Source organism: Castor canadensis, chromosome 3 (genome assembly GCF_047511655.1).
Source record: "Castor canadensis chromosome 3, mCasCan1.hap1v2, whole genome shotgun sequence".
Taxonomy (NCBI): domain Eukaryota; kingdom Metazoa; phylum Chordata; class Mammalia; order Rodentia; family Castoridae; genus Castor; species Castor canadensis.
The window spans coordinates 155,248,237-155,387,285 of NC_133388.1; the positions used below are offsets into that span (position 1 = coordinate 155,248,237).

General features: G+C 36.1%; 3 protein-coding genes across 4 annotated transcripts; 2 read left to right on the forward strand and 1 right to left on the reverse strand.

The window, feature by feature from the left end:
• The first annotated feature begins 36,409 nt into the window (after window positions 1–36,409).
• Window positions 36,410–55,909, forward strand: Cibar1 (CBY1 interacting BAR domain containing 1). Its single transcript, XM_020183699.2, has 9 exons — window positions 36,410–36,561; window positions 37,066–37,300; window positions 39,691–39,759; window positions 40,592–40,693; window positions 43,243–43,248; window positions 44,495–44,599; window positions 49,617–49,730; window positions 54,071–54,190; window positions 55,618–55,909. Exons 1-9 carry the CDS (start codon window positions 36,536–36,538, stop codon window positions 55,711–55,713), a joined length of 873 nt encoding a protein of 290 aa, XP_020039288.1. The 5' UTR covers window positions 36,410–36,535; the 3' UTR covers window positions 55,714–55,909.
• Window positions 55,910–60,150: 4,241 nt separating this feature from the next.
• Rbm12b (RNA binding motif protein 12B) lies at window positions 60,151–67,369 on the reverse strand. 2 transcript variants are annotated; one of them, XM_074068840.1, is made up of 3 exons: window positions 67,230–67,369; window positions 64,104–64,153; window positions 60,151–63,533 (listed from the first exon to the last, which is right to left on the reverse strand). In XM_074068840.1, the coding sequence occupies exon 3, from the start codon at window positions 63,503–63,505 to the stop codon at window positions 60,710–60,712; it is 2,796 nt and encodes a 931-aa protein (XP_073924941.1). In that variant the 5' UTR covers window positions 63,506–63,533; window positions 64,104–64,153; window positions 67,230–67,369; the 3' UTR covers window positions 60,151–60,709. The 2 variants fall into 2 exon arrangements, with proteins under 2 accessions (XP_073924941.1, XP_073924940.1); XM_074068839.1 differs by lacking the exon at window positions 67,230–67,369 and adding an exon at window positions 66,732–66,914.
• A 5,054-nt stretch (window positions 67,370–72,423) lies between these two features.
• On the forward strand, window positions 72,424–121,474 carry Tmem67 (transmembrane protein 67). The gene is made up of 28 exons (XM_074068841.1): window positions 72,424–72,670; window positions 74,145–74,233; window positions 75,616–75,709; window positions 82,429–82,528; window positions 84,053–84,122; window positions 84,225–84,293; window positions 90,354–90,416; window positions 92,626–92,780; window positions 92,893–93,001; window positions 93,596–93,682; window positions 94,012–94,077; window positions 96,322–96,478; window positions 97,024–97,147; window positions 98,485–98,590; window positions 101,018–101,074; window positions 102,758–102,856; window positions 104,590–104,688; window positions 104,941–105,027; window positions 106,100–106,199; window positions 106,290–106,429; window positions 108,129–108,269; window positions 110,746–110,826; window positions 111,299–111,415; window positions 115,127–115,243; window positions 115,345–115,449; window positions 116,003–116,105; window positions 119,172–119,314; window positions 120,049–121,474. Exons 1-28 carry the CDS (start codon window positions 72,448–72,450, stop codon window positions 120,127–120,129), a joined length of 2,982 nt encoding a protein of 993 aa, XP_073924942.1. The 5' UTR covers window positions 72,424–72,447; the 3' UTR covers window positions 120,130–121,474.
• The last annotated feature ends 17,575 nt before the right edge of the window (window positions 121,475–139,049 follow it).

Here is a 139,049-nt window from a genome sequence, read left to right on the forward strand (position 1 = left end):
TGCACCCAATGTCAAAGCACCCAATTTCATCAAACATACCCTGAAAGACCTAAAAGCATATATTAACTCCACACAGTGATTGTGGAAGACTTTAACACCCCATTATTATTAATAGATAGGTCATCCAAACAAAAAAATCAATAAAGAAATCCAAGATCTAAAATATACAATAGACCAAATGGACCTACTTGATGTCTACAGAACATTTCATCCAACTTCTACACAATATACATTCTTCTCAGCAGTCCATGGAACCTTCTCCAAAATAGATCATATCCTAGGGCACAAAGCAAGCCTCAGCAAATATAAGAAAATAGAAATTATACTGTGCATACTATCTGATCACAATGCAGTAAAACTAGAACTCAACAACAAAAGTAAAGACAAAAAACATGCAAACAGCTGGAAACTAAATAACTCATTACTTAATGAACAATGGATCAATGATGAAATAAAAGAGGAAATTAAAAAGTTCCTGGAAGTCAATGAAAATGAAAACACAACCTACTGGAACCTATGGGACACAGCAAAGGCAGTCCTGAGAGGAAAGTTTATAGCTATGAGTGCATATATTCAAAAGACTGAAAGATCCCAAATCAATGACCTAATGATACATCTCAAACTCCTAGAAAAACAAGAACAAGCAAATCCCAAAACAAATAGAAGGAGAGAAATAATAAAAATAAGAGCTGAAATCAAAGAATTAATGAAACAAAAAGTTGGTTCTTTGAAAAAATAAACAAGATTAATAGACCCCTGGCAAACCTGACTAAAATGAGAAGAGAAAAAACCCAAATTAGTAGAATCAGGAATGCAAAAGGGGAGATAACAACAAACACCATCGAAGTCCAGGAAATCATCAGAGACTACTTTGAGAACCTATATTCAAATAAATTTAAAAATCTTAAAGATATGGACAGATTTCTAGATACATATGATCATTCAAAACTGAACCAAGAGGAAATTAATCACCTGAATAGACCTATAACACAAAATGAAATTGAAGCACCAATCAAAAGTCTCCCCAAAAAGAAAAGTCCAGGACCTGATAGGCTCTCTGCTGAATTCTATCAGACCTTTAAAGAAGAACTGATACCAACCCTCCTTAAACTGTCCCACGAAATAGAAAGGGAAGGAAAACTGCACAACACATTTTATGAAGCCAGTATTAAATTCTCCCAAAACCAGGCAAAGACACCTCCAAAAGGAGAACTATAGGCCAGTCTCCTTAATGAACATTGATGCAAAAATCCTCAACAAAATAATGGCAAACTGAATTCAACAACACATCAAAAAGATTATTCACCACGACCAAGTAGGCTTCATCCCAGGAATGCAGGGGTGGTTCAACATACAAAAATCAATAAACGTAATAAACCACATTAACAGAAGCAAAGACAAAAACCACTTGATCATCTCAATAGATCCAGAAAAAGCCTTTGATAAGATCCAACACCATTTCATGATAAAAGCTCTAAGAAAACTAGGAATAGAAGGAAAGTTCCTCAACATTATAAAAGCTATATATGACAAACCTACAGCCAGCATTATACTTAATGGAGAAAAACTGAAACCATTCCCTCTAAAATCAGGAACCAGACGAGGATGCCCACTATCTCCACTTCTATTCAACATAGTACTGGAATTCCTAGCCAGAGCAATTAGGCAAGAAGAAGGAATAAAAGGAATACAAATAGGTAAAGAAACTGTCAAAATATCCCTATTTGCAGATGGCATAACCCTATACCATAAAGACCCAAAAAACTCTACTCAGAAGCTTCTAGACATCATCAATAGCCACAGCAAGGTAGCAGGATATAAAATTAACATAGAAAAATTATTAGCATTTCTATACACTAATAATGAACAAACTGAAAAAGAATATATGAAAACAATTCCATTTATAATAGCCTCAAAAAAAATCAAATAGCTAGGTGTAAACCTAACAAAAGATGTGAATGACCTCTACAAGGAAAACTATAAACTTCTGAAGAAAGAGATTGAGGAAGACTATAGAAAGTGGAGAGATCTCCCATGCTCATGGATTGGTAGAATCAACATAGTAAAAATGTCGATACTCCCAAAAGTAATCTACATGTTTAATGCAATTCCCAACAAAATTCCAATGACATTCGTTAAAGAGATTGAAAAATCTACTGTTAAATTTATATGGAAGCACAAGAGGCCATGAATAGCCAAGGCAATGCTCAGTCAAAAGAACAATGCTGGAGGTATCACGATACCTGACTTCAAACTATATTACAAAGCAATAACAATAAAAACAGCATGGTACTGGCACAAAAACAGACATGAAGACCATTGGAACAGAATAGAGGACCCAGATATGAAGACACACAACTATAACCAATTTGTCTTTCACAAAGGAGCTAAAAATATACAATGGAGAAATAGCAGCCTCTTCAACAAAAACTGCTGGGAAAACTGGTTAGCAGTCTGCAAAAAACTGAAACTAGATCCATGTGTATCACCCTATACCAAGATTAACTCAAAATGGATCAAGGATCTTAATACCAGACCAGAAAATTTAAAGTTGATACAGGAAAGAGTAGGAAATACTCTGGAGTTAGTAGGTATAGGTAAGAACTTTCTCAATGGAACCCCAGCAGTACAGCAACTAAGAGATAGCATAGATAAACGGGACTTCATAAAACTAAAAAGCTTCTGTTCATCATAAGAAATGGTCTCTAAACTGAAGAGAACCCCCAACAGAGTGGGAGAAAATATTTGCCAGCTACACATCAGACAAAGGACTGATAACCAGAATATATAGGGAACTTAAAAAACTAAATTCTCCCAAAATTAATGAACCAATAAAGAAATGGGCAAGTGAACTAAACAGAACTTTCTCAAAAGAAGAAATTCAAATGGCCAAAAAACACATGAAAAAATGCTCACCATCTATAGCAATAAAGAAAATGCAAATTAAAACCACACTAAGATTCCACCTCACCCTTGTTAGAATAGCCATCATTAGCAATACCACCAACAACAGGTGTTGGCGAGGATGCAGGGAAAAAGCAACCCTCTTACACTGTTGGTGGGAATGTAGACTAGTACAACCACTCTGGAAAAAAATTTGGAGGCTACTTAAAAAGCTAGACATTGATCTACCATTTGATCCAGCAATACCACTCTTGGGGATATACCCAAAAGACTGTGACACAGGTTACTCCACAGACACCTGCACACCCATGTTTATTGCGGCACTATTCACAATAGCCAAGTTATGGAAACAGCCAAGATGCCCCACCACTGACAAATGGATTAAGAAAATGTGGTATCTATACACAATGGAATTTTATGCAGCCATGAAGAAGAACGAAATGTTATCATTCACTGGTAAATGGATGGAATTGGAGAACATCATTCTGAGTGAGGTTAGCCTGGCCCAAAAGACCAAAAATTGTATGTTCTCCCTCATTTGTGGACATTAGATCAAGGGCAAACTCAATAAGGGGATTGGACTTGGAGCACATAATAAAAGCGAGAGCACACAAGGGAGGAGTGAGGATAGGTAAGACACCTAAAAAATTAGCTAGCATTTGTTGCCCTCAACTCAGAGAAACTAAAGCAGACACCTTAAAAGCAACTGAAGCCAATAGGAGAAGGGGACCAGGAACCAGAGAAAAGGTTAGATCAAAAAGAATTAACTTAGAAGGTAACACACATGCACAGGAAATTAATGTGAGTTAACTCCCTGTATAGCTATCCTTATCTCAACCAGCAAAAACCCTTGTTCCTTCTTATTACTGCTTATACTCTCTCTTCAACAAAATCAGAAATAATGGCAAAATAGTTTCTGCTTTGTATTGAGGGGGTGGGGGTAGAGGGAGGGGGTGGAGTGGGTGGTAAGGCAGTGGGTGGGGGCAGGGGGGAGAAATGACCCAAGCCTTGTATGCACATATGAATAATAAAACAATAAAAATTAAAAATAAATAAATATTTTTAAATGTTGGGTATGGGAGTTGGTTTTGGGCAACACTGGGACTTTGAACTCAAGGACTTGCACTTACTACTACTTAAGCCACACCTTCAGCCCATAAAAAAAAGTTTAAAGTTAGAATGCTCAGCAAAGTAGCTGAATTTTTATGATAGACTAAAGTATGCACCGAAAATTCTAAAATTAGACTGTGGAGGAAGTTACACAACTGTACATATACTGAATTGCATTGATTTGCACACTTAAAACAGGTGAGTTTTATAGTACATAAGTTACATTCTCAATAAAGCTGTTGAGAAAAGTCAATTATTAGAAGCAATGTTCAAATCACATGCCAGTCCTCTCTCTGAAGAAGAGAAGAGTTCTAAATGAATGACAACCCAGTCTCATGTGTGAAGAGAACTGGAAAGAGCAGTCACCGCAATGTTTAGGGAGTCAACAAATGCTGTCAACAGCCAAAACAGGGCAATGATTGGCAAAAGATGACCAATATTCTCCTCAGCCTTCTCAGAGACACATGAGACCAAAGTAAGTATACAAGGAAAGTGACAGAATATAAATCCAGGGTGCCATCAGAGAACTCCCAACCAGAAAATAGCCACATGAGTGCTTTTGGGGAAACAATGCAGCGTTTGGGACTTGCACTGTGTCTGGAGTGAAGAATATACTGAACATGCACAAAGAAAACCATGGCAGAGAGGGCATGAAGAAAGGCCAAGAGGTGGAAGTAGTGACAATGTGCAGTGCCTGGCTGATCAGGCTGTCATTGTAGGAATGATCACTCCAGCTGGGTCAGGTTTTTTAAAACTTATCTGCAGACTTGGTATTTGCTCTTAGTAGCAACTGGATCTAAACTCTCGAGTTCTGGGCAAGGAAAAGATAAAAATCAGTGTAGCAGATAGAGTAATTTGAAGTTGACCTATCAAATATGATGGGAGGAGAATAGAGTTACAGCATTTATTTTAATGACACAACAGAGGAAACATTTTGAAGGAAGAATTTTATCAATCAAAGGAAGAATAAAGGAGAGAGACAACTGAAAATGGCCAGTGACTTTAGAGCCTGAGGAAGAAACAGCAATAGGGATATTAAAAATGCCATAGTTTGGGAGAGAGAAGATTGGTGTGTGTCTGGGATGTTGAAACTGGAGACAGCGTATCTGAGTGAAACTCTTCTACCCAATAATGACATTCTGAGAACCATAAAGGGAGAGAGAAAAAGAGGAATTATTACCACACCCTTACATTTCCTCACTTCATTCTTGGGTATAAGAAAGTGAGTCTGGTTCCCAGAACTTCAGTTTTTAAAGCCACCTGGTTTTGTCAAGGCAGTTGAGTTATAAAGCAGTACAAGTATGAATTAACAAGAATTCCAATGTCTTGAGCATATACTTCAACAGCAATATTACTGCTCATTAAATTTTCAAAGCATGTAGTATTAGTTCTTCAGGAGGATTCACTTCATGTATTTTCCTTTCTAGAAAATTAATAATTTTGGCAGTGTGTTTGGGATGTTCCTGTGACGTTGCAACTGCTGCTTTTTGTATTCTGGCTCACAAAGATGATTTCTCAGTAAGTTTGAAATCTAAATCATAGGTTTAAGCTGTGGCTATTGCCAGACAGCAACATAACAGAGCTAGGATGAAGTTAAGAAACTCATGTTGTCATTTTGAATTTTTAACTTTATTCAGAACAAAACACACTGCATAATTTCAGGATTTCAGGCATGAGAGGGATAGTCTAATATTTGCCTAGATGAACAGTTTTTGCTAGGTCTGAAAGATCTGCAGGCACGTTCTACTGAAACAGCTCATTCCCAAATGAAGCAATAAATCTAGGATTGACAGCTACACAAATCTATCACCAAGTCAGGGAGGCACTGTGTTTGGTGCTAAGGCATTCAGGTAAGTAGAGAATAAGAAGGAAACAGGGAAATGACAGGACCCCCGGTTGGGAGAGAGGTGAAGATCATTTCTGGTTTATAACCTGTACAAAATCACCAGTCTGAGACTATGTGAGAGATCTTTAAGTGTTTTAATGCTAATCACAGAACTCATTAAAAATTTAACTTATCTTCTGAAATATATGTAGATTATCCTCTTATATAGCAGCCTCAAGAACTGATTGAGGTTTTTTTTTTTTCAAATTAAAGACATTTCCAAGAAAAGCCAATGTGACTCAAGGTTTTATGAAAAACTATGAGTTTTAAAGACTTTTCAGTGAAAGTTAAACCCTTCTATTTCAATTTAAACATTAACATTTAGATTTTTGGCTACCCACTGAAAAAGAACTTCTACTTTAACATCTACATTTAATAAAGTAAATGGGAGCATCAATCCCTAGATACAAAAATTACGAATTTATTTTCCTTCCAAATTCTCCAAAATTTTGTTTTCCATGAAAATTCTTAAGACACCTCCCAAGAAGGCATCTTTGAAATTTTTTTTACAAAAACTAGGCAGATATTTCTGATGGGAGTGTATTTTATTTATCTATCATGACGATGTATATATCTGCCATACAATGTTCCCTTTGGCTTATTGGCACAGCATTAAAGAGAAAATGGTTAGGTGTTTCCAGGAAATTGATTCTCAGTAGCATCCTTTAAGATTGAAGGATGTCTTCTGGCTTAAAGAAAAAGGGAAACATACAAAGCATAAAAATCAAATGGGTGATACAACTTGAAAAGTTTCTTTAAAAACTATGTTAGTACTAGAACTGCAAAACTTAGCTGGAAGATACTGTCAATTATACAACTTTTTTTTTTTAATCCCTTTTCCAAAAGGTAGTATCTCAATACCTCATGGAGGATGACATTTTAATGAAGATCTCTAAGGCAGGGAGCTAGTTTTCCCCCACAGTGGCATCAAAATCAGAAAATAACTCTTCTACAGAAATACCTAAAATGGGGAAGCACTGTTTGAGTATTTTACATAAAATTTGTGAAATTACTGCCTAGAAGATGTGATTACAAACAAGTAAAAATCAAACATATCTAACTCTAAGGTGATTCAACAGAGAGTCTGACATATGAACACTGATAAATGCACTTACCAGGAAGTCCTTTTTAACAGTAAACCAGCAACATCTACTGTCTGGAGATGATACAGCAATGAAGCCATTTCATACCCTCTGCCTAGGGCCCTGGGGAAAAGTGATGAGCTGTCACAGGTGTGGCTAAGCCTGGCAACTGGAATGAGACTTGCCTGGTGAGAGGCTGAGTATTCTGTAGAGACTGAGGAGGAAAAAGAGAAAAAAAAGAGAAAGAGTGGGAGTTACTAAGCATAAGTGCAAACCTGTAAAATTATCAGGCAGGGAAGTAGGAAGGCAGAATTCTGGGGAAAGTGTCACCAGCAAGAATATTTTTCCCCCTGAGAACTTAGCTCTTTTCAGAGGAAATACCTGACTATGCCAGTGACTTTACATCTATCTGTTCTCTTTCTAACTCCATCCTCCTCACTAATTTGACACACTACAAATCTTTCTGAGCTGGAAATCTACAAATGTAAAAAACACTTCTTTCTATCCATGTTCAACTTTCTTCCATTGTTGACAATCCAATGTTTTTAAAATTCCTTCATAAATCTAGGATAATAGCAGTTTAAAGTCTATCTAGTCTAAATTTAACAGATGAAGAAGCTGAAGTTAGGAAAATTAGAGTGATGTGGGGTCACCCAGCCTGTGAGTGACACAACCCAGATGAGATATTGGTGTCAGTACAGATTGGACCCAGTAAGAATAAATTTTCCTGCCAGGCTGCCATGCCTACAAAGCACCCCTCAAAATTATCCACACCCCAATCTGTTTTTATTTGTTTTGCATATTTTGGAATTTCAGACACTTTTAAGTGGATGTACCCAAAATAATATGTACCAAATGCAATATGCTACTGAAAAGGATAAACTGAAATGAATGAAAATTGTTAGAATATCAGTAAATAGCCTTTAATTTTGCTATGAAGCAAGTAGCTTGGGATGAACTGGGTGCTTAAATTTAGGGTAAAATTTCTAACTATTGATTTTCATTAATCAATATTCTAAAGAAGATTTATTTTTCCTATGCTTCATATTCTTATTTTCTTTTAAATATATAATGCATCTGCATGCTAGCTGCCCTATAAATCAGCATATTGCAATCTCTGATATGTACTTTTCTGTAAGAATAAAGATCCAATAATACCTCTTTATTTCCACTTTTTTAATTTAATTAAATACATATTCTCCCTTTTTCCCAAAAATATCCTGGAGAGGAAATATTAAATGAAAGTGTAGCAGGGAGGAGGACCAAAGAACACAAACTAGTCCTGAGTTCTGTCTGACACAGTAGCAGGGAGGTAGGGATGGCATTGCAGAGAAATCAAATCTGAGGAATCTAAATGTGGAGAGGGTCACGTAGCACTGGGAGGGGGAAAGTCATGTACCACTAGGGTAAAGTAGCCAATAAAATTGTATATAGCCATATATGGATTAGACCTTGCTTTTTGCTTTTGTAATTTGCTTGCAAGGATATATAAGGTGAGACACCTTTGTTCTTGGGGCTCAGTCTTTGGACATGAGTCTACTGAGTCTGTGCGGGCACAATAAACATTGCTTCCTGCTAAACTGCCTCGGTGTCCCCTAACTCAGCTTGAGATTCCTGAAACACAAGAATTAACAGCCATCAGATTGTTTTCACTTTAATCCTTTTGTGAACAACGCCAGAGTATTTTCCAAAGCCACTCTCATTGTTGGTTAGAAACCAACAATGTTGAATTATACCTGAGCCCTCTGCTGTAAAGACATCAAAAGTTAAATGAATCCATTCACCATTTCCTGTTCTGCAAAATGGCTTAGTGCAAAGAACTACCCTTTCTGTAGGATTTAGAAAAGACAGGGATGTCCCTTATTTAATTATGAAAAGACCAAACACAGACCTTCCAATTTACCATTTTGGCTCATAAATAATTAGTCAAATCTCTTGTTCCCATGGATCAATGAAAACAAAATGTTAACCAATGTTTGATTAAGTTTCTCTAGTCCTATACCCCACACAAGATCTTGTCTCATTCACTCCTCTTATAAAGAAAACACTCTTTTTCCCTAACTCTTGAGATGCCCCCAAATCTTATAGTCACAGCTTTCTGCCTATTCCAATAGTTTCTTGCTCCCTTGCAATATTCCTTTTGAATAAAGTCTCTCCTTACTAAGTCCAGATTTGTTTTTTATTTGACAAAACAAAAAATTCTAACTAAAGCTGAAGGAAATTGACTAAAGAAATAGATTAGAATTATAAGATAAAATCTTCTTCTAGGTGCAAAAATCACATAATATTCCTAAGAGTATTCTTATTTTTCCTATTTTTTCTTTACTCTAAAATAAAATTGCAAAACTTTACAAGAGCAAGGCTTCCTGGAAAATATTTGTATGCAAATGAATGAAAGGTGAAATTATTTTTATTTTATACTTTTATAAATTCTATCAAAATTCCCAGTATTTTCCACAATTTGTCCTGGAGTATCAAGGTCCCCAAATTTGCCCTGATTGATGAGTAGAAGAACCACTTCTTTAGTATTCACTTACTAAATTTTCTTACAACTCCCTATTTTACAGCAAGATAAGAAATCTAAATATCTTTATTCAAAACTCCTGTCCACATGCTCATACTTAGTTGTTTACCAGAAAAGAAATTTAATTCTTAAAGGACAAAAAACACATTGTGAGGCCCAGTGCTACCGCAAATCTTCAGGACATGTCTATGGCCAGAACTGACCAGTATCATATGTCACATTATGTAAACAGATATGTACCAATGGGCTCAATTGTATAAACCACAGGAGGAAACAAAATGATGAGCTGAACAGATGTCTTTGAAGCGTAATCATTTCTCCAGCAATTCAGGAAACAAAGACCCTTTGGCATGTAGAAATAGATTGGAAATCTTTACATGCCCACTCCTAATTTAAAAAAAAAAAAAGTGAGATTGTAAATAGCAATGAAATAGTTCATTGGCTTTTCATAAACCTAACAGATACAGGTAAATGTGAATTAATTTAGCTAATATCTTTCCACATATGTTGGAAAAAAAACCTCAATTCATTTCTCTTGATGTTCTTTCTAGGCTCAGATCCAATGCCTATATACTATGATTCATTTTTTCTGTATTTATTGAATACTGTTACCTATTTATTTCTTTATTCATTCAATATTTATTGGTCTCCTACTGTGTGGGAAGGACTAAGGATACAGTTGTGAACAAAATCAACAAAAATCTCTGTCCTCATGAAATTTGCAATCTAGGCAGAAAATAGACAAGATAAATGAGCAACAAATATAGAATGCTATGTGTATTCTGTGCTAAGGGAAAAACATAAAGCAGGAAAAGGAAATTGGAAATGCTGTGGGTAGAAGGATTTCAGACATTAAAAAAGCAGTTTTTGAGTGACAAGCTCACTTGCTAGCCATGCATATATCTGGAGATGGGTTGGAGTATGGGGACTCTCCTTGCAAGGAGAATGGCAAGTACAAAGTACTCACTCACTGAATCTTCTGGCAACTTAGTATTTTGTAGCAGGCTGACAAATCTAAGGCAGGAACTCTGCTACATGCAAGGCTAAGCATAGAGAGTATGTAAAGCTACATAAACTCAAAGAGCTGAAAATCTAATAAAGATGCTTAGTAGGCAGATGTGCTAAAACAAATACCAAATAGACCTTTCTAAGAGTTGGAAGAGAGATACAAACATGGTTCCACAGCATTCCAGAAAAGGAAGAAATAAACAGGATGAGAATAGGGAAAGGAAGTCTCAGCAGGCAGGGTGAGATGACTTTGGGGATTAAAGATTCTTCTGAGAGCCCTCTGCAGAAAGTATGTGTACCGAAGTGACAATGCTCAGGGCATCCACGACAGTTAAGATAAAAAAATAGAAAAATGTATAAATATTAAATATTTTATACATGCATGCAAATATATGAATATATGATATAAACATCTGTAAGCTAGATACATTATTATATTAATAGCATATAAAATGTTTGAACTTATATACTATTTTCCCGTAAGGCTTTCTTCACTTTATATTGTATGGGCTTCTCATATTTGTTAATTTAAAAAAATAGAAGTTCTTTGTCAAATATAAAACCCTACAAATGGGTAGGAGAGAGGGGGAAATATTAATTTAGAACTCAGAAGAGTCAGACAAATATTTTCTCTTACTTTGGCAAAAGATAACCATTGAGCAATAACATGAAAGGAATTCTGCCCTGCATGTCTCCCTCATCAGCAGCTCTAGGCCCCAGGCTTTACCAGTCACTGTTTGTTTCAGAATCTAAGCCTTGCGTCCTCACTGTGCAAACGGCTCTCCTCCTCCTTCTCCTCATGGACTCCTTTTCTTCTTGTCAGTCAGTCTGTGCCAGGTGTGTGCTAGGGTCTGGGGAATTCAATTATGAACCCGACATGGTCATTGTCTCACATGGGGCAAAGACAAACAGGCAATTATCATACAGTTCAAGGAGAGCTAAGGCAAGGACATCCACTGGGGTGCAGGAGCAGACAGAACAAGGAAAAAGCCTAAGAGGAAGGGCTGTGAAAGGTAAGACATGGAGGATGAGCACATCTTCCCTATTCTGAAGAAATCCCACAAAGAAAATAATAAATTATCTTAAAGCATTAATAAGCAGTGGTATAAAGCATAATTCAAGCATCATGTTTAGCTCTCTCTCCTTCCCTCCCTCCCTCTCTCTTCCCCCCCACCCCCTTGGAATTCATCTTAGGAAAGTTCCCTGATAGCTTGAATATTAAACAGCAGCATTGGTGCTTGCATGTTAAAGACTTGTGACTACTTTTTTCAAATCATGAAACGTGTCTTATAAAATTCTTCTAAATAAAAGAAATGGACTTCCGATAGCGGCCTCATGAGAGGAGCAGGGTCTTTAGGGCATCCTATGACACCCTCGACCAGAGGTTGCTGGCTTGTTAGGCCTAGGCAGTGGACAAGAAGAGCTAAGCAGGACCTGGAATTTCATCCACCTCCCAGACCCAGCAGCCCAGACAGTATAATTCATTCCAGGTTCCTACTCCCCTCCCCTCAGCACTGGCTGCCCTACCCACTCATCCCTACTCCTCTCCCAGGTAATGCTTACATTCCTCACTTTGGATTAGTGTCTGCATGGTAGCAAATAAAAATTACGTATCTTCTCACCTTTAAATTAATGTTTATCAGAATGATAAGAATCCCAGGTCCCAATTCTAATTCTTCCCATTTGACTTAGGGAAAGTAGACCTAAGTCTCAGTTTTCCATCAGGTTAAGTAAGAATTGATGAGTTGCTATTTATTAAGATTCCTTAAAGACAGAATGTCCTACTCAGCTAGTCTATTTATTATCTTTTTAACATGCTCGGAAGAGGCCAGGCAGAGGCTCACTGGCATAATCCCAGCTACTTGGGAAGCAGAGATAGGAGAATCTTGACACCCTAATTGAAAATGACTAAAGCAAACAAAGGCTAGGGTGTAGCTTAAGTGGTAGAGCACTTGACAGGAGGACCTGAGTTCAATCCCCAGTACTACTAAATAGAAAAATGTTCTAAAGTTATCCCCAAATTTCTACTTACAGTATATATAGCAAATAGATATTTTGACAGCTTAGAAAAACCTAAAATAAAATTTAAGTCAGTGGTCATTTTTCCATACTACTTTTTTCCTTTTTTAATATTTGAGAAATGTTTAGATACATGAATTGCATTGTTAATTAGTAAGGTATGAGCATAAATATATACCTGATTTATTCCCTTTTCTAAGTTGTAAAAACAGAATTTAAAATGTTTTTTAAAAAACTACATGTATTCTGGCATCTTAAAAAATATATAAAATCAAAGTGGAAAAAATTATAATAATATTTAGATAAAAATTCAAATAAAAACAATAGCATATATTCTATATATAAATACATTATTTTAAAGCAATATTTTTAAATGTTACTATTAGCATGAAAGAAATTAATTTTATTCCAAAAGAATAAGGAAAAGATCAGAGATAACTTGTGTTGTCTTATTTTGGGGACATATTAACTGTAATTAAACAGAAAAGTTGTGTTTTTTTCATTTGGCCTATGTGTAGTTTAAAAGCAATCATTTGCTGCCCCCTAGCTGTAAAAAGGTTCTTATCTTTCAGTAAAACTGCCTTTTAAAGACAGTTTTAATACTATTTAAAAACTAAAGTGGAGAATTCAGGGATCCCAGACTTAAAAACCACAGGGAGGGAACCAGAAGTTGTCCACAAGACACCAGCATTCCTGGTCTCTCTGACTCTGCTCTATAATTTTTGTTTGTTGTGTCCCTTGTTGCCTTTGGACACTCAATAGAATTTGCATATGTCTATTATTCTTTTTCTGTATTTCATGTCTATAAAGAGTACAAGGATTTTTGTTTTGTTCATTGATGTATGATAAGCACCATGCCAGATCTGACACATAGTAGGCACTTAATGAATATTTTCTATTGAATGAATTTTCTGCCATAATTTCCTTGATATTCATGGAACCTTAAACTCTTAAGGGTGGCTACAGTTTCAAAGCACAGTGCATGCATTCAATAATCTTTCATGTAGACTTACTCTGTGATTGATGCTGTACAAAGTAATGGTACACAAAATACCTAATGCACAATTTGTGATCAAAAAGTAAGTTAAGCACAAAAGCAAATCATTTAAATAAAATAAACAGTAATAGAGGAGCCAGATGTTGTGACATAGGCCTGTAATCCCAACCACTCCAGAGGTGGAGCTAGAAGGATCATAGTTTGAGACCAGTGGGCAAAAAAGTTAGAAAGACTCTAGATCCAAAAAAAAAAAAAAAAAACCAAGTTGGGTGTGATGACACACCTGTAATCCCAGCTAGGCAGAAGAAAGAAGACCTTACCTAAAAAATAAACTAAAAGCAGAAAGGACTGGGGATGTGACTTAAGTAGTATAGTGCTCGACAAGGCCCTGAGTTCAAACTCTAGTACCTTAAAAAAAAAAAAGTAATGGATTTAAGAATAAAATGGTGGGAATTGAAAATAAGAGATATAAATTCTTCCAGGGAGTCAGAGACAAATGAGGTAGGATGAGGTATTTTCTGGGCAGAAACTCCAGGATACATTTAAGTACAGGAACAGCTTGAAGCAGAACCATGAAAGAACAGCAAGTCTGGGGGACACAGAGGAGCACAGGGAAAGATTTATTGCTGTAATTATTGAAGAAAGTGCTCTCAGATATGCAAGAGCCACATTTGTGATTAGAGGTGTTAACAAGTATTCTTTGGTTTGGTTTGGTGTGGTTTGGTTTTAACCAGGCCTAGCTAAGCTCTGAGAAATGGGACGTCAAGAGGGACTGGAACCAGGCAAGCCAAGGCCAGGATATTATCGACAGATATCAAAGATCTGAACAAGCAAGGAATCAGAACAGTCAGAGAAAATCATGGGGAAGATGTCAAGGAGACAATTATAGCTCTATTCTAGGTGAAGATCCAAAGTAGTAATTTTTTATTAAATTAAGAAGAAAAGTTTTATGGACCTGTGTGTCAGAACTACCAGCACCAGATATAGAGAGTAACTGGTCAGAGCTGGGGTAGCAGAGGGAGAAAAGTACTCAGCCTTGACCTGAAATCAGCCTGGTTAAGTGACCTCATGAGAACAACCCCACTGAGAAGAATTCCATATTAATCCAGAATCACCCCACTGTGTGAGGCCTGGATATTATCACAAATGTGTTAGACCTAGTTACCTAAATATAATTCCTTCTACAGTGTGCATGCAATTCTTCTCAACAAATAAATTTGAAGTTAAACAATCTCCTAGAATTAAATAGAGGAGCCTGAACTAAGTAGACCTAACTAGCATTGTAGTCACCATCCTTATGCCCAGAGAGGACAAACCAGCAAGCTCCAAATGGACTATCCCAGCATGGCGTGGTGCCCTCTCAAACACCAAGCAATGCATTCAAAACCAGGTGAACATGCTGGCAACATGGTAACAGGCCAGAGCTTAATGAATCATGTAATGTTAAACCAGCACTGGGCTCTCTGACCCTGGTCCAGTCTTCTCAGTCTGAGACCTTGGATATTAGTTACACTCTTGTTAGTAACTTCTGCTATTCTGACACCTTTCCTCCAGGCAACAAAGTTGATACAATGAGTTCATGAAGAAAAAAAACAAACAAAAAAAAGCCTTCAAACTAGTTACTCTGTATACAAAATAATGAATTAGTTTATGGAATTTTCCATTTTTATAATTTCTCTTGGAATAATACAGAATCAGTCATAGGGAAATGGCATTGATTATATTAAAAATCATGTAGGAATATATCCTTGATGATTTTTGTTTCAACCTCCTTAAAGGCAAGATACCATTGAGAATATTTCCAGGTTTACTATTGCAAAATTGTATAACTGGAGGTGGTTGTTTAGTATTACTTTATATGTGGTCTTAACTAGTAAAAGTTACATAGCACAAATAGTAGCACACAAGGCTCAGCACAATTTTTTCTAAAGAGCCAGATAGAAAATATTTTCATCTTTTCAGTTCACACAATTTCTGCAGCACTCAATTTTGTCATTGTACAAAAGCAGCAATAGACTCCATGGACTGCTCCCATGTAAACAAACAAGAGAGGCTATGTTCCAATAAAACTTTATTTACCAAAATACAGGCAGTAAGTCTGACTGTTTGCCAACCCCTGCCCTAAATTATGTATCTTGTTTTTCTGTCTTAACAATATATCCTAGAGTGAATCTTATATCAAAACATTAGAGGCCTCATTTTTAAAGGAATATATAGCAAGCTACTGCACAGATATATCATTTAGTTAATGCTATACTGATAGATAGTTTGGTTGTTTTCTAACTTTTTACTATCATAAATAATCACTACAGTGAACTATATTTACATATTTGTGCATATATATTAATATATAGTTGGATAAATACCTAGAAATTAAATCATACAGTATAAATTGACATTGCCAAATTCCAATTTTGCACCCTACCAATTTCTGAGACAAAGTGTCCTCGCTCCACATGGCATTACATTGGTAGAAGAGTAAATCTGGGCTCTGATTTTATTATTTTATAGTTCTACAGCTGGTATTCTCAGTTGTCCTAAAGATCATTTATTACATTATCTTTACCCACTAATTTGAAATGTTATTTGATTAAAACCGTCTGCCTTTAATATCAGCCAAGAAAAATGTTCCCTATTGACATATTAAAATAAGAAGTTAAAATCTGAATGTTATTTTCATCAAATCTTTCTCCCTATCCAAATCTAAGAGCAAGCAATTTTATTTTATTTTATACCAATCTATAAGAGATATGGAGATAAATTTAGATAAAGAAGCTATCCATGATATAATTTTGAAAACATCGCAACTAGATGTTGATGCCATAAGTACGAGAAGCAAGGAGTTATATGTGTAGGTTTATTAAACTGCTACCCTACTGTCTCACCCATCTCCAAAATTCTGCAATTCGCCGTAAGAACTACATAAAGATCTTGACCCACAACCCTAAGGTTATGTCAAAAACAAGTCTCATGAGAAGAAGAAACCCTTCTCTGGTGTGTTTGTGCATGGCAGCTGACATTGAATAATGCAAAACATGAGGACAGATTATCAGGAGTCATTCTAGATCTTGAGTGTCTAATACATACACAAAGCTATATTGGATCCTGTGATTGCCACATGTAGCTACTAGGCATAGTAGCTGGAATTTGGATAATGAAACTAGGGTGAACTATTAAATACATACCATGTTTCTAAGGCATAATAAAAAAATGTAAAATATCTCCATACTTTTTATATTATTTAAACTTGAAATGTCAAAGTTTTGGATACATTCATTAAGGAAAACTTATTGTCAAAATTAATTTCACTCTTTTTCCTTTATAATGTGGCTAGAACAAAATTTATAATTGCAAGTATGGCTCATATTATATTTTTATCAGACAGTACTATTTTTGGTGGTTCACACCAATAGAACTTGTAACCTCGTTATGCGACTTGAAGGATTAGCTGTGACTCTTGAAGTGCACACATACAAACTGCGATCATAAGGCTTCCTAAAGGGTCACAGGGAATAGTGGGAAACACAATGCACTAGGCAGAAAGAACATCATTCATTCTGCAAATATGAATTAAGTACCTATTGTTGCTAGGAGTGCACTTGACATAGAATCAGGGGTATAGGTTCCTTGATAGCCATAGATCTTTGATCCTATTAAGGCATTAAACTTGACTGAACCCCAGGACTTTAACTATATAATTGGCCTCAGCACAAAAAGAAAGGATTGGAATGGATGCAGTCCTAAAAATCCTTTTTCTGCATTAAGAACTATGATTTTGCATGTATTTTATTTTTGCAATCAAGGTCTCTAACTGGATATAAAATAGTATTAGAAATATTTATATCATAAATTTATGTACCACACTTTTGCATATAATTATATAAGCATTTTCTCTTAGCTTGGAAACATATTTCCTTAGTGTCTAAAATATACATAGCCATAAACTCTGTAATCAATTATGTGCTTAATCATTAAAGAGATAAAATTAAATATGTCTGTGAACTGTATTTTGATATCAGGTTTATTTTGAGATACATGTTTTTTTTTTTTCCATTGACTTAGTCAATGCCAATTAATGCATATAAGGCAAACTGTTATACAGGAACAAACATCCCTGTTCCACTCTTCTTGAGTGACTGTCCCTGGGCAGCTATCCCCAACTTCCCTGGCCAGAGTAATTCTTGAAGGTACATTTAATTACTTCATTGTTTATGTCACTCAACACACACCATTGTCATTTTTGTTTCCTCCATAGACCATGATGTCCTTAGTGAAAGAATCTCCTTACTCACCCATGAACCCAGTACTGAACATATGCCTATCATATAGAAGAAATTCACTAAATACTTGGCATATGACTATCGCCATCACCAGTAAGGAGACGTGGACAACGTACACCTCCAGACATGGTATTCTGAACGTGACAAAGCCTCCCTATGCCACACCACACTGAGAGAACTGTATGCCATTTCTCCCTGCTGAATGGCTCCAAAGCTGCTTGCATGAATCTGCAGAATGAGCAGGTGAGCATCACACACTATGCACAACTCCCCTACCTACTCACCCCACTGGATAATAATCCAGTGCAGCTCCTGGGCAGATTGAATCCCCCTCCACAACAAAATTGAAAAGATTAAATAGCAAATTGTAATCTAACACTGACAGCAGAGGTGTGGGGGATGCTGAACCTGCCCTGGAGAATGAAGGTGGGGCAAGGAGCCAAACTCTCAGTAAATGAACACAGGAAAAGCAACAAAGGCTGAGAGTGGGAGTGGGGGGAAGCCAACCTCCCAGAGGAGCCAAACTAGCACTGAGCAGAGGTCACGAGAAGCACAAAGGCTGAGAGTGGGAGTGGGGCAACAAGCCAGTCTCCCAAAACAGGGCAGGTGGTGGATCCTGGAGCTGGTCTCATGGGACAGAGGGCACTACTCAAAACTGAACTGCCCCACCCTTCTGGGGAAGGAACCAACCAAACAGAGTTGCAGTTGTAGGGCAAGGCAGCTGTTACCTGGTGAAAAAAATCAGCTCTGACCACCCTGTGCAAACTGGCAGTGAGTCACCTCAGCTCCCAATTGCAACCTTCCCTGTGGACAGAAGGAACCAAATACTACTCAAAAGCCAAGTGCCTGCTGAGACCACATCAGAGCTCCCATTTGTATCCCAGTACCAGGACTGGATGCCAAAGGAGTAACTCCAGAACATTTACCAAACAGACTGAACATTTAGCTGTTGCAGTACCTGGTGGGTTGTTGTTTTGTTTTTTCTTTTTTTTGTCTTTTCTTCTTCTGTATTATTAACTTTATCATCACTAGTTTCTTATTACTATTCTTACTGCCTTCACGTTCCCTCCTTTTCTTGTGCTACAACCCATTTTTCTCCCTCCAAACTACTCTTTCTGCCCCTTCTTATCCACTCTCTCCCACTGACTTCACCTCCCCCTCCTGTCCTTCCCCAACCTGTTGCCACATAACTCCTGCTTCCTATACACTCACCACCCACTGACTATATGTACAAATCTCTAGCCCCCTGCAATCCCTGACACAAGCACCCTCCACTATAATAACAGAAATATACACAAATACTCACAAGGGCCACAAAACCCAGCAGCCCTCATACACTTCCCCCACCCCCTCTTTCTGCCCACCCCCATTTAGTGCCACCTTTTACTAATTACCCAAGTTTCTAAATCTAGCCTAATAACCATTACTTCCCTCCAACTCCCACTGCTTATAGATATTATCACCAAGGGATTTTCTATATAATATGTAAACAACTGGTCTGGCACTGAACATGTGAATTTGTTGTTGCTAAATTACACCTCCAGGCCAGGAACAGAAAGAGCACATCAACCTAGCTAACAACCAAGCCAGACACAATAATAATTACACCAAAGGAGAGTAAAGCAGGCAATTAAAACTACCAACTAGCCTATCAAGAAAATAGTTGCACAGCACTAAGTAGAGCAATGGGAATAAGAAGGGATGGAAATCACACTCTTCAAAAAAAAAAAATAATTCAATAGAGGATTTGGTGGGAAGTGAAGAAAATGGATACCCAGTTCCTGACCCCAACAAAACAATGATAAATGTCACTAAGGAGCCCAAAATGACACCCACAAAAAATCCCTCAAAGAGGAAATCTTGGATGAAATCACAGAGAAACTCATGGAGAAGATACTAGTTACAGTTAACCAGAATGTACAGGATGCACTCAAGAAATTTCAAGACACCAAAAATAAAGAACATGAGAAGACACAGAAACAAATAAATGAACTCAGAGAGCTTTCACAAACACCAAAATGAAACAAGACAGTATAAAAAAAGAGATATATTAATTAAAGAAGGCAACACAAAATATAAAAGAGGAGATGAACAAAAATATGGAAAACCTCAGATAAAAGAATCAAACAGAAATCCTGGAAATAAAAAGTCCCTTTAGTCAAACAAAAAACACAGTGGAAGGCCACTTCAGCAGACTAGAACAAGTGGAAGACAGAATCTCAAGAGCTCAAAGATAAAATACAAATGAAAGAAAAAAAACCCAGAAGAAATCTTAGTCAAACAAATCAAGAGCTATGAAAGGAATATACAAGAACTCAGTGACTCCATCAAAAGACCAAACCTGAGAATCATGAGCATTGAAGAAGGAGAAGAGGTGAAAGCCACAGGGATATGTAATGTATTCAATAAAATAATAACAGAAAACTTCTCAGATCTCAAGAAAGTTTTACCCATTCAGGTAAAGGAAACCTCCAGGACACCAAACAGGTTTGACCAAAATAGAACCTCTCCATGGCAAATTGTCATTAAAACAACAAGCACACAGACCAGAGAAAAAATATTGAAGGCTGCAAGACAGAAAAAAACAAATAACTTATGAAGGTAAACCCATCAAAATAACAATAGATTTTTCAACAGAAATCTTAAAAGCAAGAATGGCATGGAATGAGTTATTTTGGGCATTGAATGAAAATAATTTCCGCCCTAGGATAATCTACCCAGCAAAACTATCACTAAAAATTGACAGAGCAATAAAAATCTTCCATGATAAACAGAAACTAAAACAATATATGACCACCAAGCCACCACTACAGTAATTCTATACACAGAAGATTAAAGCAAACAAAACCACAAGAGGACGGAAAGTATCAAACCGCAGGAGAAGAAAAGTAATCAGAGAGTAGCAGTGATTCAGCTGCACACAATCAAATCCTTAAACAACAAAAACAACTAAATGGTAGGAATCACCACATACTTATCAATATTAACTCTGAATGTCAATGGACTCAACTCCCATCAAAAGACACCGCTTGGCAAACTGGATTAAAAAGAAAGATCTGACAATCTGTTGTTTACAAAAGACCCATCTTATTGACAGAAATAAACACTGGCTTAGGGTAAAAGGCTGGAAGAAGATTGACCAAGTTAATGGCCCCTGAAAACAGGCAGGAGTAGCAATATTTATATCTGACAAAGTAGACTTCAAGCCTACATTGGTTAAATGAGACAAAGAAGCACACTTCATACTAATAAAAGGGGCAGTACATCAAAAGGAAATAACAATTATCAACCTATAAGCATCCAATTTCATCAAATGTACAATAAAGTACTTAAAAGTACACATAGACTCCAACACAGTGGTAGTAAGAGACTTTAATGCCCCTATATCACCAACAGATATGTCATCCAAACAAAAAGCAACAAAGAAATCCAGAACTAAATGACACCATAGATCAAATAGACCTAACTGATGTCTACAGAATATTTTATCCTACAACAACACAATATACATTCTTCTCAGCAGCCCATGGAAGTTTCTCCAAAAATTGTTCATATCTTAGGGCACAAAGCAAGCCTCAGCAAAAATAAGAAAATAGAAATAATTGCCCGAATTCTATCTGATCACAATGCAACAAAACTAGGACTCAACAACAAAAGCAACAGAAGAAAATACACAAATAATTGGAGGCTGAATAACACATTGCTCAATGATCAGTGGGTCATAGAAGAAATAAGAGAGGAAATAGGAAGTTTTCTGGAAGCTAATAAAAATGAAGACACCACCCAAAAGAACCTATAGGACCCAGCAAAAGCAGTCCTAACACAAAATTTTATAGCCATGAATACATAAATGAAAAGGACAGAAAGATCTCAAATGAATGACCTAATGCTACATCTAAAACTTCTAGAAAAACAAGAACAAGCAAACCCCAAAACAAGCAGAAGAAGAGAAATAATAAAAAATAAGGGCCAAAATTAATGAAACAGGTATCAAAAAATATCAAAGAACCAACAAAACAAAAAGGTGATTCTTTGAAAAAATAAACAAGATTGACAAGCCCCTGGCAAATCTGACTAAAATGAGGAGGGAAAAGATCCAAATTAGTAAAATCAGAAACGAAAAAGGGAGATAACAAAAAATACCAAGGAAATCCAGGGACTCATCACAGACTACTTTGAGAACCTATATTCCAATTAATAGAAAATCTTGAAGAAATGGACAAATTTTTAGATTCTTATGACCATCCAAAACTGAACCAAGAGGATATTAACCACTTAAACAGTTCTATAACATGTAATTAAATTGATGCAGCAATAAAGAGTCTCCCAAGAAAGAAAAGTCCAGGACCCTACACTCTGCTGAATTCTACCAGACCTTTAAAGAAGAATTATACCAACACTCCTTAAACTTTTCCATAAAATAGAAAGAGAAGGAACCTGCCTAACTAATTCTATGAAGCCAGTATTACACTCATCCCAAAACCTGACAAGGACACATCCAAATAGGAAAACTTACAGACCAATCTCCTTGATGAACAAGATGAAAAAATCCTCAATAAAATAATGGCAAACTGAATCCAACAACATAGCAGAAAGATCATTTGACATGACCAAGTCATCTTCATCCCAGGGATGCAGGAATGGTTCAGCATACACAAATCAATAAATGTAATACAGCACATTAATAGAAGCAAAGACAAAAACCACTTGATCGTCTCAATAGATGCAGGAAAAGCCTTTGATAAGATTCAACACAATTTCATGATAAATGCTCTAAGAAAACTAGGAATAGAAGGAATGTACCTCAACATTATAAAGGCTAGATAAGACAAACACATAGCCAACATCATACTTAATGGAGAAAAACTGAAACTATTTCCCCTAAAGTCAAGAATGAGCCAAGGGTGCCCATTCTCCCACTCCTACTCAACATAATACTGGAATTCCTAGTCAGAGCAATAAGGCAAAAGAAGAAATAGTCACACTATCCCTATTTGTAGATGACATGATTCCATCCCTCAAAGACCAAAAAAATTCCACCCCAAAACTCCTAGATACCATAAACAGCTTCAGCAATGTAGCAGGATACAAAATCAACTCACAATAATCTGTAGCCTTTCTATACACCAAGAATGAACAAATTGAGAAAGAATATAAGAAAACAATTCCATTTACAATAGCCTTGAAAAAAATCAAATACCTAGGAATAAACTTAACAAAGGATGTAAATGACCTGTACAAGAAGAATATTATTAGTGAGTTCTAGGAATACTTAAGACCCAAATGGTTAAGCACCATTGCAGAGAGGTCTAATTTACTCAATCCTTGGTTAACCAATCACCTAGAAGAATTTCAATATTCATCTTGCCAACAGGTAGAGTCCCTTTGAAGGAGAATAGAGAGTTTCCATTTCTAAAGAAGGTTAAAAATAGCAACCCAAAAGCTATAATGGGCATTACTCAGCAGACCCTGCAGGTTAGGAAAACTGACACAGTTAAATATTGGTGCATTAACTGTCTAGCTTAGTAAGAGAAGCCCCAGAAGAACCCAGAAGGAATATATGAGTATGGGTACTCTGGACAAACTAAGGCAGGTCTAGAGACAAGAGGATAACTGAGGGCAAACCAAGAGCTCCACCGAAAAGATATATTTAGAGATGCCCAGAACCATGAGGAAGATAAATCAGATCTCACTTCTAAAACTCAAGATAAGAATAAGAATTAATTCATTGGCTCAAGCTCAGGAGAGAGAAGCCTTCCTCGAGTGTGTTTGCTCAGTTACAGTCTGGGGAGAAGCTAAAAATTTCTTCTTTTTAATTTTTAATTTCTTTTTTTTAATTTTTATTTTATTCATATGTGCATACAATGTTTGGGTCATTTCTCCCCCCTTTCCCCCACCCCCTCCCTTACCCCCCCTTATCCCTCTCTACCTGGCAGAAACTACTTTGCCCTTATTTCTAATTTTGTTGAAGAGAGAGTATAAGCAATAATAGGAAGGACCAAGGGTTTTTGCTAGTTGAGATAAGGATAGCTATACAGGGAGTTGACTCGCATTGATTTCCTGTGCATGTGTGTTACCTTCTAAGTTAATTCTTCTCAAATTAACCTTTTCTCTAGTTCCTGGTCCCGTTCTCCTATTGGCCTCAGTTGCTTTAAAGTATCTGCTTTAGTTTCTCTGAGTTGAGGGCAACAAATACTATCTAGTTTTTTAGGTGTCTTACCTCTCCTCATACCTCCCTTGTGTGCTCTCACTTTATCATGTGATCAAAGTCCAATCCCCTTGTTGTGTTTGCCCTTGATCTAATGTCCCCATATGAGGGAGAACATATGATTTTTGGTCTTTTGGGCCAGGCTAACCTCACTCAGAATGATGTTCTCCAATTCCATCCATCTACCAGCGAATGATAACATTTCGTTCTTCTTCATGGCTGCATAAAATTCCATTGTGTATAAATACCACATTTTCTTAATCCATTCGTCAGTGGTGGGGCATCTTGGCTGTTTCCATAACTTGGCTATTGTGAATAGTGCTGCAGTAAACATGGGTGTGCAGGTGCCTCTGGAGTAACCTGTGTCACAGTCTTTTGGGTATATCCCCAAGAGTGGTATTGCTGGATCAAATGGTAGATCAATGTCCAGCTTTTTAAGTAGCCTCCAAATTTTTTTCCAGAGTGGTTGTACTAGTTTACATTCCCACCAGCAGTGTAGGAAGGTTCCTTTTTCCCCTGCATCCTTGCCAACACCTGTTGTTAGTGGTGTTGCTAATGATGGCTATTCTAACAGGGGTGAGGTGGAATCTTAGCATGGTTTTAATTTGCATTTCCTTTATTGCTATAGATGGTGAGCATTTTTTCATGTGTTTTTTGACCATTTGAATTTCTTCTTTTGAGAAAGTTCTGTTTAATTCACTTGCCCATTTCTTTATTGGTTCATTAATTTTGGGAGAATTTAGTTTTTTAAGTTCCCTATATATTCTGGTTATCAGTCCTTTGTCTGATGTGTAGCTGGCAAATATTTTCTCCCACTCTGTTGGGGGTTCTCTTCAGTTTAGAGCCCATTTCTTATGATGAACAGAAGCTTTTTAGTTTTATGAGGTCCCATTTATCTATGCTATTTCTTAGTTGCTGAGCTGCTGGGGTTTCGTTGAGAAAGTTCTTACCTATACCTACTAACTCCAAAGTATTTCCTACTCTTTCCTGTACCAACTTTAGAGTTTGTGGTCTGATATTAAGATCCTTGATCCATTTTGAGTTAATATTGGTATAGGGTGATATACATGGATCTAGTTTCAGTTTTTTGCAGACTGCCAACCAGTTTTCCCAGCATAAAACTTTCCTAATTTCACTGAATGTGGCAATGAAGAACAGAAACCAAGTCAAGGAAGATATTGGTTTAAAAGAGCCAACCAGCCATGTCTGTGTAAGACTGTCTCAGGTGAACTGGTTTTCTATAGTCGGAGTTAAGCTAGTGGCTTCATTCTGGGACAATACCAACTACTCAATGACCTAAATGAGGTCATTACTGCTTACATGAACACATGTCACCTGTAATAGAAAGGAGAGACAGAAGTACTAGGGTAGCTTAAATGATGTGTAGTAATTCATGATGCTTTGGGGAAAGAATTCCAGGTAAATCCAAAATCCCTATACAACAGAAAAACCCATGAAAAAGAAAATCTGTCTAGGGATGGTAGGCATTATATGTGGACTTTTCTTCTTTTGAAAAAGTCCTGTTTAGTTCAGTTGCCCATTTCTTTATTGGTTCATTGATTTTGGGGGAGTTTAGTTTTTTGAGCTCCCTGTATATTCTGGTTATCAGTCCCTTGTCTGATGTATAGTTAGCAAGGATTTTCTCCCATTCTGTGGGTGGTCTCTTTAATTGAGAGACCATTTCTTTTGTTGTGCAGAAACTTTTTAATTTCATGTAGTACCATCTGGCCATCCTTTCTCATAGTTGCTGGGCCACTGGAGTTCTACTGAAGAAGTCCTTGCTTATATCTATTGCTTCTAGAGTATTCCCTGCTTTTTCCTGTACTAACTGCAAGGTTTTGGGTCTGATATTAAGGTCCTTCATCCACTTTGAGTTGATACTAGTACACGTGCAAATTGATGAGTGGCAGAAAATACTACTGTCCATGCCAGATTCATTCTCCCCTTATCTATTAATAGAACCCCAATTTAATCCAGATAACCAGTGTTATCTGCTAGACCACATGGCATGGATCTAGTTTCAGTTTTCTGCAGGCAGATAACCACTTTTCCCGGCAACATTTGTTGAAGAGGCTGTCTTTTCTCCATTGTATGTTTTTGGTGACTTTGTCAAAAATCAGTTGGGCATAGCTGCATGGATTCATACATATCTGGGTCCTATATTCTCTTCCACTAGTCTTCACATCTGTTTTTGTGCCAGTACCATGCTTAACTGGCAACCAGCTGTGGCCATGTGGCTAAGTTTTAGCCAATGATATATAAGCCAAGAGTTTTTCATGGGACTTTCAAAAGACTTCTTAGAAAGGAGACAGACCTTTAGAGAAAGCCCTTTTTGCCCTTCAGCCTTTCCAAAACATGTTGGAAACCATAAATCTGCATTTAACGGCTAAACTGCAATCTTATTGCAAAGAATGCAAGAGTCTGCATTCCAAATAACTTTGTGGAACCTCTAAAAGCAGTGGAATGCCCACCTCTGTACATCTTTTATGTGAGACAAAAATAAATCAGTAACTGTTGCTACTATACCTAGTAAACTTAGCATTCCTAGAGAAAACTGTGAAAAATTGAATAGGGTCATGAACAATTTTAAGGGGGAAAGGAGGATAAAGGAGAATGATGGAGGGTGTGAATTCAACTATCATATTATGTAAGAACTTTGGTAAATGTCAAAATGTACTCAGTACAACAATTTAAAAAAGAAAAAAAAAGAACAACTTTAAGTTCTTGTGTTCTCTTGCATAGTAAGGTGACTATAGTTAACAGTATTATACCATATATTTCAAAATAACTAGGAGGAAGGAAAAATTAATAAGAAGACAAATTTTGAGAAGGATATGCTAAATAACCTCACTTGATCGTTATGCAATGTATTCATGTATCAAAACATCAACCTGTACCATCTAAATATGTACAATTACATGTCAAAACCAGAATTAAAAAGTAAATAAATCTATAGTTGAACAGTAAAAAGTAGAGTAAAAAAAGGCATTAAAAATGGCATTAAAAAAAGAACAGTTTTGTCATTTATGAGAAGTTTCTTTGAGACCAGTAGGAGGAAAAGAAATATATGAAGTCCCAAATTATCAAGGAAGATATATATTATTAATCAATTGTACTGGGGAAAATAAATACTTAGAGATAAAATATAATACTGTTTCTTCACAACTTAGAACATATAAATTTTAGATAGATTAAAAAGTGAATCACATAAAGTAAGCCTTATAATCATTCTAGGGGAGAAAAAGTGAATGTTTATTTGAGTTAAAGTTGAGAAAGGGACTTCAAAATTATAAAAGCAAATTATAATGATAAATAACACTAAGATGAACCACATAAACGTAACTACTTGTTTGGAAGCATGAAGAGGCAAATTAAAATTGGAAAAATATTTTTAGTAAATATGTTCAACAAAAATATATTTCCATCTATTACTTCTAGCTTCTGGACATCCAGTGGTAAGTGATATAGTCATGGTGTCAGCACAGATGTGGTCTACAACCCAGCAGGACAGAGAGGCACAAGCAGTACTCGTTACCCAAACAGAAAATTACTCCCAATTGTGACCAGTGCTACTGAGATGTACAAGGTGTCAGACAGAGAGGGTTTAACAGTGGGTCTACATTTTCCAGGTTACTCTTTTCAGAAACACTATCATTTTTATAGTACTAACAAAACAATAAAGAGTGGGAATTTTTTAAGAAAATAAAAATTTGAGGTACACTCTTTTTAATAATGAAATGTGCTTCTTTTTCTATGTTATAACATCATCTAGAGCAAAAAGTAAATGTTTTTGAAAATTATTTAAATGTTTCATTCTGACAAATGACTAAACTTTTCACTTTGTGATATTTGTCATATAAACACTGTGTTTATTTGATTCTGCTATCAGAATAAGAAGTACTTCTAAAAACTGGTAATCTGAAGAAACATTACTCTTTCTTTCTTTTAGACTAATCCTGTATATTAAACTGCATAAAAGCCCCTCCAGTACAAGCAAAATGTGTTATCTCAAACAGACTATTTTAAAATTTTGAACTTTAGGTCAAAAGTATAAGAGCACAAAAAGCAATGATTTAACCCACCTTTTTAACTGTGATAGTCTACTGTTTTAAAAAATAAATATACTGTTTCTTTGCAATTGCATTGTAAAAATGGATGCTTTTGACTTTTTACTCAGCAGGCTAGCTATTCCCAAAACAAGCTCAGAGAGGATGTTTCAATAAGGAATTTGGAGTTTTAGCTTAAAATGGTGCCTCACCATTCCTTGAAAAATTAATGGGTTCTAGATCTTGAGCAGAAAAGGTCCAAAATGAGCCTAGCACTTCTTGTGCCAGAACATAGACATACATGTAAGGTCAACTTGATTTATCTTACAAATCTACAAACAAGTTTCTCTTGGTTTCAAGTAATTTAATCCATTCAGAATATTGTATCTCTAATTAAAATAGTTTAGCTTTGGCACAACAATAGACAATGGACTAGAATACCCGAATAAATAGGCCCGCCTATGTATAGAAACTTGGTGTATTATAGAAGTAGTAACAAAAATCCATCAGGGGATGAATAATTTAATAAGTTAATTTGGCACAAATGCTTAGCCATATGGAAACAGATAAAATTAGATACTTACCTCACAGTATATACAAAAAATGAATTCCAACTTGATTAAAGACCTAAAATTGAAAACCCCTGTCCGGAAAAAGTTCTTACAAACAACATGAAAAGACAGGCTATGTAGATACTCTAGAGAAAATCAAGTACATATGCATTGCAGCATATTTTGTAATAAGAATAATTGGAAACAACCAATACTCATGTGGAGAATGCCATGGCTGTGATTTAATCATAAAATAGAAATCTATACAGCACTAAATATAACAACATGGATAAATCACAAATCATAATGTTATACTAAAAAGTAAATTTCAAAAAGATATGTAAAACATTACAACAGTTATATAAAGTCTAAAAAACCTGTATTACTAATGCACACATAAATATAACTTAGAAATACAGAAATAGGGTTGGAAAGAATACATGCCTCCTTGAAGATAGGTATTATCATGAGAAACAGGTAATTAGAGGAGTCCTTTTTATCATGAGAAAAAAAAGGCACGGGGCTTTAACTTACCTGGATGTTTTTGTTATTGGCAGTGGGGTTTGAATTGAGGGTCCTATGCTTGCTAGCTATGCGCTGAACCAAGTCCCCTGCTATAACTTTTGATCATTAAAAATCTGAAAGATCTAGCTACTTTTAGATTGGAAGGATCTCAGTTTGAGGCCAGGGGAGGAACATGAGACCCCTGATCTCAATCAATAGTTGGTCTCAGTGGTGTATGCCTGACATTCCAGCTACAAGAGAGGCTGGGATCAGAAGGACTGCCGTTTAGGACAGTCCAGGCAAAAAAGTTTGCTAGACACCATCTCAACAGAAAAAAAGCTGGACTCAGTGGATGCATGACTGTCATCCCAGCAACAACAGGAATCAGGAAGATGTGGTGTAGACCATCCTCTACCAAAAGCAAAACCTGATCTCCAAAATAACCAGAGCTAAAAGGGCGATAGGTGTGGCTCAAGCAGTAGCACGCCTGTCTAGCAAACATGAAGCCCTGAGTTCACTCTACTAGTGTCAAAAAAAGAAAAAACTACCCAGTGAACATATACTATGAGTGTCTGTGTGTTTGTTATGTATATTTCATAATGTAAAAAATTATAGATTGCTGAAAGAAAATTTTAAAGGAAATATATGCAAAATCCTATTTTTATAACATTGTCTCTATATTTATTGCATTTGTGGGTGTGTGTATTTGCCCTGCCTCTATTTTCTAAGTAAGTAGAATAGATGATAGATATATATATAGATAGATAGATAGATAGATAGATAGACAGATAGATAGATAAAAGACAGACAGATATAGAACAGCATTCACTAATATAACATAATATTTTGTCACATTGGCATTTTTCTGTGATGCCTCTCAGTATTGATGGAACTTCTAATAATGAATATCTATCAATTTTCTTCTACAAGTCAAAGAGCTCTGCATTCATTCATGCTTTATCGGCATCTCCTTAGTTTTTAACCTAATGTGCATTAGTTCCAGGACCTCACATTACTTTTACTTGCCATGTTTCCTTAAGGTCCTCTTGGCCATTACCATTTCTCAAACTTTCCATGTTGCTTATGACCTTGACGGTTTTTGAGTACTACCACTCAGGAGTTTTGTAAAATATCCCTACACTTGGATTTATTTGATGGTTTTCTCATGATCACACTGGGTTTGTGGACTTGGAGGAGAAAAAACACAGGTATATGATATTTTCATATTATTTAAAAGTACATACATTATATACTGCAACATTACTTGTCACTGCCAATATTGACCCTGAGCACCTGGCTCAGGTAATGTTTGTCATGTTTCTCCACAAAAAGCTATTCTTTTCTCCCTCTTTCCATATGGTATTTTTTTTTTGTCAACACATAAGGAGAAATAGTTTTGCTATACCAGGATAATGTATCTACATAAATTCCAAATTCAATTTGGAATTCTCCACTGAGAATTTGTTACTTCTCCACTTATTTCCTTATTTATTTATTCATTCAATGGACTTATCTCAGCATTGACTCAGGGATATTTAGTTTTAACTGAAGGCTATAATCTATTACTACTTTATTTTGTCACTAAAATTGTTTCAGATTTGGTCACTGAGAGCTCTTTCAATTGATCCTAATTCCTTTTGACATAACACCCTCATGTGTGTCTTTATTTTATATTAATTTCCAAGTCAATATGCAAAAGATCAATGTATAGAGAAGTGCTAATAGATAGATTAATAAGGCTTAAATAGTGCCAAGCACAAAGACCTTAATGATAAATAAAATTGCTGATACAACTTAGCTAACAATATTAGCTCAAAAACATCACTAAAAAGTTCTACCTTATATTTTGAATTTTTCAAATGAGAAAACAATGACAAATCTATGCTATTATAGACGCTAACTTTTGTGGAACACTTTGTCAGATATGATGCAAAGCACATAACAGTTAATATTCAATTTAATCCTCACAAAAACCCTATGACTAAAGCTTTGGGAGATGTAAGGTTTAGTTTCATCCCTCTAGGAGTCTGGGACATCAGTTCTCACAGTGTCCCAGCAGAATCAGTATACCTGAGAAAGTATTATAGATGCATACACTTGGTCCTTCTTCAAACCTTCTGAATCAGAAATTCTGGGGTGAGGGCTTAGAAAGCTGTGATTTAACATGCTGTCCAGGGGATTACATATGTGCTAATGCTTGACTTTAAATCAAGCTCCAGACTTTAAATCCTGGTATTAGACATAAGAACCCATCAAAGCCCATGTTCTTAACTGCTTAATAATATTATCTCAATAGAAAATCAATTATGAGTGATCTCTATTTAAAACTCACAAAAGAGGTAACTAAAGCAGTTTCCTTCTATCCCTTGGCGTCTAGTACTTGACCAAATAAGTTTATGTACTGAATTTACCACTAGAGGGAGTTCCTTACATTCCCCGCCCCCCCTCACATAACAAATCTTAAAAAAGTAAAATAGTTAGCAAAAAGTTTTAGATCTCTGTAGCAACTTTAAAACAATTTTGGAGGCTGGCAAAGTGGCTCAAGTGGTAGAGGGCCTGCCTACCAGGTGTGAGGCCCTGAGTTCAAACCCTAGTATCACTAAAAAAGCAAAACAAACAACAACAAAAAAACCCAGTTTTTCTCAGCTACTTAACATGGAATAGCTGCATTTGGCATTATATTTTTAGGTACAAAGTCACTGTTAGTAAAATCATCTCTAAAGTCCCAAAGAAATAAGACAGGAAAAAAACCTTTAATTATCCAGTTGTGTTTGTGGTGTCTCCTTCTACCTTACAGCACTTGAGTTCAGGAATGGTATATCTAGAACACGGTATAGGACAATTTCTCAGTAGCTAATGCTGAATAAATGAATGAATGAAGATAATGTAACTCTTTGTGTTCACTGGGCCCTTCTTAAGTTATACTAAGTACATTGGAATTTATTAAATGTCACACAAAATAATATTGTGCTGTCTTCATAGCATACAGGCACCATGTAGTAGTGTAAGAAAAGTCAACCTATACTGCTTACAAGTAAAAGCAATAATTCTCAGGTATTTTAAAATGCTATACCCAATGATGGACTGATGCTATGATACACACCCTCATTATTCCAAATATTTAGATGTTTACATTTGTTAAGAACTTTGTGAAAATAATCTTGAGAGGGTGGGTTGAATCCTGGTAAAGAAAAAAGAACATTAGAGAAGAGAGACAATTTAATTTTAGCTCAAGGTTATCATGTAACCTTGACTGAAGCAGGTCCCTTGCTCCTCTTCACTGAGAAGAGGCACTATTTGTGCCCAAGGAGAAAATGTTGCCTACAAAAAAAAAAAGAAAGTGTCTGAGTAGTAAAGACTTGACAACTGTGCTGATGCATGTTTTGAAATGTCTGCTTACAGGAGGATAAGATCAAGTGACTGTATCTTAGGAGAAGCATTCCTAGAGCACATTCATTTCATGTACAGACTACAGGATTGCAATTCAATACATATTTGTTCATTACTTACTATACTGTACATGAGGCATTTGCTAAATGATGAGTAAGACAGTCCTTGCTCTAACATGTCAACACCCTCACAGTGATAATAAGATAAGGACTATGATGGTTACTTTTATATATTGACTTGACTAAGCCACAGGTCCCCAGACATTTGGTCAAATATTATTCTGAGTATGACCGTGAGGGAGTTTCTAGATGACATAATCATTTAAATCTGTAGATTAAGTAAAGAAAATTGCCCTGCCTAATGAGAGTAGTCCTCATCCAATTGATTCACTATCCAAATAGAATAAAAAGGCTGACTGAGAAAGAATGCTCCCACCTTCTTGAGCTGGGATATCAGTCTTATTTGGCCTTCTGACAAAAACTGAAACATAGGCTTTTCTTAGCTCCTAAAGCCTGCCACCTTTCATAGTTGCTCTCCTGAATCTCAGGCATTTGAAGTTGGACTGAAACTACACATTGGCTCTCCTGGTCTACAGCTTGTGGACTGCAGATCTTGGGATTTGTCAGCCTCCATAATCACTTGAGTGAATTGCTTTTAATAAAGTTATATATCACACACATATACACAGGTACACACACACGCACAAACACACATGCACACATAATCCTATTAGTTCTGTTTCTCTGTAGAACCCTGATTCATACAGAACCAAATTCTAAATTCCATAGTGTGACCAAAATGCCCTACATAACCTGGCCCCTAATTTCCCCTCCAATTACATCCCACAGTCCCCTCCTCTACCTCATTAGCTTCCTTCCATTTCCCATAGACCAGAGCCTTCCTCAGTCATGGGGCTTTTACTAACACACTTACTTATTCATTGACAAATCCAACTAATTAATGAGTTTCTACATGAATCTAGCATGGTGGTAGTACTAGGAATATAATGTGAACAGATAGAAACATAACTATTTCATGGAGAATAGATTCTAGTCACGGGAGATGGAAATGACATAGAAACAAGTTAATTTTAGAGAGTATATGTGCTTCAAGGGAAACAAAATTAGATGATATGAGAGTAACTTAATGATCAAAGTCTCACGTTGTAGGTGCTTTTTAAGCACAATCCAGTATGATAAAAAGTGGTCATCATGTGAAGACCTGAAGAAGCATTCCACGAAAAGAAGGAAAAACACAAAATTGACTCTGAAATATTCATATGCTAGGAGGAGCAGAAAGACAGCATGGCATAGCACAGTAGGATAGCAAAGGAAGGCAAGAGAGTAGGCAGGAGTGAGATATAGGCAGGCTTAATATCAGAACAAGGATTTAAACTTTTATTTCAAGTGCACTGGGAGCTTTAAGAGCTTGACAGAACCTGATTACCTGCTTATGCACTGCAGTGAATACAAGTTATAATAAGGGTGGATATATAAAGATAGTAGATTGGATTAAGGGGATGTACAAGAAATGAAGTGATTTGGGATGTGTTTTGAAGATGGAACAGATGGGAACTGCCAGTGTAGGTGAGGAAAAGAAAAGAGGAAGGAGACAATTTGCCTCTGCTCTTCCCTCTTCACCTAGTTAACTCCTCATTCTTTCTCAATGAAGTTCTTTCTCAACTAGTTCAAACCAAAGCTCTGTTTTAAGCATGTGCTCTTTAGTTTCCTTTAGTACCTGTGTTGCATTGCAAAAATACTCCCTAATTCTTCCCTTCCTATACCAACTGCCCTTACCCTTCAAATATGGTGTGCCCACTTGCTCTGACTCTGGTCTGGGCCATGTAACTTGCATCAAGCAATAAGATAACAACAAACATGACACAGGCAGAAACTTGAAAGGCATTTCACAGTTGGGATTGCCATGTTCTGTAGTTTGGGGCCTCCAAACCCACACAAAGAATCCTGGCTGGCCTTCCAGAGAATGAGAATCCTGTTGCCTCTGCTGACAGGCTGTTTACCCCAAGTTATGTAAGTGAAGCCATCTGCATTAGTCTATTTTGCATTATTATAAGAAAATGCCTAGGAAGGCTAAGTGTATAAAAATAGAGGTTTATTTTGTTCATAAATCTTGAGGTTCAAGAGCATGGTACTAGCACTGGCTCAACTCTGGTGAGGACATTAGGTTTCATAAGGGCAGCAGCATGAGTGGGAGAAAAAGATGGCACTTGGGTGGGGCCAGACTCTGGCTTTGTAATAGTCTTCTAGAGAATTAACCAGGGTCTCACCAGAAATACCTTAATTCCTTCCAAGGGTGTGTGTGTGTGTTGGGGGGGTTACTGGGCATTGAACTTAGGGCCTCCTGCTTAATCTCTCTGTCACTTGAGTCTTACCCCATATCTTTTGCTTTAGGTTGTTTTTCAGATAGAGTCTCAATCTTCTGCAGAGCCTGGGTTTGAGATCCTCCCACCTCCAACTCCCAAGTAGTTAGGATTACAGGTATTCACCAATGCATCCGGCCCTAGGCTCTACATCTTAAAGGTCCACCACCTCCCACTGCCACGCTGAGAACCAAGGTTCCAACCCATGAACCACTGGAGAACACACTTAAACCATACCAAAATCATAGCACCATCTGAGATCATCCAGTCAGCAGCAGACCCATTAGCTGACCAGACAGGAAGGAAAGAATCCAGCTGAACAGAATGGGAAGAACCACCCAGACTACTCATAGAATTCTGAGCCATCTAAAGGATTTTTGTAAACCACTAAATTTTATGATTTGTAACAACAAAAACTGATACAGTAGCACAAATTCAGTTGCAATTTTACATTATTTGTTTGGTTAGCAGCTATCTCTCCCGGAAGACTAAGAGCTCTGTAGGAGCAAAGATTTCTGACCTTAGGCTACCACTCTATTCTCAGAGGCCACCTGGAATACACCAGGCATTCAACATTCAGAAAGCTTGCTGAATCATGTATGCAAGGGAGTAAGAGAGGCACACATTGCAACATGAGAGAGTAAGGTGAGCTCTAAAACAGAGGTAACAAAGGACCAAGGGTACCCATTTATGCAAAATAAATTCTAATGGAGTCCCACAGGCGCTGAAGAATACAAGACCAAAATCACATTTCCTCTGCCTCAAAGAGCTCATAGCGAGAAGACGATACAGAATCAACAGGGTGTAGCCTACATTGAGGTGTAGGTGTAGGGCTACATTGAGGTGTAGGTGTAGGGCTACATTCAGGTGTAGCCCTATGCTACCTGAATGAGCAGATTGTAGAAGAAGCCCAGGGAGGTTCCCTAGGGCTGACAGTGCTTGAATTTAGACAGCATATTTACTTTGAAGGACGTCTCGATCAAATGCCAAGGACATGGGTGTCCAAAGGGAAAAAAGATTTGGGTTAGCAGGAACTCCTTCTTGTTATCTTATTTCCAGTGTCTAATACAAACATTTTCCACAAAGTAGGAACTCAATAAATATTTGCCGAATAAACGAAAAGATAAAGATGAGGTGGGTAAACGCGGCTCTTTTCAGAGGCAGCTTCCAAGAGCCCACATTTTCTGATTCGACACAGAGATGCAGAAGGACAAGCAAGCTCTAAGAGCACAGGTCACCTAAGCAGAGCCCAGACCCCAGGGGTCCGCCTTTCCCTCCTGGTTCCTGGTGGGATGGTTTTTTCTCCTTTGCTCACAGCCTTCTGGAAGGACTGACGAATGGGCGTTTGGTAACAGCAGCGGTTATGGAGGGTGAAAAGCCCAGGCTTCCCACAGGCAGGGGTGGTGCGTCGCCACGCCCGCAGTCCCCTTGCCACTCTGCCCTTCTGGCGGCCTTGCTGGGCTCAGGCACTGACGGCGGGGGCGCGCGCCGTGTTTCCATAGAAACGGAGTGGCCGGCGCGGCGGCGCGCGGGGCGGGCTCTCCAGCTCCCTTTGGCGGCGGCGGCTCGCGCCCCAGCGCGCACCCGGGCGTCGCGGAGCCCCCGTCGTTGCGCGCCAGCCTAGGCCCCGGCCGTGCGCGAGGCAAGATGTTGAGGCGCAGCCTGGAAAGCCGGTAACAGCCGGGGCCTAGCTGCCCACCCAAGGCGGTCTACATGCGAGGGCTGTGGTAGGCGAAGTGGAGCCTCTCCCTGGAGGGCCTCCGCGCCGAATTCGACCCCGGGCGGGAGGCTGCAAAGTCCCCAAGGCGCTGTGGGACTTGTGTCCCCAGGTTATCGCCCACCCACTCTTCCCGGCTCCGATCCCGCCTGATCGCGGGGCTCCTGGAGCCTGAAAGGCAGCGGGGCGCCCCGGCCGCGCAGCGCTCCGCAAGCAGCTGCCACCCCTCCGCGGAGATGCCGGCTCTGGCCTTCTTGGGCCTACGGAGTCCGGATGGTGAAGCCAGGCCTCGGATGGGGTCCCGGAGGAGGGTAGTCCTCTCCGGGAGACTGGGCTCTGGGGGATTTTGCACTTTCAAGACTGCAGACGCCCGGCAATGTTTGTCTATCAGATTAACGTGAAGCAATCTCTAAGGAGAATGTTTTGCTTTTTGTTTCACCTTTTTTTTATCCCCCTCCAGGGACGCTCAAACCAGACAACTGCAAGATGCTGTCACAAACGTGGAGAAGCATTTTGGGGAGCTGTGCCAAATCTTTGCTGCTTACGTGCGGAAAACTGCCAGACTGCGAGACAAAGCAGACCTCCTCGTGAATGAAATCAACGTGTATGCCTCTACGGAGACCCCACATTTAAAGCAGGGCCTGAAAAACTTTGCTGATGAGTTTGCCAAACTTCAGGATTATCGCCAAGCCGAGGTAGGGAGTGAATCATGGCGTCATTGTTAGGAATGAGCCAGAAAGTAGTGGGTGAAAGAAACATGAAGATTATTTGGCCTGATAAACGCACATTATCATGGCCGTAACCTTGTGTGTGTGTATTAAAGGGAAGCTTTCCATGGTTTACCTTGCTGTTTCCAAACCAAACTTTAGGGTGTCTTTCACTTGATTTGCCGAATTTGGCTAAGCGGTGCCCGTGAACAGAGGCTAGTGAACATAGTACCTACAGCGAGAAATAGGACTTGTATCTTGTGTGCACTTAGGTACATCTTAAGTGTGACTGGAGATGGAAAACATTGAGAATGCCAATATGAATGAATCAATTATTAATAAGTGAGCAAGATATTGATTCTTCCATGCTTTGGGACATTGACCAATGGGGGAGCTATGATTACTATCATAGAAGCAAAGCATTGTGAAGTGAGGTAGGGTGTTTTTGTTTTGCGCTTTGAATCAACAAGGACTTGTTCTTGTGATTTTTCTTCCTAAAAGCCTCCCCTCCCCTTAATTCTTAATTAGCCTTTCAAGATGCCAGATAACTTGTTAAAAGTTCTCCATTTTTTATTAGGTTTCTTGAGTATAGTTCTCACTATGTAGCCCAAGCTGGCCTCAAATTCCTTATGTGGTGGATGAAAGTCTCTGCACCAGCACGCCTATTTCATCAATGATCAATGATTTTGAGGGGATTTTGTGGTTATTGTTTGGTTTTGGCAGTACTAGGGTTTGAAGTCAGGGCATGACACTTTCAAGGCAGGCACTCTACCGCTTGAACCCCCATCTCTAGCTTCCTTTGGTTGTTTTTAAAAGCCTAAACCAGACGTAAAAATTATCAAAAAGTAAAATGAGAATAATAATCTTTGAACCCATCATTGTTTTACATAAAAAAATTTAAGCAGTAATCACTTTTGACTACCTTTTGGGAAAATGTTGAGTTCTTGTTCTATGTTTCTTCTGTAATAAGTGATTCTCTGTTATCCATAACTGGAGAGTTAATGTTTGAAAACTAATTTATATTCACAAATAATTCTAAAATCCTATTTCAGCCAATAATTTTTTCCTTTTAGAAAACTTCTATGCTATTAATAAAATAGCAAAGTGAATTGATTTACATTTGTTCTCCTTTTATTTCCCTTGCTTACTAAATAGTGGAGGTGCTAATGAACAGTGACCAAAGGTAGGCAACAAAAAAGGAGAACTGTAAAGAAAAGAAAAAAGAAGCCTTGGATAATCCTTACACTGAATGGCCAATGTATGGATTATGACAAATGGTGTAGACTAAACTATCCTGGATATTTATGGGTTTCACTTAGAATTCTAAATATTTAAATGCTTGACAGGAACTTGATTTTTTTTTCATTTTCCTAAAATCTTTTCAAATGAAATATTCATATAACATTGTTTTGAGAAACTAATGAAAAGTTAATGTAAAAGGAAATGTCTTGATTATACAAATGTTATCATTTAAAAGCCTTTTTCCTGCTACAAAAATACTTGTGCATTTTAAACAATCAAATATATGCCTTTGTATTACCTATCCTGACAGAAATTTTAATGTCCAAGAGTTGTTTTTCTTCTGCTATATTTATGACTAGCCTAGTTAAAAACATGTTTCTTCAGTTCCTTCTCTTAATGTTATTAATAAAAGAATTAAATTACTTTCTATGATAAAAGTTAAAATGTTTAAGAAAAACTGTTCTAGATTTAAATTTTAAAAATCGGCTGTAGGCCTTTTATTTTGTTCTCTAAGCTTTGACAATTCACCAGTGACTCTCAGAAAAATATTTGCAGCTGATACATTAATCCCTAAGCTTTTTTTTGCTGTTGAGTATGGTGTTTTAAAAAAAAGTTTCCAGTATACTATAGCTTTCGACTTCAATTTTCTGGAAAGTTGGGCTATTACAATTCAGAGTCTGTACTTGAAAGGTATTTTGACCCTGTGCTAATATACTGAACATGGTAGCTGTATTAAAATTTGAGATATCTTAAAACTTACCCAAAAACTGCTACTTTAAGGTTTAAAAAAAAAAAAAAAAGTAACACCAAGATCATTGTGTAGCAAGGATGGGCTCCTCACAACCCATCAGTATTTTCTTGCCATGTTTTATACCAGATACTTTTCTGTTTTTAATGTTACTTTATAGCTTAACAGCTTTAATGTGTTTGAGAGTTACCAGAGTCTTGCCAATTTCTGGTAATTAATCTTTTACTTATAATAGTATCTTAAGCAGTAGTATTCTAACTTAAAATTTTAAAAATATTAATCTTTATAGTAATTATTTCAGGTTAAAGAGCATAGATTCTATTTCAGTACTTAAATTTTGATATCTCTATGTTTCTTTTCAGTTATATTTTATAATAATTTTCAATAGGTTGAAAGACTTGAAGCCAAAGTAGTTGAACCTTTGAAAGCTTATGGAACCATTGTAAAAATGAAACGGGTAAGTAAATCCATTTCTTTTTATCCCATGATTAGGTATTCTGACAGATTATCAGTTTTCCAACTGTATTTTTAGTAAAAAATACAAAGTAATATATATAGTCATTCTTTTTTACATACTCCAGAAGATAAGTTTCTTGGATATTTGAGAATAATGAAATATTTTTAGTGACCTTACTATTTTTGTAGCAGCAAAAGACATTATTTTTGAAATTTAAAATATTTAATATTTATAGCCATGAAGTATAGACAAAAATTATTTTACTAAATGAATTTACATTTATATATTTTTGTATTAAAGTAGATGATAACACTTGTACTTTTAAAATGAATATGAAAAAGTTCTATTTTTAAAATCAACTTTAGTCAGGCATGGTGGTACACACCTGTAATCCCAGCACTCAGGAGGCTGAGGCAGGAAGATCAGGAGTTCTAGGCTGTCCTGAACTACACATCAAGCTCCAGGCCAGCCTGGACTACAAAGTGAGACCCTATCTCAAAAAAAAAAGAAAAGAAAAAAATCAGCTCTATCAATGTAATTTTCATACACCCTAAAATTCTCCCATCATTGAATTTTGACAAATGTGTATGCCCACATAACCACCATATAAATTATATGTGTTTATTTTTATGGTTATAGTTTTACACTGAAATTATGTAATGACTTTGAGAGAATATTAAGGAAACGTGTTCTCTTTCACACACAAATTCTATATTACTCATTATGATATTCATAATGGTGCCTGGATTAAATGAGAAGTACTCTTCCAGTCTGAAAACAGAGTGTGTTTTTTCTCAATTTGAAAATTTTATTCATAAAAATGCTTTTTCAGGAAGACCTCAAAGCAACATTAACAGCAAGGAATCGGGAAGCTAAGCAGTTAACTCAGTTAGAAAGAACACGTCAACGAAACCCGTCAGATCGACATGTAATTGTATCCTTTGAATTTTGGTCTTTAAACAATGTTTTATAAGGTATGCAGTACATAATTAAATATATATTATACATTTCTGGTTTTTAAATGTGTGGAGAATTTTAAGATAAATGTTGAAAAGAAGCACATTTATTTAGGAATACTTAACTATGGAAATTAGCTAATTGTAAAGCTATGATTATACCACCTAATTCAGTCATTCTATTGTCTTCCACAATAGACTTTCAAAAACAAAAAATCCATTCATAAATGCAGATGTCTTTGCAGAGTAAGTTCAAAATTCTGAGATTTTTTTATATGACTATTAATTATAAAATTAAAGATCTTTCATTAATGCTAATGTACCAATGCTCTCTGCCCCACTTTTGAAAAAAAGAAAATAAATCCCACAATAATTCCCTTCATCCTTAAAAAAAAAACCCAACAATAAAAATCTTATATTAACCATACTTAACAGCTTCCAGCCGGACCTTTAGGACATTTAAGAGTGTAAATGAAGCACACAATGGGACACAGTGGAATCTAAATAGGAGTGTCTACTGGAACCCATAACAAGGTTCTTCTGGTAAACATGACTATTTCTTAATCTAGGGTGTGCCTTGTTCATGACTAACAAAAGCATAGCAAATAATTGCTAAGTGCCAGCAATTAGGATAGGTAGGACTGTATAGAAAGTACTAACATATCCCTGCTGCCTCTTTTTCCCATTCTTCCTTACACATAACCTGCTTCCTTAAGGTTGTTACTGCCTAGCTCAGCCAGAAAGCACATGAGGACTGGCTTGTAGGAGGCATGTGAGGTTCCCAAACACCTCCATTCATGAATGGAGTCCCTTGAGCAGTCCTTCTTCCTTTGGAACAAAGATACATAAGCCCAATCTTGTACCAAACAAAAATAGGCAGCCATACGCTGCGAGACCTATTGGAGGCTGGGAGAGGAACATCTAGCCAATTACTGAAGTTTAAGATCTCAAACTAGAAATTATTGGGTCTGTTTTAAGTTAAGTCAGACAAACCAGAGAATGCTGGAAAACTCATTACTGACAACTAGAGATCTCCCTGTGGCAGAGGCCAAGGGAAAGCCACTGGTGTTTGGAAGTTAAAAATACTTGTTTCATTTTGTTGTGGGGTGGGAGGGAGTGTTGGTACATGAACGCAGATAAAATATAACATCTGGAATCTCCAGCAATTGGTGCTTGGGTATTTATATTGACACAACGCAGAAATGAATATGTTGCTAAGACAAAGATTTTTCTGATTTAGGTGTTTTGTGGTCAAAACTGCTGTGGAGGAGGTAGTCTTACAACATACATGAAACAAGTTGTGGGTTCACAAGGATGAGGGGTAATAAATGCAACAACAGAAGAGATTACTGCTACAAGTGAACTGATTTGTTCACTGGCTAGGATCTACAACTTGTGAGTTTTGACAACCTGAAATCAGAAAGTAAAATACAATCTCCATGTAAATGTATTCAGTAGAAAAAAAAAGAAATTCAGTCACAGCAACATAGTATTTTTTTTTTACCAGGATAGATCCTTAAAATTCAACTACCTCTTTATTCAAAAGTATGCTGATGTTCAATATATAAACTAAAATAGTCCCTGTGAGTAAAGAAGAGAAGAAATCCCAGGGTTTTGCCTGCTCATGCCCCAAGGAAGGCCCTAAGTAACTTGTAATCAGGCTGCCTGTAACACAATTTGAAAAATATCAGTCTGGCCCCCCCATTTTATAATTCCTTTGAAACCCTTGAATAATTCCACTGAATATACTGATACAGTATTCATGGGGATATAGCTTAATATTTTAATCAGCATTTCTGACTCAAATCGGTGTAATTCTAAGATTTTGAAGAATTCTTAGTAAAAGGAAGAATTACTAGAAATCGATACTCTTTTGCTAGAACTAGCTGTGTGATTCTGGGTAAATTACTGTGCTCAGGCAAAGGAATTTCAGACTTTCAGAAATAGAAGTTGCCAGAGGGTGACAGAAGGTTAAGATGCAAAGGTCCCAATTATGGCTTCTGCTTCCCCATCTTTACTAGTTTAGCCAACTCTACATGTACTTCCACATTTTCATATGAAAATTTCAATAAAGGGGGAGGGGAAAGACATGAATCAAAAGGAAATAAAAGAACATCAGTCAAGTGTAATAATTACTAGGAATCATCCTGCTTGAATATTTTCAGCAAAAGAAAAAGTCATCAAAGAAGTGATAATGATTTTTCATAATAAACTGGGCTCTATTTTATATCTGGATTTCCTGTGATGAGGATATTAAAGAATCCCCAAGCCAAGCAATATAAAGAAATGCTTTTAATACTAGTTATAATTAAGTTGAAGATTTCTATGGTTTTTAAAACTTTACACTCCATAGAACATATGTATAAAAGCTAGATACAAATGAATATATTTTAAGTGCTTAGTATCAAATTGTATATTTAAGAGTATAGAAGTAGTAAGAGTGTATAACTGTGTTAAAGTACATGATTTTAATTTATTGACAAAGTTATTCTTTGAAATGTATTTTTTCCTTTATGAAAACTTTCAGTCACAGGTGGGCAATAAAGTGGTGTGTCAAGAAATGGATTCTTATAGTAAACCCTTTTACTTGTTTCAATTTGTACATTTTCTTGAACAAGCAGTGATTAAATGTCATAATATTACATGCAAATTTTTTCCATGAGTAGTTATTAAGTGATGCTATATGAGACTTTTGAGCAAATTCAATGCTAGCATAAGGAACAAAACTTTATTAGGGAGAATTTAATCAGAAAAACTGGGCTGTCTTTTCAAATCTCTATGTTATTGCCCAAGAAAACATTTTAATGTTTTTGGATAAGTACTGTCATTAAAAAGAAGAGATGCTTAAAGAGAAATACATGATTAAATTGGAAATGTTCTGCACTTAACAGTTCTGTTGCCACTGTATATGACTGTTAGGTTCTTGAAATGCAACTAGAATAACCTAGGATACAGTTTCCACATTTTTATAGAATCAGAACTATTTAATTCAGGAGGGAGGGAGGAAGAAAACGAGGGAGGCAAGCAGGCTTAACGTATTTGGAGAACTATTAAAAGCGGGGTATGGCTGGTGAAGTGGCTCCAGTGCCTGTGTCGCAAGTACAAAGCACCAAGTTCAACCCTCCAGCACTGCCCCTCCTCCAAAAATAAAGTAAGCAAGGTGATAAGAGACTTCAGTTATATTCTTGCTAGCCTTAAGTACTTCAATGTTATTACGATAAAAAAGATTAGATTCTCAGTTGTGGAAACTGTCATATCCATAGTTCTTTTTACTGTGTACGTCAGTCCTTTACAAAGATTATTTCAGTTAATCCATACAACAGTCCCGTGAAATAAACTCCATTGTATTTTACAGATTGAGATATTTGAAAGCATTGAAAATACTCGTTAATAAACAAGTACTTTCTTGAGAGAAGCAAAAGGAAGAGAGATAAGAAAAAGGATAGATAGTATGATAAATGGCACAATAGATGGGTGCAGTAGAACAGAGGAAATGGTTTTATTGTAAATCATCCAAGGGTGAGAGGGAAGAAAGTGGTTTCAGAGAAAGGGAACGATTTTTGTTTTGAGTCCATTAATCATGTCACTAAATAGATTTAACGTTCTCTATTCTGCATGTCATATTGATCATTTTATTATATCTGGTAAAATATAATGCTGAACAGTATACACTGTTATGCCAAAAAGCCAAGTATTGCAATGGTGACATTTACCAATAGACTCAACTGAATGGATTCTGATTTGATTTTTTTATTTGGGGGCGGGGAATGCTTTTAAAGGCAGAAACTGAATTACAAAGAGCTACAATGGATGCTACCCGAACAACTCGTCATTTGGAGGAAACTATTGACAATTTTGAAAAGCAGAAAATAAAGGATATAAAGGTAATTAAGTAACTGTTAAGGCTCAAAACATGTTTTTTAATCTCAATTTTTAAATTTATGAAAAACTTAACTTACTGATATTTTAGCCCATATGAAAAAAAATATTATAGGTAAGAGTATATCAAATGTTATTCTCCTGTGAACACAAATGATATACAAAGGGGCTCCATTCCTAACCAGTGGCCACTTTTATCCCTAATATTGAGCAGAGTGGCTCAAATGTAGAGTTCCTGCCTAGCAAGTATGCAGCCCTGAATTCAAACCCCAGTACTGAAAAAAAAGGAGGGGGGGTGGACAGGCGAATGTTTATTGGGTTTTTATCTAGCAGGTGCCGATCTAGGTTCTTTACATAAATTATCTTTCAACTTTCACAGCAATCCCATGAAGTATAGTATTATTATTAAACAGATACAAAGTAATTTACCCAGGGACCACAGTCAGAAATAGGAGTTATAAACCAGGGATTTTTTATTGTTTTTCATTATAATACACTATCAATAATATCTATAGCATGAAATTTTCTAATCACTACATTTTATCAAATAAATAAATGGTAGTAATTACCAACTGAATCAATTTGCATCCATCACTACAATAAGGTGGTTTATTCAACAAAATCACAATAATTGCCTTATTTTCTTATAACACATCAATAGATTCTTTTTCAGGATCATGAAATTCAGCAGGTTTTCAGTTGACATTTTTTTCTAAATAAAGTCTTAGAAAGATCTAAATATTGCTTATGACCATCATATATTCTTTAAAAAAACTGCATTTAAGGATCTTTTTAGCTCTCTGTAAATTGTCCTATAACAAACTTTCAAAGTAGTTTTTGTATTTTCCTCTGCCCTTAACCAATAAAGTGAGCATTATCTGCCACTTGATTATATAATCCATCTCTGAAATCTAGAAGCAACATTCATTTGCATCTTCTACTTTAATTTCCTCTTATAGTTTCAAAGGATTTAAGAACTTTGGCCTTTCAGTTTGGTCATAGGCTCTGTACTGTCATGTATAAAAGCAGGTTGCTACTCACAGAAAAGCATCTGAAGAGGCTTCCCTAAAATAAATGCCTTTACTAAGCTGGGAATCAGGAAAGTATGAAGTTCTACAACAGCTAACATCCACTCTTAAAAAACTGGGGGTTAAAGAAAGTTTTTATTAAGAGAATTAGCTTAAACCTGAAAAATGAGAATGGAGACTTGGGAGGTGTAGCTGATTCCACTGTCACCTAAGGACTCCTTAGTAATGGGAGTCTGATTCCTTGCCCCACCACTGTTCATTGGACATGCAAAATTCTTTAATATATGGACATTCATCTTTGTTCTGATCTGTGGGTTCACTTCTGTGTTCTACCTGCATGCTGGCTACCTCTACAGGAGTTATTAATTTCCTGAGCATTACCAAGTACAAAACTGGGGCAGAAAAGGTGAGTGCAGAATTCCCAACTACAATTTCTACTGCATGGGATTTTCTGAAATCCCAGGGGCTGCACAGTGGAGGGTGCACAGGGAGTATGCAAGCTTTTTTCTCCTTACCTGCAATATCATGCCTCTCAAAAAGAGTCTCCTGATGGTTTCAAGGGGGAAAAAAACAGAAACACATCTTCACCTTCATAAAATTTAGATAGAATTCAAAATGTACATCTTACTGGTTTTTAATATATTCACAGCCATGTACAACTATCTCCAATTTTAGAACACTTTTCATAACCCCAACCTTGTACACATTAGCTTTTACCTCCTTGCGTGCCTCCCAGTCCTAAGCAACACCATTAATCTTGTCTTTTATGATTTGGGCTATTCTGGACATTACATATGAAAGGAATCATACCTGGTTTTTGTGACTGGTTCCTTTCACTTAGCATGCTTTCAAGGCTTATCCATAGTTGGAGCTTGCATCAGTACTTCATTGTTTTATGGTCAAATAACATTCTATTGATTGTATGGACATTACATTTTGTTTATCATTATTTAATGGACATTTGAGTTTTCCCCAGTATATAATATGGTAAGGTAACTCTTTGAGGAATTGCCAGATTGTTCCAAAGTGGCTGTATTATTGTACATTCCCTCTGGAAAGTGTACGAGAGTCCCAATTTCTTTGCATCCTCAATACTTATTTATCAGACTTTTTTGTGAGAGTGGGATAGTGTTTGAGACAAGATCTTGCTCTGTATGCCAGGCTGGCCTTGAACTCAGTCCTCCTGTCTTAGCCTCCCAAATCCTGAGATTTCAGGCATGTGCCACCATACCCAACTTCATCAGACTTCTTAATTGTAGCCACACTGTACCTCAGTGTGGTTTTGATTTGCATTCTCTGATAATTCTTATTGACTATTTATATACATTTTCCTTGAAGAAATGGCTATTCAGATCTTTTGTCTATATTTTGTCTTTATTAGTGGGTTGTAAGTTTATATAAATGTAATATATATACACATATTATATATGTATATTATATATTCCTCCCCCCCAATAACAAGTCCCTTATTAGGTAAATGACTTGCAACCATCTTCTCCCATTTCATTAGTTGTCTTTTCACTTTCTTGATGGTGTCACATGAAGCATGGGTTTTTAATTTTGATGAAGTCCAATTTCGTTTCTTCTGTTTGTGCTTTAGTGTCAGTTAAGAATCCACTGCCAAATTTGAGGTCATGATTTACCTCTGCTTTCTTCTAATAGTTTTATAATCTTATATTGTCTTTGATCCATTTAATTTTTAATTTGGTATGAACTGAAGGTTAAATTTCATTCTTTCATATTAAAATATCCAGTTGTCATGTCACCATTTGAAGAGACTACTCTTTGCTCACGGAATGGCCTTGGTACCGTTGTTGAAAACCAGTTGACATGGGGTTTTTTTGTTTTTTTCTGAACTCTTATTCTCAGTAATCTGAATCTATCCTTATACAGTGCCAATAACACTGTCTTACCATTACTTTGTGGTAAGTTTTAAAACAGATTGTATGAGTCTTCGTATTGCCTTCTTTATAGATTGACTTTGGATACTGGATGTTGCAATTCTGTATTATTTTTTACAGTCAGCTTATCAGTTTCTACAAATCAGATGGGATTCTAATAGGGATTGCACTGAATCTACAGAATATTTGAGAGTATTAACATCCTAAAACTAATTCTTCTAATCTATGAATATGGGATGTTTATCAATTATTTAAGTTCTCCTTAAATTTTTAAGTAGTATTTTTAGTTTTCAGAGTGTGGTGAAGTAGTTGATATAAGCAAGAAACAAATTTAATAACAAATGTTTCTTAACCATGGAGTATGTACAAGGTACCATCCTAGGTATAATATGTAGATAAACTCATTTACTCCTCACAACACTCTTAGGAGAAAGGTACTATTATTACCATAGTTTTAAATAAATTAGACACTAAATGTTGCATCTTATTTTAAAAATTTAACATATGAGCATATTCATGATGAGAAATAAGAGACCATATTATCCCTTTTTGGTATTCTCACAGTTATCTTATAAAATATTAGTTTAATAAGCCTTGATTGGTGGATATCGAGGTTGTTTTTGCAATTGTAAATGATTTTATCATTGAACATCCTTAAATATCAGCCTTTGTGCTAGTCCAGTGATTCTCATGGATTAAGTTGCTAGGAGTGGAGTTCCTGGTTCAAAGAACATGTACTTTCAATTATAATACCTATTTTTAAAACTTCCTCCCACAAAAGTTGAACTACTGTACCTTGTATTATTAGCACCCATGTAGCAAGGATTAATATTTTCAATTACAGCCAATCTGATGGACAACCAACATCTCATCATAGTTTTCATTACTACTATTGAGGCAGTATTGTTTCATGTATCTAGTGTCACATCTTATTTCTTTAGCCAAAACTTCTATTTGAGGCTGGTATTTTTCTTACTTCATTACATTGAGGAAAAATAACCATTTATTTTAATAGAAGGCATGTTAATAAGTTTTCTCATTTTATTGCTTATGGTGTTTTGCCACCTTAAAGCTTTATTTTTGCTGCCTTTCATTTCTGCCTTGGTGTCATGCTTAGAAAAGTTGTTTTCATCCCCAACATTATATAAATATTTTCCTATATTTTCTTCTAGTTATTAGTATGATTTTTAAAAACATACTGTGGTTTTAAAAATATTGTAAATATTTAAATTTTCTGGTGGTTGTGTTTTGCATATGATATGAACAGAAAATTCTAACAGCCTTTTCCAGAGCATGTACTCTGGAAAACCACCATTTGCCCTTGCCTAAATGTTAACAAGACCACTTACAAAGTTTTTATTAAATATCTTGCTTGCCAATCAAAAACAGACAGAGGTTTTAATATTACTGGTAAGGAATATTTTCTAAGTTATCTGACATCTTAGTTCTGCTGTTTTCTCCGTAGGAGTTTCCACACTGCTTAAGAGCATTTGACTCCTTTCTGGTAGGGACATTAACAGCTAAGAAAATTAAGTCCCAGCCCTGGTCAGAAGCCACTCAACCTCTATGGTATCCTTGTATAATGGACATTTAGTATGAAATCCAAAATTGTTAGCATAGGGCTATTTTTTTCTAATAGTCAGTTGCTGTGACCCTATATAAAGTGACAGTAAGGGCCATTGTTGGTCACAATTATGTATCTCATATCTCAGAGCCTAGTCTTCTGCATCAATTGAAGTTACTAAAATAACAGTTTCAGAACTTAACTAGAATACTTACAAGCATGTGGTATCAGAGTACAAAGTGGCATATATTTTAGTTAGGTCTTTTTTTATCACAAATGTCAATTACCAGGTATAAAGAAAACTAAATAAAACAAAAAATAAGAGGGAAATGAATATTGATATAGGAAACTTTGTATAATTTTAAATTTTGCTGTAAAAATCTTCACAACTATTTTTATCTCAGTTATCTTTTGCCTTACAGAAAAACAGATGCCTTGGTCCTTCAGAAAATGCCCAGAATAAAGAATAAACTTGATAAATTCATAAAACAATTCAAATGTTTAAACTCAAATCTTTGGTTTTTTTTAGAATATATTTTCAGAATTTATCACAATCGAAATGTTATTTCATGGCAAAGCTTTAGAGGTCTACACTGCTGCCTACCAAAACATACAAAAGATTGACGAGGATGAAGATTTAGAGGTAGGACTATGTCTATCTAAGCTCAGTTCTTCTGTCATATGGAAATGTTTGGGAACAGTAGATGTATGGGTAAACATATCCTAAATCAGAACTCTACAATGGTTTATATTGTGTGTAATCCAAATAGCTGAACTTTTGTGATTTTCTTCCATTTCTATTGTCATTTGACTTAGTGTCACTTGCTTCCAAATACTAAAGCTAAGGTTTCTTAATTTATATTCTGTTTATAAAAGATTATGATGGCTTTTACCTGTCAATTATAAAATAATAGCAAATGTTTATATAGTGATTGCTTTCAGCTGACCTATACATTTTAACTGTCCTAATTATCTTAATCCTCCCATGAATTTTAATAAAAGTACTTAATGTCCTCATTTCTACAGATGAGAAAACTGAAGCAGAGTGATTAAGAAACTTCCCAGAGGTCCTATAGCTAATTATTAAGTAGCAGAGCTGTGGGTCAACTCCAGAACTCAGACTGCAGTGCTGTTTCAAATACTCTGTACATAAGGCTACCAAAAATGTGATTCTGGATGAGTGAAATGAACTTTTTCCTGCAGGAAACAACACTGCATTGAGTGGCAGGTTCAAAAACCAATCCCCTACTTTCCTTGCAACACTGGAGGTCTACTTGAGAAGTATTTCCAGTCTTTTTCCTAACACCCTTGATATGCCATTTGGTAACTGACAACTAAGTTTCCTTCAAGTTCTTTGATCCCTAAGACTTTCCTTCTCCTTCCAGAGGCCCTAGAGAACTTTTTTGGTCACACTATTTCCATTACAACTTCTCTTATCTTAATCAGCTAGCTAGGTAGTTTTTGGGAGGAGAGATCCATGAAAAAGGTTCCAAGCTGGTGGTAGATGTGTTTTTGAACTTCCCCCACTTTCTAGTAGAGTAATACTCGGGAAAGTTGGGCAAGTCAACTTCTGTATACTTCTGCTTCCTGCTGAAATGTAAATTCTAATACTTACCTCATCAGATGTTTGTTCAGCAACTGTTATTCAGCACCTATCTGCTAGGCACCATTTTAAGTGCTGAGGATTTAGCATTGTAAGTGAAATAGTCCATGTTGTCAAAGCAGGAAATTTAAAAGCTACCAGGGAGTTCAGACATTTAAAAAAAAATACTTTGTATAGCTATTTACATTTTATAATGCAACCAATTTCTATGATGAAGGGTTCTAATAATCTCAAGAATCAAATAATCAAATAATCTCAAGAAAGAAGCTTGAGAGATGAGGATACCTAGCAAAACTTTCATGCAGACAGCCTATAGATGAACAAAGGTCCTGGGGCAAGCTGTTGAGAATACAGAGCAATGTATTTTAAATATTTAGCACAGGAGAGAACACATGCATTTACTGAATGAACCATAGGCCTAAACTACTATTATTATTATGCCACCAAGCAACTGTGAAGAAAGGAGAGCAGTTTAGAGAGCTGTGCAATCAGGGGAATTAAAACTATCCAGTAGGTCCCAAGGGGAGGAAGGAGCCCATGAATACAAAGTTTCTTGGAAACAAGTAGAAGAAACACAAAGAGAGAAATAGCTTGTTTTTCTTTGAGGTAGTCCATACTTCACAAGAACTATTAAGATTTATTCCAGTAGCAGCTAAATACTTGCAGTTAGGCATTCTAGTTATATTACAAACCATCTTACCTTACTTGTTCTTCAAATGTAAATTATTGTCAGGCCCATTTTCCCCTTCCAAAATTACTTCTGTGTAATCATTTCAGAGAATATTCATATCTTGACATTCACTCCTAAAAAAGATCTTGGATCATGCCAGAAAATGCATTATTGCCAATAAATTAATCTTTCTGAAAATCTGTTGTTTTACAATAAAGAGGTTAATTTAGTAAATATTTAATTGGTTTAAATTTTTATCCCAAGGGTTCTATATAGTCTTCCATTTTCTTATTTCATCTTTGCTAGTGAAGTTAAAAAAGGAACATTCAACCAAAAATATATCCCATCCAAGAAGAATTCAACTATGATATATAAGAACTTTTAAAAGTATCACAATGTACCCCAGTACAAAAATATGATAAAAATATTTATAGAAAAAATATATATATACCCTCCAAAACCAGCTGATTGAGTCATCCAACTTTCTTATCACTTTCCAATTGATTAAGAAAATGTTCCAATTCTTCTGTCTTCAAAACAGAATTTGGCCCTCAGTAACCTGATAACCTAACATACAACTGCCCTAAATTGCAAGCCTTAAGTTTTAAATTGTCCTAAATTTGAAGCCATACCTCCTTACTTTTATCCCTTGATTCCTTTTGTGTCCTTCAGTTCTCTGAGATCTAAAGGAGTACGTGTAGACTTCCCTTAGTTTGGGTCTCCTTTTTCTTTCACACCATGGGAATTAAGTTCATGTTAACATTCACTGAGCAAAAGTGAATTGATTGACATCATCTATTCAGATGAGTTGCAAAGATAAAACATTTAGGGCTCCTTGCACTAGCAGCACTTAAGAATAGTTGTTGGAGAAGGACATTTAATCAATTAAAAACAGCAATACAGGTTGGGTGTGGTGGTTCATGCCTGTGGTCCCACTGACCTAGGAGACAGAGATCCAGGAGATCACAGTTTGAGGCCATCCCAGGCAAAAAGTTAGTGAGACCCCATCTCAACCAATAAAAATGGCATGGTGATGCACACCTTCATCCCAGCTACATGAGAGGTATAAACAGAAGGTCCAGGTTGACTTGGGCAAAAATGCAAGACTCTATTCAAAAATAAAGCAAAAGGGACTGGACGTGTGGCTCAAGGGTTGGGTTGCCCACCTAGCAATCACGAGGTCCAGAGTTCAAACTCCAGTACTAAAAAGGGGGGGAAAAAAGCTTATTCTCGAGGATATAAACTATAGGAGCTACTGACTAGAGAAACGCACTGAAAGGATGAGTACGTTTGCTGGGATCCCAGACCACGGAGCCAGCATTACAAAGGCACAGTGTAATATAGGTTAGGTATGTAGGCTAAAAGAGTGGTATAAGCTCAAATGATTGAACTTACTTGGTTGTCACCTAAAGCATTTTGACTCTGGTTGTCAAGAGCCACAAGTTTTTCTAGTAGAGAAAATACACTTAGGTCTTCAATAAGCAAGTCTAAATAAGCTATAAAGAAAGGTGTGCAGTTAAAAAAAAAGAAAGAAATTTAGGGATAATGCTACTATACTAGTATATTGTCTTTCATTGTAAAATTGAGCTTAGAGCTGCTTGGTCCATATAAGTATGTAACTATTTAAGGTTAAAATTCAGTTCCTCATCCACATGAACCCCATTTCAAGTGCATAGTAGCCACATATGGCCAGTAAAAAGCATTATTTCCATCATCTCAGAACCTTATATTGTACAGTGCTGGTCATTGTACAGTAGCTGGGAGCATGAATATGTCTGTCTGAAGTGTGTGTGGAGTAAATATAGAGAATGGATTGGTTGAAGAGTAGCCAAATACTAGATAAGATTTTTCAGAGAAACACATTTTTAAGGGAAACCCTTAAAAATTAAAAAAAAAAAAGTTTAAGGTGTAGGCTGGTACAACGAAAGAGTTTGGTGACAACATGCAATATGAAAAAAGGTTTCAGAACAGGGTCTTTTGAAGACAAAATGATCCTGATGATTAAAAGTATTTGTACATTTGAAGTTTTGGATGAAGAAAAAATTCACATTGAAAGGATCAGAATAACACTTGCCTTTTACAAAAAGAGGATGGGCTGACGAGTTCTGAGTAAAAAGAGGGAAGATGATGAAATTTATCTGATAATCTTACGTTAGTTTGTTAGAGAAGTGGGGGAAGAGAAATAGGAAGGCTAAAGATAGAAGATTTTAAAGTACTGCATTAAGGAAAAATAACTGACAAATCTTAGTAGCCTACTCCTAATGAGGTTGGAACTCATAAATGATAATGGCTCCAGTGTACTCTTACGTACTTTTTCCATAGCAGTACTGCAGTGAAGTTAAATTGATGAGCTGATGATAGGCAAAACAAAAAGAATCCAAGCTGTGGGCTATGGTGGCCATATTAGCTTTGTATACTTTGAGGGCAAGAACTTTTGCAATTCCCTGGCAAAACACCTGAGTCTTTCTTTTCTTTCATGACTTAATTACTGCTCGCATGTCTCATCATCAAATAAAACTTAACTTTTAGTCTTCATCTTTCCAACCTTAACTATTTTTGTAGTTCTTCCTCACAAATGTACAGTTAATTAGAATTTGCTCCATGGAGGCAGTACTTAAAAGATCTTAACTAAGAGGAACTTAATTTTAATTTGGCTATTTAAATTTTCATTTAGTATCTACTTCATAATGTTGTTTTGTCATTGCAATAGGTTTTCAGAAATTCTCTGTATCCACCAGATTATTCATCTCGTTTAGATATTGTAAGAGCAAATTCAAAATCACCTCTTCAGAGATCACTGTCAGCTAAGTGTACATCTGGAACAGGTCAGGTGAGCTAAAAACTGTAACTTAAAAGACTTTGAGTTATTGTCTTTGGAATTGTTTAGTACTAAAAATGTTTCCCTTCAGTCATATGACTTCACGTAATTTACTCTCTCTGGGGCTATTTCCTCTTTTGTAAAATGATGGAAAGTTGCACTTTTATCTTTTATATTATCATCACACATTACACTCTGAACGGAGCCACTTAAGAACAGAGATAGAAGACAGAGAATGCCATGTAATATGTTGGTGAAGAGAATAGATTCTGAAATCAAGTAACTATCTTAGTGGATCTATTCAGATATTATGCCTGAAAAATAGCTGAACGTGATCACAGATCCAGAAATAGAGCTCTTTACAGAGTGAGCCAATTTTCTCACTTCTTCTACATCCAGAAATTCTGAAGCAGGGCCGGACAATAACATGACAACTATGATCTAGAGAGCTATGTATCACCTTTTCCCATCTAACCTTCATAATTTAAAATTACATGAAATATTTTCAAAATACGACTTTTAAGTAAATTTGATTCAAAACCTATTCTCATTTGATTCTCTTTTTAGCACTCACTTTCTACTTTATTTATCTGCCTCTTTCCTAATCAAATTATACTTTTAATTATCAGTAAGTGCCTTGCACATGATATCATTAATCTAGTATTATATTACATCTAAAGTTTTGAGTACTTAGAATTAAATGTTACCTAAATTGGCTAATAGTTGTACAGGTGTTTAAAATACATTATCCAAAGGGTTTTCAACTTAATCTCTATTGGCGTGGGACAGGTAATTTGGGGATACTGTCCTATACATTGTAAAGATGCTCAGCAGCATCTCGAGGCTTTACCAGACTGCAAGATGCCAGTAGTCACACACACACTCACACACACACACACACACACACACACACACACACACACACACACACACACACACACAGTGACAACTACCAAGTCTCTAGACATTGGCAAATGTCTCATAGGAGATATAATCACCCTCAGAGATGTTTTAAGCAAGATGAACCAAGTGAAGATTCTTAACCCATTCCATTTAAATCACACTACTTTTATATCAGTATTTCTGACCTACTGCCTAAGTCTTTATTTTTGCTGTCAAATACTGCAAAAGCATATTTTTAACATTCCCACAATATGTAATTAATGTTAAAGATACACACAATACTTTTAGTTACTGAAGTACTAGTGGCCACTTAACTGGAATCAAATGATTGAGTTTACATAGATGCTTTTTCAACATTAAAATACAGTAATTCAGAAGGAATTTTCATTACTAAAAATTATCATGTATGGCAATTTTTCTAAAATACTTGTTATTTGCATCTTTTCTATTAAGAGCATGTAAAAAGTTACCAAGAATGCAAAAATATTTTTAAGTTAGTATTTTTTATTTTAAAAAAATGTGTTAATTTTTAACAGCTATCCACCTGCCGACTAAGAAAGGATCAACAAGTAGAAGATGATGATAAAGATGATGAAGACTTAGATGTCACAGAAGATGAAAATCAATTTTAAGTAAACTTCACATTTCCATTTGCATCTTAAATGACTTGAAATTCAGAATTACCAATGGTAATACTTTATACTCACTTGATAGGTTCAACCTCAAAATGAAATCCTACTAAGAAATGGAAAAATAATTAAAGGAAATTCATGCTGACCAAAAATGAAGGTTTTTAAAAAATATTACACACCAGTCATTTGAGCATCCTGCCTAGTGTGGTATGTCATCTTTTCGTGCTAAGTTCCATTTTTTTTAAAAAAGAAAAAAGTTTATTTCAAAGCATTTTCAATTATGCACTATACCTAGTTGAAGTTGCAACAGTAAATGGATAAAAAAACAAAAGATCTAACAATTCCTATTTGTGTCCTTTAGGTTTTGACTCCATGTTTTTAACACCAGAAAAGGTCTGCTCACATACAAGTTCTACTCCATTAAGCCTTAAGAAAAATTTTTTCTTCTGCTAAAACCTTATGTTTCATCATTTGATATATAAGTTTACCCTCTTCAACAAGATTATAATCAAATAAAGATAATGGGACACTACAATAGCAGGTTTTGCATAATATATAGCTAAAATTTTAGCATTTTTAGATATATTCCAACTGATTGTGGTTTTAACATAAGACTGCTATCACACTAAAGCATATGTGATACTGTAACTGAGAAGGCAAGTAATCTGTTGGAATGTTGCCTCATCATCAAACACCATAATCATTAAAAACTCTGTAAAAATTTTGCCAGGATACCATCTACTTAATAAACCAGTATATTTCTAAACACATAAAAACTGGCTGGGCATAATAGCTCAAGCCTGTAATCCTAGCTACTTGGGAGATGGAGATTGGCAGGATTACAGTCTGGGGCCAGCTGGGACAAAAAGTTCGAGACCCCATCTCATTCAATGGCTGGGCACGTACTTCTCTGTCATCCCAGCTATGCAGGAAAGCAGAACTATGAGGATCACAGTCCAGGCTGGCCAGATATAAAAGCAAGAGCCTATCTCAAAAATACCAAAGCAAAAAGGGCTGGCAGCACAGCTCAAGTGGTAGAGCCTAGCAAGCGTGAGGCTCTGAGTTCAACCCTCAGCACTGCCAAAATATTAAAAACAAAACAATTTAGTCAGAGCCTGTCAGTATATCTTTATACTTTTGCTTCTTTTAGTAAGGAATAATACTTTGCTACTTTTGAATCCCAGTCATACATACAAAAATTATGAAATTTAAATCATTTGAGATAACTGGAAAAAAACAATATTCATAACAATAAATACTTTCCAGAAAGCTTTTTGACTTGTCATTCATGGTTCTGTTTTTAACAAAGCAGTGCTTCCCAAGAACAGTTTAAACTGATAAAACTTTAGCACTTTAAAAATTCAAAACACTTAAAACTCCAATGAGGGAAATTATCCTTGGATTTTTGTTAAGTCAGTACTTAAATATGGTGTAGTTCAGGGTAAACAGGATTACAGTATTTTTTTAGCTACTCACTAAATAGTAACTTCTTAGTTGCCTCGTCTATAAAATCAAAGCAGTACCTAATTCATAATTAATCAACTGATGGTTCTGGAATAAAACAGAAATATGCAAAAGACAGGAATACTATTAATGAGAATACTTTCATCAGTGTAAAATTAAGTTTCATTATTTAAACCAAACCAGACTTAGGTTGACACACTATTAAAAGACCAGATAAACATTTTACACTTTTTGGGCCAGGAGGCAAAATCAAGGATATTGTAACCATTTTAAATGCAACCACATTTAAAAATGTAAAAACTAATCTTAGTTTCCCTGTTGTTAAAAAAAAAAAAAAAAAAAAAAACAGGGAAACAACCCAATAGGTTATTTAGCCTGTAGGACTCCATCTCATACCTCCAAGATAGGAATAAATTTATTAGCATTATCAAAATTAAGTTATGCACCTTAATAAACAACACTTAATGCAAAGGAGGATGTGGGTAGGGACAGTGCTTAATAAGTAATATAGGTCAAAGGCTACTGCTCTTAACTAGGTTTCAGTAAACAGATAAAAGTGCAATCAGATCAAGGGCAAACACAACAAGGGGATTGGACTTTGATCACATGATGAGGCAAGAGACACAAGGGAGGTATGAAGATAGACAAGAAACCCCAAAAAAACAAGATAGCATTTAATGTCCTCAATGCAAAGGAACCAATACACAAACTTTAAAGTGACAGAGGCCAATAGGAGAAGGGGACCAGGAACTAGTGAAAAGGTTAGTTCGAGAAGAATTAATTTAGAAGGTAACACACATGTACAGGAAAGCAATGCGAGTCAACTCTCTGTATAGCTATCCTTATCTCAACTAGCAAAAACCCTTATTCCTTCCTATTATTGCTTATACTCTCTCTTCAACAAAATTAGAGATAAGGGCCAAATAGTTTCTGCCTGGTAGCAAGGGGGTAGGAGAGGGAGGAGGAGGCAGAGGAAAGGAAGGGGGGGAAGGGGGCAGAAATGACCTAAACATTGTATGCACATATGAAAAGAAACTTTTTAAAAGTACAATCAAACTATAAATTTTTACCAATCTCTTGATTATGGGATTAAGTTTACTTTCTAGACATGTTCTAATATTTCTCAGATACCTTCCAGACAAAAATGTTTGACTCTAAGACAGAATGCCATTGGGTACCACACTAGAAGACCAACAAACTTCCAATGTGCCCAATATATCTGTGGGTAGGAGAGAAAACTATGAGATGACAACTATTGAAGCTGTGTGATGACTACACGAAGACCTGAAATTGTGGTGTGCTGGTAAACTGGTTCTCTGTGGTGACAAAGGGCAGGGAATGCATTTACCAATTTCCAGTTCATGGCGTAAATACTCCTACCACAGCCAATTTATTAATAATCACTGAAGACAGAGTTGGAAAGACATATGCAAAAATGTCTCCCAATCAGAAATAGTTTTCTATAATAAAATTTTATAATGAAGTTAAAAAATATAAACCCTAATATAAATAAAATATTCACGTTACTTAAATTTAAAATCAAAATACAAAGCTTGTTTACCACAGGTGGCCCCTTACAACCACTACCATCCCACCCAGTCCAGTATGAAAAGCAATCAGATACTCAGTGATCTTTCATATTAAGCTTCCTCTTAGCTTTAACGCTATGTATCAAAGATGTATTCTGAAAGTCTTCCATCCATTTCTCAAGGTTTGATCAAATAAATCATCTATGTAATCTTTAAGTCATTATTTTCTTCATTGTGCTTGGTTTAGGTACTCCAAAGTGTATCATTCTAGTTGAAGAGCCATACTGAAGTTACCTTTTTCAATAAAATTCACCAGTTTGTTCATTCTATTAGTAAGTAGCACGTTCATTATTAATAACATGGAAACTTAAGTAGACTCCTTTTAAATCACTGAAAATTAACCCAAGATACTTAATGGTACAAACTACTGAAAAAGTATTCTACTTATGCAGTATCTTACTGTTAAATGAGAAATTACCATATATAAAAATTCAATTTTATTCTCATTTACTCAATGTGGAAATATCTGAATTAAGAAAAACTGACTTTATGTTTTATATAAACTATAAAAGGCCAACCAACTCACGTTGGATAAAATGAATAATTCTGAATTAGAAGCCAGTATGTAACATGAGTATCCCAAGAGAAATCCTGGAGATATAAAAACTCCTTAAGTCACTTTTTTTTTAATTAACAATGAGCACTCTGAAAATATTTTTAGCATGATCTTACTAAAATTAAAAATACTATTTAAGAAAGGGACATGGCAAAAGTATTAGGACTACAAACTGGAGTAAGTGATTTGTTTGGGTTGATGTTGGCTCCATGACTTAGTGACTGACTCCAGGAATTTGCTTAACCTCTCTAAACTTTATTATCTCATTTGTGATAGAGGTAAATGGTAAATATTGAGATCATACATATAAAGCACTTTTAGTGCCCAGCACATAGTAAGTGTCCTATAATCATTGGAATAAAAAATACTAGGGATAAAGAAAATCAAATCCAGTATTTGCAAAATATCTGTACTAAATGAAGAGTATCAAAGAAGTCAAAATTCGATTCCACAAGTCTTACACTTAGGGAGTCTTTGAATGAACACAAAGTTTTGAACCTAAAAAATAAGAAGCTAATAATAAACATATAAATTCTATGAATCATAAGAAAATTCTTCCCACCCATTTGTCAGACTCTTCCCAACATAAGCCTGAGAGTTTCATTGTACCTATAATCACATTGTTATTTTGTTTTGGATATTTTGTGTTAATCTTATTAATCCAGTTAATAAAAATTTCCCTCCAGTGCTAAGTATCAAAATTCAAGAAACCATAGAATTATTACAGAATGTTTGGTCGCTCCCATAATCAGTTTAATGTAGCCATTGAAAACTTAATTCACAGCTGTAATTTTTTTTCTTTTATACAAATACAAGTTAATTAGTCTATTTCAGTTGCAATTTTTTATTTTTATAAAACTTTGCAAAATATAAACACGGAAACTTTTAAGAATCTCCTAAGCTTTTTACATAAGTAAATTTCAAGTTCACAGTCTGTTCATTTGAACTATTTACTATTAACAGGAGACCTTAACACAACATCTCAGACAAGAAGGCATTAATTCTGCAGGCAGGTAGCAATGCTAAACCTGAAGAGTCACTGACCATCTCCTTACACAGTTTGAGTAAAAGATGTTGGCTACAGAATGAACTAAAAGTGAACACAGCTCTACTTTATACAAGTCTTTGAGGTCTATCCATAACATCAAGAAAAACTTAGGGCTATCCATCTCTCAAAGAAAAAAAATCTATTTTAATTTTAAATTGGAAAAAAAAAAGATGGCAATTTGCAAGCAAAACAAAGCCAGATTCACATTCTATTTACATGTTTTTGTATTCACAGGTCAAAATTAAAATGTTTCATTAGATAATTAAAAATAAACACTTTCAAAAATGCATTTTACTGCATCAATACTGCTGTAGAAACTCTGAATTTAAGAAAGGCTCTCTAAAGCAAAATTAGCTTAACTTTGCGGGGGCCAACTGGTCTATCATTTAGATCTTTAATGGCAGCCATAGCTTCATTATAGTTTATCATAGCAACAATGGCTTCTCCTGTGGGTAATCCTTGCTCGTTATACTGTATTGAAACTGAATCAGGTATGATTCTATAACCATGGAAAAAGTCTAAAATTTCATTAACATTAGCTTTAAATGGAAGATTCATTATCTTAATAGGAATTACTCTACCTGAGCCACAATTTAATTTTGGATCAGGCATAAATCTCCCCTCAGGAAAACCTCCCATATTACGCTTTCCAAAATCAAACTTGCCACCTTCTGGACGACCAAAATTCACGAAAGAACGATGACTTCTAAAATCATCAGGTGGGCTCCTAAAGTCCTCACTGGGAGGTCTAAAATTGCCAGGAAGTCTAGGGTCCTCCTCTGGAACTTCCCTGAGGTCTTCCTCAGGGAGCTGCCTGAAGTCCTCATCAGAAGGGCATCTCAAATCATCTTCCTGGGGGCTCCTGAAGTCCTCATCAGGAGGGCCCCTGAAGTTTTCATCTGGCATATGCCTGAAATCTTCCTCTCGGGAGCGCCTGAAATGCTCCTGAGGTGGCCGCCTAAGGTGCTCTTGGGGCAGCCTCCTGAAGTGCTCCTGGGGTGGCCTCCTAAAGTACTCCTGAGGTGGCCTCCTGAAGTGCTCCTGGAGTGGCCTCCTGAAATGCTCCGGGGGTGGCCGTCGGAAATGCTCCAGGGGTGACCTCCTAAAGTCTGCCTCAGGGGAATGCCTGAAATCCTCCTCGGGGAGTCGCCTGAACTCTTCTTCCCTAGGGTGCCTGAAGTCCTCCTCCTCCAGAGGGCATCTGAAGTCTTCCTCCTCCCAAGGACGCCTGAAACCCTCCTCTGGTGGCCGCCTGAAGTCTTCTTCAGGGGGCTGTCTGAAATCCTCCTCCAGTGGCCATCTCCAATCGTCCTCAAGAGGCCGTCTCCAGTCTTCTTCCCGAGGGTGCCTGAAGTCTTCTTCAGGAGGCCGTCTGAAGTGCTCCTCTCGAGGGTGCCTAAAGTCCTCTGGGGAATGCCTGAAGTCCTCCGTAGGAAACCTGAAGTCCTCTGGAGAATGCCTGAAGTCTTCTGGAGGGTGCCTTTCAGGCTGTCGGAAATATCCCTGGGGATGTTTGGAGTTCCCCAGTTGCCTCAAGTCCTCTAGCTGGTATCTAAAGTTTTCAGAAGGGCCAAATGAGTATACAGGTCGGTCTTTTGAGCCAAATAAATGGGAATGGTCATCTCTATCACATGACTGAGAACGGGCTTGCATTTTCTCATTGGTCATCAAGGAAAAATTTACACCAAACTCCTGCATTTGTGCCTCAGATATAAGTCTTAATAATACCTCTGTCCCTAAGAATCTTCGTCGGTTTAAGCGTTCAGCTTTCATGGCCTGTTCTTCTGATTTAAATTTCACCAATGCTTCTCCCAGACCAACTCCTTTGTCATCATAAAGCAAGTAAATATCATCCTCAGCAAGGGAGAAGTCTGCAAAGAACTTTTGCACTTCAACTTTTGTAACATCAAATGGAAAATTTCTTATATAGATGCATAGCTTCTGGCCAGGATAGCCTTCTTGAGAGTATTTTTGTGAAACATGTCCAGGTCTCTCTTTTTCTACTGACCCTGGTCTTTTCTTTTCATAACATTCAATAAATTTCAGCATTTGCTTTCTAGAAACTGGATCAATAAGCACTGGACGATATTGTAAAACAGTCTTATGTAAACCTAGTGCAGTATTATAGTCTTTTAAAGTCTTGAACATCACAAAAGCATACCGTGTCCTTTTTTCATCTTTATATAAGAACCTAATCTGATCATTAGTCAGATCAGTATCTCTAAAGAAATTTCTTAAATCTCTCTTGTTAATACTTAGGGACAGATTTTTTAAGTGAACATAAAATCCAAGAGGGGAGCGAGAGCGTGTTCTTCTGGGAGATTTCGAATGAGACAGTTTTCGAAAATGTCTATCATTAATTCCTCTTGGAGGAGAATGTTCTTCAGATCTCAGAGAAGCATCACCCCCCTTAATTGTGTTACCACCAAATTCAATCCACTGGTGCTCTGAGCCCTGCATTACTTCTATAAATCTTGAACCCATAAAACTTCTATGGCATTTAAGACCTCCTGAAGCATCAACACATGAAGCAAATTTTACTATGGCATCGCCATTATTTCGACCATCATGATGTTTTAAGAAAATTACTCCATCCACACACAAACCAGAGAAAAAGACACGTACGTCATCTTCATTTACTAAGTAAGGCAAACCTCGTAGAAACAAATAAGGATTCTCAGCCTTTGATGGCCTTGTCTTTCTTGGCCTTAAATCATCATGTCCTGTACCATTAGTATGAAACCCAGCATCTTGATTAATTGAAGAGCCATATCCGGAATTACTTTTATCTTCTTTCAAAGTCTCAATAAAATTAGATAGTTTTCCAACCCCTGATGCCCCAGATCCTGGTCGCCCTCTTCCTACACGATCACTTCTTTTCATTTCTATAGTCTTCTGCATTTCTGCCTTGCTACTAAGAAAGAGCTCTACAGATGAATCCTTGATAAACCCTCCTGAACGACTTATGGCACGTCTTGCATCTTCGTCTGTTGCAAAAATAATAAAAGCCTCCCCAACTTCCCCTCCAATTATATGCACTCCTCCATCAGGAATAGTCAATCCCTTGAAGAAGTGACGAATATCCACAGGCCCCGCAATAAAAGGAAGCCCCAGTAAACGGATGACTACAGCCATGCTGAGCTCAAACCACAGCAATAATGACCTGCAGACAAAAAGGTACACATAATAGCAAGTCTTACTCTTGAAGTACCTTAGCCCAAACAAAGCTTAATAATTACCTGGTTCCTGCCTCCTTCAGCATTCATAAATGAAGATAAGATACAAGTTCATAAAAATATTGGTCATTTCTAATTCTTAAATAAAGAATATACTTTCTCCTATCTAAACATACAAATAAACCAACTACCTTGAAACATTTCATGTCATCCACCCTATATAATAGGAATATCAAAACTATCAAATCTTCCTTTGTAAGTCTGCCAAATGCTATCTCACAACAAGACCACACTACTTTCAAACTCATTTAGAAACATGTCTGTCTCCTAATGAAATTTGAGAGATAAAAGTATTTTACCAATCACAATTTTACATATTTAGAAAAGCCATCTATGGTCTGTATATAATTTCTGCTCATTATATTTAGTTGCCTACCACCAGTGTATCACTGGTCAGATATAAAGAACAAAAGCCATGGGTACCAAGATGTACTAATTTACTTTATCTGATTTGTCAAGCTTCTGTGAAAAGCCTTCAACTCTGGATGTTGTCTTACCTTTTCTTTTTATTTCTTGGAGACCTGTTAATTCTGTAAAAGCAACTTAACTGTGGAAAGAAAATGAAATATAATTAATCTCTGAAGCTTGTATTTGATCTCAATGCCAGATTAGGATATCCACTTCAAAAGTGAAGCAACATAGGGAACCACAATTATGGGCATTACAGAATGGTCTTCTTTGTGCCAAGGGGAAACTATGAGTAGGCAAAAAGGAAGTATAAAACCCAAATAGACATCTGCACGGTGTTTAAAAATAAAAATGTGGTGAAAATCAATCATACTACTTGGTAGGAAATAGCATAAAAAATGAGAGAACTGTTATATATTTTGAGTCCAGTGGTGGTTACATAGCTGTATGAACTTATCAAAGCTCATTGAATTCTATCCTTAAGTTCTATGAATTCTTATGTACAAAAGTTTTTTACATCTACTTTAAAAGGAAACTGTTCTACAAGGGAAATATCAATTTAAAAACATAAATATTAAAAAAGACCTATCACTTCCCCTGGTGAAAAGCCAAACATCTAGTTCATGTATGTCCAACTCTCTCACTATTCTCCACCTTTACAAAACATAAAGCCAAGTCAAATTAACAAAACCACCATTAGAAATGACTCAAGGTATAAAATACCAAAGCTTGAAATTCAAAAATCACTTTTTAAATAAGTCTAAACCAATGTCTGCATGACAAAATACCAAATTTCACTGCTCCGATATAATTAAGGCAAATATAATATCCCTAAATCAAAAGCTGAACACCACTCCTTATTTAATATGCCTAAAACAGTAACTATTACAATTCATCTCAAAGAGAAAATGTTGAAATAACCTTATTCCACTTCAAAAACTATCCTGCTCCAGTGGTACACTGCCTATCTAGCAAGCGCAAGGCCCTGAGTTCAACCCGCAGTATTGCCAAAAACACTATCCTGCATTCTACTGAGGAAACCTAAATAACAATGTAGAAAATAAAAATTTATTAATTTGGAATGTTGAAACCACCAAAATTAGCTGCTGAAAAATTTCAATCTAATAATTTTTTAATGAAATTTGCATCTAACCTTTCATTGATACCAAAACTAACAATATTTAATGAAGTCTCAGCGAATAAATTTTTAACACTTGTCAAATTAATAATCATAATTAAGATATTTTTAATGTGCAAATAATGTTGCTTTAGTCACTAAGTACCCTGTCCCCCCAAAATGGGATCTGGAGACATATTCCTTGAAGATCTAAAAGGTTTGTTTTCCTTAAAAATCTACAGATTAAGCTTTTTAAGCTTATAAGATAACCTAGTAAAGACATTAAGAAATTACTTGGCACATCCTACCTCTAGAAAATATTAGTGTGATTTACTATATAATAACTGCACACACACAAAAACATATAAGCCTACTTTCTTCACTGAATATTCACACAGAACATGTCAACAAAAACTACAGGCCTATGGAACACTTGAAACGTTAAAATTTCAAGATTCCTACGTAAACTGGCATTAAAAAAATTGAAAATACATTAGAAAGCAGTTTAAGACATGTATCATCTTGCCTGTCCTAAACTCTTTTTAAACATTAAAAAGGGATTTATCCTGAGGACATACATCCATTTACATATATGCAAAACTAGACAGTTCATTATGTTAAACTCAAAAAGCTCTAGTGTTCAAACAGTAGTGGCTCACACCTGTCATCCTATTTATTCAGGAGGCAAAGATCAAGAGGACCATGACTTGAGAACAGCCCAGGCAAATAGTTCTTGAGACCCTATCTCGAAAATACTTGACACAAAAAGGGCTGGTGGCTCAAGTGGTAAAGCACCTTCCTAGCAAGCAAAGGCTGAGTTCAAGCCCCAGTACCGCCAAAAAAATAAATAACTCTAGGAACATAAATCCTCCCTGACTTAAAATCTAAGTATCTTAAAGTATTTTAATTAAGTTTCATGAGCACAAATCTCACGAATTCCAGTTCATTTTAATTGGCCAGTTACATTATAACTAATACAATTGTCTAACTTGCTATAGTAGGGTAATGTATCATTTACTCCTCTACAGTAACATCTAAGATACCACCTTGGAGAGACCAACTCTCAAAATGAGTACTTCTCCTGTAGTTCCAACATACCCTTTTCCTTAAACAAAATCTCCAAAAATTCTATTACATTAGATTGCACAAAAGGCAAAACACACAATTACCCCTGCCCTTAAAATTTTTCTAGTGATGAATGCAAAATTATTTTTGTGACTGTATTGATTTAAGGACACAGTGATCTGTCAAAACTTCTATGAAAAGGAAGTTGATCCCTAAAAGCTAGCTCATTTAAGGGTAAGCTCATATTAAACAACTTTGCTGATTTTATCCAGTGATTCATCCTACTTAATCATCATTTTAACTAAACAAAACGAAATGTGTGTCTTCTAATCAAGACTGAGAGGAAAACAGGGAGCCTGAATTTAGGAAGCAGCATCTTAGATCCATTTGACTGTTAACTAGCAAAGTCACATTCCAGACACGGTGAGGGAGAGGAAATCCTTTGACTTTTTGCCTGCGACTATGTCTTAAAACCCAGTCATGATGAAGCATAGTTATTTTCTAACGTGAGCTTTCCCTGCAGACAATAATGTACCCCAGTCCACAAGGATTCTTGTGGTGATCTGACTTTTCGATGTAGATGGTTAAAATAAAAATTAGAGGCATGAGTACGGAGAGCCATGGTTCCCAGGAGGAACTGCACATGAAGACGAATCCACAGGGCACAGGATTTCCCAACAGCATCCACCATCGTCACACGGGAGTCATCCGAAGGCATCGATCCTACAGCCCGAAGCCTTTGTCCACACTGCCAGAGGTCAGAGCTTCCTTCTTTTGCTCCAGGCCAAGTTGCTACGTGGGATCCGATGCTGTCGCCAGACCTTCAGCCACCATCAGGCTTCAAATTAACCAGGACCGCCCAACCTCCGTGCCTGTCCGTTACGCGGCCCAAGGGCAAGCATTCCACTCAGTAGCCACGGGTGAGGGGATCCCAGATCTAACTCACACGCTCCTGCCCCTCAAACCCAAGGAGCTGGGCCTGCCGAGCTTTTCTGCCACACTAACTACGATGACATAGCAAAGGAGAAAATACCTATGAGATCCTTGGAGAGCTCCACTGTCAAGACCAGGGAGAAGCGCGCACACACCGCGGCATGGAGGTGACGGGAGGGAGGGTCGCGTCAGCAGGGCAGAGGGTACCCTGGCGCTCAAATTCGCTGCCTCCCGGCGGCCGTCCGCCCCGCCTTCCCCCGCTCTTCCGGCCCGGCCGCCGGCCCCTCCCCGCCCGACGCCCCAACGGGAACCGCTTCGCTCTTGGCAGTAAACACACACCGCCGCTGCCGAGTAGCACACGGGGCCGGGGTCGGGGCCGGGGCTCTCGTCTTCGCAGAAGCCTCCAAAGGACAGGGAGAGCCCTCAGACAGCCTAGAAGAAGATGGCGCCCACTCTCCCCTCCCGTCCGGACAAACGGACTTCGTCTGTCTGCCCATGCGCTCTGCCGGCGTAACCCACTACTCAAGCGCCTGAGTCGCGCATGCGCACACCTCCAGCTCGCCGCTTCCCGTTGTTAGGGAAGGGAGGCGACGCCTGGGATTTCTGGGACTTCTGCGCATGCCCAGTTTTCAGCCAACCGGAGAGCCAGCACCTGGAGCGGGCGGGATTTACACAGAAGTCCACTGGTTGGTATAACTGAAATCTGCCTGATGTAACAGTATCAAGTGCACAGAACAAACATTCGAGTCTTTCAGAAGTTATGGAAAGAGATGTCTGCCTTTTCTAGTGGGCCTACTGGTTTTCTCAAATGATCATACTATTACAATCTAAAAAATTTCAGGTCAAGGTTATTTAGATATAACCATGTAGTATTCTGATTATTGAACACTTTCTTGTGTCATCAGTGTGTTAAGCATCAAAACCTAATCGTTATGTTTTTGAACGAAAAGAAAATGAAGTTTCTGGAATAACACAACACAGACTCTGAAATGGTGATCACACTGAGCTATGCCATTCTGTTAGCCTCCCCATATGTTTTGACAGAATTGCAACACCACAGACTCTCCTGAACGTTTTAGTAACAGTTTTCAGATGCCTTTCGTAGCTTTTCAACATTCACAAGTCAACTTTTCCTCACTCGGTCTCAGAGCTCATTTCGAAGTTTCCATACTGGGCTGGAGGTGTGGCTCAAGCATTAAAGTTCCTGCCTTGTACATGTAAAGCCCTGTCTTCAAAGCCCCGTATCGCCTAAACAATTTCCACATACTTTTGCTCTAATTTATAAATCTGGTCATGTTCTTTAACTAAAATCTTAAACTCGAAGCCAAATACAGGCATTCAAAAGCCCTCATTTTTACTCTTTGGCCATACATCACCTACACTTCAGGGGACACTGAAGGGCATGTCACTCGCCAGTGTGTCAGGCCTCTCATACCTCTGTATCTTTCCTGAAAGTTCCTCTGCCTGTCCCGTCCTGTCATCGCTTTTCCTCTGGGATCTTTTCACTAATCTTCCATTTCTGCCAATCTCAGAGAAGTTATCCCTACACATTTTAGTTGTTTCAATGTCTGTTTCTCATTATACTTCCAGATCACTGAAGGAAAGCACCCTTATTTCTGACGTCTATCTTATAGAAGTCTGAATAATATCAATAATATCAAAATGACTGAACTTCTCACCAAAGATGAACTACTTTCTGAGCTCTCATGTATGCTCTTTTCCCTGCTGATTATGCCTCTATTAACTTAGTTTAGAGATTGAAAACAGTAACCTTTGGAATACCCATAGGTTTCTGGTTCTAGCCTCCTTCCTCATCAAGCACTAAACAGACCACCACATCTATTTCTGCTACATCTCCCTATCTTAGTAGGTAATCAACTACTCTCATCTTTTCTCCAAATTGTTCACCTACACCCTAGGATTTCCCTACCTCGTCTTCTATCTGCTCCCACTCCAATATGATTTAGGTCTTGCAGGAAAAATCTAGCCTTATTGCCATTTTTCATCTCCAAGTGATTTCCCTTACAATTACCCACTATGTCTTTTAAAAATACTTCTTACTTTTACCTATGTTCTTTACTGTGAAAACTGATCTTACCTTTTCTACTCTCCGCCCATTTATCTCACCTCTTTAGGACTCTGATTCTTCCCTTGAGAAGGTCCTCCTCCCATTCTTCTATATCAGCCCTTAATTCCTTCCTGTTTAAGAGAAAAAAACATTTTCCTGGTTTTTTCTTTGTTTTGAATCTCTCCTCTACTGATCATTTCCTCTCCACTTATATATTGCCTGTGTCCTTAAGAAAAATTTTAAACCCTTTTGCTCAGTCCACACTTTTTGCCTTCCTTTCAATGTCAAGTTTCTCAAAGTACTTTTTTTATTTGGCACCTGTTCTTTGTCACTACAGCTGTATGGTTTTCTTCTATCCCAACCACTGCCATGAAACTGCACTCCAAAAAGGTAACCAATGATCACTCAATTGTCAAATCCAAAGACCTTTTTCCCATTTTCAGCCTCCTTGAACTTATTGCAGCATTTATATTGTAAGGATTTATACAGTATTAATATAAGCATTTACACAGTATTATAGTTCAGCAGCTCCTACAGCTAACCTAACAGAATTCAAAGTTTGTTTCTACAAATTGCAAGCTGAGTATTTAGTACATTTTTAATCTCAAATTTTTTCTTCCACTTAATCATCTGTAAAAAGCAGATGATAATACCACACATAATGTATTGAATAGATTAATTTTGATAGTGTAGGTAAAGCACAATTCAGTGCTTATGTGTCATACTAGGTATTCAATAAGTATGTGGTGTCCTCTTCCAACCCATTCTCTCACTTTCTTTAGTATGCTTCTTTCTAAGCTGTTATTAAATCATATTTCTCTAGTCTCTTCCACTTTCAAGAATAACTCTTTCATATCTTAATTGGGTAATTTGGGGCATGTCTCTAATCCTGAAATAAAATAATTGTACTGCCTAGTCTTAGTGTTGTTAACAAGGTTGAAATGATTAATATAAGGAGTTTAGCACAATATGTGGTATAGAGAAAGAATTTGCCTTCCTAATTAAGGAAACAGAGAAAATATTTCCAGTTCAACTTCTCTCCTTCTTCCTGTCTTAAATCTGAATATTAATATCTGGCATATGGAGTCACAGTGCCATTAAGAAGGGAAGACCAATAGAACTGCAGATACTGTCATCTGACATCATTGAACAAAAATCAGCAGCCTCCCTGTGATCAGACTGGTGTTTGTTAAGGTTTAAACTATTATGAGTTGACTGGTCTTCAGTTACTTGGAACAAAAATATTTCTAATGATACAGTTTCAAATTTATGATTTACATTTTTAACATTCTTTTCTGCCATCCATGTAGGAAGTTTACACAGATGAATCTACAGTATCTACAGTTATCTTCAACTTAACTGTGTTTGTCTATTTCAAGTCCTTGTACTACAGATAAACTACTGTGTTCTTGGAGGGAGTTGTTAGGAGCAGTGACATTGTCTGGGACGGTTACAATATTACTGCATGTCTTCTATAATGATAGTATCACTTTGCTTGATGAAGATAAGTATGTAGAATACAACAAATTTTCCTATACCTATTCCATTGAGTAGCCGTTTAATACAGTGAAAAGATGGCAAATTTTAGAGTTAGCCAGAGGAAATAAATTCTAGTTTCATATCTTCTAAAATGTTACTTTCTTCTTGATATTTCATTTTCATTTTTATATAATAGGGATAGTACTTCCTCAAAAGGTTGTTATGAAGAGTTAAGACTAATGCCGTCAAGTGCCTAGCACACTGCAGAAAATGGTATCCAAAGAAAACCACTGGAGTTGGTGGAGTGGCTCAAGGGTCTGCTTTGCAAGCATGAAGCCCTGGGTTCAAACCCCAGAACTTCAAAAAGGAAAAAAAAGAAAAAGAAAAACTAAATTTGACTACAAGAAAACCATCATGAATGGGAGGCAATAAGTAAATATCATTGCCCTAAGTCCCTTCAATTTAGCATATAACACGAGGGACTTCCAGGAAGAGTAGAGTTAAAACTCACCCATAGGAAGCGTTTGCAGATTAATTCCACCTATTCCAACCATACCCTTTCTTAATCTTCATTAACATTCATATGATCACATATTATTTTAAAAATGTATCCAGAGAAGTGATCCCTACTACAACAATACAGAAATAGCTCAAAAATATTTTTCAGAATTTCTCTTTGAAGAAGAGTCTTCTGAACATACAGGTCTTATATCTTACATAGCAGTTATTGGTGAATGCTGAAGGAAGGCCTAATGGTAGCTTAAAGTTATTTAACGTCCTAAGATTCATTTCCCACGTGTGTGTGTGTGTGGGTGCGTGTGTGTGCATACATATATTATATATCTTATTATATAAGATATATAAATGTTATCATTATTATGATATTTGTACTTCTTGAGAAATCAAAAAACCATTTTAAGTTACTATTGATAAGGCTTAAAAATGTCAGGTGATTTTATTTGGAAGAAAAGAAGAAACAAAATACAACGATTGTACAAACAAAATACAACAAAACCGAAGTGAGATTTAAATATTAAGAAATAAGCTTTGCTTTTATAGCCCACAAAGTGTCTATAATTATATCCACAAAGTGGATGTAATTCCAAAATATTAGGGGGCTAACAGTATCTAAGGGTGTCTGGGACAACATCGATGTATTTGTAAATTGATTTAAAAATCAAATTTATATACATGAGTTTCTATGCTCAAATAAGGAAAGTAGAAAACCAAAGGTCTAGCAGGAAATGTCCTTACATACACACACACCCTCATCTTGAACCAACGTAATATTCCAAAATTGCATATTTTAAATCAATGCAGTGTTTGTTTTGTCCCAGGGATCAAACCCAGGGCCTGACTCATGGTAGGCAAGTACTCTACCATGAGCTATATCCCCAGTTCACACAGAAGTTTTTTGAAAATTGTCAAAATACACGTCATGACTCCTTTGTCGTGAAAATGATATAGGCTGGATAAATTCTGATGTAACAGTTTCATGACTTACTTTTAATTTACGGATATAATCTGATGTTTCCTGACTCCCTATATTGATTTCACGCCACACTTAAGGATGGCATTCTAGACGTTTTAAAGAGCCTCCAGCCTTTAACCCAACCTTCCCTGGACCTGCCGCCTTCCAGCGGGATTGGTAACCTAGCAACCAAGCAGCAGGCAAAGAATTCCGGAATCCCGATTGTCCAATCAGTTCAGCGGATTCGCCCCAGAGGCTGATGGGGGAGCTGGAGACTGCGCAGTTGCCAGTGTCGGTACCATGGAGACGCCCGGAGCGGCTGAGGCGGTCATGGCGGTTTCGTCTGTCTCCCCCGCCAGGGCAGGGACGGTGTTCCTCCTGTTGGTCCTGTGTCGCATCTCACAGGCCCAGACCTTTTCCTTCCCTTTCCAGCAGCCGGAGACGTGCGGCCACAACCAGTACTTCGATATCTCGTCGCTGTCCTGTGTCCAGTGCGGAGCCCACCAGAAGCCGGATGCCCACGGTGAGACCGTTTGGGGGCACCCTGACAAAAGTAGCGCCCCCTCCTTGATGCAGCTCCCACTACCTGATCATGTTGTCTGTAGGAGACACGTTTCCGGGGCAGCAGTCGCCAGGAACTCATTTCTCCGTATCAGCCACCCCCCCACACCCCTCATGGGTGAAGGTGGTCTTTAGGGCAGCAGGGGAGAAATAGTAGAAAAGTGTAAAAGTGAAGAAGAGCAAGCAGGTGACAGGAAAGATTAGGAAAGAAATGCGATTTAGCATTTGTAAACGGGGATAGCCTTTTATTTCGCTTTTTAAATTACAGAAATTTAGAGCTGGAAGTAACCTTAAGTATGGTCAGTCCAGTCTCTTCACTGTACACATTTTTTAAAAAATGATGCCAGGGAGAGCATGTGACATCTCTTCGGTGTCACCTAAATTAGAACTGGGAGACCTCAGCTCTCCTTTTCCTCAATCTTGACTTATGTAGTTCCATTATACAGCTTTTGCCTTTAATATTAGATATTTCCGTAGGACCTATCTCTTTATTGTTAAATACTACTGATTGTTCTCAGTCTTTTTAGGTTAAGCTTATTTTTTCCCCCTTAAATATGTATCATTTGGTCCTAGTCCTCACCGACATTGCTCAGAGTAAGTCTTAGCCCATATATTGAATTCTAAAATACTTTCAATCTCAATTTAGCCATTCTTGGAATTAAGTTTCTGCCATCTTCAGATTTAACGTATCCTTATTTAAGTCAATGAGCAAGAAGTATGATTGAGAAAACATTTCAAGCTCTAAAATGTAAGGTATTAATTTCATAATTATGAATTGAGATAGTGAATGTGTTGTGCAACGCAGACAACTACTGGTGCTGTTTCCTCTTAATCGCTGTTTTGAGAATGCACCTCTTACATATTTACCAAATTGAATAGTAATTATAATGTGTACTGTCCTTCCAAACAGAGGGAAACTGCAATCTATTTGAATGAAGTCAGTTTCCTAGTATGGTTTTGGCAAATTAAATTTGAATTCAGTGAATATATGTATATGATTTAATGACATGGAAATGTAAATTTTCCTATAGCAGTTGAATAGTTTTAATAGTTTAACAGTTTAATTGCTTAGTTATGCTTGCAATTAAATTATTAGCAATGCAATCCCAGCTGTGTGCCAGACACAGTTCTAAGAATTTGGTGCTTGTGTTAACACTATGAGGTAGGTACTGTATTTTCTCCATTTTACCAATCCAGAAGCCAAGGCACAGAGAAGCTCAGTAATTTGCCCAGTGTCATATAGCCAAGTAGGAATACTAAAATTGGAACTCAAGAAGTATGTTTCTGAAAAGGAACCCAGTCACTACTGGCTCCAGAGTTTTGCTGTTGGCCACTATATAATACTGCTTCTCAAGATCTAAAGAATTATTAAAAGTTCTCTATCTTGGGGTTTTATTTTGATTAACCAAGGACAGAATTGGCTCTTCTCTTTTTAGGAACTTCATGTGTGTGTCTACCAGGATTTCAGATGATCTCTAATAATGGAGGATCTACCATTATTTGTAAACAGTGCCCAGAAAACATGGTATGAAGAACTTGTTTTAAAATAACTTTCCTGGAAAAAGTAATAAATTAAATAACTTTGTCAAACTTCAATGTAGTGTTTAATATTTCCCCACAAACTTCAAAATTATTAAGATAACTTTATGTGTACTAGAGTACATTTTGGAAGATCAGTGAAATTTATGCAAATGTGGAAAGAATAGAAATGCATTTCTTTCACTTTTAATCTGAAAACCCCAAACCACAAAGCTCTGAAATTTTGTATTTTTATTTTTCTTTATAGAGTGGTTCAGTTATAAAGAAAAATAGATGAATGTACATCTGTAGCGCAATGGGTGATGTATAGACCCTCTCAGCAGATTGAATCAGTGTCTTAGAACTACTGGGTCAACAGTTTTATAAGATGATTAATGTTCATAATGATATCTAAGGTGTAATAAGTTCATTTAATGCTAGTTAAATCAATAAATAGTTAAATAATGTCTTGCTGTTTGGTTAATCATCTCATTATGTAATAATTTGGGAGAAAATTAGTAAGTTAGTAGTTGTTATATAGGATAATTCTCAGTTAGCATAAATATACTTTCCAATCATTTAAATAAGTTGGAGTCTAATTATGAGTTGTGATTTTTATAGTAATGTTTTCTCTCATTGTCATATTAAAATGAATTAAATCTGGGAGTTTAATGAGAAGTTACCAGCTATCCTAATTTAAAGCTATTTATTCTGTATAAGTCTGCTTACCATTTTGATATTTATTTTATATTTTTGGAAATAATTGGTCCTAGCTAATTACTGATGGTAAAGAACTACTAATTTGAAAAAAATGGTGCCAGAACAGGTTTCTTTTTCAGTGATATTATATATTATTGTAAATTTGAAATAATGCTATTTAAATTTATTGCCAACTATAGAAATATTTCTTGATAAAAATCTGCTCTTCTCAATAAAAATTTAAAATGATTTGGGGCATTATTTTATTTTTACCATTATTCTATACTAATTTCAGTTATATCTGTATTTGAAACTACCACATTAAAGCTTTAGATTTTCCTAAACCACATACTGTAATGAGTCCAATTTTGAATCATGTCAAACTTTACCAAAACTCTTTACTAGTACAATTTATTTATAGCTAAAAGGAAATATTCTCATAAATCAATTTTTGCAACTTTAAGTATAATTTATATTTTGAATCATAACTTAATTTTTAAAGCTAATGTATTTGAAATTTTAAAAATTATAATAATTATTTTTAGAGCAATAATTATGTAGAACTGCTGTCTGTTGGTTAGGTCCTGTTGATTTTTGTTGTATTTTATATCTGTAAATGATAAAATTTATTTTGAATTTACATGATTAATTAAGAGTAACGTTAATGAATGAGGAAAAATTTTAATTTAGAAAGGAGTCACTGAAGATGGCTGGAACTGTATTTCTTGCCCTAGTGGCTTAACTGCAGAAGGAAGGTGCCACTGTCCCATTGGCCATATTTTAGGTAAAAATTACTTCTTTATAAAATAATGGTGATGAATTTTATTTGTGCTTGGTTTTTTTGTAAAGGATATTAATTTAAATGACTTGGTGATTACTTAATAGTATTTTTTAAAGTTCATTTTTATATAAAATTTAGTCATGCTTATGACATCAGTAGGCATTGGGAAGAAAAGTCCAGGCCAGGTGTGGAGGCTCACACCTATAATCCCAGATACTTGGGAGGTGAAGATTGAGATCACAGTTTGAGGCCAGCCATGGCAAACAGAGAGACCCCATCTCAACCAAAAGCCAGGAATGATGGTACATGTATATCTGTAATCCCCACTACATAGGAGGCGTAGGTTGGAGGATCCTGGTCTAGCCCTGACCCCTGCAAAAAGTGAGACCCTTTCTGAAAAATAACCTAAAGCAAAAAGAGCTGAAGATTGGCCCAAGTGGTAGAGCACTTTCCTAACAAGTACAAGGCCCTGAGTTCAAACTCCAGTACCACCAGAAGAAAAAAAAAGAAAAAGTTCTGCCTGGCTAAAAAAAAAATCTTATTAATGTAGGATTAGATGGATAGTTCCTTAACATAATAGGCTATCTCAACTCCAAAGCCAACATGCTTAATAGGGAAAAATTATAAACATTTTTGTTAATGTCAGGACCTAGAAAAGGATGTAAGGTATTGCACATAAGTACTTAAGAGAAAAAAAAAATCATTGGAAAAAAAAATCATTGGAAAGGAAAAGGAATTGATTGTATCAAACAAATCACTAAAAATTCATATAAACAGTAATGTTTCCTGGGTACAAAATTAATATCCTATAAGTAGTAGCCTTCCTATAGAAAAGCAACATTCCACTAGAAAATGTGATGAAAGAAAAGATCTCATTTACTGTGGGAACAAATAAAAAATACTCAGGTGTAAATTTTACAAAATGTGCAAAATAAATTAATTGAAGAAATCCGTGAATGCGACTGAATGACTCAGAAGCAGGCTTTAAAAATGATAATATATTCTTCATATTTGGATGAAAAAGTTAAATATTATAAAACTGCCATCTCTCTCCCAGTCTATATATTTAAAGGGATGCTCATAAATTCTACCAGGATTCATTCGTTTGGGGGAATACACAAATAGATTCTAACAATATATAAAAAGCCAAGAAATTTCTGAAGGAAAGAGGAAAGTGCTCCAGATACGATGCATACTTTGTAGCTACAATAACATGCATTGCTGACAGATAGGGACACATTCTGATGGATGGAGCTTAAGACAGTCAAAATAGACCCAGTCCGTATGGAAATTTGATATTTTAAAAAACACATTTTGTATCAGTGAGGATAACACTGATTAATAAATGGTATTAGGGAAACTGAGAAAATATTAAACTGAGCTTTTACCTTATTCCTAAAGAAAATTAAATTTCAAATGAGTCAAATATCGTTAGAGTATAATATATGACTCTTAGAAAATTCTTAAAGAACATGTAGGAGAAGTTTGCATAGTCTTTGTGTGCAATACACCTTTCTAAGTATAACAAAATCTCTGAAGCCATAGAGGAAAAATTGCTAAATTTGACTACATAAAAAATTTTAAATTTTGTGCAAATCAAAATACCAAAACCATCTGCAAACTAATGAAAATTCCATATGCCCAGCAGATACAGGTCTGAGTTCTCCAACATACTTAAAAAGACCCTACAAACTAATAAGAGTAAGAAGAGTAACATAATTGAAAAATAGCCAAAAATCATGAATAAAGTTTAGAGAAAAATATCTTCACATGAAAATAATATTCAATATTACTGTTGGAGGAAACATGAATTAAAGGTAAAATGAGATTTTATTCTTAATTTACCAGATTTTATTAAACAGTTCCAACTTCAATGATGTAAGGATGTAGGGAAGTAGTCATTCATATGTTATTGGAAAATTATAAATTGGTGCAACCTCTTTGGAGAATATAATTGACAATACTTATCAAAATTTAAGAAGCAGGTCATCTTTGTCCAGCAATCCCTTATCTAGTAATTTCTTGTTCAGATACACTTAATTCTATCTGAAGAAGTGTATGTGTAGTTATTTGTTGCAGCATTATTCCTGAAACCATGTATTTGACCAGAGGACACTTGTCAAATAAACTATGGTATATCCATATAATGATCTAAACTGCAGCCATAGGAAAATGAGGTAGCTCTCTACATCTCTACAATCCATGATACATTGAATAAGAAAGCAACATATAGAACAATGTATTATGGATTATGTGTGCATATGTGCTTGTATATGCATAGCCTATTTCTGGAAGGATTCATAAGAAACCGGTAACCATGTTGCCTCCAGAATGAAGAACTAAGTGGCTAAGGGTAGGAATGGGAAAGAGACTGATTTTTCATTTTAAATCCTTTTGTGCCTTTTATTTTGATACTTTATTACCTACTCAAAAATTAAGTTTTTAATGGAATGGGAATCCCTGTAGTAAAGTTATTTAAAATCTAGTTTTAAAACTAGACATGCATATGAAAAAATAATTTGTATAAGATAAGATATTTTCACAAAGGGAACATATTTAAGCTTCAAGTGAGCACAAAAAACAATAAATGGTCTTTAAGCAAGAGCCCACACTTCAAGAAAGGTTGTTTGGGAAGATTGCCATAAGGAAGCAGTATAATAGCTGAACCTTGAAGGACTAATGGTATTTCAAAAAGTAGTGATAAAGAGTAAAACATTCTAGGCAGAAAGAAGAGCATGAGCTAGTGTATTACTACAGATATGAGTATCGATGTCACTGTGAAAGGATTATGACAATAGCAGTTTGCTGAATTTAAAAGCATACTGGCCCAGATTACGGATGGCTTTAACCAGTAACATATTCTATAGGTAAAGGCATTTCACTGAAATGTTTGAACGGAGGAGTGGTAAGAGAATTTAGAGGCCATCTGTTGCATTTCTTCATTCAACAAGTATTAATTGAACTCCTTTTAGAGCCGGCATTGTGTAGGGATAAAGCCATGAACAAAACACTCCAGAGATCCCGCCCTTGTGGAGGTTACATTTAAGACCAGGAGAGCTGTTGAGGGCTGCTGTGGTCCTGTAGGCACATGAACATAAGGATCTGAACCAGAGTTAGGACAAAATTATACATAAAGGAGTAGATACTAGAAACATTAAAAGAATGATAATAGACCTAAGAGAAAGAAAAAACAGACATGGGAAAAGTCAAAAATATCTCTCGGGTTTCGGAGCAGGGGTGCAGGAGGTGATAGTTTATCGATTCAGATGCTGTGGAGTGGTCAGTGAAGACTGAGTTATTGAAGTCACTTAACAGTCAAGCATCTCTAGTACTAAAGTTGTAGTTTCGGTGAGTTGCGAGGACTAGAGGCCAGATGTCAGGAGTTTTGGAAGACTGAGTGGGTAGAGAATAGAGGCAGAAGGTGGATTTTACCCTAGCCCTCAAGCTTGTGGATAACCAGGCCCTTACCTGCTTTGACTTAGGAGCCTTGGCTTAATAAACATTTAAGCAGTTTTAAAATACATTCATAAGCCAGGCCCAGTGACCCATACTTTTGATCCCAACTCCTTGGGAGGCAAAGACCTGGCAAAGAGTTAGTGAGACCCTCTCTCAAAGAACAAGCCTGGTGCAGTGATATGTGCCTATAACCCCAGCTATACAGGAGCCTGAAGTAGGAGGGTGGTGGTCTGAGACCAGTTCCTGGACAAAATATGAAACCCTATCTAAAAAATAACTAAACCAAAAAAAAAAAAAACCAGACTGGGGGACATGGCTCAAGTGGTATAGCACTTGCCTGACAAGCATGATGCTCTGAGTTCAAGCCCCAGTACCACTGATCTTTAGGAGTTTTATTAGCACTGTTGCTGAAAAGATTAAACTTAATCCCCACAGTTTATGGTGGTGTTTTCTTTGGGATAGAGCTAAAGAAAACTTCCTGAGCTGGACAGCAATTTGAAATTTATTACATTTCATAATGTGCTCTTTCAATTATATATTTTAGGATTTGAGGAAAATGAACTTAAATCAGATTTGATTATAAATTGGGAATAAAAACCTCTGATGGGCAAGTATGCTGGCGTTTATTTAAAATAGTGCCATACTGGGGTTTGAATTCAGGGCTTTGCACTTGTTAGGCAGGCACTCTATCAATTGAGCCACACCTTCAGCCCCCCAATTTTTAATTCTTTTGTCTACACATTAAAGTGGTAGAAAGGAGCAGTTGCAATGGATTTTAATATTTCCTTTAACCTAATGTTATCCAAAACATTATCATTTCATTATATAATTAAGATAGGCAATTATTAATGAGGTGTTTCATTCTTTTGTTCTTAATTATCTGTGAAATCTCAGTTTTAACTAGCCACGTTTTAAGTACTTAGCAAGCACAAGTGGTTACTAGCTACAATATTAGACAGCATAAGTTTATTCCAATAGAAGGTACATATGAGTGCACTTGGTGTCAGCCAGATACAAAAGCAGGCTAGTCACTGGAAGAATAAAACCTGCTTTGAAATCTAGACTGTTACCATTTACCTTGTAATTTCTTATTCCTTATCTGTCATATGCTCTTGAAAGTCTGTGGGTCAGAAGCAGAGAAGCACCATTTTAATTGTTTTTCTGCTTTCTGTGATACCTCATGGTACCTTGAGAATAGATGGTAGCTATGAAAACATAGTATTGCTATTGTCAAGACTACTGTTATGTGCTTGAAATTCTCCATGGTCCAGAGCAAGGGGAGAGAGCAGGGTGTTACTTGACATGAATGAACTGTGAAGAACTCTCTGGAAGGTAACATCTGAGCAGAGCTTTGAAGGAAGAGGAGGAGAGAGCTGTGAGGATGACTAGGACCATCATGCTAAGCAGAAGGAATAACAAGTGGTCATGTCCTCACATGGGGATGTATTTGACTTGTCCAAGGAACAGCTGTTACACAGATGAGACTGAAGCAGGAAGGAGGAAAGTGGGTGCAAGTGGTGGCAGATCATGGCCGTGTCCTTGGGAATTTCCCTGTGTGAGATGGAAGGCAACTGGAAGGATTTATGTAGTGAAGTGACATGATCACAGTTATATTGTGAGAGCCTCACACTGGCTTCTCCATGGAGCATAGAGCCAGCACTCCAGTTAGGAAGCCAGTACAAAAACAAAAACAAAAACAAAAAAAACCCAGGTGGAATAAATTTTGAAGAACTAGCAGAATTTCAGGCTTATGTATTTATTTGAATTTTCACTTTTTTTCCCCTCCATTTTTATTAGCATATATTCATTGTATACAGGGGATTTGTTGTGACAGTTCTGAATAGCCTTACGTTGTACATTGGTTAGATCACCCCTCCATCTCCCCCCACCCCCAGCAACCCCTTCTTGTCCCACTTAAAGCAATTACAAGAGGTTTCATTATTCTATTTCCTATTTGTAAATGCAGCCCATCAACCCTATTCCCTCACCTTCACCTCCTCCTTTCACCCTCCCTCCCCCCACAACTGTCCCCACAAACTACCTGTTTTACAGTCCTGTCTTCCATTATTATGAATTTTCACTTTTAATGTAAAGCATGAGAAGAGGAAAATCTCAGGATTGTTGAGTAAACAGTCAAATGAAGTTGCCATTTACTGAGGTGGGGAAGAACTAGCAGGAACAAGTTTTCATCTTTACTTCTGTTAAAATTATTTTTTAGCATTATTCAGAGACTTAAACCATTATGGACATGTCCGAAGTCCTCCTTGAACATTTTTCCTAATTCTGAGTCTGTTGCTTCTTTATCCCTAATGTAATTGTTTTCATTTTGAAAGAGTATATGCTGTTACAGAATTTTTCCCCCATTTTATTATAAAGGCATACATCGTAGCCACAGAAAATAAAAGTACTATTTTTATATAAGTACTTCATACTCCAAATATTGTTCTTGGTTTCCTTGATGTAGAGGGTTTGAAGTAAGGACCTTGCACTTGCTAGGCTCTACCACTTCAACCATGTCCCCAACCCCAAATATTGTTCTGTAACAACTTTTTTCAGTGAGCAGCATGACCTGTTAGACTTACTTTATTCTTTTTGAAAAAAATTTTTCTTGAAATCTTTGAAACAGGGTCTCACTGTCCAGCCTGGAATGGCTTTGAAGCTCAAACTTAATCCTCTTGCTATAGCTTCCCGAGTTCCAGGAATATAGACATGCACCACCATGCGTGGGCACACCATCCTTTTTAATCTGTCCTACAGTATTTCACAACATGGATGCATCATCATTCCGCAATTTTAGATAGATGGTTTTCTCACAAATAATGCTTCAGTGAATATCCTTATAAACATGTACAAATATTTCTGTAGATTATATTTTAAAAAAGGAAATTGGAGTGCTGTGTAGGATATGTGAATTTAAAACTTTAATAGATGTTATCAGAAGCCCTCCAACTTACAGAAACCTAGCAGCAGTCTATAAAAATACTTCTTTCCCCATCCCAGTATAAAAGGAAATAAGAAAGTTTTTGAGGAAAAATGATTAATTATTATGATGACTTGGAAAATTAATTTCATATTTTCTCATGGGAATGGGGAAGGTTTCATCTTTCCCTACTTTTGTTATAGAGATGCTTGACAAGCTTTATGGGAATAATGTGTTTTGAGTATAATTATAATAATTATAAGTGAGTTTTTAAAATATTTTCTGAATATATAGAACTTATGTTCACTATGAGTTATGTCTTAATTTTGCTTCTAAATTGTTTTAGTGGAAAGAAATGTTAATGGAACATTGTTATCTCAAGCAACTTGTAATCTTTGTAATGAAAGTGGGAACTCTTTTACGAAATCAGATACTTTAGGAAACAGGTAAGTAGTATGCTAGAAGCTGACTTTAATATCATCTTATATTTATATATAATCTGTACTTTTATAAAAAGTATTTTCCTATCTTATCTTATTGGTTGCTCCTCACAACCCAAGAAGGGATAGAAGTAAACGTTAACAGATGAGGAAGCTAAGGCCCAGCACAAGACAGCAAGGTTCAGATCTTGGTTCACTGTGCAGTTATTGGACATCAGGTAGCTGAGTGAGTCACAGTCCCTTGTCTTTAGAATGGGAACATACCACCCACTTCATAGAAGTCATAGGCTATACAGACTCAAAAATAAATGTGTGAAGTTCTTAACATAGTGTTACATAGTAACCATTTAGCAAAATGTAGCTATTTTTGTTATGATGTAAGTTGTACATAATATAAACTGTGTGCCAAGTATGGTGCTAAAGTTTTTATATATTATAATGTTCCATAGAAAAACATGTTAATAAATGTCATAACACCTCTGTACTCTGCTTTATAGTCCTGCTCTCTACTGCTTCCTCGTCCTACTTTCTGCGTACATACACATACACACACAGACACACACCATCCTCTGTACACACCTCCCTCTAAAACACATTATACCTATTTTGGCTTTCTCAGGTGTTTTTTAGAGGTGTCCATGATGACTTGTCTCTAAGCAGTCTTTCTCTTCAGCTCCCTAGTTTAGTACAGCAAATAGTTGAAAAGCTTCTCTTGGTGATATTTAGTATCATTAGACTAACCTGAGTTGCAGCATCCAAAATTGACTACGGGGCTGATCCCCAAGCTTGCCCCTTGAACATTTGCCTAAGCCTACTATGACTTTTATGCCATGACCCAACCCTGCTTCCTACCTGCTCTGTTTTACGGTAATGAATGTTCATATAAGCCTGTCAGAGTCCCTACTAGCCCACTGTCTTCCCTCCCTCCATCTCATTCATTAATAGAAAATGCCAAGTACTTTCTTAAAATAAACAGAAACGAAGAATAGACTTTATTTAAAAATAATGGTTAGTTTGTTGAGGAATAGATACACTATCTTTCCAGCTCATGCTATCTTTTGCTTTATCACAGCTAAAATATGGAGTGTATTTGCCATAACTAGTTGTAAAAATTGACTTAGTTTAACTTACGTAAGTTTATTGGGCTCTTTTGTTAGTTGAGTGATATTGTCATCTTTGCTATTCTGTATTCATTTTATGCATTCCCATGTATATATTTAAGAAAATAGTCTTCTAATATTGGTTACTTTTATGTTTATACTTTGCCTTGTAACACAGGGTGATATAAAACTATTTAAATTAGTGTTACTATTTTAAATTTATTTAAGTAATTATTTAGCTGAATGAATCTATTCTAATCTGTCATTTAGGAAGACAAGTTCTCAAATTAGGTTTAGTATAATTCATTAATATTTTATAAATGATTTTTACACTTCTGGAGATTGAACTCAAGGCCTTGTGCTTTCTGGGCAAATACACTACTACTTGAACCATGCCCCCTTTCAAAATTATTTTTGTTATATTGAACAGGTGTGTCCGATGTGAACCAACATTCATCAATATCAGCAGGTCCTGTACATGTTCAGAACCTAACATTCTAGTAAGGATAATCAAGTTCATAAAGTATATATTTTTAATTCAGTTGTTTGTACCTTTCCATAAATAGCTGGGGTTTTTTCTCCTCTCTTATTTATTTATGAAGACAGGGGGATTGTGTTTCAGCAGTACAGGGAATTTTCGTCCAATTTCAACTGCACGTCGAGGAGAACTTGTGAGTACATTTTACTTTTTGTTCAGTTGTGATGGCCCTTTTATATTTCTTGTTTTGATTAATTTCAGTCTAAAATGAGAACATTTGTGTATAAAACACTTTGAGAAACAAATTATTTATTTAAGAAACATTAGTCTAATAGCCCGGCATTATAATTTATAAATTATAATTTATGAGTGTAATACTTTTCCAGTGAATCACAGAACATTTAAACTAAAAATGTCCAATATAGGTCCTATAAAGTTTGCAACCTAATATAGATAAGAGCACCACAGACTCCAGATTTGAGCCCTGGATTTTCCAGTCATGAGTTTTACATCCTTGAACTTTGGGAAAACTTGAGTTTATTGTCTGCAATGTGGTCATCATCATAATAATACCTACATTGTAGTACCTCAGCATTGGAGAAACCAGGATTACTCCGATCTAGCCAGGCTCTTTGTTTTATAGTGAGAGCACGGAGGACTATTAGAGTTTTTTCAGCAGATGCTGGGGATAGCAAGGTCTGGGGTCAAAGAGGGAAAGTGGATGCGTTATGTATTTCTTTTCCTTCTTTCTTTCTTTTATTTACTTAATTTTTTTGGTGGTACTGGTGATCAGGATCTCATGCATAAGGTGTGTTCTACCTTACTACTAAGCTGCATCTCCCCACCCTGGCGAGTGGATAGGCCATGAATCCTAGAATACAGGAGTTACATGACTACCTGAAAGTTAGAATAGGAGTTAGTTAATGACGTTGAAAATATCAAATATACCAGCAGACCTTGGGGCAGACAGACTGTGATTCCTTTATTAATCATTAAGTAAGTAGGAGTATTGGGAGGGAAGTGAGGATAGCCGTGATGAGGAAAATCTGGGACCTTGATGAATAAGGAAGATTCCTCTCCTCCAGCATAGTCTCATGGGGGTGACAGGTGGAATAGTTGCAAAACAACAAAATAAAGGATAAATTAACAGCATACGTAGGAGCTCTGAGATGATCCAAAAATGGGCTCATCTGTAACAAAATGCGTGTCTTCTGGTCATTCTTTCCCAGTCTTAATTGCAGTGAACTTCTCTATAAGATTATCAGACCTATAGGTCTTTAGTTGCTTTTTTTTTTTTTCCTTTTTCAAGTAATTCAAGTTGAAATAATTTTGCCAAAAAGTACCAACAATGTCTGTTTTTCCTACCTGGTGTGTGATCCCCAGTCATTTAGAGGTCACATCCCTTTTAGTCTCTAACAGTCTGTAACAGGTTTTCCATCTTTCCTTCTTTCATGAGCTCAACAGTTTTGAAGATTTCAAGGCTTGCCATCTATAGGATGAACGTCAACCTGCATCTGTCCAGTCTTTGATCATACTTGGTGTGTGGTTGGCAGAAAGCCATGAAAAAGACATGCTCATCTCAGTACTTTGAATCACATCAGAGAACACACAGTGCCCACCTGTCACATCACTGATGCTATTAATCTTGCTCACATGTCATAAAGTTACCAAGACTGCCACAAACTTATCTTTTTCCTTTTGTAATTAATTAATAATTTTTGTTGTTTTACCTTTTTTGTTGGTGTTGTTTTGAGACAGGGTCTCATTATGTAGCCAGGTTGGCCTCAAACTTGCAATCCTCCATGAGGAGTATCCAAGTGCTGGGATTACAGGCATGTTCCACCACACCCAACTCATGTTAATACTTCTGTGAGGAGAACTCCTAAGATTATACTTCTCTGTATTGCTAACCCTTTGCTTACTAGATTCAGTCTCCATTAATGACATTTGGCTTTATCAACCACTTGTGATGGTGGCAGATGTTAATTTTTATTTCCATCATTCCTTCCATGCTTATTAATTAACATTCTACTATAAAGAAGAACTCCCCAACATATATATATGTTTAAGTTTAGTAATGTTAGTAATGTTAGTATGGATTTGGATATTTTATAATTAATATAAAATTAATTAATATTAAGTTTAGTAATGTTAGTAATGTTAGTATGGATTTGGATATTTTATAATTAATTGGTTTTAATTCAAGACACATTATCTGTTCTGATGTTCAAACTGTCCTATATTTGGCCACTAGAAGCCTCTTCAAATTGGCTCTATGTCTTTTTGACATGTCCCCATTGTTGTCTGAGCATTTCTTACTTTCTGGTACAAGATTTCCAGACTTAAGTTGTAGTTTTCCTCCTTCAGCCATTTCTCTCTGAAGCTCTGGAAGATAATATTTAGCATTCAAGATTAACCACCCTTAGTATGCCCTCTGATTAGGTATGGCTAAGATATACACATCTATAACTGTTTCTATATCTAAATGTGTATGTATGCTGAAAGAAATAGGTTCATACTGATACTTTCAGTTCCAGAGCAGTACCTCGAGGTTCTTCCTAGCTATTCATCTTGACAGGTTTAATAATGGGATGTCTGGGGCTCAAAATCCTTAGTTTCCTCATTTGCTTAGTGTAACCAGTCTTCCAGCCATGCTACTTTTTCTTGTGCCGCTACCTCTACCAGCCTCACTTTCCCCACACCACTATGCAATTTCAAGACTTCTTAAAGTTAATCTGATTCAATTAATTTATTTAATTTAGACATACCAGTTCTGAGCACTGATACTTTCCAAAGACAAGTTTGAAATTTCCGTTTTTAAGTCGTATTGTAACTGCTGTTTGGACTGGTTCTGTGTAATCAGTGTATAAAGCATATAAGCAAAATCTAGCTGGGACAGTGACTATCTTTGTCCATTACTTAGTTTGAAAGGTTAAGAATTCAATTTTATCTGTGCACTTTTAGGTCAGTCAGATTCTAGTTTAAAGTAAACTCAGGAGATTAGATTAACTGATAAAACAGAATCATGTTTATTAGTTTATTTTGAGACTGTAATTTCCAGTTAGACTTAAATACTTGTATTGCATCTCTAACATACACTCTTCCTAACTGGCAAAGTCTAATTTGAATATCAAGGTCAAAAGTCTTCTTGGGGAACAAAATTGGAAGGTAACTATTTTCATATAATTTAGTAACAGGGGTCCTCCAATCTTACTCTGGAAATATACCCTCCAATCAATAAAGACTTTCCATATACAGTCACTGTCCTCCCATTTCATTTCCCCAATGAAGTAATAGCAAGCCACCATCTTAGTTTTTGTTTTCCCTAATGTTTATTTTGAACATTTCCAAAATTGCAGAAAAGTTAATAAAATGACTATACATAGATCTTTCATCTACATGAACCAATTATCAATGTTTTGCTACATTTAGTTTATTTCACTTTATGTATGTAAGTACCATTGGGCCTCCTTACCCACAAGTAATTGTTTGTAGACTCAAATAATTGTGAATGGAATATATTTAGGGGAAGAATTGCATCCATACTAAACATATACAGACCACTTTTTCCTTGCATTGTTCCCTAAAGAAAATAGTGTAACAACTGTTCACATAGCATTTATATTGTGTTAGGAATTACAGGTCATCTAGAAATTATTGAAACTCTACAGGATGATGTAGGTTAATTGCAAGTATTTCATCACTTTGTATACAGAACTTGAGCATGTGCAGACTGTTTTAGCTATAGGGGTCCTGGAATCATTTCCCCCATAATACAAGGGACTACTGTAGGTACACATACAACATTTTCCACCTAAGCCATTAAAATAAATTGTAGACATGATGACAATTCATTCCAAATACTTCAGAGTGTATCTCCTAAGAATAACTGAATTTTTCTAGCATCACATCCAAGAAATTTAAAATTAATACAATACAATTATGTGATCTCTGTTCAGATTTTCCTTCTTGTTCCAATACTGTCCTTCATTCTTTTCCTATTTCTTTTTTTTTTTTTTTTGGAAGAGAGGAGGATTCAGGATCCAATCACGGTTTCCACATTGCAATTAGTCTTTTTTATTTCCTTTAATCTGTAACAGGCCCCTGCTCCATTTTGCTTTTGTTTCCCCTTCCCCCACTCCAGACTTTTCTGATTTCATGATTAGACTTAGTGAAATATCTTTTTGAAAAATAATTATATAGATTGTATATGGTCTATTAGTCTATTACATCCCTACCAAACCCACAACATATTATACAATTATTAGTGACACTAAATTTGATTGCTTGATTGTGGCAGTTGCATCTGCCACTTCTCTGTGTCATAAAGGTACTAAATTAGTCTGAGATTTTACTTGAAGACTAGGTAAATACCCATTTTAGCAACTTTCTCTTAATTGATTCAAATTGGCCATTTCTAATCATTTTATAATTCTTTTGCTCTCTCTATATTTATTAGCTAATGGTCCTTTATAAACAGCAACTTTCCTTTATGCCTTTTCCTTTTTAAAAAATGCTTTACTGTGAACTCATAGAACTTTTGTTTACTCAGTGTGTTATAATCTGTTTCTGTTCTTTTTAAAACTGAAGTTGTCCCAGATTTGGACTTCCCTTCAACATAATGCCTATATTCTTTGCTACTACTCTATTATTCCTTGGTTTCTCTGTGTTATATTCCAGATTAACCTTGTACAATTATAAATTTTAACAGTTACATACTCTCTAGTTTTTACACTGAAACTAATACAATTGTACCTCTGATTTAGGTTTTCCCAAGTGTTGCTAAATTCCTGGGTTAAGGCAAGAATAAAATGATCAGGCAACTTTAACACTATCACTGTCGTTGCATATGGCTACAGTACAATTTGCCATTACTGTTGCCACTGCATTCTTACCATTGTGTGTGTGTGTTCTTCAGCCTTCTTCTGTGCATTTATTCTACTTAAAAATGAGAATGCTTGCTTATTGACAAGATGAAAATCATGCTTCATAATTTTATCTTAAGTTTCTTTGAGAGCTTATTCCATATAATTTGGTTGTGTCTCCATTCATGACCAGTTTGATGTACTTCTTAGTGTCTCATTTTTTTAGCAAGATGTGTAGATGAACTTTAAGGCAATGACTCCTAGTCAGAGTTTTATATCTTCAGCTTTTTTTTCTTTTTTCTTTTTTCTTTTTTTTTTTGGTGGTATTGAGGCATTGTATTCAGGGCCTTGCCCTTACTAGGCAAGTCCTCTAACCTCTTGAGCCACACTCCCAGTCGATTTTGTTTTAGTTTATTTTTCAGATAGGTTCTTGTGTTATTTGTCCAGGGCAACCTGGGGCAGCATCAGACCACAATCTTCCTACTTCTGCTGGGATTGTAGGCATGAACCATCACTCTTGGCCCTATATCTATGACTTTCAAAAACCCATGTCTGCCTTGGTCATCCTGGAGCTTCTGATTGATTTGAATTTGGAAGAAATCCAGGCATTTTCTGTTTTTGCAATGTTCCAGAGGAGATTCTGATGCCCTCCATTGTTTGAGAAACACCACTTTTGGAAATTTTAAATATTGACTATTCTGTGTATCCCAAATCTCCTATTTCTTAGAACTCATTCCTCTAATTTTTTATTACTTGTCAACTTGATACAGCATTTGCAATAATTGTAAACAGCAAATGTTAGCAGCCTAGGATGTTGGTTCAATGTTAACTCAAATACTAACTCAATCAGGATCTATTATTTTTCTTTCTTTTTTACTATTTTTTTTTTTGCATTAGTGAAATGGCATATGTATTTTTGGGGGCGTTATAGCCATTTTTGTCTCCTTATTTCATTAACCTAAGTGTCGCTATTTTATAATGCAGTCCTTTTTATAATAACTGACATTGATTAGAAGTAATTCTTAAATTCCCATTAGTATCTGTTTTTCTGCTAACATTAAGAAAATAACACTAGTCATTTCTCACTTAAAAATATTCTTGTTAGCCAGGAGCTGGTGGCTCATGCCTATAATCCTTGCTACTTAAGAGGATCACGGTTTGAAGCCAGCCTGGGCAAATAGTTCGCAAGACCGTATCTCGAAAATACCCATCACAAAAAAGGGCTCATGGAGTGGTTCATGTGGTAAGATCACCTGTCTACCAAGCATGAGGCCCTGAATTCAAACCCCATTACTGCTCCCCTCAAAAGAAATATACATATTAATGCCATCATAGAGTTAAGGAGTCTTCTTTTTTTGACTTAAAACTAAACTTTATTCATTTTACAGGGTATATCTTTAAATTCAGAATGGTTTGCAAAGTATTTGCAGTCAACAGCAGCTGCATGTTCGGTAAGTATGAATTTTTAAAAAATGTTTTAGTTTACTTTGAAGAATTGTGGTAACATTTTTACCCAGATAAAAGTTTTCTCTCTAAATAGGTGTATCTCCTTCGTCATAGTCTGTAAGAATACACCCTTTGTAGTGGATTGAAATAGAATACATAAAGAAAAGGTTATGGCTATTCAATATACACAAGTTGAGTATCTCCAGGTTTATTGGCTGCAGTTGACTGTTCTGGGAAACTGTCATTTAGTAAATGCTTATTGCTGACCTAATGTGTGCCAGGCCTTGTTCCTAATCAGCTTAGATACTTCAGAAGACAGAAAAAAATCCTTCATAGAGCTAATAGTCTAAGTAAATGTCAGATCATGCTAAGTGCTGTGAAGGCAACAACTTAGGTAAAGAACATAGAAAGTGGTTGTAAGCGTGCTATTTTTATATGGGGTGATCAGGGCAGACATCTTTTAGAGAGTGATATTTGAGCAAAGCCCTGAAAGAAGTGAATGTGAGCCATGTAACCACAAAGGGGAAGAGCATTCTAAGCAGAGCCCAAAGCAGGAATGAGTCACAACAAGAAACCAGGAGCTCACTGGCTTGTTCATGCTTAAGAAACAGCAAGGAAGCTAGAGTGGTTGGAGCAGAGTGAGCAGAAAAAATGGAAAGGAAATGAGGTCAGAGGTGTTAGAAGGGGCTCTGGCAAGGACATAGCATTTATCCTAGAGGAGATAAAAGATTTTGTGCAAAGGAAGATATGATCTAACTTGAGGTTTTAAAAGTATTGCTGTAGGTCTATAATCCACATGTGAAGGAGAACATGTGATTTTTGCCCTTCTGAGCCTGGCTAACTTTGCTTAAGATGTTGTTCCTCAGTTCTATCCATTTACTTACGAATCACAAATTTTCATTCTTCTGACTGAATAAAATTCCATTGTGTATAAATACCACATTTTCTTAATCCATTCATTGGTAGTGGGACATCTTGGTTATTGTGAATAGTGCTGCAATAAACATGGGTGTGCTGGTGCCTTTGTAATAACCTGAGTTGCACTCCTTCAGGTATATCCCTAGGAGTGGTATTGCTGGATCATAGGGCAGATCTATGCTTAGTTTTTTAAGAAGCCTGAAACAAATGTGATAGTATTATTGCACATGGGTCATACATTAAGGGGAGAACACGCACGGGAGGAATATGGAAAGGAAAGAAAACTTGAATGTGGTTGATGTCCTCACTGTAGAGGAGCAAATATAGTAATCTTAAACTGGCAGAGACTACTATGGGAAGGGGACCAGGAAGTAGTGAGGAGGTCTGGTAGAGATGAACCATGGGATTGCAATACACATGTACATGGGAGCAACTCTAGGAATCTCTCTGTATAGCTATCTTTATCTCAAACTAGCAAAAACACTATGTCTTTCTTATTATCTCTTTAATAAAATCAGAGAACAAGAGGGCAGAACAGGTTCTGCCTGGAAAGGGGGAGGGGGCGAGGTTTGGAACAATGTATACACATGTAAGTAAATGTAACAACGATAAAATAGAATTTTTTTTTAAAGTATTGCTGTAGCTTGGAGAATAGATTTTGTTGGGGCAAGGACAGAAGCAGGGAGATCATGTAGGATAGTATTACAGTAATTTGAATGAGGAAGAGTGGAACTGTAGATAAGGGTGGTGCCATGGAAATTAGCAAAGTGTTTAGCTTCTGGCCATTCTTGAAAGACTGAGCCAACAGGATTTACTGATGAGTTGGATATGGAAAGTGAAAGAAATTAGCTCACTCTAAAGTTTTTGACTTATATAACTAAAAGTAGAGTTGCCTTTATCTGATAAGGAAAATTAAGAAAGGTTTAGAGGTTAATGCAACAAAGGATCTTATTTTGCTGTTCATAAAACAAATTAAACAAAATAGATTATGTGTGCCAGATTTGATAGGTAAACATATTATTTTTCCCTTAAATATTTAATAGTTCTTAAAACTATTATGCTATAATTTTTTACTAAATTCTTTTAGTTACTTGTCTTTATATTATGGCCTAAATTTATAATTAAAATTTATTTTTCTTTCCATATGGAATGCTTCTTTTCTACTATGTAAACTATAGGAAAGGTATTAAAAAGCAGAAGAATAAAAACCAAAGAATTAGTGGAGTGGGTAAAATTAAAAGGAGGCATAATTTTTCTATTAATATCACATTCCCTTTCTTTGCCTTTGTTTTGTAGATGTATGCCAACCTAACATCTTGCCAAGCTCTTGGAAATATTTGTGTGATGAACATGAACTCTTTCAGCTCTACAACATTTGATGCATGTCGAGTGTTTCAGTATATTTTTGAAAACACTGCTGGACTGAGCACTGTTCATTCTATTCCATTTTGGTGAGAACATTTTGAGCGATGAGATGTCATTTTGACTGAATTCTGTACATTATTTCTACAAGTATTAATAATAAGAAATTTTTCTTTTTATTAAAAACAATGTTAATTATAGGAGACAGAGTCTTCCATGGCTGTTTTATGGAGACCAGCTAGGACTGGCACCTCAAATACTCAGTACAACACCTCTTCCTACAAATTTCACTTTTAAAGGCCAAAACCAGGTACAGTCTCTGTATCATTAAAGGATAACTACATTTTGATTTGCAACTTTAAAAGATATAAAAAAGTTACTAGACACAATACTTAATTTTTACAACCTCACACTTGCTAAGCAAGAATTCTACCACTTAAGTAGATCCCCAGTCCTTTCACTTTTTTAGTTTGTTGTTCAGATAGGGTCTTGCGCTAACTTTACCTTAGCTAGCCTCAAACCATGATTCTCCTTTCTCCAACTCCCAAGTACCTGGAATTACAGGTGAGGGCCACCATGCCTAGCCCTTACTCTAGCTTTTTAGCTTTTCATCAAGGAATAATACCTTCTCTCCTCCTCCCCCACCCATTTAACAGGTTTTAAAGGAGGTTATCTGTCACTGGCACTGCCTCTCTATGTTAAAATTTGTATTTAAAAACACAATCCAGTTCTTTAAAGTGTAGTCATAGAAATCAGTTAATTTAGATTAAAAATAAAGTTAGTTGAATTTAATTTTGCAACAAAAACAGTAAACAGTGAAAAAGTACTTTGCAATGAAAACATCTTTATGGAATGTTATATTGACTTCAGAGTCTTTATTTTGTTGTTGCTTTTCTTTAATCAGAACACAAAACTAAAGTTTGTTGCTGCCTCCTATGATATAAAAGGAAATTTTCTCAAGTGGCAAACTTTAGAAGGAGGTGTTATACAGGTAAGCATGATTCTAGCTAAAGAATTACTAATGTTCTTTATAAGACTAGATTATTGCTTGAAGGATGTTGGTTACAGACCACCATTGTTTTTTTTTTTCTGATGCTTTAAATTGAAATTTCTTAAACCTGTTTTTTAAGTTATTGTTCTAATTTGGAACAAAGGTACTCCCTTAACTTTTCATACCCTTAATACCTTAAGTAAATATTATATAGAGCATATATCAGCATGGGAGCTAGAGAACTCTTGACTCTAAGCAAAAAAAAAAATGTTTGTGAGATATATTTATCAGTTGTATTTATTTATTTATTTTTTTATTTATTGCTGAAGCTTTGTCCAGACACAGAGAAAAGACTAAATGCTGCTTATTCTTTTGGAACAACCTATCAACAAAATGTAAGTTTGAATGAGATATGTTGAAACTATTCTAGGAATGGAAGATGGGGAGGATAAATGAGAATGATAGCAGGGATGAACTGAACTATGGTTTATTGTGAGAACTTTTGTAAATGTCACAGTGTACCCCCAATACAACAATAATATGATAATAACTTTTAAAATGTAAGCTTAGCAATATTAGATAGTCTACATTTTACCTTTGTTTTTTAAAATACCACACCACAAGAATTAGAATATGTGAATTTTTATAATTGGAATAATGAATAATTTTATTAATTAACAAAGCTTTTCATTATGTGAGCACAAAAAATGTAATTTAACCAGCAAGATGAAAGTACCTTTTCATCTGTAGACTCTTAAGTGTCCTATAATGTTAGATTTTTATAGTTAATTATTTATCTGCTCTTGGGCTTATATATCTTAAAAAAGAATGCTACTTCTAAGCATTTTGAAATAAAATTACAGATATTCCTTTATTTTTTAGTAACTAATAAAAATGTTATTCCTTCTTTACTCTAGCCCCTAATAACAAATAAAAATGCATCCTTTTATCTCCCTCTATATTTTCCCTTCTCTCTCCATATATTGCTTTCTCCTTTCTGCCCTAACTCCATTTCAAAATGGTACAAAAGAATATTGTTGTGCACCATTAAATATTTGAAAGGCACTCAAGAGTGAGCAAAAATGCTACTTTTTTTTTTTTTTTTTTTTTGATGGGACTGGTGCTTGAACTCAAGGCTTCTGTATTTTCAAAGCAGGCACTCTACTACTTGGGTTATACTTCAGTCCATTTTATTCTGTTTTTTTTTTTTTTTTTGGAGATGGGGTCTCACAAACTGTTTGCCCAGACTGACCTTAAACCATGATCCTCCTGATCTCAACTTCCCAAGTAGCTAGGATTACAGAGGTGAGCCACCAGTGTCTGGTGAAAATGCCTTTTTTTTTTTCCATACTGAGTTTACACTCTTACCACTTGAGCCATGTCCCCATCCTAAAATATAACTTAAATCCCTAAGTTTTTTTCTGTGATATCTTTCATCATGGTAGTCCCACTCCCCAATCCCCCCTCCCTGGCATGCTAGAAATAGAACCCAGGGCCTAACACTAGCTAGGCAAGTGCTCTATCCTTGAGCTGCAGCCCCAGCCCAAAATTCTTCTTGATGAAATGTATGTACACATATGTAGAACAAAACCACAATGAAAAATACCAGGAAAACAGGTTGGAAGAAAATAACACATTTTTAACAGTGGTTATCTTTGGATGGTTATATTACGGATGATTTTTGTCTTATAGTTTTCGAAATTTTCTATCATGAAAATGAATTTACTTTACTGTCAGAAATAGCATATACTTTTTTTTCGTTTTTGTTTTTAAAACAGAACTGTTACTGTGTTTACTCTGGGCTAGGAGGATCAACACTTGTTAAGTACCCACTACTACTGTGTACTCAGCAACTTATCGTTATCTCATTATGTGAGATGCTTATCATCTGTTCATGAAGAAATGGTGCTCAGTAAGATTAGATGATTTACTCAGTCTTGCATCAAGTAAACTATGAAATCAATGCTCTGCTAGCCCCCACTCATGTAGTTCATAGCTCAATAGGCAAAACAGTGATACTGACAGTACACTGCAAAGAGTGTGATCACTGTTGTGCTATAGATATGTATAAGGTACCAGTTCCCAAGGAAATACAGAAAGATTTCACAGAATTAGTGATATTTGGGCTTATGTAATGAACATGAGTTGGACCAAATATAGTGAAGGAAATGTCAGCCAGAATCCAAATTTGCAGTGGCAGAGAGAGAATGGCACTGCACAGCTAGAAACTGCAGTAGGTTAGTATGACTAGATGACCATAGATTGGTAGAAGCTTAGCTCTACTAAGGGTAACCAAATCATAAACATTATATGATATCAGGAGAAAGAATTGGGACTCCATCCCATAGGACAATAATAGTTTTTAAACCTCTTCACTAATGTCCACTTACTATTAAGAATGAAGGCATAGCTTCTTCATGTGTCTTATGGATCAAGAACAAAGCAGTTCCTGTGCTGTTAGTTTTTTGGCTATTATAAAAGAATCATATATATGAATTTATGTTTTAGAAGTCACACAGAAATGTATGCAAACAAATAGTTTAAAGATACTTTATTTTGCAAAGCTAAGAAGACACTGTTTGAAAGAGAATATTCTAATTTTCAATTGTGATGCTTTTATTCTTAATTTTCTTTTCCAGTGTGAGATTCCTGTTTCTAAGATCTTAACTGGTTTTCACTCTCCTGTATTTTATGATGTGTTCCTTGAATATACTGATGAAAATCAACACCAAAGTCTTTGGGCTGTGCCTGTTTTAAACCTAAATCTTCAACACAATAGAATATTTGTGAACCAAGGTAAAACATCCTGCATACCACTCTTTCTCTGACTGAAATCAATAAACAAGTCAGCCAACATGATAACTCAGTGAACCATTAATTATAAGAAATAAAAATTCTCTCTTTATGGTTTTATACAATATGCCAAAAAGCAAAGCAATAAGATTGCTGGCGTATTTAGGGATTCTTATTAATTTTAACATGCGTATTGTTAAGAAATTACAGTATTGCTAAGAATATATCATGAGAAAAATTAATAGAACTATAAAATGAGGCTTTTTCTTCAAGCTGTCTTTTTGGGCAGATTAATGTCTTTTCTTGTTACTCAGGCTATAAAATCTGACTTTTTTAGGTAATTTGCATCCAAGTTGATGAAAAGTTCAAACTTTTAGAAGACATTAGAGTGAGGTGGAAAAAGACTTACCAGCAGTAGCTCTTTGTAGCTATCCTATGTAAACAAAATATTAATTTTTTATATTTGGTAAACTTTTTGACAGCCATTTGAACAATTTGAGAATATTTTTTTACTGTCATTTCTTTTCTCCCCCTTTTTATAATAAAAGACAGTAGCTCTAGCAAGTGGCTTCTTACTCGGCGCATTTTCTTAGTGGATGCAGTAAGTGGACGAGAAAATGACTTAGGAAGTCAGCCAAAAGTAATTCGAATTGCAACCCAGATATCACTGAGGTAAACAAATGTCTAATGACTAAATTAGGTTTCAAGTATATGGGAAGTGTTATAATGAAAATGTTTACTGGTAATTACCAAATGAAAATAATAAGGACAACTGAATTAGAATAATACATAAGGTTTTCTTAGATATTTCTAGATTGGCAAAGACTAATATCGGTCAGGAGCCAAAGGGGGAATTACATCAGAGAAGCCTGAGGAGTTCATTCCGAATTCATAGTCAGCCCCACTCTAGACCTGCTGAGTTACAGTGGGTTAAAAGAGGAAGGGAAGGTGAGCTGAAACGGGTATTTAGTAAGAACCTGCCAGAGGATTGTTAGTAGTGTAGCTTCCCTCATCCTTGATTCCTTACATGGCTGTTGTTCTAGGTTGACCCAGATTAATTAGCAGTACCTCCCTCTTCCAATAATATGCTAACTGATCCTGTCTTACAGTGGTACCATGCAGCTTGTGTTTCTCTGTCTTTTTCAATGTTAAGATTGCGCTCTGAGACTTCAACTGACTCCCTCTCTAATTTTGTGTTGTGTACTTTAATACACTTATGAAAATCAACACCAACATCTTACATTGCACTTTGAAGCACTTAAATATACATTCTTTCTTTTTTCACTGTTATTTTATTTTGATTCTGTATGGAATTTTTGTCATATGTCTTACTGAATTCCAAATGTTCTGTGATTTCAACATTCCATCAATCTACTAAAGTAGTATCCCTAATAAAAAATGCAATTGAACCTAGTCAGGCTTGACTTATGTTTAATGAAACCTCCTTTTTGAGATCACTAACTGTGCCAGAGCAATGCATTGTACTTGGCAAAAAGTGCCCACTTTGTACCTTAAATACTACTAGGTGTGATACTTTTGTTTTGTTTTTTTTAAGAATTCAACTATCTCATTTGAAAATCAGGATAGCATCTGCCTTTCTTTAGGGTTCATTTACCACCGCTCTTTAAGGATGGCTCACAATGCTACAGTGATTTCATATGACCTGGATCAAAAGAGTTTCTTTTTGTTTGTTTGTTTGTTTTTTTCCTTTTGTTACATTTTTTTGCAGTGCTGAGGATTAAATCCAGGGTCTTGCATATGCTAGGCAAGTGCTGTACCACTGAACTACTCCCAGCCCTCTAGTTTGTCTCACAGTGTACTTTTCATATTAATGTTTTCACTACTTAACATTAACTGGTGCTGTTATCATTAGTTTGTGTTTAACCTCTAGTCATTACTAGCTGGTTAGTTCTGAGATCATCATAACAATCTACATTAAATTCAAAAGAAATGATAAATGTATGCTTAAGGGCCTAGATATATTTATAATTATATTTTCTTTTAAATAGCATTCACCTTGTGCCAAACACAAAAAATGGAAACATATACCCTCCCTTAATCACCATTGCCTACAGTGACATTGATATCAAAGATCCCAATAGACAGTCTGTAAAGGTGAGTTCTTTACTAGTTAGTACCCTTGTATGTATAAATACAATGTAGATGCAGTTTACATAATAATTAAAATGCAACCTTTTTTTTAAGTTTACAACAAACTCTTCTCTGGTCATGTCTTAACTGGCGTTAACTAATAATGGTAAGAGGTGAGTTCTTTCGGATGTTGGGTATAAAAATACAGGAATGGATTACATTTTTCTGTAAAAGAGTCGCCAGCAGTTAAGCATTCCTGTTAGGGATCGGGGTATGCTCAGGTATGCAATCTCTGCTTCTGTGCTTTCTGGCCATTTTGCTTCTTGTCTCCTTGACTAATTAAACCAGGAACTCATAATTTATAGTAGGCATATGTGTGCCTGCCAATCAATAGCCATGGATAGAGATACATTTCAATGGTCAGAAAGAAATTAAAATCATCAGCTTTATAACTAGTGGTTCTAAAGTGAACCAGAGAATAAGATTTGGATCTGCAGCCTCAGTTCACTACAAAACTAAAGGCCTTCCATGCCTGGGAGGGTCTGTATATGGAAGGAAGAGACCTTGTATATCCCAAAGACCAGCTGCACCAGAGGATAAGCTGGAAAAGGCTGAGCCACACTTATCTCCTCCTCTCAGTCTCACCAGTCAGATAAAGCATCTCTGCTTTGAGGAGAGATAAATGAAAGAGGGATGGAGATAAAAACCAGAGGTATTCCTTCTCCGCTTTTTTTTCCTTCCTTTAAAAATTAAGTGAGTATTTTCTGCCCTCTCTGGAAACATGAGAAATAGGGGATAAGCATTGCTTACCTCCAAAGCTCACTAATTGCTTTTAATATCTATTATTTTACTTTTCTGGATTTTAATATTCTATTACCTTGCCTGTGCTTTTGGTCTTTCTGGCGTACTTATACTTGTATTTTTCTACTATTGGATTCAGACTTCAATTAAGCAAAATTAGGCACATGATATAACTTTCTCTTAAAGGGTTCCCATCCTCATTTCTACTACCTAATATGATGTTAAAATTAGTTTTCATTTACTGAGCTGTAAAGAGAGAAAAAAATCCTAAAACATGCTTAATGTCAACAAAAGGTGCTTGATTGAAAACTTCTGGAGTAATTATTCACGGATGACCAAGAGTATCTTATCTTGATATAAAATACTTCTAAGTCTTTTCTTCAAACATTCTTGACCAAAATGTCCCAAACCAAGTCTGGAGAAACTGAAAAATAAGAAATAAAAATGGAGTTGAGAAAATCATGAAAGTACCTTGACTAAGTCCACCTCAAATTCATTCTAATTATAAAATGTATAGGTCTTTCATTATATTTTAATTTCCCATAACAGCTGTTGCAAAAATCCTGTTAATCAGTTTTCAGCACCTATGTCTCTGTTCTCTCACCCTCAGCAAATAGCCTCGCTTCCTATTTTTCTGAGCAGATCAAGATTATCAAATATGAATTCTCTCAGATTTCCTCTTTAATTCTTCAGAATCTGTCTTTTGTTATCCTTCCCATTCTTGTTCCTGTTTCTAAGAGAGAAGGTTCCCTCCTTTCCTAAGCTGATCTTTTACCTGTGCTTGTTTATAGTATCCTATTTCATCCTAGCTCCTTCTTCAGCCAGCCCCTCTGCTAGGACCTTTCCTTTGCTTATAAAACTCTCAAGATGCTTTACCTTAAGAACAAATTAAAACAACCAATCCAACAATTAATTTTGTCCCCAGAATTGACAGCTGTTCAGCTTGCCGTTGGATCTCTTTCCTTCATTTCCCAGCCATTTGTTCTTTACATCATTTTCAGTCTGACTTTGACCTTTTTACTTCTTTAAAAACGTCTTATGAATGTCAGCAGTCAAGTCTGTAGATAGCGGCTATATTTCTTTAATTTGACATTTATATGAAATTCTGACACTGTACTCTTGGCTATCTCCTTCCTGAAATTCCCCATTTGTGACTGCGGTAAGACTTAGATAATTACCTCTCCTACTGCTCCCAGACCTCTTAACCCTTACCAGCTGTTTTTCCCTTGTCTTTTAATATAGTGGTATCCCTAAGATTCTTGTTCAGACTTTTGAGTACTCTGCTTTTCTAGGACATAGTTGTTTTACTTGTCAATAAATTCTTGATACACAAGTTCAGTCACATTTCTCAGTTGCAGAACCCTATCAAAAATGAAATGTGAATATTTTGGCTTGAACTGCTATTAAAGAGCCTAACTTATCTCCTAATGAACCCCTCTTTCATGTTTATTTAAGAGAGATATTTGAAGCACCATGAATAATTTTCAAAAAGCGTACTTATTCATGTGTAAATAAGGATCAACTCTAGTACCATTGACAGTTTAAATGTAGCATTTTGGGTAAAAATCTAACTACAAATATCTTTTTATAATCAAAGTAGGTTTGTTTTATATAATTTCAGTGTGGCTATTTTTTTCTTTTAAATATCAGGTTTTTTTCTCAGTCAAATATGAAATGAATCAAGGGGATGCATATATTCAGACAGATGTGAGTACATTTTAACCTGTTAAATGATTTACATTATATTTTTAATTAATAAAAATAATTTCAAATGTACAAGAAAGTTGCCAGAATAAATTTGTCATATACTTTTATCCTGGCCAACCCTAACATTAACATCTTAATAACCATAGATCATTATATGACCGCAATCATGCAATGATTATAACCATGAAATTAATATTGATGTAATCCTATTAACTAATCTGCATACTGTTTGAATTTCACAGGGTTTTCTGTTGTGGTTGTTGTTGTTTTTACTATCTTCTTTGTTTTAAGACCGAATCCAGATCCCATGTTGCTTTTAGCTGTCATGTTTCTTTAGTGTTCTCCAATCTGCCACAGGTTTTCAGTGTTTCATTCTTTCATGACCATAACACTTTTTTTTTTTTGTGGTACTAGAGTTTGAACTCAGCGCCTCAAGCTTACTAGGCAGGCTTGAGCCATACCTCCAGCCTAACCATAACACTTTTGAAGAATACTTGTTAAGCCATGTGTTTGTGACTCATACCTGTAATTCTAGCTACTTGGGAGGCTGATACTGGAAGGATTACAATTAAGGGCCAGCCTAGGCAAACAGTTTGTGAGACCCCATCTCAACCAATAGCTGGCACAGTGGCACGCCAGCCACATGGGAGGCTGAGATAAGGAGAATTGTGGTTTGAGGCCAGCCCAATCAAAAAAAAAAATGTTTGATAGAGCCCTTCTCAACAGAAAAGAGCTGGGCATGGTGGCGTGCAACTTTCATCTCAGCTACAGTGGGAAGCCTAAAATAGGAGGATCACAGTCCAGGCCTCTGGCCTCGGTGAAAAGCGAGACCTTATTGCCAAAATAACCAGAGCAAAAAGGACTGGAGGCATGGCTCAAGAGGTAGAGCACCTGCCTAACAAGCGTGAGGCCCTGAGTACAAACACTAATTCCACCAGAAAATTTAAAAAAACAAAACAAACAAACAAAAAAAAAAACCAGTTCTTGTTCATTATTTTGGCCCTCAATTTGGATTTGTCTGGTGTTTTCCCAAGATTAAATTGAATTCATGTTAGTTTGACAAAAATATCACAGACATTGTATTGTTTGTTCTCTTCTCAGTACATTCTACCAAGGGAGCACATGACATCAATATGTCTTACTGCTGTGACATTAATTTTGTTCATATGGCTAAGATTGTTTCTTCATCATTCTTATGTCTATTTTTCCATTTGTATTATAAGTGTCTCATGGGGAGATGCTTTGAAATTACTCTTACTCTCTAATTTTAGAATCTATTGATGATCCTCACCTTCAGAAAGTATTACTCTGATATTTGCCTAGTCATGATTTTTCTTTTTCCCTAATTCCTTCTATGTCTATGAATTAGAACTTTATAATAAAGAAAAACTTTCCTTTTGCCCACATTAATTTACTTATTCGATTTGTTTAGATCCATGAGAAAACGCATGGATATTTATTTTAGGTCATTATAATCCATTACTATTTATTTTCTCGGTCTGAGATTTGATCTAAGATTTGTTCTGAGATTTGATCAGTGGAACCCCCTTCAGACTGGTTCCTGGGTCCTTTCAGCTGCCCCTCACCATTTTTGAATACTTCTTACTTTCTATTTACAGTGTTTTTGAGTACTAATGAAAGGAATTATACAAATTCTAAAATGTTCTTTTTAATTTTTGGTAGATTGCTTTGGGTGTGTTGGGTGGGCTAGCTGTGTTATCATCTCTTTTGAAGACAGCAGGATGGAAGAAGCGCATTGGGAGTCCAATGATTGATTTACAGGTATAATCTCAGGAGTCTTTAAAGTATGTTTGTATCTTTTTATTGTTTTGGATCTTTCTCATAAGACACAGCTAGAGGATGAATAAGAAAGTTGCTTCAAATTTCTCTGGGGGTATAAATTAGGATAGGTGTTGTTAGGTCATTGAGTATACACACACTTCATTTTATTTTCATAGCTATGTGCCAGTCAACATTCCCACTGGCATACATTCTTGTTTTTGCCCATCTCACCAACACTTGATGTTTTCCCATACTTCCATTTTTTGCCAATCTGGTGTTATATATATTAGAATGTCATTATTGATTTTATTTTCATTTGTCTTAATATTTTTCACATACTTTTAAATTACTTGAGTTACTTTTTCTGTAAACTGCCTATTTATATCCCTTGCCCATGTTTCTATTACAATTCTAGTTTTTCTTCTTTATTTAAAGGCGTTTTTTCCTATCTTTTCAATATTAATCCCTTTTTAGGTTTTGTTGTTGAAATAATTTCTGTTATCATTATTATCCATGTGGCCTTTTATTTAACAAAAACTTGAATTTTGATACTGTCACATCTAAATTTTTTTTTGTTATTGTACATGCTTTTAGTATCTTTTTTAGGAAAATCTTCCTCTCTTAACACCAAAAAGATATTCTTCTACATTTTATTCTATTAACTTTATAATTTTACTTCTCATTTAATCTTTTTATGTTAAAAATTTTTTCTAACATTTATTGAATATTTGTTTTGTGCCAGATACCTTTTTGAGTTTTACGTGCATAATTCACTTAATCCTCTATGAAGTTAGGTATTATTACTCCCACTTATACATGGTGAAACTGAGACAGAGGTTCAATTTTCTGATCAGCTTTTATAATAACTCAGCAAAAGTTATTTCCATTTTGCTGATGAAAAACATGAGAAAGGCTAGATAGTATCTTATTTAACCAGGGTATCTTCTTTACTCTAAAGCCAGTGTGCTGAAGAGTCAGAACAGGAGGGCTTGATTTACTGTTTAAAATAGTCAAGAAAGGCTTTCCAGAAAGTGAACTCTTAAGCTAGATTATCTGTTCATTCTATGATAGTCACTGAGGACCTTCTGTCTGAATGCCTGGCACTACACCAGCACGAGGCAGTATGAAAGTGAGCAAACAAAGGATGGTCTGTGTCCTCAGAGCTTATGAAAGTTTGCTAGAGAGAGGAAGGGAAAAAAATATTTGGTAAAATAATGCTCATTTCATTCCACAAAGTATTTAGGATGAAAGTATAGAGTGGTTAATCATTGAGTAAGTAGTTAGAACTGGCAAATGAACTAAATAAAAAGCTAACTTTGGTCCATGTTATAAAGGACCTTATGGGCTAAGAATTTATATTCTAGTGAGGAGTCATTGTATATTCATAAGAAAGGAAGTGACATAATCCAATTTATATTTTAGAAAACTAAAGGATAGATTGGAGTGGAGATTCCCACCTCAGAAAATTTGGAAACAGTTCCACTTCCTTAAATAGTGAGTGAAAGATGAGAAGACTTGAAAGGAGACAGAGGCTACTGAGAATGGAACGGAAAGTAAAGATCCAGAAGAATCTGTGTAGGAGGGGAACTCATTTTGTCTTCATTGGATACATGAAACAAAGCTTCAGGCTTGAGAAAATGGGTGGATGATATATTATTAGAAGTAATAATGTTACCTAAAGTGGTAAATAGATGGAGTCTTTAACAGCTGTAATTCTTCTTTTTGAATTGTAGACAGTTATGAAGTTCTTGGCATACTATGCTGGTGATCTGGCCAACGTTTTTTTCATCATCACAGTGGGAACAGGTCTTTATTGGCTTATTTTCTTCAAAGTGAGTGAGTTTCTGAACTTAACCTAAATGACAATATCCGAATAACTGGTAAGCTGTCTTTATAAGGGAATTATTTTTCTTTGAGGATATTTCTGCTCAAGACTATTGAGGTAAATCCTAAACTCACCATTCCCTGAGCATGCTATCTTTTGAGTACATCACTATCTCCCTGTTTTGTGCTTCCTTTGATTTACAAATTGTATATAGTAAAAACTTCATGTGATTTTATTTACCAAATGCTTTTTATCGTAGGCACAAACATCTGTCTCTGTTTTGTTACCAATGCCAGATCAAGAAGAACGTTTTGTTACTTATGTGGGATGTGCTTTTGCTCTGAAGGTAAGTTTCAAGGACAGGTTACCAAACATCAAAGTCTGCTAATAAATTAATATGTCTTTAAAATTAAGATGCTTTCAAAATCTTTGCTATAAAACTGACTTTGAGATCAAAAGAAAGCATTTTATATTACACAGGAAATATGCCTTTTTTTATAATAAATCATTCAAAAATTTGCCTGTAGACAATTTTTCTCTAAGAAAACATCATGAGTTGTTGCTAATTTGATAACATGCTGTTTCAGTGCATAACTTCTTTGAAGTCTAATGATGCATTCACAATGGGACAAAAATGCCTTCTGACATGAATTTTATCCCTTTGTTAATCAAGGGTAACACTGTGTAAAGTTCTGAAATCTTAGGAATTGTTTTCTCTATGTCCATATTCCTTTCATCCTGTTCTTCCCATGACATCTCCTCCCCAGCTGTCTGTCCATATAGATGATGCTCTTTCCTTGCCTCTTTGAAAAGTCTCACCCATTGTATTGTGATGGTTAGTCTCTGCTTTTCCCGTAGGAGCTCCTTGAGGAGAGTTATCATCTCATACTTAAATTTTTATCCTTTGGTCAATAATGTATCTATTAGGAAGCATGCCTCAATTTAAACATATTGCTCCTATAAATGAGAAAGATGTGTTTCAACCACACATTTTTTAAAATTATAAATCTCAGTACCAGAGATAGTTAATTAGGTTAGCAAACTACACTTAAAAATGTCTTTACTTTTAAAGAAGTCAGACAATCTACAAAACCTTAGAAAGGAGAGTCAAATATGCACGGCCCCTCTGGGGGAAAGAGGAAGAAGGATGTCTTCTTTTTTCATGTTCTTATTTTAATGAAAGAAAGAAAAAGGGAAGGTGAATTATTAGGTGCATGACAATTCTGTGGATTGGGTGATTCCAATTGATATAATGAGCATCTAGTGACCCCACTAGTGGTATAATAATTGCATGTGAACTCATTTGTAAAACTTTCGTGCTCCTGTGATTACAGCATCTTTCTTAAAGCATCAATATTGGTTTCACAGACAAGATTAATGCTGCTACTTTTCAGGTGTTTTATTATATGTCATTTCAGGCCCTGCAATTTTTGCATAAGCTCATATCCCAGATTACCATAGACATATTCTTTATTGACTGGGAGCGACCTAAAGGAAAAGTTCTTAAAGCTGTTGAAGGTAATTGAAATAAACATCTGTACCAGAATCCTTTTGCTACCCTTGTAGAGCACAAGTGAAAGACTTTTATCCATTTTATCTCTCCAAAAGGTGAGGGTGGTGTACGGAGTGCCACTGTTCCTGTAAGCATATGGAGAACATATTTTGTAGCAAATGAATGGAATGAGATTCAGACTGTGAGAAAAATCAATCCACTTTTTCAAGTACTCACTGTCCTCTTCTTTCTGGAGGTATAAACTGGTTGATGTAATTAAATGCAACTTCTTAGTACTTCATAAATGTTAATGTAATTCCAACTAAGTTTCCATGACAACCGAACAGTTTTCTACAGGTTAAAGTATTGTTATCAAAACATGGAAGAGGAATGCTTTTAGAAAATTGTGTGCCCTCTCTTTTCCCCTTTTCTCCTCATAAAATAAACAAAACAAAAAAACTAAAAGTAAATGTAGTGAAATACTTATAAAATTTACATCAGTTGCATAAATTTACCAACAATGTGCAAAACTCTCACCACCATCCATCTCTAGAAATCTTACAAAACTCAAACTCCATACCCATTAAGTAATTCTATACCTATTCCTTCCCCAGCCACTGACTACCATCATTCTGCTTTCTATCTCCATGAATTTGACTACTCTAGGTTTAAAGAGTAGCTTTAAACCACTGATTCATATCAGAATCCCCTGGAGTAACTTATGTAAAATATTTATGCTCCTCACCCTTAGAGATTATATTTGATTTAGTAGCTTTGAGGCAAACTTAGGTATCTATACTCTTTCCCCATGATCTATATTCTCACCCCTACATTAGAACCACTACAGTAAGGTTGATCTTTTTGAACAAATTATTAATGAACACCTACTTGTACTATGTATTGTGCTGAAAGCGGAGCTACAGCTGAACAATATACAGCACACTTAATCATATATTTGTAGTTATCTCATGGATCTCACTGGAATACTTACTCAGTTCTGGATATTAGACTCAAACATGGAAAAAAAAATTTCTAAGTGAGTCAGGTTAAGGAATTATGTGCCTTAATAAACTTGGGTATTAATTACTAATTTTTACTCTGCCTTTCTTTGTCTTTCCTTTTTTCTTTTTTTTTTTACTCCTATTTTTAAAACTAGTAGAAGAATGTGTATATCCCTAGCATTTTAAATAATATTTACAATACTTCAAAACTTCAGTTGAAGTAGTACTTTGGGTTTTTAATTGTCAAGTGGAAATTGTATGTATTTATAGTGTACAATGTGATATGTTAATTCATGTATAATAAACATGTGGTGGATGGCTAAGCAAGCTAACATATCGTTCTTTATAGAAAGTAGTGTTTTTAAAAATTTAAAAGGTGTTACATAAAGAAGTTTTACAACTAAGTTTCTAAAACACTAGATTCAATAAAATCATGTAAAAACCTCACAGTAAAACTTCTTGAAGCCTTCATTCTACAGACTTGGAAGGTATGACAGTGAATGTAATGTACAGACCAAACTTACTTAACTATGGCTTCTTTTCACCCAAGAAGGTACAGTCTTCAGAAATCATTTTGGAATATATTTTTTTCAATTACAAAAAGTATTTAGTATAGTGCCTAGCTTATGTTAAATACTCATGAACTGCTAGTTGTTAGTTTAACTCATTGGTAGTTTACTGAAGAAGTTTTATTCTTTTAGCAAAAATTTTTATTTTGTTGGTGTATAAGACAATGAGGTACATTTGGCCCTTAGTCATGTCAAGAAGAAAATCCAACTGAGTATTTGTAATAAATGCTTTGTACTTAAAATACTGGGTAATAATTATTTTTATCTACAAACTTTTATATTTTCATTGTTTCAAAGTAAGGAGTACAGTATTCCATTTTTAGTCAGAAGGTTTTCTTTATCCATGTTTATTCAAATTATTTAATCTTTTTCTTTTTTACTCTAGGTGGTAGGATTCAAGAACTTAGCATTGATGGATTCATCCTCTAGTCTTTCTAGAGACCCATCAGACTACATAGCTCCTTATAGCCGCATTTTGAGATATGCAGTATCCACTGCTCTTTGGCTGGTCATTGGAATTATACAGGTAACAAGAGATTAGACTTTTATGTAACATTACCCCTCTAAAACTCTCCTTGCATATTGATTGCACTCAACTATTGACCATATTCTGATTTCTATAGCAGAAAGAAGGTGACAGAAACAATAACAGCTACTTCTCTCATTGTGCTGTGTTAATCAGTTAGCTGCTTTACACACATGATTTAATTTTTACACTAGCTGTCAGAGATAGGTTTTAGTAGCATCCTCATTTTACAGTTGAGGAAGCTTGTTTCTTAAAGTCATTTAACTAGTAGTTAGGAGAAACAGAATTTGAACCCAGGCACTTGATTTCAGAGTTCACATTCTTTCAATAGTGGGCTCTGCAGCTTTCTAGTCATAGGACAGACCCCTTGTCTAATTTATATATAACTAAAGGGATAGCTGTGCTACCCTAAGTATTTTCTGTTCTTTTGAAACATGGCTTATTATCATTAAATCTTACTCTTAACTGCTAATAGTTCTTGGAGTGGGGTACTAAAAACAAATCCTGTCAGCTTCAGGGTTCTGTGGCTCTAACAGAGGTTCTTTTCTAGGCTTATTTTCCTTATCTTTTGGCCATGCTAGGAATGGAACCCAGGGCCTTGTGCATGCTAGACACTGTACCACTGAGCTACATCCCAACCTGAGAATTGACTTTTGAACTTTGTTGTAAGTTGGTAGTAAGATTTGTTTAAACTTAAAGCTACAGGGATAGATCTATTGAGTAACAATCAAAAAAGGAAGACAAACAAATTAGAATTTGAAATAAGATGGGATCAAGAATATGAGGTTTGATGTTTATCATCAATATAATAGTAAGAAATTATTTTGTGCATATACCTGTTTGTTTTGTGAATATATCACAGATTCATCTGATTGTACAGAATTTAAAGGAGTGCCATCTAAAGCTTCTCATATTTGATTTAATGTAACAAAACAAATCAAAATGGGCATGACTGAAGTAAAAGAGAACTTTCCCATGAAAAGAAGAGCAGGGGTCAGCAGTTGCAGGGCTGAAGTGATGACTCAGTGCTGCGGTCGGGATCCAGAGGCCTGTTCTGCTCTGCCACATGGGATCTTGTGATCCATAACAGCTGGTGGAGTTGCAGGAGGGAATCAAGAGAGACAAGCTCACTGTGCCCTCTTTAAGAGTCTTTCAGAAGTGCCATTCGACACTTCCTTGGCTAGAACTTAGTCACATGACCACACTTAGATGCACTGGCTTTTTTCAGCTGGGCAGCAGTGTGTGCCCTGCTCAAAGGACAGATCTATTACTAAGGGGAAAGAGGAAAGGATTGTTGGGTTGGCATCTACAAACTGGATGCCAATATCTAACTTTGTTCTTTGCTTCTAACTTTGCTCTTAGACTAACAGGAAAGTATTTTTCCCTATAGCAATATTCTAAGATTATCAGTGTTTATTCCTCATGTATCCTTGGGAGTTCTTTTAATAACCTGTTACAGTTTCACAAATTTGTCTAACCTCTACTGGGTTATAATAATCACTCAGGCTTTGTATATTGTTCATTTCTTTCATTCCATAAATCTAGTCTCTTCAGGTTTTAAACAGTATTATATCCTTTAATTTTTAAACTTTGAATGTTAGTGCTTTTCATGTTCTTCAAAGGGGGTTGAAATAGAAAGTGTTTAGGAAAGTATCCTCAATAATCAGCTGCTGTAATTCACTTGTGTATTCACTTCCATAGTTGATACATTTTATGTACTGAGAGCTGTGCTGAGCTCAGGGATATGCTATAGCAAGAACTAGTTACATAGTACCAAAAGTACTACAAAGAGATTGGCAGGAGCATAAAATGCAGTAAACAGAGGGGAGGGGAGTGGAGCGGAGCTTAGGGGGTTAAGGGAGACAGTGGGGACAAGTTTAAATAGGATGGTTAAGTAATATTATCTTTCTGTGGAACACAACTAAAAAGGTCAACAATGTGAATTTTTTTTTACTTATAAAATTTCCTTACTAGTATTATTATTAAATATAAGAAAATACATAAAAGCATTCCATTGAATATTTAACACATTGTTGATAGTCAAAATAGAATATGGACATAAGCTTTTTTGTGCTGTTCTGTTAGGGGAGATTAATTTGAAAACCAGAAAGTTTTCTTATGGCTTTTGGAATTTAGGGGATGAGCAAAACTGTGAAACTAGACATAAAATTGGCCACTCACACAGGATTTAGTAGAAGACTTTGTCTTCCCCCATGTTTGTCTTATCTTGTTTTAATGACACAGAAAAGTTTTTAAGATTCAAAATGGGCTGACTCAGTGACTGTTAACAAAATTCCAAAATCCTCCTATGCTGGTAGAGTCAGAAATGGCAAAAAGGATTTTATCCCATAGGAACCATTTGAAGCCACCATGTTCTTGGTTGGAACTTCTTTTTTCTTAAAATACTATAGCGTGGCTATAAAAGAAAATTGAAATCCTGAAAGCTAATCAGCATGGTCTTGGCTTAATGTTTCAGATTGTGTTCTTTGCTGCCTTTTATGAGAGATTCATAGAGGATAAAATTCAGCAGTTCGTTGATTTATGCTCTATGAGTAATGTAAGTATTTTCTGACTTTATCTTGCAACTGTTATTTTTCCCTTTTTGAAGGTCATGAGTACATTAAGGGAGGCTTTAAAAGTGATTTGGTATGATTGGATTTTTAGTCTAATGTTCCACTGGCTGTTCATTCCAAAGATAGTTATAATGAGGTACAGTACTCACTGCCTTAGGCTTTTGTTTATTTGTAGTAATTATTATAGCTCTCTTGTTCTGCTAAATTGGTGTTCATCTCATGGTCCCTGATAATTTTTAATATATCGAAATTTCTTCCTTTCTTGGAAAAAACCTTCAACCAACCTTTCAATCTACTTTTTAAAAATAACCTTATCCTTTATTGCCTTATGCTTTTCATGTATTTCCCAAGAATTCAGTCCTCATTAGTTTGGGAGAAAGATAGCAATTTGAAGAAAAGCTTTTTATTATTTTGCAGAGGAGTTACTAATTGCTCCTTTTTCTTCTCTTTTTGTAGATATCAGTCTTTCTGTTATCCCACCGATGTTTTGGATATTACATTCATGGTAGATCAGTACATGGGCATGCAGATACTAACATGGAAGAAATGAACACGAATCTTAAAAGAGAAGCGGTATGAATGTTACCTCTTTTTGTTTTTAAATTGAAAGATGGGCTTTAATCCAGGAATTACAAAATTTTTAAAAGAAAATCCTCGTTAATCACTTTTGAAAGTTGCCAGGGTACCAACTTACTGCCCTGAATATTGGTAAAAGGTAAGATTCTAATTTTATCCTATAGTTCCTATATAAACCACATTTCAGAGTAACCAGATAACAGATGAAACTTCTTCCTTATAAAAGAAAGTGGAAGGAATTCTAACTTAGAAAAATCACCTCTTTGTAGTGACTAATGGATTAATGAATGCAGGCTGCAGTCATTAGTGCATGAGTGAGGTTAGCCTGACCCAAAAGACCAAAAATCGTATGTTCTCCCTCATAGGCAGACATTAGATCAAGGGCAAACACAACAAGGGGACTGGACTTCGATCACATGATAAAGCAAGAGCACACAAGGGAGGGGTGAGGATAGGTAAGACACCCAAAAAACTAGATAGCATTTGTTGCCCTCAACGCAGAGAAACTAAAGCAGATACTTTAAAGTGACAGAGGCCGATAGGAGAAGGGGACCAGGAGCTAGAGAAAAGGTTAGTTCAAGAAGAATTAACTTAGAAGGTAATACACGTGTACAGGAAATCAATGCGAGTCAACTCCCTGTATAGCTATCCTTATCTCAACCAGCAAAAACCCTTGGTCCTTCCTATTATTGCTTATACTCTCTCTACAACAAAATTAAAGGTAAGGGCAAAATAGTTTGTGCCGGGTAGCAAGGGGTAAGGGGGGTGGGTAAGGAAGGGAGTGAGGGGGGAAGGGAGAGGGCAGAGGAAAGGGGGGAGAAATGACCCAAACATTGTATGTACATATAAAAAAAAAAAAAGCAAGTGTTGGTGAGGAACTAGTAATGAGGGATTGGGTTAATATCATCTGTATGTACTGACTCTTGAAAAAATGACATGATCTGCTTCCTGATCATCACATCATCTGTGAAGTATTGCCTAAGAAAATTGAGCAATTACAGGAAATACAAGGGATAGCAGGATAAATTAAACAGCACTGTCGGAAGTATTTAGCTAGACTCCAAATATAGGATGCCTTATAGGATTAATGATTCAATGTCTCCAAACCAACCAATGGCATGAAAAGAAAAGGAGGGATGATGGTAGTGGTAGAAGAGCTATTATATAGTAAAAGAAGTTTAAGAAAATTCTGATTTAGACAAACCAACAAAAATCTTTGGAAGATAAATCTGAAAAATGTAATAGATGCAATGTTGACTTATTTTGAATAATAATTAATCTTATTAGGTATGAAAATGGCATGGTAATTATTTTTTTAAAGTCCTTATTAGATATTTACAGATGAAATGTCTTGTTTTATTTTGTTTTGTTTGGCAGTACTGGGGTTTGAACTCAGGGCCTCATACTTGCTAGGCAGGTGCTGTACCACTTGAGCCACTCTGCCAGCCCTGGAGTCTGTGTTAAAATACTCTTAAAACTGGGCATCCGTGCACACCTGTAATCTCAGCACTCAGGAGGCTGAGGCAGGAGGATCACCAGTTGGAAGCCAATCTGGGCTCACTGTATTTTTCTTTCTCAAAAAAATAAATAGATAGTAAAATACTCTAAGAAAGAATAAAGTTTAGAGGATTAATTAAGCAAAAATTGGTTAAATGTTCATAATTGTTCATAATTGAAGCTGTGTGATGAATAGTTTACCATTCTTTTATGTGCATTTGAGAATGTCCATCATAAAAAATTTAAAAGAACAAGATATACTTAAAAAGAAAACCAAGAGAATTTAGTGACTAAAGGCCATACCTGTAAGAACTTAATATATGATAATAACATCTCAGAGAATTAATTTAATATACTGAACTTGATCATTTGGTTAACTATTTTAATTACCCTGGATTGAAAGGTTACATATTAAAAGATGAAACTAGAAATTTTAGATTGGGGAATGATGATAAAATCATAAAGCATAGAAAGTGTCAAGAATGGAATTACTTAATTTCATTTTATTTATATAGTACATATATCAATCAAAACCAGCATATTAGAGTAAAATATGACAGATATTGATAACCACATTGAAAGTTAAACCAATTTTAAAAACCCCACTAAATTAAAACTTCAGTGGAAAAGTGACCAAATGATTCCAAGAAATAAACTGAAATTGAAGAAACCGATGAGCCTCAAAAAAAACCACCCCTTTAATTCGTAATCAACAAGCTGAATATAAAAACAATGGTCTTCCCCTTTTCAAATTAGGCAGCTTAAAAAAAAAGAAACCTAATACTTAATAGTGTCAAGGACACAGTGAAATGTGTACCCACCAAACAATTGCTCTCGGGTAGATTTTTACATTTGAGCAATATATATCAGGAGCTTCTTAGGATTCCTGATTTTTACTAATTTTATGAATTTAACTTAAGGAAATATTAGTAATATAAACATAATTAAATTTAGGATCTTGGGGAGACAAAAGAAAGTAATGGAGGGGACTAATTTAATTAAGATATTGTAAGTACTTTTGTAAATGTCACAATGTACCCATAGTACAACAATAATATGATAATAAAAATTAAATTAAAAAGTAAATAAATAAATTTAGGATGTTCATCACAGGAGTGATTTATAAGGGGAAAATTTATAATAATTAGAGAATATTAAATAAATTCATTTGCCTTTATAATGAAATCTTTAGTAGATGTTATAATCTTGTCTTATAGAGTATATAATGACAGGCAGAGTTGCTCAGGATATGATATTAGGTTAAAAAGAAATCAGTGTGATTTCTTTTATGCTAGCCATATGTATATTCTTTAGGGAAAGGGCTAGAAATGAAATACCTTAAACTATCTGTAGCTCTGGGTGTTGATATTACACGCTTTTTTTGGGTTTGTTTTCTTTTGTTTTTCATTTTCCTACCTTTCTGTATTTTACAAATTCTCCACAATGGCATGAACTATTTTAATCAAGAAAAAAAAATACTTAAAATAGAGAACTTCATTACCTGTATTTTTCCCTTAATTCTATAGGAAATAAGTGCTGTATTGTGTTTGCAGATTAGGTTTAGGCAAAGACGGAGAATATTAAGTTCTGAAAGTAGATGAACAGGGATTATGGAGGTACAAAATTTGAGCAGAAGGAGCCATTAAGCATTATTGACATTTAGGTGATGGGGTAGGGAAAAATGGCACGTGTTTGTGGCTATCAGTGTAAGTCAAGGAGACCTAAAGTAGATATTGAGTCCATAACATTCACTGTTCAGTCATGTATCACTACCTTTTCTTTGTTAGAATTAATTATTTAAAAAGAGTTTAGAAAACAAAAAAGACCATTTACAATGATTAAATTAGTTAATTTTATGACTAGACATTTTAGCATACATTGAAAGCAGTAAGGTTAATCATAAAGAAAGCTAAGAATATCAATATATAGTGACGATAGTTTGATTTGTATAAGTAGAGCAGAGTCGAGGAGATGATATAAATACTGGCAGGGGAGTATGAATTTGAATAAAGTAGAAATTGATGAAATCTGGAGAGGAATTGGACCCTTGGATAATGTTAGGATCTCTGTCTCAAATATAGTTTCAGTAAATTTCATTAAGTTTCTGAATCTTGTGATGTGTGATACCAAGTAAAAGAAAAATGTATTTTCTTCTTGAGATAGACTTTTTAAAATAATTTTGATCTCAACTTAACTCATTTAATTTTTCAGGAAAATTTGTGTAGCCAAAGAGGTTTAGTACCCAACACAGATGGTCAAACTTTCCAGATTGCAGTTTCTAGCCAGATGAGACTACACTATGACAGAATTCATGAGACACTAACAAGGGTTTGTATAAAATACAGTTCATATATATTTTGCTGATATTTAATGTTATTAAATGCCAAGAACATAAGACATGTGTTTGTTCATTTCTCTTTTTGTATTAGAAAAATGGCCCTGCCAGACTATTGAGCTCATCAGCAAGTACTTTTGAGCAAAGTATAAAAGCATATCATATGATGAATAAGTTTCTTGGTTCTTTCATCGATCATGTATGTATGTCGACATTTTTACTTAAGCTAGGATCAAATTTTTTTTAAAAAGTTAAGTAGGAATGTCAATTATGTCAGTAGTCAACCAAGTCAGTGTGCCTCCCTCTTTTTTTTTTTTTTTTTTTGGTGACGTTTAATACTCAGGAATGCTATTTTTAAAAAACATCCTTGCAGCCATCAACAGGGTTTAAGCACAAAGTTAGGTTGAGATTTTACATGTCTATCAGCAGCAAATGATGATTCTCTTAAAATATGTGTGAAGTGTTTGTTAGCAGGTTACTAAAATTTTGTGTATTGCCCATTATTGAAGGCCTTGTGCTATGCTATGATTATATTCCTGACAGGCGTGTTATAAATTGGTTTTCAGCATATCTATCTGTAAATACTACTAAAGGCATTTAAAATTTAAATCATTCATTAAGTGAATTTTGTTATAAATCCTAGTGTAGTAAATTCATTTTCCTTGCATACTTTATTGTTCCTATTTCTGATTTTGCACCAGTTGGAAAGCACATGTTTCACTATTTTTTTTTCATGACTCTTTTCATTTTAGGTTCATAAAGAAATGGATTACTTTATAAAAGATAAATTGCTTCTTGAAAGAATTCTTGGAATGGAATTCATGGAACCAATGGAAAAGAGCATCTTTTACAATGGTATCTTTCAAATACTTTTGTTAATCTTGAACATTGTTTTCAAAGTTTGAAGGGGGGAGGTACTTATAGTTATTTTTCCTATGATTTTTATAATTTTATATAAAAACAAAGGAAACATAATGAACTTAATTTCGTGGAACTATAGTAGTTTTCTGTGTCCCATTTTATATGTCTTGTAGTAGGAAATAAATATATGAAAGATTCTGCATGAAACTGAGCTTCAGAATCAACAGAATACCTCAAAGAGACAGTAAAACAACATAAAATTCAGTTTTTATTAGAATGTTTATCCAGAAGAGAAATATTTAAAGAAAAATAATATTTATAATTAATCTTTAGTATCTTAATTTTTTATTTTGCCCAATTTCTTCAAAATTATTGGTATTTGTGACAAGGATAGTGGATTAACCTGATTTTTTTAATCATCAAAATTATATATGTCGGTTCTAGTGTGACTGATAACCTGTTTTATGGGTTCATAACAATAAAAATGGTGTAACAGTGTCGTGACCTAGAATTATGTATCCATGTGTGCTATGCTACATGGCAAATGTTGTGGCAGTCTTGAGAGACACAGACCAGTGGTTCCCTTTCCTGTCTTTTGTTTAGTAGGTTGGAAGCTGGGCCTGCCTATGAGCAAATAGAGTGTGCTGGGATAGAAGTCTGCAGGCACAGGTTTTTCCAGGGACAAGAAGGACAACAAAAATCTAGCCAGATAGGATGAATTCAGCCAGAAAAGGCAACATGGACCAGTTTGAATAGGTCTTAAAAAATAAGTAGCTATTTGTCAAATAAGAGGGTTATATAGGAGAAAGGGAAAAGGCTTTTCAAAGTCTTTAGGACTGGAGAAGTGGCTCAAGTGTTAGAGCACAAGGCCCTGAGTTCAATCTCTAGTACTGTCAAAAAAAAAAAAAAATGTGCAAAGTGTAATCTGTGCTTACAGACTTTATGTAATCTGGCATGAAGTGGGGCACAGTATGAGAGTGCTTGAAAGGGGGCAGAGATCATATCTGAACAGCGTTTGTCAGAGGCTTTGTCTGACATGTGAGGGAGTTTCTTTTTATCATGTAGACCATTGTTTCAAAAATACAAATTTCTTAAAAATTGTAATATGAAGAGTGATTAATACATTTTTTCTATTATGAGAGTATATGCTCAGCATTTTATTATGATAAAAATGCATGATGAAAACATTTTGGAAGCCACTGCTGATGAATGTGGGTATCATTGAAGTGTGCTCAGCAGATTTGATTTATAAATTGTATGTCTTACTCAGGCAGTGTGGTACAGGTTGAGTAAAAGAGAGTGTTCATTAAGAATGTAGCTTTCCCTAGTCATGGTGGCACATGCTGGTAGTCAGTGAGATGAAGAGAATGAGGCCAAAGGATCAAGAATATAGCTTTCAAAACCTTCTGGTCTTGGATTCAAACCCTGACTACCATTTCATAGCTTCAGAAACTTGAGAAAATTGGTTAACCTTTCTGAATTTTAGCGCCCTATATATAAAATTAGGTTTGACTTCTAAAGTTTTTATATGATTTTTATATATAAAGAATCAAGAACAATAAATAGTGTGGATAGGTACCCAGGAAAGGGATCTTATTACTGTGTCTAATAATATAGGCTTCTTCTTTGTATGTTCTTCCCTCTTTCTTCTTTCTTCCTCTGCCTTTGGTCTTTCTCTTCCTATCTTCCTTTCTCCTCCTGCCTTCTTCCATTTCTCCATCTTCATCTTCATCAGGAGATGAGGAGAATATGAGATAAGGCAATAAAAATAGAGGCAAAGAAGAAAAGATTTCCAGAAATGTTAAAGGAAAAAGAGGTAGGAAAGAAAGAGTAGACAAAGCTGGGTGCAGTATGTATCTATAATTCCAGCTACTCAAGAGGCTGAAGCAGGATTGGGAATTCAAGGACAGCCTGGGCAACATAGTGAAATCCCAGATCATAAGAAAAAAAGAAATAGTAGATAAAAATTATCCAGCTATCCAACTTGTGTGACTAAGTAGTTCATTAATGATGCCTTTCCTTAATTCAGGGAATGCATATGGAGGACCAGATTTTGAGGGCAAGATGATGAGTTTAGTTTTGACTGTATTGTATCTTGAGATACCTTTGGGACATCTAGGAAGACATGACCAGTATGGCATTAAATATAAGGGACCAGATCTTAGGAAAAAGTAAAAGCTTACAATAAGCTGGGGAGTTGCTGTCCAATGATGTCATTGCTGGAGCACTACTAATGGAAGATCACCAAGGGAGAACATGGAAGATAATTTTATTTTCCTAACTTTTATACATGGTATAATATCCATAGATCAATGTTTGTTTTGTAAGGGTATAACTGGCAGGTTAGTGATTTTCACAAACTGAATATATTCTTGTACTTAGCACCCAGATCATAAAATTACCAGTACATGGATGTCTCCAAAACGGGTTCTTCACTAGGTATTCATGGCAACATCAGTGGTTCTCTGGACCTTCCAGAAATTGCTTGCAGAATTTGTATATGTGTACCTTTACCCCCTCTGGTGAATGGTTCTATAGTGTTTGTTAGATCTTTTTTAAAGGGTGTTTACATTCCCGAAAGGACAAAACCTACTCGTTGAGTGAGTCAAGAGGTCTTGAATCAAAACCTTAAGTGACTATTTGAGACAGAAATTCTAGAATACTGTGTACTAGTCTATGCCTTGCTGTTTTTTTGTTTTTCTTAAACTTACTGTATCTTAGGAAATCATTCTAGGATCAATTTAGTCTTTCTATTTAAAGAAATAGAAAAGGAAATTCATTAAATGGTCTTTGAAAGGTATTGATTACATACTTACACTACTAGCAATTACCAACCTTTGGTCCTATTATTAAAACTGCTTCTTATGAGTTTTTATGAGTTCTTTAATCTAAATTAGCAAGTCTTAATACTTTCATTTTTTGTGTAAGCTATAAAGTATTGTATGTAGTACTAGTTTCTAATATGCTGTTTCTAAATATCTAAATTTTAGCATCCAAGTTTATTACAGATTTGTTCTATTTTTTAATTTCTAACATATCTTATAAATTGTTTTTCAATAGATGAAAGTTATTCTTTCAGCAGTATGCTGTATTATGGAAATGAAGCCACCCTTCTTATTTTTGAGCTGTTGTTCTTTTGTGTTGTGGATTTGGCTTGCCAAAATTTTATTTTAGCAGCCTTCCTTACATACCTACAACAAGAGGTAAATGTAAAATTTTTTTCTGGGTTTCTTTTAAAAGAAATATATTGGAAGTAGATATTTACTTTCACAGCAGAGAGTAACAACATCCACTTACAGTAGGAATTTGAAAAGGTTTAGAATATGATTAACCCTACCAAAAGAAGGAATAGAATCACATTCTGTGCTCTGCCTTTATGGTCAATGAAATGCTAGGTTCTAGTGGAGAACATAAGCTGCTTGAGCAGTGAATGAAATCTGGAGGAAGATACTTAATTGCCAGGCTCCTCATACCAAAAATGAGCAGTAATTTAGGAAAAGTTCCATTCATAATCCTGCAAACACTGAAGATCTAGCTCACGGCTCACAACTGGAAAGTCTACAATGCTCACTTGTCCTTCCCTATATGGATAATAAGTAACTGCATGGATGAAGTCTCTGAAATGGAGATTTCCAGAAATGGCAATTCAGTGCTTCTTGAAATGTTGTTAATTAATATCACCCAAATATTCTCCACTGTGCCAAGGAAATATACAAGTCAGTAAGATGTCATTTATCAGTCCTTGTTAGAGATCTAGAATTATGAACAAATTCTGCCTCTGTGACACTTCCATAGCTTTTAGAGTTAGAAGAAAATTGCCTTCCCAAATATTTCAGTAAGTAGTTGAAAGTATTAGCTAATTTAATTTAAATACTTTAATGATGTACTTATGTATTGTCTTTATAAATATCTCATCCTCTGTTGCTTAATTTTCTAGATTTTTAGATTTATCCGTAATACAGTAGGACAGAAGAATTTGGCAGCCAAAACACTGGTGGATCAAAGATTTCTGATTTAATTTATTGATTAGATAACTTAAGGACTCAACGTTATATGGCAAAAAAGTAATGATATCAGGTTAGTTGGCTATATTTTTAATAACTTGTAATATAAATTATTCTGTTTTGGTTTTTATCTACAGAAAAAATTATTTTTATAACCTTTGAAAATATAACATGATAAAGTAAGAAAATATTGCTCTCGCATTATGCATGGCATTTAATTCATTAAATAATAAATAACATTTACAAAATTTTTTGTGTTACAAAAAATAGATGTTGCTTTCACCTAAACACATTTTAATGACAATCAAAATAGTCCTCATCATTTGAAGATCATTTCATAAGATGTGATTACCACCATTATTTCACATCAGCAAAATAACTAGATTCTGAGTTTAAGACTAATTTTCAGCTCGGTATTTACATTTATGGTTAAATAAATGTTGAAAGATATTTTCAAGTTTACTTAGAAAATTTGAATTGTACTATTGGTGATTCAACTTGCCTCATTCTTATTGTTCACCCTGTTGGGCAGTGTACTGATTGACAATCAGATATCTCACGTCACAAAACAGTACACATTCATTCCTTCATCTATCTGTATTATTAAGTCACTGTATTCTTTCCATGAAGTATATTGACATTTTTACTGTGGTTTACATTTATTAAGCCATAAGGTACATTTTCCTCCTATAGTTTTTTAATACAGTTTTAATTACTTAATATTTTAAGAGTACTCCTCCAAAGTTTTGCTTAAAGATTATTTAAAAAGTTATGTTTAAAGATTATAAATAACAATCTGTAAATTATCATGTTATGTTGATAAGGAAACTTACTGAAAGCAAACTAAGGCTTCATAAATCAGTAGGCTCATTTTTTAACAAAAAGAAATTGGATTCAAAATATAATTAGGTTAAATTCTGAACCATGTGGCTAGTAATTTGCTGGTTTTTTCCTCAATGAACTTTCTAATAATTCTCATCGTATACCATATGCTATTTTAAGTGTGATGGTCATTAACCCCCCAAAACAACATTTTTTAGATAACATATGTATTTTTTATTAATGTCTAGTGACAAGTAGATACATTTGAGTAAAGTTGAACATAAATATTTTGAAACATCTGAAACAGTTGTAACTTGTACACAAATATCCAATTTCTTTTTTTATTTAGAACTCATTAACAAGGGGGTTTCACATGAAAATTCCTTGTATGTATATACTGTATTTTGGGCAAATCAGAACAACATTTTTTACTGCCTTCTACACTGATGCTGTGTAATAATACTTAAATGCAATTATATGTAAATACTGTGTATGTTTCTGAATTGAAAATATATAATAAAATATATAACATTTCTATTTCTTGTTTGATTAATGTATACTCCAGCCATTGCCAAACTTGTATCTTTTACTTTTCCCTGAACCTTGAGGATGTCTGAGGAGAAAAAGGGAGGACTAATAAGTCAAGTCTTTGAAACTCCAGTTTCTGAAGGATTACAGGAATGTCTTTATAAAAGCTGCCAAGATAAATAAGTATATCAGCATAGATTTTTAAGAATTATCCACTCTGGAACATGTGAAAGAAATTCGAACCTCATTCCACATTTGAAAAGTTATTATTAGTGTGAATGTTTTTAAATGGTAAATTTCAAAATATAGAATCAGCTGGTTCACTTGTTGATAAAGGAAAACAGAGAAAGCATTTAGATATCTTTCTAAGTTAGTTTTGTACAATGTTGCTTTACATTTTGGTTAGATGTACAACATGTATTCAGATTTTCATACAATGTTGGCTCTTTTGTTCACATTGCCACAAGTAAAACTCTATGATCAACTGTGTAATTTTCCACTGAGCCCATTGCCTTTTGCTATTTCTGTAGCACCTATCCCTAATTTTACTGATTTCCTAGAAACATTTGCTGTGTCTCATATTTTCATTTCAAATTGAAGCAAACATTTGAGAGTATCTTTTAAGCTGTTGTGTACTTTGTATCCTCCATAAAAATACACAGGCCCCTAACATTCTTCTGCAAACAAGTGCCTGTTACAAGAGATCAATGTGCTTGCTTCTCCAGTGCCTCTGTCCTAACTAGCTGCCTTTAGAGAAAGCCGAACTTCGTACCTAAGTACAGGAGCATTCACAGTGACCCATTAACTCAGCACTTGCAAGCACGAAACATGGGTCCTTTTTGTTGTGTGTAAATATTGACCAATACAAGCTGAGGAGAAATAAGTCATAGGGCAGTGAGCATTGTGACTTAATGGAAAAGTTTCCAGATTTAGTAATAGAAGCCCTGCCTTAAAGGTATAGTTCATGGACCAGGTTATTTGACATTGTAGAGCTTCACTCTACCTCTCTACAATGGAAATATACCCTGTGTTTACCACCTGGGGTGTTGTTATAAGGATTAGTATATTAACATATGCTTAACAGGAGGCTGGGGTAGAATGCTTGCCTAGCATGCACCAGGCCCTGGATTTGATCCTCAGCACTGAAAAAAAAACCTTATTATAACAGTAAGTAAACTATGAACACAAAAGATCATTTTTAGCACTGGCATTCTTACCTATTTTAGCTTAAAATATCTGCCTCACAATATATTTTTTTTCTCTATTCTTTTTCCTGTTTTTGATTTTTTTTTTTTTTTTACTGTTCTGCTGGGTAGGGTACATTGTGCCATTTACAAAAGTTCTTACAATATATCACATATATCATACTTAAATTCACTCCTCCACCATTCTCCTTCATCCTCCCCCCCATTCCTGTAACAGTTCCAACAGATATCATTTTTCCATTTACATACATGTGTTCACAATGTGAACAAATGCACCATATTCACCCTCCTTCAAAATATATTATCTATCTTGCTAATAAATTAGTCCCATGATATGAAAACTCAGATTACTGATCTCAGTAACTGACCAGTGGAAATTTTGAGCCTTCCTTCTTCACTTCACCAGGAAGAAACCCTGGCAGAGGGCACAGTATGAAGTGAGGGACAGCAAGGAAGAAACTCTCTTTACCCCATGTTAGAGGCACAGTTCATGACAAAGGGTGGAGAAGGGAGATGGAATATAGGCTCTGGAAGGGAGGATAACTTTCATTTGCTCATTAATTCATTCAGTGTCTCTCCCTCTTCCCACTTCCCAGTCTTTCTCCAATTAGTAGAGGAAAAAGGACTGTTAACCAGTAACTATAGCAATGTGCAAAACGCTACAGTTACAAGGGTATGTCATAAGACAAACTCTTAACTGTGCTCTTAAGTCTTCAGGGCTTTAGCCTCAGAGAAGTGGTATTTGATGTGAGATTTAAAGATAAACCAAAAGACAAGTACATCCAAAGCAAAGAACAGCATGTACTCAGAGACCAGGAAACACGTGGCAGTTTAGGGTACTACAGGAAGTCTGATAGAGTACATGTGTTGTTTGTATTTTTTTTATCTTCTGTATGTTATAACATCTTTAAAAACCTTTTTGGTGGAGAGAGAGAGCTGTAGCTGGAACAAGCCAATTCTTAGAAACAGAAAGGGCTCAGGTTGGGAGCCTGTCTTTGACAAGCTAATCAGTCCTGAGTCATCCCCCAGGAGGGAATATTCTTCTCTTGATCATCCCAGAGCCAGGATACAAGCTGAGGGCCATGGAATTCTCAAGCCAGTCCTAAATGTTTGCCCTGCCCTGCCTTACCTTTCCCTTGGAGACTCCAATAAAGACCCAGTTTCCCCTTACCGCTGCTCATGTGCTTTTGGACTGGTGTTCTCTGGCTCTGCACCATGCACCATGCCTCCTGTTTCTAGAACCTGTGAACAGAATAAACTTTTTCTGTATCTCCCTTGTAGCCATGCCTGACTGATAATCACATAAAAGAATACAGGACAGAACATTTGGGAGGGAGGGAGAGGAGGTTGGAAAGGAAAACAGCAGTCACGTGATAAAGGTTTTTACATCAAGCCACACCTCCATCACATATGGAGCGTTTAACCAGGCTAAGTTTGCTAGTTGTGGTTACATGGGAAATGTCCCCAAAAAAGGCTCATGTGTTGAATGCTCTGTCCCCAGCTGGTGACACTATTGAGAGGTGATAGGGTCATTAGCGTCCTTTATGAATAGGTTCATCGATTGATGAATTCATACACCTGGGCTGTTAGGTGCGGGGGCTGGGCCACTGGGTGCAGTGGGAGACCAGTAACTAAACAGACTGAGGAGAGACCTTGACATGAGCAAGACCATACCAAAGTCCTGTGTGCTGAGAAGGCAGGGCCTCGGCACGAAGGAGGTGAGCGAGGTTCAGCGAGGCTGCCTTCCAAGAGGAGAGACAGCTCTGTCAAAGGGCCTCTTGGCTGACAGGCATGGACCCAGCCAAGGGGAGGCAAGGTTCAGCAAGACTGCCTTGCAAGAAAAACGGGACATGCTGACACAGTCAGGATAGTCTGTAGTAAATAACAACATACCACAGCTGTGCTGTTCCTGCCGCCTACACAACTGGACCCATGAGAACACAACCTGCACTCCACCCCACTTTCCCATACATGTTATATAAATAAATGGGCTTTGAGGCTGGGGGTGTCACCGCAGCTTTTCTGGGGTCTGTCTGTGTCTTTTTTCTCAGTCCCCAGTCACTCCCAGTCAGGTCAAGGGACCTGCTCGTGCTGGCCGGGAGAGGTGCTTGCCTTTGAAGGGTCCTGTGCCTGCCTTCCTATCTCTCTTGCTTCCTGGCTGCCATGAGTGAGCAGCTTTGCTCTATCTCTTGTTCCCCACCATGAGGTTCTCCTGCACAACTGCCCAGAAACATTTGATCCAGCCCACCATAAGCTGAAACCTCTGAAACTGAGCCAAAGTAAATTTTGCCTCCTTTAAGTTATTTTCTCAGGTATTCTGTCACAGCAATGGAAAATTAACACACTAGCTTAACCTTCAAATGAATACAATTGGCCCTCTGGGATGCAATGATTTTACTAACGACAAATTGAATTTTTTTTTAATATGTCTGGGGCTGGGATGGTGGGAGGGTTGGCTCAAGTGGTACAGCGCCTGCCTAGCTCATGTGAGTTTAAACCCCAGTACCATGAAGGAAAGAAGGAAAGGAAGAAGGGAGGGAGGGAGGAGAGAGGGTGGGAAAGAAAGAAAAAAGAACTGAACCTGTGTCTAGCTAGTGTGAGGCTCTGAGTTTAAACTCTAGTACCGCAAAGGAAGAAGGAAAGACTGGAGGGAGGGAGGAAAGGAAAGAGGGAGGGAGAGAAGGAAAGAGGGAGGCAGGGAGGGTCTGTACTGAACCTGTGCGGACTTCTCTCCTTGTCACTATAAACAATATAGTATAACAACTGTTTGCATAGCACTTACATTGCATTACAAGTAATCTAGAGAAGATTTAAAGTACATGGAAAGACGGGCATAGGTTATATGCAAGGACTATTCCATTTAAATAGATCACTTGAGCATCTGCAGATTTTGGCATCCCTTGGGGTCCTGGAGCCAATTCCACACAAATACCAAGTGAGTGAATGTCTCGAGAGGGTCAAAAAGGACTCTTCTCTAGTCCAATTGCTTGGGATAATTGATCTGTAGACTAAAAGATTGGTACTTCCACTCTCTGCAGTGCTACATCAGGTTGTGGTTTGCAGGGAAATGCATTACCCATAAGTGAGATATCAGGGGTAGAGGTTGAGAGCACATACTCTTGAGCTAGACTGGCCTCTGTTCAAGTTCTGGCCACACCACTTACCAGCTGGGTGATTTGGACTAGTCATAATTAAATTTCCTCATCTTGCCTGAGGCATGCTCAAGCAGTAGAGTGCCTGCCTACCAACAAAGCCCTGAGTTCAAACCCTGGTACCACCAAAAAAATAAAATTTCCTGTTCCATCAAAGGGATTAATAGTACCTACCTCATAAAGATATTGGAAAGATTAAATGAAGTAATGTGGTACCATATTTAGAAGAGAGGCTCGCACATAGTAAATACTATGGCAGTGTTAGCTGTATGAAGGCAGAGTAAGTCCTATTAATGTTTAATTCTAAAAGAGACGCACATTAGTCCCACTGGAGCCTGTATTAAGATACACATTGCTGGAGGTGCAGGAAGTAATGGTAGGCAAACCATCTTCCACAAGGCAATCTATGGGCTTTAAAAAATAACTTTGCCAGTGGGAGCAGGGAGGAGGCAGCCAAAAGGGGGTAAGAGGATGAATACAGTGCAAAAAAGTGTGTACACATGTATGTAAATGCAAAAATGATACCTGTTGAAACTGTTCCAGGAATTGGGGGAGGGAGGATAAAGGAGAGTGATTGAAGGGGTGAATTCAAGTATAACATATTTGCTACTTTGTAAGAACCTTTGTAAATGCCACAATGTACCCCCACACAGCCCAACAATAAAGGAAAAAAATAAGTTTGCTTCCGTTGTTGTTAATACAATTACAGTGTTTCTGTTATAATTACTACCACAAAGAAATGCATGGCTGTGGTCCATGAATAAATAAATGACCAGTAGGATGAGGTCTAGAAACACATCTATAGGAGTACAGTTGCTTATGACAATGGGAGCAGGCATTGCAGTGAAAAGGGGTGTTGTTTGAATAATATTCCAATGGAAAAAATGGATCTGTACACCTACATCATTCTTACACACAAAACAATTTCAGGTATATCTAGATTTAAATGTGAAACATATCTGACAAAGCATTCCTATCCTGAATAAAGAAGTCATCAAATAAAGGGAAAAGCCAGACAACCCAATGGAAAAATGATCAAAGATTTGCCATACCCATCTCTCAAAAGAGGGTCTCCAAATGACCAATAAAGTCATGAGAATGCAGAATACATAAAACACCACTAGGAAACCACCAAAATGGGTGACATTTTAAAACTGTACCATGTGTTGTCAGGAATGTATGGGTCAAATGAACTTTTATATTTATGATGTAACGTGAGGGGTGTAGTCTTAATCTGTAACTTTCCACTTACTATTCTGAACCTTAGACATCAAAAACTGGTCTTCTGTTTGACTAAACCTGCTAATAACAGCAGATGGCAGTAGAGCGCACACTAAGCTTTTCAGGACCAGGCTCTTCTGATACAGAATCAGTGGTGGGTGTGCTCATGTGGGTGCAGAGCCAAGAGAAGCTGTCCTCCCTCACCCCTTCACCTCCCTACCTGTCACCCCTCTTCACTTCAGAGTGTTGGGAAGCTCAAATAACTGGTGTACTCTATATCCAGTTAGAGTCTCTTTAACCCAGGTTTGGAAATTGAATGCTCAAATTAGAAATATACTGTCATCCATCTCTTAGGGAAGAAGGTCACAATAACTCAGGAAGAAAGCAAATCATCTAATGATTATAGAATCCTCCCCATTTTAATGAAATACATATTTACGTTAAAATCTTTTTAAATTCAGCTATTATCCAGAATATGCAATGCCCCTTTGACATTTTCCTTCTATATAATGATATATCATAATGTAACATACATGACATGCTATATGTTGATATTGTATGTTGCATATTTTAATACTGCAACTTTAAACCTTTACTAAAAGGCAATATAATTTCAAACATCATGAAGCCCTACTTTCTTCTCTTAGAATTTAGGATTGAAGCCTCCATATATTAAGCAAACTTATGTTTTTCCACATGTAAAAAAAGTATGCTTGCTTATGTGTGTATCCCCTCACATTTTTACACAGAATTTGTACTTTTGAATATTGTTATGCTGTTATTTTTCTAGCTTGTATTTCTTATCCTCATTCTTTTACTTGATAGAAGCATAAAAAGAGTAAAAATAATCATATAAAGTCTTTATTGTTTTATTTTGTGATGCTGGAAATGGAATCCAGGGGTTTACCCATGCTAGGCAAGTGCTCTACCACTGAGATACATCCCAAGCACCTCACCTAACAGTCTTGATCTTGACTGACAGAGCTGTGGACCAGGCTGTTACTGGGTCTGGTCTCTACCATAGGGTACCCTTACTCAAACCTGTTTTATTTTCCTTTGGGAGATGGTACAATTTACCTATAATGGCTCACACTATTTTGAACTGCTGATTATTCAACTGTATTTGAACATACAAGCAACTTTGTTATATACATCTTCCAATTTTATATCTTTTCTGTTTTTACAATGACAATAGAAAATATAAACAAGATTTTTCACTAAGTATCTACATTACCACCATCACCACCACTACCAATAATTTTGGACACTTGGGTACAACCATGTAAGAGAAAAGGAAGTTCCTAGGTAGTGAGTGGTGGTGTCACTCACAGACTCTTCATTGATGGAAAGGCTTGGTCTTTATTGGTCATTGCCTTATCCCAATTGTCTGGCATTGCATCTGGAACATAACAGAGACACTCAGGAAATATTGAAAGGAAGGAATGACTAAATGGGTATTTTGGTTGGAGTTATCATCTATTATAATGAAGAGCCTAGATTTAGATCTCATGATAACATTACTGTTTGCTTTTCTAGGGCATAAATAATCTACAAATGTGTATCCAGTGCTTGTGAGTGCCAGGTAGTGTGCTAGGTAGGTGCTAAGGATACAGAAGTGGATAAGCCATAGCCTCTACTTTCATAGAACTTAGCTGAACAGAAAAGACAGAAAAACAAATAAATGCAAGTTAACAAGTACTATCTTTCCTGTTGCTTTTTAACAAATGACCACAATTTTGTGGCTTAAAGCAACACAAAATTGTCTTACAGTGCTGGGCATGAGAAGTCTGAAATAGGTTTCACTGGACTAAACTCCAGTTGTCAGCAGAGCTGTATTTCTTCTGGTAGCTCTAAGGAAAACTCCATTTTCTTTTCCAGCTTCTAGAGGACACCTGTGTGTCTTGGCTCTTGCCCCTTCCCCATCTGAAAGCAGCATAGCATCTTCAAATCTCTCTAACTCTCCTGTCTCTCTCTCTCTTCTGTGATAACATTGGGTACACTGGATAATTCAGAATAATTTTCCGGTCTCAATATCCTTAGCTTAATCACATCTGCAAAGTACCTTTTGCCATGTAAGGTATATATTCACCAATTCTGAAATTGGGGTATGGGCATCTTTGAAGGGGAGGGAGAGACATTATTCTGACTAACAGAAGCACAACCTGTCTGCAGGATACAAGAGGAACACAAAACCGGCATTTCTGCTGTAGTTTAGTGGTCTGGAAAGGGCTGTGAAAGTGATCCTTTCGCAAAACATAAAGAATGAGCAGAAACCAGACAAGATTATGAAATGTGATTGAAGTTGAAGGTCTCCAGATATTGGAAACAGATGTGCAAAGGCCCTGAGGGGAGCATCCTTGTCTTCAAAAGTTCTAGATTGGTGATTTGACAGAATTTGCTTAGAGTCAAGCAAATAGTTTCAGAGCAAGAAAAAATTATCTTATTCCTACTTTTGGTCTTCCCCATTGCAGCAGACAGAGCACGATTTTGTTTTAGCTTGGGTTTTGTAGCTACCTGAATGTGATTCAATGCACTGAGTAGTTCTTATTTTCTGGAGCCACTCTCAAAACCATGATTACACACAGTTTCAATGGATTGTTATCTAGAAGAGGGAGAGACCAAGCTCAACACACAAAGCCAAAGTCAGTGATTGTTCCAGTCATGTTTTCATGCTGGCAGTTTTCTTGTACAGCCACTCGTGTGGGGCGGGGGGTGCGGGGGAGAGGAACAGAATTGACGAAGCAGGAAAAACAGCTGGAAACAGACAACAGGGAATTTTTTTAAAAAATAGTTTTAAAATGAATCAGAGAGCTGTTTCCTCTTACAGCTCTTACTGAGTTTTAGAACTCAAGCCAGTTCTGATCAGAAATAATTGTAGCCAGTGTTTGCATGGCACTTTGAATCCCAACCTTTTAATGAATCTTTGGGTAACCTTCCATGCATCCTTTTTAGCTACTTTGTATCATATGAGCCAGCTGCCAGGGAAATGAATTAAATTGCCATTTCAGAAAAAACCAAAAACATTGGTGTTGGGGATTGGACCCAGGGCTGTGAGCATGCAAAGCACATGCTTTACCACCAAACTACACCCCAGGCCCTAATTGGGATTTTAAATGATATTTTTCTAAGTTACTAGGCCACTCCAGCACTAACCTCCAAAAGGTAAAGGATTATGAGATTTTTTTAGTCCTTGACACTAATCAAAACAGGACTCCAAGCATATTCTCATATTCTGTCTGCTACCCTTGGTTATCATAAAGCTACAGACCAGCCCTTATTTAATCATTTTAAAATTTTTTCTATATATTTAAACAACGAAGCAGAGTTGAATTCTGACAGACTTGGCTCTGTATTCCCCATGTCTCTATTTCCTGGCGTGTGACCCTCAGCAAACCTCTAGGAACCTATTGCTCATGTATAAAACCAGATGGAACCTATCATGAGATGGTGGCTTTAAGGACAGGACATAGAAGGAAAGTTGTTAGCACAGTACCTGGAATAAGTGAGTGCACAATGAATGAGTACATCATTGTGACTGAATTTCTAATTTGACAAACACAAAGCAAATTAATGTGACATACCTAACTGAATATTCCTGTGGAAAGTGTAAGTGTGGCACTTCAGAGATGGTGAGATAGCCCAATGACTGTACTCCAAAAAAGCAGTCATAGTTTCAACTTATAACAAACTGGATATGGAACAACACTGAAGGTGAGATTGTTCATGTGATTTAAGGTGGCATGACTAGAGTATACAAAACAAAGGGAAAAATAACCCTGATTTGTGCCATTTATATCTTATCCACAGTACTGTGTCTAGTTCTGAGTTATTCCTGATTTGAGGAGGTCCTAGATACATTCGATTTTATTTGGAGACGGTGGTAATCAGAATGGTGAAGGATCAATAGAAGGAACTGCAGAAAAGATTAACCAAGACCATGATGGCTTGCTTCAAATATTTGTCCCATGCAAGAGGAAGTTAACATCCACAGAGCTTCTGTGCTTGAGTAGAGACTGAGAGTCAATGAATGGGAGCTATGAAATGGTGGATTTCAGCTCAAGAGAGAAAGAACTTTCAGATACTTTAGAGCTGCCCAAATTATAGTAGCTTCCTACTATTCAGGTCCTCCCACAGATGCCAGTGAAAATGAGAGGGGTTACTTGCCTTAGGGAAATGATAGACCACATGGATTCTATCATCCTGTCCCAGTCAGCCATTTGGACGAGCCCCAGCAGCCCTCCAAACAAAGTCACAACCTTAGAGTAAATTTTCTCTGGCTTCCTAGGATGGTCAGTCCTAAAAACTGAAATACTGAAGAACTTGTAAGGCAAAGTCCCTTGCAGACAGAATGAACTCAAAGATCAGAAACTAACTGGATTTTTCAAGGCTCTTATTTATATAGTTTTGCTACTTGGGGAAATATAATTGTCCTTGTTCAGAAGGTAACATTGCTATTAGGATTGTCCTGAGGGGCCCTATGGATAAGAATCAAGTTAGGAAAGAATCTGAAATGGATGGAGATAGGGTGGAAGCTCTGCAATTCACTTCTTCTTCCTCCTAAAAGGAAAGTTAGATATACATTTATAGACAGAAGTGGGCGGTAGAAAGTTTACTAGACTTAAAGTCAAAGGTTTGGATCTTAGTTCTGTCTCAGCTCACAACTAGATGTTGGCACTTTCTGAGCTTCTATTCCATCTGTATGTCCCAATGGCCTTTAATACCACTCTAATTTCCCTGATCTATGATTAATAACCTACATGCAAAGGACTGGATGAAGATAATGCTCATTTAAGCCCATTTGTCTTTGGACAAGCCATTTAACTTCAAATTTATTTTTACTTATTCAGGAGAGTGTGTAGGGCAGGATTTATAAAAGTTCATCAGGCAATACACATGAAAAATTTTAATGACCTTACATTTCAACATGACTTATAATATAGCGTAAGCTGCTGCATAACTATCCCTAAAGAAATCTACCTATAAAAGAATATTGCTAGATACCTATGAAATGTCTGTTTTTCCTTCACTGGCTTCCTTTGGTGTGGAATGTATTCAATTTCCATTGTGGGCAGATGGCCAGCTTTATGGTGGCCAATGAGAGGTGAGCAGAAGTCTGATAAATGAGACTTCTAAGAAGTCTATTGATTTCTTCCCCTGTCCTCCTGCCTGGAATGTGGTCATGAAGCCTAGAGACACAGAGCAGGAAGATAGAGAAGCAGTGTCCCTGATGACTCTCTTCAGCCAGCCCAGGCCGCTTCTAGTTCTTCATAAACCTCTAATTGTAGACAGGTATCTATTACATGCAGCTTAATGCAGCCTGTATAACAAAATATCCCCCAAACATCTGCTTTCTGGGTGTCCCACTGCAGATACACCATAAAATGAACTAATGTCTCTTGATATCCCTCTTACTGCCTCTTAAGAGAACATGGTACCCACAACAGCCCAGCCAATATTCAATGACAGTGGAGTATTCCTTGCTGTACCTTCCCTCTCTGATTTTTTTTCTCTAAATATTGATAAGAATTCTAAATTCTGATTCTGAAATTCTAAATATTTATAAGAAAAGAATTCTGGCCTTAAGTTATAGGCCAGAGAATGGAGGGAGGGAAGAGATAAGAAAAGTTTAGCTTCCAAGCTAAATCAACAAAAAGAAAAGCCTGCCCGCATTCCTTTCCTGTGTGTTGAAGGTTACGCGTCAGGGCCACCTTACATTCTGCCTTTAGAAGTAGCAAGATCCTACCGCAGGACAGCCTGCTTTCCACTGCCCCGCTCCAGTTACTTACAGCCAATGTCGATGTTAATTTATGCTTCTTCTCCCCAAGAGTTCAGCATAAAATACCCTGACTCCTGAAATCCAGTGGGCATTTTCCTACCTCCTATCTGGCTATGCTTCTGATTGCTTAGGGAATTTGTAATCCATAGCAGCTCAATAAATCCTTTATTTTCAGAACTTTTAGTCTCAAAGTTTGATTTAACAACAAGCTATTCACTGTTTTCAAATAGAAACCATTGTCATTGTTACCCTCAAGAATAAGAACAGAAGCAATAAGCACCTCTTATGTTCCGTAAGGGACTTTTGATTAATTGACTGACTTCAAGCACCACTGCTTAATTCAGGGACATTTACCAAGAGAAAAGAAAGGGCCCAGGATGTGACTCAGGCCTGTGGCCCCAACTGCAAAGAAGGAAAGGCATGGTTTAAGGACAACCAGGGCAAAAAGTTTGAGACTTTATCTGGAAAACAAGCTAAAGCAAGAAGGGCTGGGGACATGGCTCAAGTGGTAGAGCATTTGCCTAGCAAGCATATGGCCCTGAGTTAAGCCCCCAGTACTGCAAAAAAAAATTTTTTTAAGATAGTACTAATTTGAACTTTCTTGACTAGCCCTTTTAAGAATTATATCTATTGTCCCATAAAACTATATTTAAGTACTAAGAAAGCAAACAAAATTATTATTGTTTAATTTACTTTTATTATAACTAACAGTTCATATTAAATTTATGTTGCATTAGTTGTTTTAGGACTTCCCTTTATAGCATATTGGGAAAATATGCATATATTACATCTATGCCTGTTTCATGGAACTTAAGAATCATGTTACAGGTTTAGATGATTATGTAAGTTCATACTTTGCTTTTGTGATACGTAGTTGGTTGTATTTATGACTTAGGTGATGCTGAATTCTTGGTTAATATGTTACTCTGTTAGAATAATTTTCTGAGGAGGAACACAGGTTCTAATTTTTAGCAATATATTTCATGATGCAGCTTCCAGAAATGCTTGCACTCCATTTAAGAACAGATAATAGTTGTGTTTTTCTTCTTTCTTTAAGGATTTGTCTCCTTAAGTCCCTGCTAGACAGGATAAGCTGTCTTCTTGAAGCTCTCTCAACCAAGCTTTCCCTCAAAATTATGAACGTTCCTTTGCCTCCTTCATAAGCCTGTGTATCTTTTCAGTCACTAGCCTACTTTTCTTCCTGAGCACTTTGATTACTACAGTACCTCCTGTTCACTTAGTCTATTCCTCAGCCTCCCTCTGAGCCTGCCCTTGTCCCTCAGATACAGCCAGGGGCTTCTCCTGGTTGTGTCGGACACAGATAGGTGGTACCTCACTCCCTCAATAGTTTCCAGAAGAAACTATGCGATATTATTTCTAAACTTTCTGAGCATTCAGGGGGCCCAAAATGACACAGTACCCAATGTCTCCTCTCTTACTTTCTCTCTCTTTCTCCTTCCTTGCAGATTCACCCACGAGCTCCCTGTGCCACAATAGCCTCTGTAGACCCAGGTTTACCCCAGGCAGGAATGACATCTCCCTAATAAAGGCAAGATCTCCCATGGTGAAATTCTTATACATTTATCAGTAGAAATTGTGTGTTGGCGATCGAACCCTGGGCTGTGCAAATGCTCTATCACTGACCTATGGCCCCAGGCCTTGTGCTAATAGAGTATTTTCCCCATCTTGTTAAAACCATTGACAAAGGGCATTTGTTCACATATTTTCATGAATAACCAAAGAATGTTCTGGCTTCACAAAATTACTTCATGATCTCACTCTTTAAACTTTAATTTTAGAAAAAAAACATGTAAGAAAGATACAAACAGAAGATCTGGAGATTTCTTCAGCTTGTGATGGTCATGAAGAGTACATTAGGATGAAATCAGATTCTTGAGACCCGAACCACAGCTGGTATATTTCTTTCTGTTAGTTAAATTGTTAGTGTTCCCATTTTTACACACACTAAATGGGAGAGTACATGAGGCACTGATCTTAAAACTCAGTCACTTAAATGAAAATTATCCCCAGAATAAATAAGAGACAACCATGTGGGTGGAGCAGACAAATCTTTGGACTCTCCTAAGCAACAGCATCTTGGAAAGGATTTAGGGAATAGACGGGTACTTGGGTCTAAAGGAATAGCCAGGTTAACAAGCACATCCAAGTACAACATGCAAATTTAGCTTAGTTAAATAAGTTAAACTAGAAAATGAACTGGTTGAAAACTTTGTCAACAATTGGAGAAGTAATTTCTATTCCAATGGAAATTCCCACTCTATTAAAAAACTACTTTGGCCAATTGAGGTTTAATTTTGTTCATATAACAGAAATGTTGCTCTCTGTTAAGAATCATACTTTCTGTTGTTTTTTTATTGGCAAATATTAACTGTACAAAGGGGCTTCATTGTGATATTTTCATTTGTGCACATAATGTATTAGTCTTCCTTATCCCACGTTTTTTGAATAATTTTAATATGCTTCATTGTTCTATTTTCATACATGTGTCTGAAGTACTTCAATCATAGTCACACCCCCTTCACTCTCTCCTTTCTCTGTCACCCCCTGAGAAATCCCCAATTTACTCTCATAGTTTTTTTTTTTTTTTTTAGGTCTCTTCTTTTAGGTCACATATAAGAGACATGAAATATTCGTCATTTTTTTTTTTTTTTACTGGGGTTTGAACTCAGGGCCTCACACTTGTTAGGCAGGCACTCTACCACTTGAGCTATTTTGCCAGTCCTGTTTTGTGTTGGGTATTTTTGAGATAGGGTCTCAAGAACTACTTGCCCAGTCTGGCCTCAAACCATGATCTTCCTTATCTTTGCCTCCTGAGTAGCTAGGATTACAGGTGTGCCAGCTGAAATATTTGTCTTTCTGAGTCTAACTTATTTCACTCCATTTCTATCCATTTTCCTGAAAACAAAATAACTTTATTCTTCTTTATAGCTGAATAATAGTCAGCTATATATATATATAAAGCTGACTATATATATATCACATTATCATTATCTATTCATGGTCAATGAGCAGTTAGGCTAATTCCGTAGACTGGCTATTGTGAATAGTGCTGCTATAAACATGAGTGTGCAGGTATCGCTGTTGTATCATGACTTAAACTATTTTGAATATATGCCCAGGGTTGGTATAGCAAGATTATATAGTATTTCTATTTTTAGCTTTTTAAAGCACCTCTGTACTGATTTTCAAAGTGGCTACAAAACTATTTTACATTTCTACCAACAGCATATCAGCATATAAGGGTTCCTTTTACCCAACATCCTTGCCGGCATTTGTTGTTTTCTTGATGCTAGCCATTCTGACTGGGGTGAGATGGAATCTCAGTGTAGTTTTGATTTACATTTTCTTTATGGCTAACGATGTTGAACATTTCTTTGTGTATTTATTGGCCATTTGTACTTCTTTTGTTTGTTCAATTCATTTGCCACTTATTAATTGGGTTATTCTTTTGGTATTTAATTTTTTGAGCTCTTTGTACATTCTGGATATTATCCCATGTGCACTGAACAGCTGGTAAAGATCTTCTCCCAATCTATAGGTTGTCTCTTGATTCTGGTAATTGTTTCCTTTGCTGTGCAGAAGCACTTTAAGTTGGTAAAATCCTGTTTATTAGTTCTTGCTTTTATTTCCTGAGCAATTGGAGTCCTATTCAAAAAGCCATTACCTGTGCCTACATCAAGTGTTTTCCTTATATTTTCTTGTAGCAGTTTTGAAATTTCAGGTCTTATGTTAAGCTCTTTGATCCATTGTGAATCGATTTTTGTACAGGGTGAGAAACAAAAGTCTAGTTTCAGTCTTCTACATATGGATGTCCAGTTATCTCAACACCATTTCTTAAAGAAGCTATCTTTTCTCTAACATATATTTTCAGCATCTTTGTCAAAAATAAGATGACTGTAGCAGTGTGGGCTTATTTCTAGTTCTTCTGTTTAATTGATGTGTCTATCATTTTTTGTGCCAGTACCGTGCTATTTTTGTTACTATGGCTCTGTAGTATAATTTGAAGTAAGGTATCATGATACCTCCAGCACTGGTCCTTTTGCTCAGGATTGCTTTAGTTATTTGAAGTCTTTTGTTCTTCCATAAAAAGTTTTGGATTGATTTTTCTATTTCTATGAAGAATGACATTGGAATTTGATGGGGATTTCATTGAATCTGTAAATTGCCTTTGGTAGTATAGACATTTTCACAATATTAATTCTATTGATCCATGAACATGGAAGGTCTTCTCATCTTCTAGTGTCTTCAAAATTTTATAGTTTTCATTGTAGAGCTATTTCCCTACTTTAGTTAGGGAAATTCCTAGGTATTTTATGTTTTTTAGGCTATCATGAATAGGATTGCTTTCTTAATTTCTTTCTCAGTATGTTTGTTATTGGTACATAGACCAGCTACTGGTTTGTATCCTACTACCTTGCCAAACATGGTTGTCATGTCTAAGAATTTTTTCATTAAGTCTTTAAAGTATAAGATCCTATCATCGGCAAATAGGAATAGTTTGACTTTTCCCTATTTGTATCCCTTTTATTTCTTTCTCTTGCCTTATTGCTCTAAGAATTCAAGCACAATATTGAATAAGAGTGGAATAAATGGATGCCTTTATCTCATTTCTGACTTAGAAGAAATGATTTGAATGTTTCCACATTTAGTATGAAATTGGTTATAGGCTTATCATTTACAGCCTTTATTAGTTGAGGTACATTCCTTCTTTTTTTTAAATTTTATTATTCATATGTGCATACAAGGCTTGGGTCATTTCTCCCCCCTGCCCCCACCCCCTCCCTTACCACACACTCAGGACCCTCCCTCTCTCCCCCACCCCCTCAATACCCACCAGAAACTATTTTGTCCTTATTTCTAATTTTGTTGTAGAGAGAGTATAAGCAATAATAGGAAGGAACAAGGGTTTTGCTGGTTGAGATAAGGATAGCTATACAGGGCATTGACTCACATTGATTTCCTGTGCGTGGGTGTTACCTTCTAGGTTGATTCTTTTTGATCTAACCTTTTCTCTAGTACCTGTTCCCCTTTTCCTATTGGCCTCAGTTGCTTTAAGATATCTGCTTTAGTTTCTCTGCGTTAAGGGCAACAAATGCTAGCTAGTTTTTTAGGTGTCTTACCTATCCTCACCCCTCCCTTGTGTGCTCTCGCTTTTATCATGTGCTCAAAGTCCAATCCCCTTGTTGTGTTTGCCCTTGATCTAATGTCCACATATGAGGGAGAACATACGATTTTTGGTCTTTTAGGCCAGGCTAACCTCACTCAGAATGATGTTCTCCAATTCCATCCATTTACCAGTGAATGATAACATTTCATTCTTCTTCATGGCTGCATAAAATTCCATTGTGTATAGATACCACATTTTCTTAATCCATTTGTCAGTGGTGGGGCATCTTGGCTGTTTCCATAACTTGGCTATTGTGAATAGTGCCGCAATAAACATGGGTGTGCAGGTGTCTGTGGAGTAACCTGTGTCACAGTCTTTTGGATATATCCCCAAGAGTGGTATTGCTGGATCAAATGGTAGATCAATGTTTAGCTTTTTAAGTAGCCTCCAAATTTTTTTCCAGAGTGGTTGTACTAGTTTACATTCCCACCAACAGTGTAAGAGGGTTCCTTTTTCCCCGCATCCTCGCCAACACCTGTTGGTGGTGGTGTTGCTGATGATGGCTATTCTAACAGGGGTAAGGTGGAATCTTAGCGTGGTTTTAATTTGCATTTCCTTTATTGCTAGAGATGGTGAGCATTTTTTCATGTGTTTTTTGGCCATTTGAATTTCTTCTTTTGAGAAAGTTCTGTTTAGTTCACTTGCCCATTTCTTTATTGGTTCATTAGTTTTGGGAGAATTTAGTTTTTTAAGTTCCCTATATATTCTGGTTATCAGTCCTTTGTCTGATGTATAGTTGGCAAATATTTTCTCCCAATCTGTGGGTGTTCTCTTCAGTTTAGAGACCATTTCTTTTGATGAACAGAAGCTTTTTAGTTTTATGAGGTCCCATTTATCTATGCTATCTTAGTTGCTGTGCTGCTGGGGTTTCGTTGAGAAAGTTCTTACCTATGAGGTACATTCCCTCTATTCCTAGTTTTTTTCAGGGCTTTTTGTCACTGAAGGGATGTTGCATTTTCTCACTCTTCTGTATGTAATATTCCTTTAAGTATCTTTTGCAGTGCTGGCTCAGTAGTCATGAATTCCTTCAGTTTTTGTTTAT

Excerpts from the sequence above, each read along its gene's own strand:
- Cibar1 (XM_020183699.2), top strand. The coding sequence starts at position 36,536 with ATGTTGAGGCGCAGCCTGGAAAGCCG. Across the intron at positions 37,301-39,690 it reads AGGATTATCGCCAAGCCGAG|GTTGAAAGACTTGAAGCCAA; the intron begins GTAGGGAGTGAA and ends AATTTTCAATAG. Across the intron at positions 54,191-55,617 it reads GTACATCTGGAACAGGTCAG|CTATCCACCTGCCGACTAAG; the intron begins GTGAGCTAAAAA and ends AATTTTTAACAG.
- Rbm12b (XM_074068839.1), bottom strand. The coding sequence starts at position 66,914 with ATGCCTTCGGATGACTCCCGTGTGACGATGGTGGATGCTGTTGGGAAA. Across the intron at positions 64,154-66,731 it reads AAGAATCCTTGTGGACTGGG|TTAAGTTGCTTTTACAGAAT; the intron begins GTACATTATTGT and ends TTCTTTCCACAG. Across the intron at positions 63,534-64,103 it reads CCAAGAAATAAAAAGAAAAG|GTCATTATTGCTGTGGTTTG; the intron begins GTAAGACAACAT and ends TTTTGTCTGCAG.
- Tmem67 (XM_074068841.1), top strand. The coding sequence starts at position 72,448 with ATGGAGACGCCCGGAGCGGCTGAGGCGGTCATGGCGGTTTCGTCTGTC. Across the intron at positions 90,417-92,625 it reads CAACAGCAGCTGCATGTTCG|ATGTATGCCAACCTAACATC; the intron begins GTAAGTATGAAT and ends TTTGTTTTGTAG. Across the intron at positions 104,689-104,940 it reads ATTGGCTTATTTTCTTCAAA|GCACAAACATCTGTCTCTGT; the intron begins GTGAGTGAGTTT and ends TTTTTATCGTAG.